At 47.5% G+C, this 142,444-nt stretch overlaps 4 protein-coding genes and 1 pseudogene across 10 annotated transcripts in view; 3 read left to right on the top strand and 2 right to left on the bottom strand.

The window, feature by feature from the left end:
- Positions 1 to 17,275, bottom strand: part of Aspg (asparaginase) — a 29,105-nt gene extending 11,830 nt beyond the window's left edge. The window contains exons 1-6 of one of the 5 annotated variants that reach the window (XM_060388251.1): positions 9,682 to 17,270; positions 9,122 to 9,152; positions 8,954 to 9,037; positions 3,996 to 4,104; positions 2,956 to 3,067; positions 1,378 to 1,503 (exon numbers count right to left, since the gene is read on the bottom strand). In XM_060388251.1, the coding sequence (XP_060244234.1) occupies positions 1,378 to 1,503; positions 2,956 to 3,067; positions 3,996 to 4,104; positions 8,954 to 9,037; positions 9,122 to 9,152; positions 9,682 to 9,756 (537 nt within the window). In that variant the 5' untranslated portion in view covers positions 9,757 to 17,270. Of the gene's footprint in view, positions 1 to 1,377; positions 1,504 to 2,955; positions 3,068 to 3,995; positions 4,105 to 5,114; positions 8,844 to 8,953; positions 9,153 to 9,681 lie in introns of those variants that run through there. The other 4 variants (XM_060388252.1, XM_060388250.1, XM_060388249.1 and 1 more) reach the window with 4 other exon arrangements.
- A 21,754-nt stretch (positions 17,276 to 39,029) lies between these two features.
- Positions 39,030 to 127,291, bottom strand: Tdrd9 (tudor domain containing 9). Its single transcript, XM_060388248.1, has 36 exons — positions 127,065 to 127,291; positions 114,530 to 114,636; positions 107,403 to 107,500; positions 105,719 to 105,940; positions 104,850 to 104,972; positions 100,695 to 100,775; positions 99,748 to 99,912; positions 96,018 to 96,121; positions 92,665 to 92,729; positions 87,119 to 87,173; positions 86,900 to 86,984; positions 85,521 to 85,578; positions 82,559 to 82,663; positions 78,947 to 79,044; positions 77,424 to 77,555; positions 76,455 to 76,620; positions 76,286 to 76,349; positions 76,151 to 76,214; positions 75,862 to 75,906; positions 75,032 to 75,085; positions 72,652 to 72,768; positions 70,577 to 70,684; positions 68,438 to 68,538; positions 67,064 to 67,237; positions 65,167 to 65,278; positions 64,033 to 64,245; positions 62,590 to 62,679; positions 61,349 to 61,609; positions 57,081 to 57,236; positions 56,548 to 56,618; positions 55,205 to 55,314; positions 54,361 to 54,457; positions 50,839 to 50,977; positions 46,177 to 46,295; positions 41,107 to 41,179; positions 39,030 to 39,691 (listed from the first exon to the last, which is right to left on the bottom strand). The coding sequence occupies exons 1-36, from the start codon at positions 127,289 to 127,291 to the stop codon at positions 39,590 to 39,592; spliced, it is 4,161 nt and encodes a 1,386-aa protein (XP_060244231.1). The 3' UTR covers positions 39,030 to 39,589.
- Positions 96,422 to 96,949, top strand: LOC110564445 (chromobox protein homolog 3-like; annotated as a pseudogene).
- Rd3l (RD3 like) lies at positions 119,324 to 121,391 on the top strand. Of its 2 annotated transcripts, XM_060388453.1 has the most exons (4): positions 119,324 to 119,461; positions 119,614 to 119,753; positions 120,122 to 120,427; positions 120,774 to 121,391. In XM_060388453.1, exons 3-4 carry the CDS (start codon positions 120,129 to 120,131, stop codon positions 121,063 to 121,065), a joined length of 591 nt encoding a protein of 196 aa, XP_060244436.1. In that variant the 5' UTR covers positions 119,324 to 119,461; positions 119,614 to 119,753; positions 120,122 to 120,128; the 3' UTR covers positions 121,066 to 121,391. The 2 variants fall into 2 exon arrangements, with proteins under 2 accessions (XP_060244436.1, XP_021517584.2); XM_021661909.2 differs by lacking the exon at positions 119,324 to 119,461 and having other exon boundaries at positions 119,473 to 119,753.
- A 6,412-nt stretch (positions 127,292 to 133,703) lies between the features above and the next one.
- Atp5mj (ATP synthase membrane subunit j) lies at positions 133,704 to 139,226 on the top strand. 2 transcript variants are annotated; one of them, XM_021655954.2, is made up of 4 exons: positions 133,704 to 133,856; positions 137,293 to 137,416; positions 138,261 to 138,284; positions 139,054 to 139,226. In XM_021655954.2, exons 2-4 carry the CDS (start codon positions 137,293 to 137,295, stop codon positions 139,086 to 139,088), a joined length of 183 nt encoding a protein of 60 aa, XP_021511629.1. In that variant the 5' UTR covers positions 133,704 to 133,856; the 3' UTR covers positions 139,089 to 139,226. The 2 variants fall into 2 exon arrangements, with proteins under 2 accessions (XP_021511629.1, XP_060244229.1); XM_060388246.1 differs by lacking the exon at positions 133,704 to 133,856 and adding an exon at positions 133,874 to 134,052.
- The last annotated feature ends 3,218 nt before the right edge of the window (positions 139,227 to 142,444 follow it).

Genomic DNA, 142,444 nt, shown 5'->3' with positions numbered 1-142,444 from the left:
CTGAGCTTCCAGCTCTAGGCAAACCCGTCAGAGCCAGCCAGGGAGAGGAGATGAGGCGGGCTTGGGCTGGAGAGTGGCATATGGGGGTGCTTAGCCCACTCCCGAGGCTGTCAGCCGTGGACGTTCCTTCTGACAATGTCAGCCTGCACCGGGGCATCTTGACCCCTTCATCTGGGTCCCTCCAAAGCTAAGTAACCAGTAGGCACCCAGTCCAGTCTTGGCCCGCCCACATGGCTGCAGAGTCCAGCCCCTTCACTACTGCAAGAGCTGTGGGCCAGGCAGGGCATGCAGGGTGGAAGGCCTTTCTGAGGCGGGCGGGGAAGTCTGGCTTGTGCCCCTAGATATGCCACAGACAGTGCCTAGAGCAGCTGAGCAGTGCCCGAGAGGACACAAGTGGATACGCAGAGGCCAGGGTCTTTAAGAGGATTGCCTGGAGAGTGGTCAGCTGGGAGTGGCCAGCGCAGCGTCTCTGGAGGGAGGCTCCTCCCTTGGAGTGTGAGTATGGAAGAACCTATGGACACTGAGCCTCAGTTTCCCCCTGGGAACAATGAGGGCTAGGGATGATTTGCCACAGGCCTCCCCAGAGTGGGCTATTGTACCATGTGATTCTCTGGGAAATAGGAGAGGCCGAGCCAGGGCAACTGAGCCACTACTGCCAACACTACCTGGCACTCTGGCAAGAGGGTTTCCAATGGGGAACAGCTGAGCCACCACTCCCACCTGCTGGGGTGTCCCCAGGTTGTGCCAAAAGGGACCCAGATGCTGGTAGAGGCCTTGGCCTCTGCCCCAGGGTGAGGGTTCTGAAAGGCTTGGGTAGCAACAGGAACCCCAAGCCAGACTTCACTCAAATAGAGTCGTTTACCACAGCATTCCATTGGCTTTGGTTGGGGGGGTGCACTAGACTAGGGCCAGAGGAGGAGATGCCATATGTGAGGTTTGCTATGGACAACATCAGAGAGAGAGAGAGAAACACGAGGGGGATGAGGGAGGCTCCCCGGAAACTGTTCTCTGTGCATCTACCATGACGAGCCTTGGTGGTGGCAGTGACCAGCAGACATGAAGCCCCGTAAAGAGAAGAGGAGAGAAAGAAAGCCCTGCGCGGCACAGCTGTAGGGGGCTAGGCTCTGGGTACCCTTAATGGACAGGACTTCCAGGAGCCCGAGGGCCTCCCGCCTCTGGAATCGGTAGGAGCTCATGGAGCAGAGAGTGAAATGGCCTGGCATGGCTGCCACTTAAAGTGTCCACACACCCTAACTGACAGCACATGGCAGGCATGGTGTCAGAAGCAGCTGCTGAGCAAGAAGCCTGGGCCTGGCCCAGACCTGTGGCCCCCAGAGCTCTCCGAGTCCAAGGACTGAGAGCTGCAGCACACGGTACCTGGGCTCCGGTGAGGACGACCGGCTTCTGCAGGTTTTCCAGCATGAAGGAAAGCACTGAGGCGGCGAAGGCCATGGTGTCCGTGCCGTGGACGACCACGAAGCCCTGGTACTGTGTGTAATGTCTCTGTTGGAAAGGATGACCTCAGGGCACGCCAGGTCTCTCCACCACAGGCCTTCTCCCGGGAACACTGCAGGCTGGTGACTCCTCACAGGCCATGGGAAAGGAGAAGCCTGGGGTGCTGGTAGAGGTCTTGGCCTGGCACCAATCCATCCCCCCCGCAGGCCCCCTCTGGAAGGCCAGCCTCTGCCTGGAGACCCACTTGTAGCTTGCTTCAAAGAATGAGGGAATGTGGGTCCCAGGGACTCTACAGAGTGCTAGGAACAGCTCCCCAGACCTCCAGCTGGTGCCTCTCAGGTGCAAAGTGGCCACGGTGGACACTCTAACCATCACTTCCTGGTGGCAGGCTGGCCAAAGTTATGGCTGCCAAGACAAGAGTTGGGAGGCCTAAGAAGCTCTGCGGGTGTCAGAACCTCCTGACCCATTGAAAGACCAAAGGAGCTAGGCAGTCTCGTGGAGCCGTGTGCCCTCTGCTGGCCGGATGAGGTACAGCTGCTTAGCGTCCCTGTTATGAAGAGCACCAGGCAGGGCCCTAAAAAAGCCTTCATGAGGCTAAGATGCGACTTACCCTTCTTAACGACAGAGTAATACCATCTGGACCTAGCCTAGAGACCCTTCCTCACAAGTGAGAAAGACTTCCCTGGGCCACCACAACATAGCCCGAGAGTGCCCACTAATGGCCGGGCTCCTGAACCGGGCAGCTCAGAGTTGGCAGTAGGAGCCTCTGGACCCTATCCAGGGTGGCAGAGGCTTCTTAAGGAGGCAAGTAAGAAGAGCTGTGGCTGGGCCTGCTCCTGAAAACTCGGTCTGGGATCATGGGAGAAGAGGAAAGCTGAAGGAGATGGCTCCACGGTAAAGCAGCCCTTGATGCTACAACTACCAGTACCAAAGACTGCGACGGAGGTTTGGGTGCAGAATCTACTGAGAGGCACCTCTAAGATTGGGATTTGGGGGGATCAGACCCACAAAGTCAGTCAGCCCCCACATACCCCACCAAAGTGCTAACTGGATCAGGCCAACTGTCTGAGCAACCAGTGTCTACCCGTATGACAGAAAGGGCCTCAGACTGTGCGCAGTGCCAGAGGCCCGGGACCCAGCCTTTTCCTGAGGCTGCCATGTAGGTTACTGCCAGGTCCCAGGAAGACAATGGCTACCACAAGCCCATAGTTATTCCCTTGCCCAGTGGTCTGCAGGAGCCCTGCCCTGCCCTCCAGTACCACCCACATCCAGCCCCTTCTGAACCTTGCCCTTCCCATACCCCAGTTCCTCCTATACTCCTGCCTCTCCACATCCAGCCCCTTCCACAACAACTCCCTCAGGACCTGCCGCCCACAGCCATAGTCCCACCTTCAGGGCCGCACCATCCTTCTGCTCCCCCCCCCCAACTCCACAGCCCCGCCCATGGCTCATAGCCCTGTCAGGCCCACATTCTGCCCTGCCCACACTCCCACCCTCTACCTCTATGGTTTGGGCAATCTGAACCCACTCAGTGATGGTCATGTCACTGGAGTCGAAGAGTGGCTGGCACTCCAGCACCGTGTAGATGATCCTCTGGTCAGGGCTGGCCGGGCTGCAGGAGGCAGAATCTGTCTCCCATTCTGCCTTTTTCCTGATCCAAAGACCCCACCTCCATTGCCCTCTCCAGCTAGGGTGTGGGCGGGGCTGCGGCGTCTTCGGAGGGGCTGTGGCGTGGGCGGGGGCTGTGGTGCAGGTGGGGCTTTATGTGGGCGGGGCTGTGGCATCCGGGGTGGGACTGGGGTGTGGGCGGGGCTGTGGCATCCTGGGAGCGGCTGTGGAGTGGGTAGGGTTGTGGCACCTAGGGCAGGGCTGGCAGGTGGGCGGAACAGTGGCACCTAGGAAGGGTTGGGATGCTGGCATCTTGGGAGGTGGGATGTGGGTGGGGCTGCACCTAGCAGGGGCTCAGAGGTGAAAGGGGCTGTGTGGTAAGCGTGGGTGGCTAGTCCAGCCCCCCTTCCACCTGGAATTCCAGGATTAGAGACTGCATGCATCATCAAGAGGCAGACCAGCTGGCCTCTCCACTACACTCCCTACACCAGCTCAGAGAGAGGTGAAGACCAGCTCAGGTGGAGCAGGAATCTACCTCACCACCGAGGGCATAGGGCAGCTGGGACAGGGAGGATGCACGAGACAGCCATGCCGAGGACGGAGAGGCCATCTGGGTGAGGCCAGCCTCTCTTGATGGGCTTAGTACCTAAACAGGGGTGTCCTCAGCGTGCTTGCTGCAGGCTTCCTCCACTCCCGCCCTTTCGGGCTCAGGAGCGGGGAGGAGAGGAGGAAAAGTCCCTGGCATGCTGCAGTGTGCATGCCCACCTCCAGTAGAAGGTGAAGGCCCACGCCCATGAACTCAAGAGGTGTCAAGAGCTGCCTCATGCAAATGGCTCACATGGAGGTCCCAGGACACGGGCGGCTGCACCCTCCCGCTCTCTCAGCCCCAGGAGAGCTGCACATCACCGGAGCCCGGAAGAGTATGTACTCACGGCAGCACCAGCGTATCCTCGGGCAGGCGGTGGGCCCGGGCATATTCTTCATCATGGAACATGTGAAGAGTCCTCAGGACCGCAGCCAGGCCTCTCCCAGGCACCAGCACTGCAGGCAGAGTCCAAGCGAAGTGTGGGCGTCAGACCAGGGCCGTAGCAAACTCCCCCAGGCAAACACCCTTCCCTGCTTCCTGGGTATCCAGCTCTGGACTCGGTCAGGGACCAGGCTTCAGCTGGGCCAGACAAGACTCTTACAGATGTCACGGGCCAAGGGCTGAGCCACAGCTGCCACTAAGACCCCTGGGAATGTAGGCAACAGTTTCATCGCTTGGGCATCTTCCTCTGGAGCTGACTCCTGAGTGAATCCTAATCTTAAACCTAGCCAGTCCCAGAAGCTCCCAACACCTGTTCTGCCTCTGCTTGTATCAAATGTGTCTGGACACCCCATCAAAAGGGGTCCGTGGGGCCAGGTCCTCTCCGGCTTCGACTCAGAGTCTGGCAGAGGCTCCCAGAAACCAGGACTGAAGTCGCAGCCGTTGCCCTCTGTTAGTTCTGTGACCTTGGGCAGATTGGGTAACCTCCTCAGACACAGAGCCTCCCCACAGGCCTGGTGCCTGGGCACAACAGCAAAGACAAAAAGGTCCCCAAGAGAGGCGCCTGAGCAGTGGCGTGTCGGTCCCAGGCGCCACCTGGTCACAGCCCAACCTCTGCTGGCTGGACCCCATCCTGTCGCTGTATCACTGTTCCCAGGACCACGGTCCTCCCACAGCCTGATCATTTCTCAGCACTGGACGGTCACAGTGCGCCTGCTGCCTGGGGTCTGCAGCCAAGCCCCTACTACGGGGCTCGGTCTCACTTGCTGCAGGGACCCTCGTCCACCAGGCTCATTCCCAACCACTGCCCTAGACCCCATCTTCAAGGCCAGGCCCCCTCTGCCTCTTCTCTGAGCACGCCTGCAGTCCCTTTGCCGTGAGACCCCGTGCTTACAGGTGCTGCTGGGGGGACATGGGCAACTCTGGGGGGGTCTGGGGAGGAGCCCCTATCTCTGGCTAGGAGAGTGGGCCTAGCAGGCTTTCCTTTCCCACACACCACGCCTGAACCAAGCTGCCAGTCACTTACCCAGAACGTGCAGCTGGCGCCGAGGGGCATCAAGGTGAGGGCTCGGCCCTGCAGCACCCCCTGAAGCAGCCTGCAGACCTGCTGGCCTCAGAGAAATACCTGCCTCAGACCAGGCCTGACGCTTGCCTCAGCCTGACACCACCAGCCATGGTAAACACAGAGCCTACCACCGACCGGGGCCTACCTTCCCTGGGTATACTCTTGGAGACCTTTACATCCTATTTCTTGGCGTGAGTCTAAGGACAGAGCCACCTGAGCTCTGCAGCCGGCCCTCCCCTGCCAGCCCCTCCTATGGTAACGTCACTCCCGTCTCCCCTACCCAGCTAGCCTGCAGCTCTGGCTGCCAGCCCCTTGCTGCTGCTGGCTAGATCTAGTTCCTGAGAACATGGTCCCAAGTAAAGCACAGGTCAGTTGTGCTTCTTTGCCTCCCAGGTGCAGGTCAGGAGCCCTGCAGAACTGGAGCCGACGAGGCTGTTCTCCACCACTGCCATGTCCCCAGGTTCATTGGGCATCTCCCTATCTCTACACACCCCCTGGCTTGGCACGGAGTCCCTTTAACTTCTTGGCTGTAGTTTGCTGCTGCTGTTGTCTGCTGCTGTGGCTGTCTCTTACAGAATGTTTTGTGGACAGAGCTCAGAAAACAGATGAACCCTGTGTCAGCCCCATGGGCCTCCAGAGCCACCCTCATTGTGAGGGGGACATCAGCCTCCACACTCAGGAGCCACCCAAGTCACCAAATATGCTAGTCCAGGAACCTGTGACATTTGTCTTTTGTGACAAGTTTCTGGAGGATGATTGCATCAGATAGCCAGAGAGGGAGAGAAGACGCTGGATTGCCAGGCGGCTCTAAAGGCCATCACCTGTGGGTGGCACACATAGAGAGGAGGCCGTCCAACGGAGGTGCTGTCTCATTACAGGCAGGAGGAATGTGGCCCCAAACCAAGGACCCTGGCAACGAGCAGAAGTTGGAGGAGGCAGGGAGAATTTTCCTCTGTTAAGGCCTTGAGACTTTAAACTGTGCCCCCAGAAAGAGGGGCGGATCCCCGAGGCTTTCAATGCAGATTTGCTGGCAACCTCAGGACACTGAGATCACCACTCAGTGCCACCATGGACAGCAGGTGGTACTGGAATGCCACAGACACTCGGCAGTTCCGCTTGAGGGAAGGGGAAGGGGGGGGGCACTTAGGCCATTATGGATGTGTTTGTCTCAGGCAAGGCTCTTCTGTCTACAGCTGGACTATTGCCTCTGACCATGGACAATGGCCCCTGGGGACACAAGGCACCCTGTGGTGGGGTAATCATGGGCTGGACCGAGAGGGTACAGGCCCTGGGAGCCCCACCCTGAAGGAGGGCACCTGGGAAGCATTAAAACCAGACAAAAGAAAGCTAAACTCTCCTATGATTTTCTTTCTGGGGAGAAACTAAAAATCTTGTTATCCTGAGACAAGACCTCAGAAACAGAGTGTGACAGAACCAGCCAAGGAAGGCAGGAGCTGAGCTGCCAGAAAGACCATGTTTCCAGGCTCCACGACAGTGTTTCAAGTTAGAGTTTGTGATTTCCTTCAGTGTTCCAACACTGGCTTTCATTCCCAGTTCTGAATTTGTAAGCTGCATTCTTTTCCCACGGAGGCCATAACCCTGGAATGCTGAGCCCCGCCCCCCACACACACACACCTGGGACCTCCTGGTGGCCTGTACACCTGCCACACTGAACACCATCCCACCTGCCCTGACTCTACAGCTGGGGCCAACTGTGACCACCGGGCAGGGGGCAAGCCTTGGCTACCCTGCGCAGACGTTTAACTCCCCTGTGGTAGGCAGCAGGCGAGAAGTACCCTAGCTAGCACAGGAAGCCCTTGGGTGCCCAGATGCCACTGAACACGTGGCCACAGGCTTGCAGTCACTGGACACACAGTTTCTGACTTGTGATGTCTCCACAGCACCCTGAAAGGGGTGGTAGAGAGCTAGCCACACGGTGTTGGGCACTGTTTACCAGCAGACACACGAGCTGTTCTAACAGCGTCAAAATAAACAGCTTCTCTGTTGCGGAAGCGGCCACTCCCACCCACCAGGGGCCAGGACCCGCACAAGCAGGGCCAAGCTGGTTAATCATTCATGCCGTGGGGCCATCCAGGGCAGGCAGGGCCTGCAGCCCACAGTTCAGCAACCCCCACAGCAGGGCACACAGACGCCTGAGCCCCAGGCTCCAGGCTTACGTGTTACCCAGCTCCCCTTGCCCTGGGTTCTGCCTCATTCTGGGAAACCCATTTCCTTTATAGAAAGCAAAGGTGCCCATTCACACCTGTGTATCCGAACCAGGGACACACCCGAGGCAGGCCCAAGGCTCCAAGGCATAGCACTGGAGGCTCATTCATGCAGTCAGATCCCCCTCCGGGGGCATCAAAGGCCAGACCTCTTTTCTAGTTCCCCCTTGTCCCCTGATGACTAAGCCCAAGGCTCCCTAAAGTTGTTCTAAAGAGGGAAAAGGTCGGTAGCTGCAAGCCTTGGAGAGTCCCGTGAAGGCTGTGGGGTCCCATGAAGACCTGGGATGGGTTTTGCCCAGGGAGCAGAGCCCTCAGATAGTGCCCTGGGTGCTGCCTGCCCTTCCACCAGTGTCTGAAGACTGCTGCCTCCCTGAGCTCTTCGGGGGAGTGTCTGCCCTGAGGAAGGGGCTTCTAAAGCAGGGCAGATGCCTGCTGGTCTCCATCTCTTCCCAGGGCTTGCTCACCCCAGAGCATGGAGCAGGCACCTAAGGGTCCTGGATGACCTCTACCCATCTGAAAACCCACATCCCACTGTACCTAGGTGTTGGGCATCAAAGTATTTCCTTTGCTGACCCATCCTGCCCTTGCAGCCTCTTAGAGAAGCGTAACACACAGGGGAACATCCAGGGGGAGGGGGCACAGTGTCGCCACAGGTGGGACTGTGGTCAGAGTCCATTTGTCCCTAAGCTTGTGTTCAAGAAGACTGAAACTGCCCATGTGTCAAGCCTAGAGGGGACTCTAAGCAATAAGCAGTGGGGCCAGTCCCTGCTCTGGGCAGTTCTGAAGCCTCCCCACTAAGCCAAGCCATGTGCTGGCTCCTCTCTCCTTCCCTCCACACGGCTGCTCCTGGTCTGGCCACACTTCCTCCTCACTCCTGCAGCCACTCCTTTCGCAAAGGCACCTCTCAGAGCAGCCCCAACTCGGCCCAACACCGTACCCTGGGGCCCACTGGAAGGAACTGACCCTCTAGGGTTCAGCTCCCTGATGGGTGTCATTGCTTTGTCCATCACTCCAGTAAGGGCCAGGCAAATTGGCCATGGCCTCACATGCTAGTGGGGTGTCCTCAAGGACGTCCCAACCCAAGGCGGCAGGATGTGGCAGAGGACAGTCTTCCTAACCCTGGTGCCCAACCTCCTTGAAGACAGCCCAGCTTGGCCCTTAGCTTGGGAGAGAGAGCTAAGGGTTCTCTGCAAGGAGAGAGCAAGCAAGCAGCTCTGCCCGATGCTATGCTAGTCTCTACCGCAAAGGAAGCAAGCACACCCTAAGGCTTTCACAGGCTTGAGGGTGTGGAATGTTCCAAGCATCCTTCCAGGCGCCCCGGGCACAGAACAGAGCATTCGTCCCAGTTCCCTCCTCTGTCCTTGTGTCCCGTGGCTTCAGGGCCATTTCAGGGCAGGAAGAGCTATCCATGCCCCTCACCCCTTCCAGGGAGCCCGAGCTTCCGACTTCCAGTCACTGGAGCTGCCTACCGGAGGAGAAGGAGGGGTCCAGTCTCCCCTTGCAAGATAGAGCCCTAGAGTTCCCAGTGGCCCGCCCAGAGGCCCTTCTACCTAGGGCATGGGAACACTGACTCACCTCCGCCCTCACTCCGCATGCCAATGGTGCCGCCAGTGTAGATGGCCAGCAGCCTCCGTACAGGTCCAGTAGCACGCGCCATGCCTGGGACAGCGGTCTTCTCAGTGGGGACAGAGCCAAAGGGAAAGCAAGACCGGGAAGCGGTGGAGCCTGCAGGGTGGGGCTTACTGGAGGCTGGGGCTCCTTTGGTTGGTGAAAGCTGAAAATCCGAGGTAGGCTGGACTTAGGGGTGGGGGAGGAGTCGCCTTCGAAGTACAGAGCGGGACACTTGCGGACCGCCGGGTGGGGGGGGGGGGAAGGTCTGTCTGGATAGGGCTGAGCCCATGGTGGGTGGGGCCTCACGAAAGGGGCGGGTTTTCTGGGTTTGCCTTACCTAACTCAGAGGCCAAGGACCTCTGAAAACCCAGTCAGGGTCACTCTCCTATCCCAGCAGGCCTTGCAACTCTGGGGTCCCAGCATTGCATTCTAGACCCTCTACACACAATCCTTGAGTTTCTCAAGGCCAGGGTGAGCTAGCGAGTTTTCCAGGAGACTGGCACTCACTTGTGATCTAGAGGTACCAGGAGGCAGGGAGCTGCAGGGGCAGGCTCCCAAGAGCCTGATGCAAACAGCACCCCCTACTATGCTCCTGAACTTGGAGCAGACCCAACCCGTCAGAGGGAAGTGAGCACCACCCCCAGGAATGTCCCCTCCAGACCGCCTTAGGCAAAGGTGAGGCTATCTCAGACCTTGGTCTGTGTTCTCCTGCCTTTGACCACTTGCTGGGAGCTCAGAGGTCCAGAGGCTGAGAGTTCAAGATCCATGTCTGGCTCGGAGCAGGCCGTCACTGCTGATCTCCCAGCTCAGAAGTTAGGGCCACACAGGCTCCAGGGTGACTCAACTGTCACAGCCGACACGGCTGTTCTGCTCTCGTTTCTCTGTGTCCATTTGCTGCTGAGGCATTCTCTGGCTTGGTCACACATCTTTAAGTTCCTGTTCTGGACACACAACTCTTGTCCTTCTTGAGTTTGCCTTCAAGTGACAAGACAGCAATGGATAACATGCTACAGCAGGGACAGCGGCAGCTGTAAACAAGAGTATGCAAGGAAGACGGTAATGTTTCCACCGGTGGCCAAGGTCTCCGTGAAGAGTCAGGGCAGAACACAGCAGAGGACAGAGGCGCCAGGCAGGGGGAGCAGGTACCCATGGCTAAGGCTAGAGCAACATCGGCTGGTTGTTGTCACCTCGACACAAGCCAGAGCCATTTGGGAAGAGGGCTGAGAAAACTCGGGCAGCCAAGGACCCTGTGTTAGTTAATTCTCTGTCACTGTGAAAAACACTCAAGGAAGTCACCTTAAGGAGGAGGTATTTGTCTGGGCTCACGGTTTCCGAGGGCTCAGTCAGTGCTCAGCGAGCTGTTACTTCTAAGCCTGTGATAAGGCCAAACACCACAACAAGGAACATTATGGGTGCAAGCTGCTCTAATCCTGCCAGCCCAGAAGGGGAGAGGCCCGGGGGCACAGCAAAGTGTGTGTGTTTTACTTTTGTCTTCTGTAGTACTAGGGAACATGCTATGTACATACTAAATGCGCTCTCTACCGCGGAGCCACACCTGTACCCCACCCCTTCTCCCAAGCCCATCCAGCTGTGAACTCACAAATGGAGTCATCGATTCTACAGATCAGTGTCCTCAGGACCAGTCACCTCTCAAATGCCCACCTCTGAACACTTGCATCGCAGACTCAGCTCTGGGCCCTGCCCTCCTCACTCCGCTCTGCCCCGCCCGCTTTGGTTTTGCCCTTACTTCTCCAGAGCGCAGTAATCAAACTGCAGCCCTCGACCTAGCAGCACTACCCAGTGCTTGTGAAAACAGCAGGAGCCAGAACCCACTCTGGGCCTCTCGGCTCAGAGACTCCTGGGGGGCCCAACAACCCGCACCATGGCACACCCTCCAGAGGCCACTGACACAAACCGAGATGAAGAGCCACTGTTTGAGCCTAGGGGACAGCAGACGATGGTGTTAGGAAACGTAGGAATGTTGGGAAACGTGCGTCTGTGAAGGTTACACGCGGGTTCACAAATCACGCCATGAGATCGGTTCCACGTGGGAGGCTTATTAGGGGAAGAGGGAAAGGGAAAGAGAAAGGGGGGGCACCCCAGAGAGAGAGAGGGCAAGAGAGGGACCACGTGTCAGGGTGGGCCCTTTAAGTCAGGAGGTAACCACGCCCTCCAGGTGTGGTCACCTGGCTGGCTGACGACACATGACAGGTTGCTGGGCAACCCAGAAGCAGCTTGTGTTCCAAAATACTAACATTCCTCCCTTTTTCTATAATTAAAAATGGGGATCTTGGGCTGCCTTTTATAAGGTAAGTTAAAGTATATAAATTTAGGCTCATTGGAAGCAGCTCTTGGTTGTCATGCAAGAGGTTGAGAGAGAGAGAAGAATTATAGCAACAAAATGGTCAGATTGTAAGGTCAAGAGTAAGGGAAGCCTCTGCCCTGGAAAATTTAGGGTAGAGGGTTGTCAACAGAGAGAATTGCCAGCCATGCAAGGCAACAGGTAGGAACTGGGGAACGCTGGGAGAACCTGGAGCCGCTTGTCCTGGTCCTGAAGCACACCACTTCAGCCTTTTGTTAACAAGTGAATAATGGGAGTAGATTCTCTCCTGGCTACTTCCTGCTGACACTGGGGGGGCTGTAGGGAGGTCAAAAGGCTGAAATGTTGGCCAAGTCCAGGAAGAATAGGCTGCTTTGATGCTGTCCCAGGTCTGCAAGAACACCCATGGCTGGGAGGGAAGGTGCAGGTCCAGCTTGTTGGAAGTCTGTGAGGTCAGAGCTGAACACCTGCAGCTGCTTTGGCGCTGTTGTGGCTATAGGAAACATCTGTGTCTGGCAGGACACTGAAACACATATATAGGCAAAAGATAAAGTTGAGTAGGGAGAAAATCCTGTAGGAATACATCGAAAGGTTTGGATCGATGAGGCTTGTACATGGGAACCTCTGTCTACCTGGGGACCTTTATTTACCCAGTCACTGGCAATATTTAAAGAAGGCTTTGTTTTCGATCTGTCATTGAGGTGAGGTTTGGTTACAGAAGCGTGTAAACTTAGAGGCCCTGGTGCCAGCTGGCACTAGGTATAGAAACCTGAAATTCTCCAGCCTGTCTGGAGGGACGGGCATCTGAGCATCTTCCACTGGGGGCAGAGAAGTAGAGGAACCATGTGAGAGAGGGACCTTCCCATGAGCGAGCGAGCGTGTGTGCAAGCAAGGTGGGGGAAGGAACCTGTAGAGGGGGTGTACCACCCAGGGGAGAGTGTGGCCCGAAAATGAAAGTCAGCATAGAGGGTCAAACCTAGACAATTAAGGCTATGGCTGGGGGGGGGGGTCCCTCCATCTCAAAAGATAGTAGGAAGTTGCCAGAGCTCTGTGGTCAAGCTTCCCCTACCAAGAGAGGCGTTTATGCTGAGAAAATGGAGTGAACTCACCAATCTAGTGGCTGGTCAATAAGGAGAACTCACCAATCCAGCCAGTGGTTGCATGCAGTAAATAGCAGTCTGGTAGCCAGGAAAGGAAGTCCCAAAACCAGGGAAAAGGGAGGAGTCCTACCTTTTGAGATAGGCAATAAGTGCAGTACTTATCTGGAGTCCAGTTGTCCTGAGAGGTAGATTTAGGTGGACTTTCTACAGCTTACAAGAATTACTTTTAAGGTTTAAGAAGGAGATAAAACTTTAGACATGTTAGTATCACAATTGTACTGTGCATTGAGAAAAAGGCAGTAGACATACATATGTGTTAACAGCATAAGTACTTTTTAAGGTGAACTCTGAAAAGGCAAAAGCCTTTTATGAAGTAAAAGGGAAACTCACTTGATTTTAACTTTAGTGTAAGCATAGACTTTATGGAGGCTTACAATCTTGAGCTTAGGACCATAATAGTGGCATAGTGGTATAGTGGAATGTTTTTGTATCAGAGTCATATTAATAAATTAGAGCCCTATTAATAAAGATCAAAGCTCTGGACAGTCAATACAACAGTAGCATAACAACAGTAGCATAACAGGAAGAAATATTAAGCCTTTTTATTTACTTAAGATACCTTAAATCACCTTAGACCTTGTAACCTTTATAACTTGCATTTACCAACCTTAAAACATTTTTCTTTAGAACCCTCAAGTATTTATAAATTGCATTACCAACCTTAAGATTATCTTTTTAATTTATGTGCCTTGGTGTTTCGCCTGCATGTATGTCTATGTGAGGGTGTCAGTCAGAGTCCCTGGAAGTGGAGTTACAGACAGTTGTGAGTGCCATATGGGTGCTGAGAATTGAACCCGGGTCATCTGGGAGAGCAGCTACCCCTCCAGCCCCCAACTCTGACAAACACCGTAGTTCAAAGCATCTCCTTGGGAAGCCAACCAGGAGCCGTCCCACCGCAGAACAAATCTGTAGCTCTAGGAAGTGCTTTACTCGAAGCTCTCAGCAGCAGCAGCAGAGCCCACCAAAAGCTGCTCCAGGTTCACAGTCAGGTCTCTGCTGCTTCTTCACCTTTTAAAAAAGCGTTCTGTGCAGGAGGCGCTGCAGGCCCAGAGGCGCTACAGGCTGGCTACCACTGCCCACACTATCCAGCCAGCAGCTCTTTGTTCTCAGGCTGCTTCCACACGAACAGTAATCAGCAGTCCACTTCCAGAGCTATTGCTGTCCGGAAACTCCCACAGTGCCTTGCCTGGGGACCCCTACCCACCCCAGGGGAAGCAGGTGAGCAGGGAGAAGCACAGGGGCCTCCTGCGCAGGGCAGACCACTGTCCACAGGAAGCCCTGAGAACAGCCTCCACCAAGCACAGGTAAGGTCCTCCAAGCTGTGCTGTGTCTCCAGCCTTCCATTGTGGCAGCCTCTGTGGTGACTGCCTAGAGCCAAGTCTGTGTGGATCCTACAGGAATCTGCTCCATGGAGCCTTGAATTGATGCTGAAGCAGACAAGTGCTGTCTTACTGGGCGGGGGAGGAGCAGAGGCACACAGACGATGAGGAAGCATGAATACAACGCAGGCTGATGGGGGCCTGGGCAGGGCTGCAAGTACAAGAGAAGAGGCATGGGGAAGAGAAGGCAGGAAGCCTCGGGGCCCAGGGACACCTGAGCACCCTCAACTGAAGGTCTGACAGGGAGGAGAAATGGCAAAGGACAGCAGGTTCCCAGCTCTGCAGCCCAGAAGGTGGCTCAGCCCACACTTAGGCAGTGTGAGGGAGGCACAGGTCTGTAGAGGGAGGTGCTCTCACACAGGGATGGCCCACTCAGCAGGAGAGGGGAGTGGGTGGGCTGGGCCCACTGACTCAGTGGAGCCCACCCCCTGTGGCACGGGTACTCTGAGATGCTGCATGCTGGCGGTATGCAGCCATTGGTTCAAGGGGTCAGCCGTGGGCTCCAGCGTTCCCTGAAGGCCAGTGCCCCTGGGAGCCTTCAGCAGTCCCAGAGAACACAGCAGCTGGGACTCCTGTTGAGCGACCCAGCACCCCCCCCCAAATCTCTGCATCTGTGAATCCCAGCGTGGCAGCAGCCGCAGCCTGCAGCAGCCCCACAGATCCCGGACCCACAGCAGCAGCAGCAGCAGCAGAACCCAGCAATTCTAGGGGAATGGGGGCGTTCCAGCACCCACACACCACTCAGCAAGGCAGAGAACTCCCCAGCAGCAGTCTACAAAAGACATTCTCATGGGAAAAAAAAAGCTTCAGCCCCCACACAAACACTAGCGAGGACTTACAAACCAAAGTGAAAATGCTGAAGTTACGAAGTTTCCAGAAGAAAACAAAGAAGGGCTTGTTTGCAGCGGGTTGTCCTAGTGAGTCGACACCAGGCACCAGCTACAAAAATTCAGACTCCACAAAGCAAACCATCAAAAACACCAGGCTTCTCCTCTGTAAAAACACCACAAGGCCTGGGCTGCACACTGAGGTGGAGGCCAGCTTGGGCTACATGGAGAGAGCCTACTCCAAATTTTAAAAACAAACAATAACAAAACATATTAAAAATAATGAGGCCAAAAGAAAGGAAGTGGGAGGGCTGGGGCTGGAGAAAAGCTCTGTGGTCAAGAGCACTGGCTGCTCAGGGAGGGCCGGGGGTCAGTTCCCAGCACCCATGTCAGGGATCTCACAACCATCTATAGCTCCAGCTCCAAGGAACCCATGAGCACTGGGTACATATGGTGTCCCTGCACACGCGTGCACACACACACACACACACACACACACACAAGTCTATAAAATAGTTAGCCATCTATAAAACTTAATTCAGAGTACACTAAAGATCTGGACACAGGATTTACGCTGAAGAGGCCCTTAGGAGAACACAGAAGAACACAACATGACGAGGGGCTTAGAGTTTATGTCCAGTCTGGGTGTGACACCGAAAGCATCAACAAAAAGCAGCCAGAGGAGAAAGGTGGCTTACCCAGTGCAGGGCAGGTGTGCAGAGGCTCTGTCTGCTAAGGCGTGGCCACACCTGGGTGTCCAGACACACAGACTCTAAAATGTCACCAAAATGTCAGATAGCTGGACTTAACGCCAGATGCCTCCAAGTGTGACACACATGGTCCCCAAGCGCGCAGAATAGGGCTCAGCAGCACTGACCATTACTGAATCGCCAGGACCCAAGTTCCAGCACCGGAACCCACGCAGTCACGGGAGAAGAGAACTGAGCCCATCTGTGCACTGTGGCACACACACCCAAGAAGACGATGCCTCACACCCAACCGCACCCCAGGGCAGGACTGTAAAACAATAAAAGCAGAGAGACCAAAAACAAAGAAAAGGAAATAAAGTGTGGGGAACCCGGACACCCTGAACCGCTGGCAGCCGCCAGGGAGACGGCTGGTCCACAGCTGGAGCCAGGGCGTGGCCACCGCCAGGGCTGGAGGGAGAAGCGCCCCCTGTGCGCCCTGGACATGGGAAAGAGGGAGAGCCTGCCACAGTTGGAACTCCTAGGACAGAGTTCAGAGAATCAAGGCAGTCACAGAGAAACATGAGGCCCGGCTCCAGAGACACCCAAGTGCGCTGGAGATCGAAGGCGCAGTGAAGAGTGCAGCATGGATTAATGCCACCACACAGGACTTCGCCGAGGGAGTTTGCTCCCTGTGCTCTGTTGCCGCACAGAGATACTGTATTCAAGGCTCCATCGTGGACGCAGAGACCTGGCCCTCCCAGGGTACCAGGCCTCGAGCTTTCCAGTCTCAGGGACGTCAGTTTTTCTTTTTTATAAACTGTCCACTCTCAGGTGTTCTGTCACAGCGGCACAAATGGGTTCGTGTGCCAGCAGAGTGAAACACTAGACAGAAGAGGGAGAGTCGATTGCCAGGCTGGGAGACGGAGGGTGAGGGGTGTTAAATGCGTTCAGGGTTTCAAATAAAGGTCCTGGGGCTGAAGAGACAGCTCAGGGGGAGAAGGCTTGATGCCTGAGGACGGATCTCAGCACCTGTGTGAAAGCCGGGCGTGGCAACAGGGCCTGTCACCTCCCTTAGGGAAAGACGGGGTCTGGGGCCTCGCTGGACAAGTCTAGCCACAACGCTGAGCTTCATGTCCACTGTCTCAACACAGCAGAGGAAGATGCCCAGTGACAACCTCCATATACACATGTACAGACAAGGGCACTCACACACACACGAAAACACACATCCATGTTCGTGTACGCTACTGAACTATACATTTACTAACTCTAGTCAGGCTGGGGGATAGCTTGGCCAGTAAGGTACTTTGAGCCAGGACCTGAGTTCAGTCCCCAGTCAACGCAAAATAAAAGCCAAGCTAAGCGCCCGAAGCTAAGGCAGGCAGCCCTGGGGTTCGCTGCCCCTCGGCCCAGCCAACCAGGCCAGTTCAGAACAGCGAGGGACCGTGTCTCAAGAAAGCTGGCCGGCTCCCGGTGACACCGGAGACTGTTTTCCAGCACCACAGCCACACACATGCACACAAGCATGCGTGTGCACCTTCACACACATACATGTACCTGCATACACACACGACACATATCCATGTACCAGCATATTCACAACCCCACACGCATGCATGTGTGTGTTCATACACATACCTGTGTTCAAACACATATATGTACCTACGTGCACACAAACACAAACAGGTGTGGGCGCTGGCTGAGGACCACACTCACAGGCAATGAATGCACTCACGCGGAGCCCCAGCCACCCCACGCTGAGGCTCAGGTCTCTTTGGACACACTGCAGCTGGAAGAATTGGCTGGTGGGAACCATGTACCATGGGATCTCCTGAGAAGCTGCCTGCAGGCAAGGAGGCACCGGTAGGCACAGCCACCTCCTGCAGACAAGGACACACACACAAACACACACACACACACACACATATACACACCGTGAGCACAGCCACCCTCCTGCAGACAAGGACACACACACACACACACACCGTGAGCACAGCCACCCTCCTGCAGACAAGGACACACACACACACACACCGTGAGCACAGCCACCCTCCTGCGGGGCCCTCTGCTGGAATGCTGGGAGAGAATGGTGGGCTCCAGCTCTGTCAGGATGTGGGCAGCAGAAGACTGGCCCTGAGCTGGCAGAGTGCCACAACACCCAGGGAGGTGGTGGCTTTTGATGACCTTAAACTACCTCTGCTCCATGACCCAGTGACCCCACAACTGTCCAGGAGAAATGCAAGTGTGTCCGCAGAGACTTGCTCTTAGCAGTTGTGCTCGTGATAGACAGAAAGTAGGAGGAGTCCAAGCGCCCATCTGGAGGAGCTGGGTGGAGACACGGGCACGCTTATGCAATGGGCTACAGAAAAACAAACACTGGCTTGCACAATAACACGATATACCTAAAAACCCTCCTGTTCAGGGGAAGCAGCTTGGCCCTGTGGTGCAGCGGCAGGAGCTGCCTCGTGCGGACTCCCACGTGTCTATTAACTCATCTCAGCACGGGCCGGGGCCACACAGGTCTGAGGCACTCGAGCACCCAGGGAGCGCTCTGTTGCCAGTTGCCATTCGGAGCGAGCTCAGCCACACCGACCCAGCTCAATGGCCACAGAGCGGACTCAAAGGCTCCCTGAGTGTGCTGTGCACCATGGATAGCTGCAGTGGGGTGGGAGGGGGTCTCTGGTATAGTAATTGTGAAAGGAAGGAAAGGAGGGAGGGAGGGAGGGTCCCCTGCTCTTCCAGGGGACCCAAGTTCCATTCCTAGTACCTCACAACTGTCTGAAAGCCCATGTCCAGAAACTCAAAGCCCTCTTCTGGCCCTTGAGGGCACCAAACATTCACTGAAGCGCAGATAGACATGCAGGCAAACTATCCATAAATCAAATACACATAAAACAAACAAACGATATTCTGCTTCCATGAGTTGCCGTTGACCCCTGCACTCAAGGGATGTGTGACAGCTGGTGTCTGAGGTGCTGGCTGCCGCAGTGCTGGAAAGCGTCCACGAGGTGGCAGTGCTGGCTCAACTGGCCACCGTGATGTACTAGGGAGGTGGTCCCTAGACTTGTTTCTTGAAACTGGCTCATAGGAGACTATTATTTCAGAGGAGAACATAGAGTGCGCGATGGCACGCCTCTTCCTAATTGCAGGTCTTCAAGAGCACAGTGTAATTTCAGACTCCCCAGAGGCCTTTTAATGCTACACTGTTCTGAGGGTAACGTGGCATCTGCTCTCAGGATTCCAAATAACAAATAGCACACCTAAAGACAGGCACAGCCTCCGGCACCTTCCTCCCAGTGATGTGGGACTCTCTGTCTGCAGCGAGGCTCCGCTTGGGCACAAAAAAGTCCTGCCTGGCTTTTTTAGCCCACCCTGTGGAGAGAGAAGACACCTAACACAGGCTTGTTCGCATCAACTCTGATGCCGGCCTGTGTTCCTCACGGCCCTCGGCTCGGAAGACAGCGGCTCCACAAGATGTCCTCACGCGTGAGCACTTGCTCTTTGCTCCCACTCATCCCCAGCTGCTCTGTCGTCGTCCCTGCTCTGACCCCGGAGAGACCTCTTCCTCCCCACAAACAGGCAGTGCACACTCTGCCTTCATGTCTCCCATGCATGTCCGTGTTTTTAAAATCCCAGATTCTGCCCCTTGGAAAAGACACGCGGCATTTGCCTTTCTGAGTCTGCTTGTTTTTCTGAGCAGAGTTACCTCCCAGGCTATCAATTTTTTCCCTGGAAAAAGAAAAAAAGGGGAGTTTGATTCGTTACTGTCAAGGAAAACCCTACTGAGTGTGTATACCGAACATTCCTTCCCAGTTTGCAGGCATCTAGGCTGATTTAGTATCATGGCCACTGTTGCAACAAAGATTGTGCAGGTATCTCTACAGTATGCTAACTTGAATTCCTGGGGTAAGATGAAATCTCAAGATTGCTTTTTCGTTTGTTAGTTTGTTTTTGTTTCTGAGATAAAGTCTCTCTGTGTAGACCAGGCTGGCCCTGAATACACAGAAAGCCATCTGCCTTTGCCCCGAGAGTGCAGGGATTATAAGCGTGAGCTACTGTGCCTGGCCTGGAATCTCAATGTCATTACACACACACACACACACACACACACACACACACACACAATATATTGAGATTATATCATTTGCTTCTTTCCTCCCTTCAATCCCTCCCATGTACCTTCCTCACTGTCTTTCAAATCTTTGGCCTCTTTTAAAAAAAAATGTTGCTACAGAAATGGATGTATGAATGTACGCATGTATTCCTAACTGTACACACGGTCTGCTCAGTTGCGAGTTTTCAGGGCTGACGGTGTGGTATTGGAAAACAATTGCCCTCTTCCCTAAACAAGGACAACAAAAACAGATCGAAAACTTGGAAGAGGGAGGAGGCCCACGAGGCCTCAATTTAGAAGGACCACAGCGGGTCAGTGGTGGTGCCGCCTTTAATCCCAGCATCTGGGAGACAGAGGCAGGTGACCCAGGTGACCTCTGTGAGTCCGGGCCAGCTGCACTTCCCTGGGGCGCAGGCTGTTTCTGTATTGACGGCTTGTTCTCTGACAACTGTCTGTTCATTTGCCCATTAGCCAACTGACTTACTCTTTTGGTGTTTGTGGCTTCAGTTCTCTATGTGGCTTAGCCAGGACTGTCAGATTTTTAGCTGGCAAAGGTTTCTCCCCACCCAGCAACTTCTTCTTGTTTCCTTTGCTGTGCAGAAGAATTTTAATTCTTACACAATCCTAACTTTCAGTCCGTGCTATTATTTCCTGACATACTGCAGTCCCTATCAGAAGACTTTGCCTATGAGTCTGTCTTTTAATGTTTTCTCTCCCAACAGAATCTCAGCCTTATAGCAAGGCTGTTGATCCCTTTTGAATTGATTTTTGTAGAGCGGGAGAGAGGGGACTAATCTCATCCTCCCACTGCGGATGCTCAGTTTCCTCAGCACCGTTAGTTGAGGAGGCTGTCTCTGCTCAAATGCAGGTTCGGCACCTCTGTTGCACACAGGAGGCTGTAGCTGGGTGGGCTTTGTGCCCTCCACTCTATCTCTCAGCCGTCGGCTTTTCTGCTAGCATTCGGGTGGTCTGTGATATAATTTGAGAAGAGGTGTGGTGACCCATCTAGCCTTGCTCTTCTGTCCAGACTGCTTTGGTCACTCAGGGTCTTTGCTTTGTTCCTGTGGAGCATACAGGGTTGCACTGAGTGTGTAGATTGCTTTGGCACTGTGGCTGTTCTTGGCATCTGTAAGGTCTTTGAAGCGCAGAATCATACCATCCACACAGAGGCACAACTCGACTCTACTATCTGTGGCCCCTGGTTTCTTTCTCTTGCTTTATGTTTCTGGTTGTGAGTTAAATCTCATGTTGAATTACAGCGGGGAGCACCGTTGATTCACTCTTGACTTTAGGAACTGCTTTCATCGTCCCCACTTAGTACAATGATAACAATAGGTTTGCTGTATACAGCTTTATTGGGTTGAAGTGTTGTCCTTTTATTTCTAGTCACCTCAGGGTCCTCACTGTGAAGGAGGACCCTGTTCAAGTTCTCTTCTGCAAGTTTTTGAAACGATCATGTGACCAGTTCTGATCCCAGCTCATTCGTGTGTTGAATTACATTTATTGATGTGTGCATTTTGAACAATCCTTGCATCCCCAGAATGAAAACAAATGATAGCAGTGTATTTTTAATATGGTATTAAATTTTGCTCCAGATTATTTTTTCATATTTTTATAGTTTTCTTTGTAATGGGTGTGTCTGAGCACCTCCTGTCCGCTTGTGCTGGAAAAGGCCAGAAGAGGGCAGCAGAGTCCTAGAAACTGAAGTTACAGAGAGTGGTGAGCTGCCATGTGGGTGCTGGGAATTGAACCCAGGGCCTCTGGAAGAGCGGCTTGTGCTCTTAACCTCTGAGCCATCTCTCCAGTGCTTTATTGGGAATTTGTTTATCAAGGAAATTGGTTGATGGTTTCCCTTTTTTGTTGTGCCTTTGTCTGGTTTAAGGATCAAGATGGCACTGGCTTTGAGGAGTGGGTTGGCAGTGCTTTCTAGTCACTGGGCCAGTCTGTCCAGTCACTAGTCTGTGGGGTTTGGTTGATAATTCTTCGGGAGCCTGATAGGATTTAGTAGGTGGATCTGTCTGGTGCTGGCCTTTCCTGTGTCAGGAGATTTTATTATCACTACTGCATCAACCCTGCTCATTTTAGATCTGCTGAGGTTGTTTGCATTCGCCATCACATTTTGGTAAGTCAGCCAAGCATACCTAAGGCTTCATCGTTTCCTTCAGATTTCCAAGCTTAAAAAAATACACGTTTAAAAAAAAAATCCCTTAAAACTCCTCTGAACTTCATGGGCATCTTTTAATGCCCCTGTTCATATTGCCATAGTTCAGCTAATGGCCTCATGCTCCGGTCTGTATTCCCAAAGAACCAACGCTTTTCCAGACCCTTTGTCCTCATAGACTTTCTCTCATCAGCTTCTGTCTCCGTCTTCATACTTCATGTCCTCACAGGTTTGTGGAAAAGCCCTTGTGGTGCGTAACTGGGTTATGACTTTAGTTTGGTCTCATGGAGGCTTGTTTACTTTGCCTTCAAGCTTGCTAGTGCCTGGGGATGACCCTGAAGTTTCCTGAGCCTCTTGCCTCTGCCTCCCAGTGTGATCAGAGGTGTGCATCACCAGCTTCTGCTCTTGTGCTGCTGGGGACCAAACCCAGTGGGTGAGTTTTCTCTTTTCTTGTTCTTTCTTCTTCTTCTTCTTCTTCTTTTTTTTTTTTCCTTCAAGACAGGGTTTCTCTGTGTAGCCCTGGCTGTCCTGAAACTGGCTCTGGAGACCAGGCTGGCCTCAAACTCAGAGATCACCTGCCTCTGCCTCCCCAGGGCTGGTATCAAAGCTGTGTGCACTTGCGGGGCTATCTGGCTGGGGGGGGGGGGTTGATGCTCGGCAAGCACTCTACCAAGTGAGCAACACCCCCGCCCAAGTTCTGTGGTGTTTTTTGTTTGTTTGTTTGTTTTTTAACTAAGCACTCACACCTTCTCCCTCTGAATCAACTGCCTTTGCTGTATCCTGAAAGCCGGCTTCAAATCTCCTGCTGCTGCAGCCTCCTGAGATCTGGGATTACTCACAGGTGCCTCCCGGGCCAGCTCTCTGTGCTCGGCTGGTCTGAGTCAAGACTGACTTTGGGTTTCAGCTTATCCGAATAAACGGCCTGGAAACCAAGCTCCCGCTGAGCTTCTCCAGGCCTCCCTTCCTGTTGGTCTGATCTTGACTAACACCACTTTATCACCTGTACACAGGATACGTGTCTTTTTCTTTGTTCTCAGTACACACCTTCTCAAGTAGGAGGTATGTCTGGCTGCTTGTAACACAGACCAAAGCTAGCAAAGCCTGCAAAGCCATGCTGTAGACTGATACTGGCCAGGCAAGGCCTGAGGGCACATTTGGATTTCAGGAGACTCCCACCATTCTCCAACTGCTGCAGGCTGCTCAAGTCCATACAGACTGGAAGGTAATTTTACCCAATTCTGGAAAAAAAAAAAAACAAACAAAAAAAAAAAACACCAACCCATTGGGATTCTAAATAGGTTAAGACTGCATTGCATTTGCACACTAGTCAGGAGACCTGATGGTTCAATTTTCCTGTGCAGATTTATTCATTGCTTTCAGTAAGATGTGTTCTCTCAGCCAGGCAGTAGTGGCACACACCTTTTATTCCAGCAGAGGCAGAGGCAGGCAGAAATCTGTGAGTTCGAGACCAGCCTGGCCTGTAAGTTCCAGGACAGGCAAGGCTAACACAGAGAAACCCTGCCTCAAAAAAAAAAGTGTTCTCTACATACGGATAATTTTGCTATTGGACAACCTCGGTAGGCTGTGCAGAGCTGGGGCTCTGGAGGTGGGGTTCCAGTGAAGCAGCTTCCGCCTGCTTGGCCAGGTCCCAGTGGGCACTCTGATGAGCTTCCTGGCAGGCCATGCTTACTGTTGGCACTACTCACTGATGGGCGGTTCAGACAGCACTGGCTGATTTGCTGGCTCTGGGGCTGTGAGACGTTAGCATAACCTGGGCATCTTGTGTTTTAATCAGGCCGGTGAGGGGCTTATCCGTTCTCTGTTTGTGGATCCGGCTCCAGAGGCTCTTCTCCCCAGTCACTGCTAGATCCCAATTCTTCGGTACATCTCCCCTTGGCAATGTTTTTTTTTTGTTTTTTGTTTTTTTTTTTTTTTAAGTTTTAAGGAGCACTTGGTGGCGTAATTTTACTCCATGATGTCCCCTCTGGTCCAAGCATGGTCTAGGAGCCTCTTGTTTGCATTTAACATCCAAACAGTTGAGAGAGGGAGGCTACGTTTTTATTAAGTCTGTGTGTCATTTTAACAGACTATGATGAAAACATGGTTTCCGTGATCCTCTCATTAAAGTGTCTCTTTGTTGCCAAGTGCCACCACCTCATGTGAATCTCTCACAAATGTCAGTAAAAAATATTGTAGGCTAAGCTGACCTAGAACTTGTGCCCCTGCCTCCCAAGTAGCTGGGGTTATACCAGGCATGGGGCGTGCACTGCCTTCATGACCTCCTGTACACCATGCATCCCTCCCGCTGGACGAGAAGCAGTACTTTGGGGTTGGAATGTCCAGGATCCCACAGTCCCAGAAGGAGCGTGAGTGTCAGCGTGGGCCACGTGCCTCCCCAGCCTTCTGTCCCTTTTGGCCCACAGCCCAGACACCCTGTTTGGCCCAGCACGTGGCAAGCTGAGAGTGTCCACACAATTTTCAGAATGCCTTCAGCCCCACCTACTTTTCCCACCTGACCTTCCTCGGAAGCTCCCCATACCCCCTGAGTCAGAGCCCAGGCCAAGGCCGGGTTGAAGGCTCTGTGTGCTGTGTGCCTCCATGACGGTGCACAGACGGTGGATGTGTGCTAAGGATCTTGTCTCCTGGCTGAACTGTGAGCTTCCCCACCTGACGGCTCTCACTTCTGACTTACAGGCCTGGTACCCTGAGTATTCCATTTTGCACAAAGCTGGGGGTTTTTTTGGTGGTGGTTTTTCCTAAAAGTATTTGCATTTGAGGTTATTTACGTTTGCACTTGCTAGTCACTGTGAGCCGCTGTCAATCCGATTTTTACACTAACAGGTTGCTCTCATGTCTGAACACAGCACTTCAACATCTCCATAGCAACCAGCCCCAGGCTGCTGCTGCTGAGGAAGGGGACTGCCTTGTCTCCGTGGCAGTCGTACGGTTTTCCTGCTCCACTTGTGGAGGGTTCCACCCAACCATTCCTGGACCTGCCGCCTCCTCTGCCCTGACAGACGCCCACACATGCTGGTAATTCCTTCCTCGGCTACACACTCTATCCAAACCACATCTGGATTAGGAATAAGCACACTGTCCCCAGCCCAACACGGCCATCCTGTCTCAGGGCCCTGCGGCCGAGGGCCACAACATTCAACAGAGCTCCTCCCAGCAATGAAAACAGGCGGGAGTCAATGTGTTGCTTAATTTGAGCAGTTTATGGGTCCTGGAGCTCAAAAGGGTACGTCAGTCTATCCAGGGGCCGAGGGTAGTTTGGCATAAGTAATAATGCTGGGAGCTTGGAAGAAAGAGGAGAGTTCAAAAGGAGGACAAGTCCAAGCAGAAGGGACAGAGCATGGACGTCAGAAATCAGCAGGAGGGATGGGACGAGGCTGTGAAGGGCCGGAAGGGGCTGGGAGGGGCCAGGAGGGGCCAGGAGGGGCCAGGAGGAGGCGTCAGGACCGCTGTGCTCCACCGCTGACCTCACTCCCATTGCAGCCGCACAAGCCCTTTGCTGACCTGATGAGCAACTGCAGACAGAACTGAGGCCCAGGGCAGACGATGAGCAAGACATGGCCCTGGGAAACCTCAGCTACAAGGTACCTTGACTGCAAAACTTCTTCCCTGCCATTTTGGCATCGTGTTTGTGAATTTAAGGTGTATCAATCAGCGTCACATAAGGGATGAGTTCTTACCGAACAAGCGTCTTCTGAAACTGAGCCGTATAACCCTGTCACAGCTCCAGGCTGAAATACTTCCCAAGGGGCCATGTGTTAGGTCACGTGCTGCTCACGGGTCCCGAGAGCTCTGACACCATGGTTTAGTAACACGGGTTGCTAAGCTCCCCGTGGGTAGACAGCGGACGGTATTGGGAGGCAGTGGAAACTTCTGAAGGTCAGGCCTCATTGGAGGAAGCAGGTCACTAAAAGCATGCCCTTAGGGGTTCTATCTTGGCTCCAGTCCCCTCCCTTCCTGCATCCTCAATGCTGTCAGGTGACCAGCCTCCTGACACACGCTGTCCTGCCCTTTCATCTGGATCCCCTGATTTGCTGGTGCTTTGGAGTTTGTTGTGTTCTCTCAGTGTCCTTTCTACACTTCTTTAACTTCAGGGCTAACCACAGTCTGCCCTTGGATTTCTGGTTTTAAATATCTGTGTCTTCTGCTTCTCTTAGACTAGCTGAAGTTGGGGCATTTGCCTCACCTCTAGACAAATGTTAATACAAAATAGATCAACACCTTATAAAAGCTTAAACTATGAAACTATCAGAATAAAAAATAGGAGCAGGGCTAGCCAGTTAGTCAGTCAGTCAGTCAAAACTTGGCTTTTCTGAGACAGGGTTTCTCTGTGTAGCCCTGGCTGTCCTGGACTCACTCTATCGACCAGGCTGGCCTTGAACTGACAGAGATCTGCCTGCATCTGCCTTCCAGAGTTTTGGGATTATAGGGGTATACCACCATGCCCGGCTATCTGGCCACTAATATTTACATATTTTTAAAGTTTTGTTTTATTTTTAAAGCAAAACTTGTATGTGTGTGGGTATGTATGCATGTGTGCATGTGTCTACATAGGCCAGAAAAGTGTCGGGTGCCCTGGGGCTAGATCTTCAGGTGGCTGTGAACCTTAGGATATGGGTGGTGAGCAGAGACCTGGAAGCCATGTGCACGCTCAGCTACTCACTGAGCCCCTTCTCCAGCTTATCAGACTTTTCTTGTTCTTTTCTATTCCTCTTTTTCATATTATTTTCTTTTAATTTACCCTCTTTTCTCAGTCTGCACCTTTAATTTTGTGTGTGTGTGCGTGTGTGCTTGCGTGTCTTCAGAAGCCAGATGCTGGAGTCACAGGTGGTTGTGAGTCACCCAGCATGGGTGCTGACAATGCCCCTGGGTACTCTGGAGAGCAGTAAGTTCTCCTAATGGCTGAGCCATCTCTTGTGCCTCCCTCTGCATCTCGTTCTCTCATTATCATTATGTTTATCTTTATTATTTCTTAACTTCCCTTATTCTACAGTGATTTTGCTATTTTATTTTCTGCAGTCATTGGTGATGTAGCAGTTGTCTTTTTTTAAGACGGGGTTTCTCTGTGTATCCCTGGCTGTCCTGAAACTTGCTCTGTAAACTAAGCTGGCCCTGAACTCAAAGATCTGCCTCTCCGCTACCTCCCAAGTGCTGGAATTATTGTGTTTTCTTCTGGTCTGTTTGGTGGTTACGATAATGGCACTGATCTTCTTTTCTTTAAGTGGTAGACCAAGCCTTCAGATTAGGCTGGTTGCTAAAAAGATTTTAATCTAAAACTGAGGGAGATCCATCCCAATAGACACACAAAGTAAGAAAGAAACACAAGGAATATTCCTTCAAGTTCACACCTCTTCAGTAACTGAGACAACATGTAAAAATAGTTAAAGGGCCAGAAAAAGAAACCAAGTCTGGTTTTAAAAATCATCAGTGATCAGCCGGGAGTGGTGGCACATGCCTGTAATCCCAGCACGCCAGGAGGCAGAGGCAGGAGGATCTCTGTGAATTTGAGGCCAGCCTGGTCTACAAAACGAGTCTAGGACATCCAGGGCTACTCAGAGAAACCCTGTCTTGACAAACCAAAAGAAAAAAAATCATCAGTGATCAAAGAGGACGAAAATAGACAGATGAATAAAGCAAAGTAAGTCAGTTCAAGGCCAGCAGGAAACTGAGAGTCTGAAGACATGAAAATCTTAGACATGGAAACATCAACAAGCCATGAGAGAAGTCAATGGGCAGCAGCAGCAGCAGCAGGCGGGGTTGAAAGAAGCCGGGGTGCTCAAGGCAAGCTAAGAGAACTTCTGCTCAAGCCGCGCCGGGAGGAGCCATCAGGGCCGCAACATGCACCACCTCATTCAGAGCCCAAACCTGTGAATTTGTGGCAGAAATGAAGGAACCAAGATACAGACTAAATGCATAGAAAGCCATTCAATAAAGTTACAGCAGGAAATGCCCAAATCTGTGGAAAGAAAAGGACATCCCAATACAGGAGAACCCAAATGGACTTGACCAGAAAAGATCTGCCCCAAATAAAAGGCAAATGCTACGTTTTCTCTCATATACACAGTCTAGTTTTTTAAGGACATAAAAGTGGAAGAGAAACTATTTTGGGAGAGGACAAGAGTCAGTGGAACGGGCTAGGAGAACAGATTGGGGTGAGTATGAGCAGTGGACCTTAGACACACAGAAAATGCCAAAAAGAAAGCTCATTGCTTTGTAAGTTTAACATGTTAATGAAAAATTTTAAAGGAAAAGAAATAAAAGCTATACATCCTGGACAAAAAGAAGCAAAAACTGTCTTTGTTCATGTGCAATATAATCTCCTTTCCTACCTTCCTCTTTTTTTTTTTTTTAAGATTTATTTATTATGTATACATGCCAGAAGAGGAAATCAGATTCCATTACAGATGGTCCTGATTCACCATGTAGTTGCTGGAAATTGAACTCAGGACCTCTGAAAGAACAGCCAGTGCTCTTAACCTGTGAGCCATCTCTCCAGCCCCCCTTCCTTCCTCTTTTAGACAAAGTCTCACTGTGTAGCCCTGGCTAACCTGGAACTTGCTTGTGGACACAGAGACCTGCCTGTCTGTACCTTGTGAGCGCTGGGATTAAAGGTGTATACCACTACTCCTGGCTTGAACAACTGGAATTTAAAATTCAAAAAACAATACAACAGTACCTTACCCCAAATAAGTACTCAGGTATAAAATGTAAGCAGCTGTGTATGTGAGCTCTGTCAGGAAAGCCAGTGTCTAATGAAAGCCAAGGAGACAAAGGAACAGTGAGACACTCAGTGCACGCAGGTGCGAGTCCAGCAACCTGTGGAGGACACCCCAGAAAGTCGTTTTGTGGGTACTAGGGAAACAGTCCAAAAGTTTTTTGTTTTGTTTTTATATTTATTTATTTGCATTTGTGTTTGTGTGTATTTTTGTGTGCAGGCATCATGGAGACAGAAGAGGGTACCAGATCAGGAACTGGAGTTACAGGTGGCTGTGAGCTGCCTTGTGGGTGCTGAGAATCTAATTCAGACTAAATGAGCAGACACACACACACACACACACACACACACACACACAGAGAGAGAGAGAGAGATAACTTGCACCCAGCATATCTAACAAACTCAAACTCACAGAACTCATATAAACCAATTCCTGTTCAAAAAATATGGGAAAACGACACTTGACAAGGGGGAAAACACATTAAAAAAATGTGCATCACCAGTGCTCACCAGGGGAGCACTCACTAAAACCACAGTGGCGCACTGCCACTCAGGATTTCTATCAGGGACTAACACGCCAAGGCTTCCTGTACCAACTGCTGTGAGGTGTTCGGAGCAATGAAGACCCCAGGAACTACAAGTGGAAACAAAAATGGCACTTCCCTTCAGAAAGCATCTAAGACATTTCAATAAACAGCAAAATGCACACTTTCCTCATGAGCCAGCAATCATACCCTACGGCCCTCAGCCAAGAGGAATAAAACACAGCTCTGCAAAATTTAGAGATTATTTGTAACTACTAACTGAAACCATCCCAGGACTGGGAACATAAAGACAAGACTTGCTTGGTAGCAGGGGGGTCCTTTGCCGTGTGACACTAATCGATTTGGTTGTTGCAGCTGGGAAGGACTGTTCCCCACACCAACTAAATAAACCAAAGACGTTGCTGAGCACGCTGTGAGCACAGCATGGCCCCCTTCAATCTATTTTTAGTTGCAGATAACATAACACCTCAAGATAGATATGTGACAAAGAATACAGATAACATGACAAGACACCTCAAGGTGGATATGTGATAAAGAAAAGAGGTTTATTGTTGCTCCCCGATCTGGTCAGTCAGAATGGAGGGGCCCATCTGGTGATAGTTGCTGGCAGTGTCTTGGGGTTCAGCTTATCACCCAGTGAGACCAAGTACATTCGTGCATTCATGGGTATGGGTGTGTGTGTGTGTGTGTGTGTGTGTGTGTGTGTGTGTGTGTACATGTACTCTGGTCCCTCACTCTTATAAAGCCACAGGGATTCAGTAACAGGCTCTTCACCCAGATGACCTTACCTGATCTTAATCGCTTCCACAAAACAAACAAACAAACAAAAACCCCAACTTTAAACAGCAGGTCCCCAGGCAGAGGTGGTGGGCGGCCACAGCACAGTACAAGAAAACTTCCTTCGGTGACTGGAATGTTTGCTATCTTAACCACAATTCTGGTTTCAGAGTGTTTACAGTCATCAAAACTGAAGCTGTAATACTTGAAAAAAAAAGTCTCATTTATCATATGCAAATTTTGTCTTTAAAAATCTCAGTATATGTAGGGCTGGGGAGAGGGCTCAGTGGTTAGGAACACTAGCTGTTCTTCCAGAGGCCTGGGGTTCAGTTCCCAGGACCTACATGTGGGCTCACAAAAAATAAAACCTCAATAAAAGATCAATTTGCAAATGAAACTGGGACCTGAAGTCCCAGCACTCAGGAGGCTGAAGCAGGGAGAATCTTTTTAGTCCAGAAAAAGCAACCAGGTAGTGTCTCAAACAAAGAAAAGAGAGGAAAAGCAGAGCAGAAGAGCACTAGAAATAAGGAAGAGAAAGAGATTTCTAGTGAACTCAACCAGGGCCCACTCTTTGAGAAGAAATAAAGGATACATAAGTTTAACTACATGAAAAGGTAAAGTTTTAAAAAGAAACCCTTTCCCGGACTGGGAACAGTGGTTCATGTCTTTAATTCCAGAGGCAAAGGCAAGAATTCAAGTGCAGCCTGGTCTACAAAGTGAGTCCAGGACAGCCAGGGCTACACAGAAAAACCCTGTCTCTCTCTCTCTCACACACACAAAACAAAACAAAACAAAACAAAACAAACAAAACAAAACAAAACAAACAAAACAAAACAGAGAGAGAAGGAAGGAGGAAGAGAGAGAGGCAGAGAGGCAGAGACAGAGGGAGAGCCTTTCCCTCCCACACAGGCAGGTCTTGGACGGTGGGCAGTCCCAGTTGCTGCTGGGGGTTGTGTGAACCACCATGACCTCTGTGGGGTGGCCAGCCTGCACCCGCTGTCATTTCATTACTCACACTTGAGGCCAGTGTTCCCAACTCCATGATAATGGTGTGCATGTGCTGTGACAGGCTCTCTCCCCACTGTGACAGTGACAGTGAGGCGCCATCCAGTAATGAGGCCCTTACGAAGGACAAGACAACTCTTGTGTAGAGATGTGGAAGTCTGATGTGCACACACTTTAAGGGGAGTGTCTTAGTGAGGGTCTCTATTGCTGTGACGAAACACCACGGCTGAAAAGCAAGTTGGGGAGGGGAGGGTCTCTTCAGTTTACCCTTCTACATCACTGCTCACCACTGAAGGAAGTCAGGACAGGAACTCAAAAGGGACAAGACCTGGAGGCAGGAGCTGAGGCAGAGGCCACAGAGGAGCACACTGGCGTGCTTCTCCTGGCTTGCTTAGCCTGCTTTCTTATAGAACCCGGAGCAGCAATGGGCTGGGCCCTCCCCCACTGACACTCATTGAGAACCGGCCTTACAGCTGGATCTTATGAAGGCATTTTCTCAACTGGGGCTCCTTCCTCTCTGATGATTCCAACTTGTGTCAAGCTGACACAAACCCAGCCAGTACGGAAGACACAAGAGACCAGGGCACACACGCAGCCAACCACACTTGAAAATAAGCATAATCCGTGTCCATCTGCCAATGGGGATACAAAAGATGCCGGCCACATCCTCTTCGGGGGCCACGGCAACTATGATGAGAGCTGGCGACGCCAGGGAGCCTGGAATCACCCGGGAGATGATGGGCTTCTGGGCTCCTGATTTGGGTGCCTGACATGGGAAGACCCCTCCCGCTTGTGGGTGGGACCGTCCCTGGGCAGGACACCCCAGACTGTGTGAGTGGAGGAAGAACGGCGCCACAGGTACGCATCACCCTTCTCTTGCCTCCTGCCTGTGGATACACGGTGACCAGCTGCTCCAAGCTCCACTGGCTGTGACGGTGCAGCCAGGGTGGACAGTCCCTGGAATTGTGAGCTAAAACAAACCTTTCCCCACTAAGTTGCCTTTGTCAAAGCATTTTTATCACAACAGAAAAGGAAACTGAGGCACCGGCACATCACCACCAGTTGTGCGGCTTACACAGCGCCTGGCCCGTGGCAGCCTCCAGTGGCTCACGTCTGCCTCCATCTTCATGGGTCTGTGAGAGAAGGACAGGGTCAATTGTCTAAACCGTAAGCCGGGATGACCTGGAGGTCCTTCACGTAACCACTCAGCACGGGCCCTCTGAACAGCACATCCGCAGAGGACACCGGGGTTGCGGGGCGCAGGTTAGCGCGCTACACCAGTGCCGCTGCGCATGCGCCTGACTTCTGTAGTCGCCGGCTCCAGCCACCCTGCCTCACCTTGTCGCCCCCGCTGACTCCCATGACACCGCGCTCTGTACCCCACACGGCAGCTGCGTTTTCCGTAGATCGCCGGGGTAAAAGGTTTTCTTGCTAAATCCTTAGAGTTCCCGCCGCGTCGGGTGAAAACCCTCGCCGAGCATCCCGGGGCTCCCCAGGCCACGCACCTCGCCCAGATGAGGGCTCCCCCGTGCCTGCCGCCACGCAGGCCGGGCTCCAGGCTGCAGCTGGTTCAATTCACTGAGTTGTGTGGTTGCAGCCTGACCCCTTCCTCACTCTGCGCTTCCGGATGCCTCCAAGAAGTCACACTTAGGACTGCGCAGTGCCGCAGACTGTGTGGCCGAAGGCTCAGCTAGAGTGCTGTCCACTCCCCCCCAGTCCCCAGTCCTGCTGGTCTGGCTTGTTGACCCCACCATTGCCTAATTCACCTGCTACGGGGCGCCACACGGCACGAGCTTCCACAGGACACAGGGAGAGGGTGCACTGCGCTCTCCACTCACCGCCAGCGCCCCAGCTCGGCCTGAGCGCACAGCAGCCCGCGGGGCCTGCTGAAGGAATGCGCAGACAGAGACCGCCCCTGAAGAGCTCTGGCTTGAGACAGAGCCGAGCTTTCACCGCAGGCTGCTCTTTTTGTTTTTCAAGACCGGATTTCTCTGTGTAGCCTAGGCTGTCCTGACCTTGCTGTGTAGACCAGGCTGGCCTGGAACTCGCCTGCCTCTGCTTCCCCGAGTGCTGGGATTACGGGCGTGAGTCCTGGTTTACATGACTCGGTTTTTACGGAAGGGAAATCGGTATTTACACAGTCGGTGCCATTGGGCAGGAGGAGTTGTTCTTAGTCTAAAAGACTGACGTGCGGGAAGGGTGCAGAGCGCGTGGAGGAGCGGAGCAGCATCCGTTACTCGCAATGACCCAAAGGGAAACCAGGAAAGGGCAGACTGACCGCGTTGCTTTGAATGGCGGCAACAGCAGGCAAGTGGCAGATGGGAGGGGGCGGGGACCTCGGTTGTTTTATTTGTTGCCTATTGGAACCGCTCCATATCTGCCCATTTCCTCAGCGTGGCTGGGAGCAAGCAGGGACCGATGTCTACTGTGCCCCACGCTGCTGACCCGGCGGCCAGTGTGCACGCCACTCCACGGTGCACGCCGGGCGGCCAGCACCGGCCCCGTGGCCCGTCACAGCCTCTGTGGTCTCTGCCCTGCGAGGCTGAACCAGGCTGGTCGCGGCTGCAAAGGACTGCGCGCTGCTCGCTCAGCACTGCCACCTGCCGTCGACAGCTGGGAAGCGCAACCCCAGGACGCGGCTGGACAGAGGCAAGGAGCACTGGGAGGTGGTGCGCATTGGGGTGACCGATAGATAACGGGGCCCACACTGCTGCAGGCATCTGACGGAGCAAGCAGTGTCCTGGGATATCCCCCTTGGGGATGCCCAGTGGTTCGTCTCTGACAAAATCCAAAGGCTTGACTTTCCAAAGGAAAGAATAACCTCAATGTTTATTTTTATTCTAATTAACATATTAATGGGTTCCATGGGGGCATTTCTGTGTGTGCGCACATCATGCTTGTAATATTCTCTTGCTCTCCACCTTCCCCGCTTCTACCTGCTATGAATTTCTTTTCTACTTTCAGGCCTTTGCCCTCAGCTCCACATTTCCACATACGAAAACACGTAATATTTGTCTTTCTGTGTCTGGCTTGTTTTGCTTAGCATAAGGATCTCCAGTTCTGTTCATTTCCTGCGGTGTCATGATTTCAGTCTCACGACTAGAACTCCACTGTGTATAGGTAGCATTTTTGTTTTGGTTTTGCTTTTTTCAAGACAGGGCTCCCCAAGTCCTGGGATTAAAGGGTTGCACCACCACGTCCGGCTTATGCCATGTTTTCTTATGGTCTATTTACTTGTGGCAGGTAAGTACCTGGTTGATTCCTTATCGCGACAATAATGAACAGAATCACAATAAACACAGATGAGCAGGTCTATGGTGTGGAACGGGAGATTCCTTCAGAGATGGACCCAGGAGGTATGGCTGGGTCATTCGACAGCTAAACAGCTTTTTGAGGAACGTTCACCTGTTTTCATATTGGCCTTACTACTTTACGTTCCTAAGCATACAGGAGTTCCTTTTCCTCCATAATCTCACCATCATTAAAAAAAAAAAAAAAAAAAAAAAAAAGGCTAATCTGACTAGAGATGGCATCTTAATGTAGTTACTTGGTTTTTGTTGTTGTTGGAGATAGGAGTTCACTCTGTGGCCCAGGCCAGCCTTGAACTTGTTGCAATCCTCCTGCCTCTGCCTTTCAAATGCTGAGGTTCCAGGAGTGAGGCACCAGGTTTGTAAAGGTCTCACTGTGTAGACCCGAGAGGCCTTGACTTGAGCCCCTCCTCCCTCACTCTTTGGCATGCTAGAATTACTCGGCTCAGGTCCAAAGGAAACTCTAAATTCTGGTGGGTGGACAAAAGCTGGCATTCCTCAGGAACTTGTGAAGCCTGTCCCCCCAGCCGAAAGGACCCATCTCCTTATCCCTGGCGGAAGGGGCGAGTGGCTGGCTGCCGGTACCCATAGCACGCAGAGCACACACTGGTCCAGGCTCCGTCGGTAGCGCAAGAACCTATCACACACTGCAGAGTCCCAGCCCCTCTCGCCTCGCTTGATGATCTAAAAGAGTCTCTTTGGAAAAAATATTTATGATCTGATAAAAAGAATGAAGTTTTTTAAAAATGATTTTTATGTTATGTGTACTGGTGTTTTGTCCACACGCATGTCTGTGTGAGAATGCCAAATCACTTGGAGCTGGATTACAGACAGCTGTGAGCTGCCGTGTGGGTGTGGGAATTGAACTGGGATCCTCTGGAAGAACAGCTAGTGCTCTCAACTGCTGAGCCATCTCTCCAGCCCCAAGGATGTGTATTCGGTAACTCTTAGATGTCTGTAGATCCACAGTACGAAACTCCCCTCTGCAGTGCTTGTGTGGGTACCCTCTATTGGAGGGAGTGGGCTAATGGAGTCCCCTGCTGTTACTGTGGGGTCCATCTCTTCCTTTACGCCAGTGGTTTGCCTCATCAAATTTGATTCTCAGAAGTTCAGTGAATATATATTTACACCTGTTTTGCATTCTTGGTATTTTTTTTAATGTGACTTTTTTCCTCTAATTTCCTGTATGTCTAAGGGATATTAAGTGCTTGCTTTCAGACTCCATTTGCTTGGAATATCACTTTTTATCCTTTCAGTCTGTTTTTGACAGCGAGGTTTGTTTCAAAAACGTAATTTTCTGTGTAGGACATGTGAGTAGAGTTCCATATATTGTGGCAACGTGGAGGTCGAGACAGCTTCAGGAAGTGTTTCCTTCCTTTGCAGTATGGGTTCCTCGGACCAAGCGCTGGTCATCAGGCTTACAGCCAAGCTCTTACACACCTCACCCGACCCTGGAGGCCTCTTAGCGGCTCCTTGCCAACAGCGTGTTCCTGGTTCCGTGGAGAATTAAGACCACTCACACTGGGGATTATGATGCATTTCCTGCCATTTTGCTCTGACAGGAAATGGTTGCTTTCAGTCATGTTTCTTCCTCCTGTATCTCCTCAGAGATTTTGATGGGGAGTTTATGGTTTTCTACCCTGCATTTGCTTGCCTGCTCTTCTAAGGGTGCTCTGTCTTATGCTCTCATGGTTCTGTTTACCTTACTCTCTCTTTTAGGTGCAGAATTTAACATATTTTGTAATTCCGGCTTAGTGACCACAAATCCCACTTGTTTCTATTTATCTTGGAAGGTCATTATTTATCCTTTGATTTTGAAAAATCGCCTTACTGGATACAGCAGCTTATGTTGGCAGTAATCTTCGGGGCTTAAAGTGCATTGTTCCATGCTCTCCTGGTCTCTGCAGTTCCTGCTGAGAAACCTGCCGTTAGGCCTCTAGGTTTGTCTTTGTATACAACTTGGTATTTCTCTTGTATTTTTAAACACTTTATAATTTTGAAGGATTTTAAATACTTTATAATTTTGAAGGATTAACTATATTGTATTAAGTTGTTTTCTTACCATGTCTGTTTGAGGTTCTAAATGCCCTGTTACCTGGTCACTCATATTTTCCCCCAAATGTTTAGGACATTTTCTATCATTTTACCAAATAGGTTCTCTATGCCTTTAAGCCTGTAGCTCCTCCCCCCTCCTAGTCTATATGTGCTTAGCTGTTCAGTGTCGCCTCACAGGTCATGCATGCTGCTTGTTCTATAACCTGCATGTCTTCTATAACCAGCTTTGTCTTCAAGGCTTGACATCCATTCTTCTGCTGGCTCTGGCCTGCTGCTAAGGCTTTCCACAATCTTCTCACTGACTAAGCTTTTTGTGTCCAAGCATTTGTGTGACTCCTTTCCAGACTCTTTAATTGTTCTTTCATATCCTGCACTTCCTAATTCATTTAGTTATTTTACCATCTTTGAAATAAATTTTAGTAAACTTTCTTCTGAATTCTTGTCCACCATTTCACCTTGATATCTTTGCAATCACATACCGGAACACTGGGACTTTTCGAAGGAGCCACATCACCTTTTCCGGACCTGTTTCTCTGCTGAGATCTGCGCATGTCCAGGATGGAATCTGTTTTTGAAGGGCTTCTTGTGGGGTATCTTCTCTTGGGGTGCTTGTCCTAGTGTAGCTCCTCTGTGGCTTCTGTGACTGGGTTAGGTTGTGTTACAACGTACACCATGTCAGAGCCCACATGACACTCTTTCTCGCACCTCTGAAGACGCGTGAAGCTGGGTTTGTACCCTCTACTGTTCCTCTTCTGGGCTCGTCAGCAATGTGTGGTCTGAAAGGGTATGGGAGCAGCCTGTGTGTGCTAAGGTCCTTCTAGTTGTAGGGACAAGCATGACTCCTCTCCACTGCTGCCGTGCAGGCAGATGACTAGAGGTAGCACTTCAGGCCCCTGGACCATGCCTTGCTGGGACCAGGCTGTGAGATGGGAGTTCTGCCTGCACTGCCCTTCAAGTGCCTAGCAATGTTTGTATGGGACCAGGCTGCGGCATGCACCTTCTCTCAGCCTGTCTGAAAGTGCATCTGTCCCCAACACCGGATGCCCAAGGCTTGCTCCCAGCGTGGCTCAGAGGAACACAGCAGCAACAAGCATGATTCTTAAACTCCAGATATATCAACACAACAGTCACCAAATATCACCACCGTATAACAAAAGGGAGCAACAATAACTAGGTGACCTGAACTTTCAATACAAGTAGAAAATTGTAAAAGGGAAGGGGAATAAGGAAGAATATCCAATCATAAGAGAGAGAGAGAGAGAGAGAGAGAGAGAGAGAGAGAGAGAGAGAAGGGAAATGGAAAACTATTAGGATAAAAGGAAAAGAAGGCTGAGGAGCCGGATCACTCAGTGGGTCAAGGCACGTACCGTCAAGCCTGACATCCTGAGGGCTAGCCCAGACCCCAGGGAAGGAAGAAAAAGGCTTCCACTTATACACTGTGGCACATGTACATTACATACACAGATAATGTAAAATATATATATATAAGCTAAATTATATATACATACAAAGCAGGCGTTACCAAAAAGGTCCTAATCCTTAGAGGTTTCCTTTACTGAGGAGGCTGGTGTGTTACCAGGTCCCCTTTGTGTGAGCATTCAAGCTGTGCACAAGCGGGGAGACCACAGGTGGGAGCTTGTTAACGTTTTCCTCCTTGCTTGCCAGGGACCAGAGGCAGGCCCACTCGGCAGGGTCAGCAGGCGCTCCCCTGACACTCACTCGTGTTAGCACTGCACACCTAGGCAGTCAGGATGGGCTCCGGCATGGCGGGATGCTGCCGAGCTGAAACCGTCTGCACTGACTTCCCAAGCAGCTCATCCTTGCAGGGAAACAGCTTCATTTCCTATGTGTTCCAGGCCAGCTTCCTACTGCATCAAATTCTCGAGGCTTCATTTCAGTCTCTTTCTGGGAAAGCCAAACTGTTTCTCAAGGCAGAGGCTGGCTGGTTCAGATACTTGCTGAAGTTTCCCTGGAGACAAGAAAATACCCCCGACTTCCAAGGCAGCAGGCTCCCGCCACTGTGTGTGCTGGGAAGGGCGGTCTCCTGACATCCGTGCGGGTTCCAGATCTTCCGTTCAGACTGTTTCCACAGTCTGTGCTGCCTGGGCTCTCTGGTTCTCTTACCCAGTGCGGCTGGTGCTGGGTTGTTCTACTCACCATCCTGTCACACTGTCTGAAGACTTCGTTCTCAGTCTCCCTTCACAGCTAAGCATCGGCATCCCCCCAGGCCTGCCTCAGGAGTCAGGGGTGTCTCCAGGGAACCTGCAGCACGTAGCTGAACCAGCCAGCCTCTGCCTTGAGAAAATTTGGCTTTCCAGGAGAGGCGCTCTGAAATAAAGCCTGCATGATCAGTTCTTGGCAGCGCGGCGGGTTGCTTTGGCTTTCTGTTCTTGGGCAAGCTCTTTCCCGAGCTCTCTGCCTCAGGGCGCGTGCTGTGAGTCCTTCACAAAGAGCGCAGCTGCTTCTCTGCACTGTGCGTCTTCTGTCTCAGAGACTCGCCACTGGGCGCTTCCAGGGCACACTGCATCTCCCCAGAGCTGGGCTTAAGATGCGGTGATCTCTCTAGCTTCATAAACTAGTCTTTTAAAAAGGAAATACGTAATTGTGGTGGTTTGAATAAGAATGCCCCATAGGCGTATGTATCCGAGTGCTCACGCACCAGAGAGTGGCAGTATTTGACACGGGCTAGGATTAGGATGAGCGTATCACCGGGGGTGGACTCCAAGGTTCCAAAATCCCTTGCCAGACCCAGCGTCCCCCACTCTGTCTGCAAATCAGGGTGTAGCTCTGAGCTCCATCTCCAGCACCACGCCCGCCATGTTCCCACCCATGAGCAGAGTGGACTAAGCCTTCCACTGTCGGCCAGTCCCCAAGGAAAAGCTCCCTCTTATAGCCATCACTGTAGGATGCCATCTTGTCACAGCAATAGAACAGGCACCAAGACAATAATCTCCTCATGAGACGCACAAACAATGTCCAATGCTTATTTTATTCATCAGATACGTCAGCCGCTAAGTCACATCTCTCATTTCTAGAACACAGACCAAGGGGCTTAATTTAACCACAAGTCCTAAATGCACAAAACTGAAGTTAGATTTTTTTTTTTTCTTCAGCGAGAAAAAAAAAATCAGAAAATCCACATGGTTTTTAAACACACACACACTCACGCACACACACAGGGGCCAGCAGTATGGCTCTCTCCTGCTCCCAGGACCGGCACACAAGCACACCCTGCAACCTCAACTCCTGGGCCGGGCTACCTACACTCACCCTCACACACTTAAAGCAGAATACAGCCTTTCCCCAAACAAAATCTTCTTCCAGAACAACTATTTCCAAAGTATTTAATGTGGTGACCCCATTTCTAGAAAAGACTAGACTTTCCAGGTTTTCCCAGCAAACAGAAACACCACTCTCCACTCCAAGCAAAGGCAGAAAGCTGGAGAAGGCCCCCAGTGCGGCAGGACTTGGGAGCACCGCAGGGAAGCGCTAGCAGGCCTCTGCCACTGCCGCATGCCGTGGACAGGCAGTCAGGGGCTGAGCACGACCGGCTTGTGGAGCTGGTACAGGAAAGTGTTCTTCCCTCGGCTGCCTTCCCGGTCAGCCTGCTCCATGACCAGCCTCGGGTCCACCTAGTAGTGCAGAGAAGAAAAGCAAGTCAGGCCCTGGATGAGAGCTGTCAGACACCAAGTTCTCGTGGGTATGGACGTGTAAGACGGCCAAGTGTCCTTTTCAGTTTACAGAACTGTATGCGCCTCCCCTTTCCTAACCCACCCTATATTTCTCATCATCCATTGTAATAGTAGGCACTGTGGGGTTTTAAATTTCACTTGTGTGTGTGTGTGTGTGTGTGTGTGTGTACACGTGCATGTACCTGCACACAGGCATGCATGAGGTGTGCACGTGCCACAGCACATATGTGAGGTCGGAGGACAGCCTGTGGCAGATGGCTCTCTCCTTCGACCATGTGGCTCCAAGGGGTCATATCAGGCTAAGCCGTTTTTCTGGCCTGATCAAACACTTCTAAACTCGTGTTTAATAACAGGGTGACCTCTCCCGAGGCACCTCCCACGCACTGTGTATGTGGGCAGCGACTTTACTGCTTACTTAAAACACAAGCTCCCCTAACGCACACTAACTTCAAATACACCCCTCCTCCCACCTGCTTCCCACAATCGTGCCAACTCCACGGAGCCGAGTGACCCTCAGCAATCCACAGAGAACCACTCGCAGGCCCATGGGGAGGCAGAATGTATCACACTGGGAAAACCTTGGTCTCGGGGTGGGAACAAAACATCCTGAGGGGCACAGTGAGAGCAAAGGTGAAGGAGGTCCCTGCCTGCTGCTGCCTCACCATCTCCCTGGCTCTAGGGCTGAAGTGAGAGCCCCTACCCTCAGAACACCCGCTCCCCCTTCTCAGCCCTACAGAAGAAACGCTAAGGAGGTGGAGGGACAGGCCTGCTGCAGCTGAGCTGAGCCCCTAAATCCCCATGCTCCAGCGCTGGCCTATGGTGTGACTGGATCAAGGTCTTGGGGATGACTAGGGCTGGGGAAAGGGGTTCTACTGAAATTGGCACCCTTGCAAAAGACACCCGAGAGCTTACTGGTGGAAGACGCAGCAAGAAGGCATCCACTTGCACACATGCCCCAGATCCAGCCCTGAGGTACAGAAGCTCAGACGTCCAAGCCCCAGAGCAGCGAGGCTGGTCAGAGGCCCTGTGCCAGCTCCTGTGCCTTCCAGAGGAGCCTGGCAGCCACGGCGCACCCAGCCTTCAGAGCTGAGGTGCAGGGCAGGAGCGGCACGGCAGTGCTCCCCAACTGCCCAGTGCTGTGGTCTGAGCAGGGGCTCATGCTTCCCTCCCCCGAGGCCACTCAGGGACGCCTCTCAGAACTGGCTGTCTGCTCCACAGCCGCCTACTCTGCCTGCACAACCTGCTCCTGCCATTCTTGCTGTCCTGGGGCAGAGCCCACGTCTGCCCACGTCCGCCCCCGTCTCTCCCTCACTCCAGCAGCAGACTGCTCCTACATGCATCCAGCTCCCACATACCTGGTTCCACTCATAGGGTTTCTCATGCCATTTAGGGGTAATCTTATCTCGAGGCTTCAATCGACAGAACAAGCTGAAAATTTGAAAAAGAAAATCAAAGGTTTCACTGTTGGATTATTTTCCATTGCTTTTTAAGACAAGGTTTTGCTTTGTAGCTCAGGTTGGCCTCAGATATACTGCACAGTCCAGGCTGGTCCAGACTTCTGATCCCCTGCCTCAGTCTCCTCAACTGGGATTAGGTCATGCACTATCACACCCAGCAAGTTCTTTTAATTATTCATTAGCATTCAAAAACAACAGGACAATATTTTAAAAATATATGTATGTGTGTTTATAGTCTATAAATATCCTAGAATTAGAACTATGATGGGCTTTCAAAGTATCAAAATTTATATATAAATTAAAATTTATATTTTAATTTATAGTTGATTTATGAGCAAAGAAACAGAATATAATAGACTTTAAGGAGACTATATACATTATCTAAACTATTTTTCAGCAAAAAAAAATTTAGAAGATATGCTAATCAGGAGACAAGAACATGTGACTCTCAGGAAGAAGAAGCAGACAGCTCCTCACTGCACAGATGCCGAGGAAGGATCAACACACAAGACTTCAAAGCAGCCATGACAGACACAGAGTTACAACAATATACACAGAAAGACTTAAAATCTGATGGCAATGACAAAAAAAAAAAAAAAAAGAAAAAGAAAAACAAGAAAAGCAATAAAATAAAAAACTATAGGATCAAAGAAAAAATCAATAAATTAATTAATCTTAAAATGGAAAACTATATAAAAATAGAACTTCTAAAGCTGGGTGGTGGTGGCTCACACCTTTAAATTCAAGCACTCAGGAGGCAGAGGTGGGTGAATCTCTGTGAGTTTAAGGCCAGCCTGGTCTACAGAGTGAGTCCAGGACAGATAAGGCTACACAGAGAAACCCTGTCTGGAAAAACCAAAGAAACAATACAAAAGAAATTCTGTTCTATAAGAAGTAAAATAACAGAAATGAAAATTTCCCAGAAATTTTATTTTTAAAAGATCAAATAAAGGACAGAAAAGAAAAAGACTGAAGAGAACTGATCAGCGCTTCAGAGCAGGCACTAGCTGTTCACAGACTACGCAAGTGTACAAAGTGCATGTGTAATGTAGCGTCTTCCTGAGCAGAAACAGCAAAGCTAAGTGCTCATGCCTAAACGGCATCTACACCACTATCTTCCAAAGCTCAGAGAACATTAAGAATATATCCACGGGGAAATAGGGAGAAGAGCTGTGAAATGCTGTCTTCCGGCATGACTCAGCTCTTCGAACATGGCCTCCAGGCAGTGACAGTCGACTGCACTGAACCTGTACAAGAGCAGGCCTGTCCACAGTTAGTCATGACCTTGGAGGGGTCATGGGCAGTCACTGTTTTCCACTGCGAGCTCAACAGTGAGCCCACAAGGCTCCAATGGACAGTTCCAAACAAACAGCCCTGGTTAAAATCAGTGATCACAAAACAGAAAGGATAAAACGGGCTAACAGATAAATATATGGGGGAGAGAGTAAAATGACTCTGGAGGTGTGAGGTAAGAGACAGAGGAGTGAAAGAAATATACTATATATCTATATACAACTGTCAAAGAAGAAATTTAATTGATTAAATAGATTAGTAAGTTTTAAAAGCAATTTGTTACAAGCAGAACAGATACACCACGTAAATGCCAACGCAGGAGAGCAGGAGTAGCTACGTTAGCATCAGATGAACCAGACCTTCAAACACGCCTACTGCTGCAGACAAAAAGACATTTCATAACAATGACAGTGATCATGTGTGTAAGACATCCTGAAAAAACCCACTGAACCTAACCAGTCTTGTTAAGAAGGTCACAGGGTAAGAGATCTATATGTAATCATTTTCTAGAAATGAGCAAACCAAAATTAAAACAACTTTATTCACAGTGTCATCAAGGGACTAACACACTCAAAACGAATTCTACAAAAGCATAGTATCTGTGCATTAACAACTAATGCAATGTTAAGAGAAAGGAAAGGGGGCTGGGCAGACGCCCCAGTGGGAAAGCGCTGGCTGTACAGTCTGCAAACTAGATGTAACAGGCCCACGTCTGCAGCCCAGCACATCCACACCAAGCAAGCAAGCCTGGCATGTGGTGGAAGTTTCTGCTTCTTTAAAAACTGTTATGATATGCAAACGTGTTGATTTCTCTTTTAGTTTGTCCACAGCTGGTAATTGCCTCATGTGGGCTTAGAGGGTAGCATGATCTTTGCCAGCTGGAGTTGGTGGAATTCTGAGGACTCGGGGAGAATCTCAGTACAGAAAGGGAAAGGAGAGTTTCAAGGAGACGGATGGAGGAGGAGGAAGGCTGCTGTGCCTCTTGCTGTGTCTGCTGTTTGCAGTTGCTGGGCTGCTAGATAACCTGCCACTGGGGATTGCCCCAAGGTACCCAATGACCTAACCAGCTGGAGCTCAGTCTAAAGAGGTCTACACTCCCTTTCCCTTCTAATCTTCTTTCTCTCATACCTAGGGTAGGGGGGTTGGAAGGGAGGTGGAGGATTTAGAAACCCCAAATACAGCTTAAAAACAGTGCCAGCACTGGCATATGAAGGGTCAACAAGACATTCTGCCTAAACAAGATGAAAGGCGAGTATCAACACCGGAGGCTATGCTATGATCCATGGCACATATGCACACACGTGAACACACGTGCAGGAAACAAATGAAAGACTATCCAACGCTTTACTATTAAGATGACAAATTTCCCCAAATTCAACGAGACAGCGTCCCATCCCAGCAAGGCTTTCTGTGCAGACTGATGGACCACTGATGCCAACGTGGACGTGGGAAGCAAAGGATCCAGACAGGAAACACAGCAAAGAGAGCACAGTGTGAGTTGATGCCGCCTGCTTCCAGACTTACTAGGCAGCCACAGCCAGCAAGACAGTGGGAGTCCAGCCCATACTACTATAAAAATCACAGAGGAAACTAATCCCAGCATGCAGGAGGCTGGGGGGAAAATGAGCAGTTTAACACCAGGTCAGAGCAATCGAGTGAGACTGGTCAAACAAGCAAGCAAGACTCCAGTGCGTTAGCTTTAGATAGAGCGCGCCCGACAGGGGCCAGAGAACACTCACTGATGGAGACTTCTGTCTAGAACTTGTGAAGCTCTTATGCAATCCAAGAGTGAGAGGACAAAGGCTCTTACAAGAAGGCAGATAGATGACTGGCCGACATGACAGACCATGTCTCCAACAGTGACACCACAGGGAGGTCACCACGCAGCACCGAAATCACAGCAGACGTAACACTACGGCCTGCCTGGTGCTACGGGGATGCGGAGAAACTAACTCATCACATGTGGGAAGAACACAGAGACGACTCTTTGCACACAGTTTAGTCCTTTGAAATTTTAACTTATTACCATGTGCGCAGGCACACGCACACACAGCATTCTTGTGGAGCCCGAGAAAAGTTTCAGGAATTTCTCAGAGTTCATGGCAAGCACTTTAGAGCTGCTGAGCCATCTTACTGCCTCAGTTTGGCTCATAGTGTGGTGGTCCATGCCTATAGCTCCAGCATTCGGGAGACTGAGGCAGAAGGACTGCTACAATTTCAAGGCAACCCTCATTTACATATTGAATGCTACACCAGCCAGGCATAAAACTTTTAAAAAAGATTGATTGATTTATTATGTATACACTGTTCTGCCTGCATGTATACCTATACTCCAGAAGAGGGCAGCAGATCTCATTATAGATAGTTGTGAGCCACCATGTGGTTGCTGGGAATTGAACTCTGGACCTTTAGAAGAGCAACCAGTGCTCTTAACCTCTGAGCCATCTCTCCAGCCCCAGGCATAAATTTTTTAACATTAGTCTTTTGAAACTAACACAAAGGATGGAGAAATGGCTCAGTGGTTAAGAGCTCTGGCTGCTTTCCCGTAGGACCTGGGTTCAGTTTTCAGCACCTGCATGGCAGCCTACAAACACTTCAGTTCAAGGGGACCCAGTGCCCTCTTTTCTGCCTTCAGGGGTACTGCACACATGTGGCACACAGACACACATGCAGACAAAACACCCATGCTTATTTAAAAAAAGTAAAATGTTGTTAATTAACACAAACCTACCAGTAAGACCTGCCAACCCTGCCCCGGCTTCCACTGAGCAGGCGAAGCACAAGCTCAGGGGAAGACAGGGCAGGTGTTCCTTAGTAACTGCTCACACCAACCAAACGCTGGGAATAACACATTGGGTTTTTGAGAAAGAACTTAAAACTGAGTGAGCAGGGATGGGGAGAGGATCTAGACAGAGTTGGAGGAGGGAAAATGTGGTCAACTATATTTAAAATTAATTAAAATATTAGAAAAATGAATTATTTTAATTATACAGTTGCCTATAAGTTATCTGTATTCTTTTTTGTTGTTTTTAAGTTGTCTATATTCTTGAAAGTAAATGCTATTTAACTTACCAGTCCTGCAACTTAAAAATATCATTTAATTCTTTAAAACTAATCTACCCAACAAATCAGCATCACTGTCTCTGCTGGGGGTGGGGTGGGGTGGCAGTGCCAGAAGGCAGCCACAGGAGAACAGTGTTCATGACCTGGATCTCATGGCGCCTGTATGTGTATGCGTGTGTGTGTGTGTGTGTGTGTGTGTGTGTGTGTGTGTGCGCACGCGTAAATGTGCATGTGTGTGTGGACTGAACTTGAATTGAGCTTTAATATACATAAATTACATATATATGTAACATGTATATATAGTTTGGGGATATAGCTCTACTCTCTGTGACCCGTGTCCTGCCTTGCTCTACAGAATGATCTCTTTACCATGATTTCCTCAAACTGCTCACATGGATCATGGATGTTTACTCTGCCTTGCCTAAACCCCAAATGATACAGAGATGACACCCACACCCCAACGCCTCCAGAGGTGCCTCAGCACTGGAATCCCACTGTAAGGAACTTACATGTTGCATCCAAATGATTCAGAGCATCTACACGTCAGAACAACCAGATCCACACAGGCTGTACTGCTAAGTGTACACCTTAGCAGTATGCCACCAGACTTACCCCAGCAGCTTCTGGCGTGCATTCTCCTGCAACTGTGCAATCCTTTCAGGCCCAAGATACTTGGGTCCATTTGGCCCATCACACACTAGCTTGTTGATAGCAGCCCTGAGAATGTTAATCTGTAAATGAATAGCGGCATACTATGTGGTCACATATAGCTGGATTTCATCCCACAGCAAACAAGCCACAGCATTCAAAGCTCTATTCTGTGACTAGTGTCAGTCAAGAACCTAGATAATTAGTAAAACAACAGAAATCACACTGAAGAATGATCGGGTCCCATAAGCCCATGTCCAGTCTCTCTTATGTTTGTTACAGCTAAGAAGCCAACTCTGGGACATTGTACTAACTCTGGATGTTTAGACTGGATCACTTTCTCCTCCAGGACCCAGGTCCAAGAACTACAGTGAACTTACCATGTCTCCTCTGGTACCGGATGGCTTCCCAGCCTTTTCTTGCTTTTCAAGACTTTGGCAGTTTGGAGGTGTTCTGGCTGGGGAGTTTGGATTTGTCATTGTCCGGAAGGAGGCACCGTCCTCTCCCCACATCCACAGGTGGGCCTGCCTGCACCATGGGACGCGGCCAGGACAGCTTGGCCAAGGAGAGGACTCTGTGGGGCTTCTTGGCTTCCCTACTCCTGGTTCATCGAGCCTCACACATCCTCAGAAACCCACAGGACCCACCTGAACTCCAAGTAACTTTGCAGGACACAACTGTTTCCCCCAATAAATTATTCATCTATTTTTCCTACACAGACCCATGGATAGTCTCATCTCTAGGTTATAATCCATTCATTTTGTTGCTCAATACTGCTTCATTTCTGCCTCTCACTGGCTCTTATGTCCTTTGCTGCCTCCTTCCTTCCTGACGCTACCGGATGCTCTGGGCACCACCATTCCCTGCTTTGTTCCTAGAGTAACGAGCTTCTTCAAGTGGACCTGGGCTCCAGCCTGGGCAACCCACGAGAAAACACGTGCTGAGCGTCAACTATGCTCTTTCCCCAGAGGAGCTACCGCTCAGCGGCCCTCCAGGCCGGACATTATGGACAGGAGGCCATCTTCACACAGACCTCTAACTATTTCCGTACCTACCTGCTCTACAGGCACTATCTCACCCTGGCGCCTCTGGCTCTAATCCAGCCTCACAGGGTCCCCCCAGCCTTGTTTACTTGTGAGTCCTTCCTTGTAGGAACAGTGATTCCCAAATCCATTCCCTTAGTTAGCCAAGCCCAAGAATACAGAAAACAGCTTCAGAGCTGATGTGTGCCTCCCTAAGCCCAAGGCTGCCAACCACGGTGGTGCTCACGCGGAGCTCCCTTTCCTCCCCCGCTTCTCTCTACTCTTCCCACATTTGCAATGTTGTGCTTCCTGTCCCTTCCCACACGTGTCCCACCCTGGAAGGCCTGGGACCTGCGGTGTGCGCGTCATGTAAAAGCACACTATTTGGGAACACTTAGAGGTGGGCAAATGCACAGCTGTGTGCCCTCTACCTTCATCTCTTTTAACCTCAAGTTCCTCGACGCTCCCAATGCAGTTATTCACTTCCCTATCCCCTGGCTACTCCACTGCTTCCTGTCTTCTGAACAGGTTCATACAGACACACCCTTTATTGGCTGGTCTAGTGTCAACCTGACACATAGTTATCTGAAAGAAGGCAACCTCCGTTGAGAAAATCTGACTGTAGGCCATTTTCTTAATTAGTGATTGATAGGGGGAGAGTCCATCCCATCGTGGGTGGTTCCATCCCTGGGCTGGCGGTCCTGGGTTCTATAAGAAAGCAGGTTGAGCAAGCCAGTAAGCAGCACCCCTCCATGCCCTCTGTATCAGCTTCTGTGTCCAGGTTCCTGCCCTGTTTGAGTTCCTTCAGTGATAAACAGTAATGTGGAGTGTAAGCCAAATAAACCCTTTTCCTCTCCAATTTGCTTTTTGGTCAGGATGTTTTACATAGCAATGGTAACCCTAACTAAGATAAGTTGGTACCAGGAGTGGGATATTTCTATGACAGACCTGTCTGCTTTCAGGAAGATTGTGGATGGACTTTGGAACTTTAGGCAAGAAAAGCCATCTAATGTTGAAAGCACTGTGGGATGTTCTGTGGAAGCCTAGAAGATAAGAATGTTGAGAGCAGTGCAGATGGTGGAGGCATGGCTTGTGATGCACCAGAGGGAAGTTTAAAAACAATCAGTGCCATATGCTATTTGGAATTGAGATTTGAGATTCTTTCATTCTGGTCAGCTGGGGCTGGAGAGTCAGTCATAATTAATAAGAGAGAGGCAACACTAAAGTGAAACCTACACATTACTGGGACAGTTGGTGCTAGAGCTAAGAAACAGTGATGACCGAAGGAAGCCAGCCTCACTGAGGTGAAATCTCTGGGAAGCTTCCTAAGAGCCAGCACACAGAAGCTGTGTTCCAGACATGGCCAAGGCTGTACCCTGTGCTGGCAGCTAAACTTGGGAGTGTTAAGAGTCACCCAGGTGGTGCTGGGTTTACAGGCAAGAAGGGGTCATGGAGAGAAGCTGAGGCTTGGCACTGCCTCCTGCAAGCAGCCAGGAGAGGCCTTAGTGAAGGTCAGCCTCAGTGGCAGTTAAAAGCCCAGGACTGAAGGGGTCAAGCAAAGAAGTGACGGCTTGGCACCATGAAGGGAGCCTATGAGAGGCCACTGGGCAAAGCGCAGCCCATTTGCAGGAGAAAATGCCAGCGTTTTGCAGATGCAAGTACTATGGGATGCTCACCAAGAACAGCAGCGGCAGTGGAGTGGTATCAAGCCAACAAGCAGTGTGTGGGCAGAGGCTGGAGCAATGCTCAAGCTCCTTGGAGGAGCCAAAAGATCATGAGTGAATCCCAAATAACTGGACATAAAGTTATTTATACTGTTGGAGTTTGGTGTTGCTTTGTTCAGCCTGTTGGTTCCCCCTTGAAGAAAGTATTTAATCTTAGTTTTTGCAGGAGCCCACAGCTGAAAGACTTTGACCTTTTAAAAAGAGATTTTGGATGTTTAGAGAGATTAGATATTCTAAAGAGACTGAAAATTTTATGTGTTTGCCTTTGTAAAGACTGTGGGACTTTTAAAGTTATTTATGTGTTTAATGTGAGATCTTGGGGACAAACAGGAGAGGAACAGTGTGGCTTACCAATGATGTGTTTACGAGTCAAGCTGACAAGGGTCAGTTGTGCTGGCCAGTCTCATGTCGACTTGACACAAGCTAAATGAAAGGAGGGAGCCCCAACTGAGAAAATGCCTCCACAAGATCTAGCTCCAAGGCATTTTCTTAATCAGTGACTGATGTGGGAGGGCCCAGCCCATGGTGGGTGGTTCCATTCCTAGGCTGGTGGTCCTATAAGAAAGCAGGCCTAGTGTGGTGCTTGAATGAAAAAGGCCAACATAAGCTCAGGGAGTGGCACTGCTAGGAGGTGTGACCTTCCTGGAGTAGGAATGGCCTACCCTCTGCCTGCTGCCTGCAAATGCAGAACTCTCAGCTACTCTCCAGCACCAAGTGGACCCAGGTCTAACCTGGAGAGAGCCCAGTCCACCAGGGGCCGCCCCATGCAGCCCGCGTGGAGAACTAAGGCTTCTCGCTGGCCCCTGCCTCCGCACTAGTCACTGTCAGCATGGTGAACTGGTGTGTGCAGTCCGGCTTCGAGGACCCTCTTCTGTATTTTCCTCATGATATGCCAGCCGCACAGCATCTCATTTGTTTGTTTCCGTCATATTTTTACTGGATCGCTTGTTTTACTAGTGGAATCAAGAGCTGCTATATCTGTGGACACAGTCAGGCATGCAGCAAGGCACGCAGCTTTCCTTCACAGCCTTACTGGGATCTTCTGCAGAGCCAATTTACCTTTCACAGATAGAGCCTCTGATACACATCCAGCCTTGTGCTAAATCCATACCTACATGTGGGCCCTATTTGTTTCTAGAATGTTTTTTCTCCATTTTTCTCCATTTCTGTGATCAAGGGAATGCTTTCGAGAGCAGCATGGACTCATAAGAGCAGAGCTGTCTCTCCAGGCAGCTAACATTCCTGTGAGGCAGCCGACATTCAGCCAACTGACAACCGTAACTGCAGAGGACGCTGCCAGCCTTGTGACAGGGGTTAGGATGGTGTGACTCAGTTGTTCCTTTCGTCCCTGCCCTCTCACAGCTGCTCAGAACTTCTGAGAAAAAAGGTCCCTACAGCTATTTTTAGAGAAAAGTCAATTTTCTTTTGTTGTTCTTTTGAAATGCAAACAGACACGAATTGTTAGAATAAGGAAATATGAAAACAAAAACAAGAAAAATAAACATTTTCACCAGCATGCGCCACTTGCTCAGCATGATCTGAGAGCTGGCCCTGGCTGCGGAGACCACAGCTGGCCCTGGCTGCAGAGACCACAGCTGGCCCTGGCTACAGAGAAAGCAGCTGGCCCTGGCTGCGGAGAAGAGTCCACTGGTGGCTGCTCTCCAGGGCAGTGGCACCAGCCTGCCTCAGTCAGGCCAACTGAGGCAGGTGTGTCCCTTCCCCTCCCTCTGTGTTCTAGCAAGGAGGGAGTCAGCAAGAGTGGAGAGTGGAGGCCGGCAAGAAGCAGCCCCTCAGAACAGGGCCAGAAACGCGCTGGTGTCCCTGAGGCAGGCACTCAGTCACGGGCCATAAAGCAGGTGGGGAGACACCGCTGCACTCACCTCCACGATGTCTTCCACGGTGAAGCACACATCGAAGGCCAGCTCAATGTCATGCTCCGGCAGTATAGGGGCCTCTGTCGTCGAATTCCATCCCAGGCCACAGAGGACCCCCGTATAGCACTTCCCTTCCCGGTCAACTCTGAAAGGCATTGAGAGCAGTCAGGCTAAGCCGCGGTTTCAAGGTTAAACAAGGACCGATGAAGTTACCTGGTAAAGTTTTCTAGCACCAGACTGTAACTAGATCATGTGATTCCTTGGTTTTTACACATAAAGACAGATTAAATATCACTACGAGGGTGATAATTTAAATATTCATATTAACAATGTTGGGTTGCTTGCACAAATTTTTAAATTTTGGTTTTGTGTGTGTGGGTGTTTTGCCTGGGTGTATGTATGTGTACCACATGCATATCTGGAGTCCTCATCTGTAACAGAAGGAGTAACAGGTGTTTGTGAGCTGCCATGCTGGTGCCGGGACCTCCGGAACCACTGAGCCATCTCTCCAGTCCTTAACGCTGGGTTTTTAATTCTCTCTGGAGAAGTCTCCTTCATCAGCTTAGTAAGAGTGAAGGGCTGTCCGGTAAGCAAACTCCAGGACTGAAAATGAGAATCCAGACTGACAGATCAGTTTTGAGTTATCTGCCTCATGAAACAGTCATGAAAGGGTTTCTCATCGAGCAAGATGACTCTGCCTAAAAGTGCCTGCTGCCAAGCCTGGCAATCTGAGTGCAATCCCAGGAACCCACGTGACAGAATGAGAGCGTGAACTGCTGCGAGCTGTCCACTGACCTCCACACATACCGGGGCACACACATGCAGAATCTATAAAAATGCGTTACACGGGCTGCAGCGATGGCTCAGCAGCTAGGAGGATGTACTGTGTTTCTGCAAAGACTTGAGTCCCACTCCTAACGCTGACACAGTTACAATCTGTAACTCCAGTTCCAGGGGATCTTGCCTCTTCTGACCCTGTCTGGCACCACACATGCACACAGCACACAAACATGCATGCTGGCAAAAGCATCACACAGTGACATAAAATAACATAAGTAAAAAATATCTTTCTTAAATATAATAAAAATTAAAAATAATGATGTTTCCTTAAATTCTAAATTCTTCTATACTATAAATGTAATTTATCATGCTTTCAACTTACACTAAACTTTTTAAAACAGAAATAATGAGAAGCTAGGAGTGAATCTTACCAGTTTTATTAGGACATTAGGGCACCTCACCCTGCTTGTTCAAATGCAATGACACCTTTTTTTTAGGGCAAGGTCTTGCTCAGTAGCCCAGCCATGCAGCAGTCCAAGGCTAGGTCTGAACTCACTACTCTTAGGCTCTGAAGGTGTGGCCATCACACCTGGACTCTGCGTTATGTCTTAATAAGGTAAAACTGAGGAAAACAATGCATTGGGATTTAAATCTTATGGCGACCCCAAAGGTTACCACTAACGGTTAGTCTGCTACCTACAGTTCTATGGGGAGGTGGTGGGGCCTACTAGGAGAAATCTGGGTCTCTGGAAGCATGTTCTTTGGAGAGTCCTGGGCCATGGGCCCTCCCTCTCTCTGCCTACTTACTGCCTGGGGTGGCTTTGCTCTGCCTCATGTCCCATCCTTGTTCTCTGCCTCACCAGACTCCAGACCATAGAGTCACAGGCGTGCGTGCTGAAGCCGACACTCTAAGCTGAGACAAACCTTCCTTCCTCAGCCACATCACCATAGTGACTGTCCTAGCTGGTTGACACAAGCTAAAGTCAGCAGAGAGGAAGGAGCCTCCTTGAGAAAATGGCTCCACGAGATCCAGGTCTAAGGCCTTTTCTCAATCAGTGATCAGTGAGGAAGGGCCCATCCCACTGTGGGTGGTGCCACTTCTGGGCTGCTGCTCCTGGGTTCTAGAAGAAAGCATGCTGAGTGAGCCAGGGGAAGCAAGCCAGTAAGCAGCCTCCCTCCAGGGCCTCTGTATCAGCTCCTGCCTCCAGGTTCCTGCCCTGCCTAAGTTTCTGTCCTGACTTCTTTCAGTGATGAACAGTGATACGGAAGTGTCGCCACATAAACCCCTTCCTCCCCAAGTTTCATCACAATAGTAACCTTAACTAAGACAGTGGCCAAGTCAACGTGGTGCCTGGCTCCTACACAGAGTGCTGTGAAGCCCATAATGCTGACACAGAACCTAACGTGCCTTTCTCACCACACAAGTCTCTCCTGAAGTCTGAGGGAGATCTATGTAGGCTAGAGAGCTATGCTCTGTTGAGTAGTTCACTTCTTTGCTTCCTAGTTCCCATTGGGAGTGAGGCCGACAGAGTTCCTTAGTGGCAACCAGCCACCACAAAGCTTACAACAGGGCGCCACTGTTATTTCCTATACCATGTTTCTAATTTCACACCATGTTTCTTTTTCCTGCTTTTAAGTCCCTGTGAGGTGGTTTGAATAGGACTGGTCCCCACAGACTCAGGAGTTTAAATGTTTGGCCATAGGGTGTGCTACTGTTAGGATGTATGGCCTTGTTGGAGGAAGTGTGTCATGGTGGGGGCGGGCTTTGAGGGCTCCTATTCCCAAACTTTGTCCAGTTGGCTCACAGGCCCCTTCTGCTGCCTGCAGGTCCACATGTAGAACTCTCAGCGCCTTCTCCAGCACCATGGCTGCCTGCATGCTGCCATGCTCCCCACCATGATGATAGTGGACTAAACCTCTCAACTGTAAACCAGCCCCAATGTTTTCCCTTCTAAGAGTTGCTTTGGTCATGGAGTCACTTCACAGCAATAAAACCCTAACAAAGACACCTTGTAATGCTGTTTGAGCTGCTCTGTGAAGAAGTCAAAACCCAAGGACAGATGTCCTCTCCTGACAGGACCCGCATCCCAACAAGCACATCTATGTTAGTTACTTTTCTTGTCACTGTGACAAATACCTGACAGAAGCGACCTAAATGATGAAGGTTTATTCTGGTTCAATTTCAGAAGAACTCTAGTCCACTGTGGTGGGGAAGACAGGGCAGAGTGGCAGCTGCTTGCTCACAATGCGGCAGGCAGGAAGCAGACACGGCCAGAAGCTGGCAGCGTCTTCACAGACGTGGCTCCAGTGACCTTATCCCCACTTCCTGGGCCTCACAACCAAGGGCTCCACAACCTCCCAGGGCAGTGCCACCTGAGCCCGTGGGGACACACTCCAGACCTAAGCATCAAGGTGGACCTGCTGATGCCACAGCACACGGTGACAGGTCGGCCACGACACTCGGGCCTCCATGCTACTCCAGCAGCCGGAGCTTGCCAGAGTTTCTAACCAGAGAAACTGAACAAGTGTTACTTTGGCATCACCACAAAACTAAAACTTAAGGAGTTCAAGTCTGCTAAACCAGGGGCCAGGAGCCACAGGCAAGGCAGAATCACACTGACACACAGCGAAGCTGAACAATGCAGGATGGACCTCATCCTGACTCCTTGTGTGTGCTTTCACTGTTTCCCCACCCAGACTATCTCTGTGCAAAAGCGTGTGAGAGACAAAATTGAGGCCCACACTTACCTTAGCTCCATCACCGGTGCGAATAACATGCTGAGGAGTGCTGGGAGGCCCGGGATGTGAGGCATCAAGGAGGTCTCTCTCAGGAGCATGGTAGAGCCTGCCACAGTACAGAAGCAGCACAGCATACAGCTGAGGGCCACGCCCTTCCAGCCCAGCTGCCTCAGCTGTAGGACCCATCTTCTGCTGAGTCTGACCACTTGGCTCCCTTCCAAGGAACACATGTCCTGCCCTTGGCTCCCATGCTTCCTACAGACAGACTCATGACCATGTATAGGCACTTATCCCCGAAGAGAGGGATTTAGTTACTATTTTTTTTTCTCTCACGTTAGGCTATCTCACCAGGATTTCCTAGAGCCACAAACTGTAGATCGGCAAGAAGAAACAAGAATCAGTTGATTCTCACATCCCATCTACTACAAAAGTCGCAATACTTAACTTATAAAGTCTGCCTTAGCCATTGCACTCAGGAAATAGCTTAATGAGAGTTGGAGATATGGCTCGGGAGTGCTTACTGCTCTGGCAGAAGACCCAGGTTCATTTCCCAGCACCTACAAGATGGCTCATAATCATCTATAACTCCAGTTCTAAGGGATCTGATGCCTCTTCTGACTCCCATGGGCTCCTGTGCACATGTGGTGCGCATACATACATTCACACACACACACACACATTCAGACACACATGCATTCAGACACACACACACACACACACACAAAATCAAGTCTTTCTTTAAAAAGCTGAAAAGCGTTAATGCATAGGCATAAATTCACCCACTAGCTTCAAGTTCAACTGCTCCAAGGAAGTCAAGAAAAAGGACAGAACTAACATACAGAGGCTATATTACCAGTCTCATTAACTGAGAGTGAGGCTGCAACCAGCATCCTCTGGTGCAGGTCGGCAGGGCTGTCACTGATGACGACAGAATTGATGCTCTCCTTCTCAATCCACACACATCTGGGAAGAAGCAGCAGGGCACAGCTCTTTCCCCTCTGTCCAGGTGATGGAGCATGCCGGCCCACAAGTGAACCTCAGGAAGGTGATTGCACAGGCAAATGCCATGATCCACATACCAGCCCCGAGTCCCTCATGCCCACTTACCCTTCTTTTCCCCATCTTTAGGTGCTATCTATACCAGGGCTCTCAAACCTGTGTTTCTACCCTTGCTCTGTCAGGCCCCGCAGCCCTCGAAGCTCCTGCCTGCCTTGCAGCAGTGTGGGCTCAGTGTGGCTGGTCCGTCCTGCCCACCCCCTATCCTCTGAGCAGAGGTGGCTGCGGCACCAACAAAGACACCTTCAAGCTTCTTGTCTGTCATCACCGCCTCTAGCTTTGTCCCATTTCTGAAAGAGCTCGTGAAGCTGCTGGCGTCCGTGCCTCTTCTCTGGCTTCAGATTACACAGGAAGCAGCCTCACTGGCCTGCTCTTCCCAAGAATTCAGCATATTCTTCAGAGCCATCAATGTGCATGCAGGCCTCCTGGAGGCCATTCAAAAGGTCTGCGCAGGGCCTGCGCATCTTCACTGCTAACAGGGCGCCTACTGCTGGCCCTCAGAAGACCTCACAGAAGCTAACATTCGCCCTGAGTGGTCCTTACAAAGTGGACAGACGAGGCACAGGAAGCTCGCCTGTGTGTCACCAAGTCTGCAACCCTTCTCCCTCCACCCAAGTCTCCACTGCACCTAACTCACAGGCCTCACAGACACAAGTTAGGCCCATGCACTCATCCCTGGAAACACCCTCGCCCTCACCCTCAGCATCCCCACACTATACCACAGCCTTTGGGACACAGAAGGCTCTGGAAATCCATAAGTGGCCCTTCAAAATATAACCAGGACCCCCAGATGCTTCCATGTGTGCAGGCTCCTGTCAAGACCACTGTCACCCTATACACTGTAACTAGTTTTCTGTCACAATTCAACCTACAGTATTAGTAAAAATAACAACTGCCCTTTGTTTACCACTGTTTCCCAGAACACAGGCCACTGAGGGAATTCAGGGCCTGCTGAGTGACAGCTATAACTAGATAGAAGAAACTCAAAACTGTCCACTGTTGAGCTCTTTCCCAGGAAGGAGGGACACTGGAGACAGACTAAAACAGTCTTGCACTTCTATACAAAGTCAGGTAGTTTCTGATGAGGTCTACAGATAAAGAAACAGAAAACACTGCATAGGAAAATTAACTCAGTCATACCTGAACTTGGATATTCTGGTCAGACTGTGACACTTCAGCTCGTAAGGGTTGAAAGGCCCGTGGAGAACAGCCTGCATATACAAATGCATGTTACCAGTGCGCAGGCTGCCACCCAGCATGAACAGTGCAGCCCACAGTCAGCTCACATGTCACAATTACATCAGAGCTGGTGGCACATGCCTATCACCTCAGCACTCAGAAAACTGAGGCAGGAGGAGCAGCAGTTAAGGCCCGCTTGCACTACCTGACAAGACTGTCTCAAAACAAAGAAGAAAGGGAAAAAAGGCAATTTTTGCCCTGGGTAAAGAGGCCAGAGGTGGAGCACTTGAGCAGCACATAGAAAGCCCTGGACTTGATCCCCAGCACCACAAGAGACTAAAAAGAAAAAGGGAGGAGGAGAGGACAACAGAGAGGAATGAAAAGAGGAAACGGTCGGAAGAAGGAAACCCATCGTGGCTGCACCTGCAGCCCTAGGCCAACGATGCGGGATGAACAAGACTTCTGAGCACATGCAGACACGTCAAACGATTCACCTTGCAGTTTGGAGCTCCCAGCCGATTGGAAGCAAAGCTCTCCAGCAGAATCCGGATGAGATGCTTCTCATCATCCTTCATAGGAGACGATACAGGGCTGTCTGCCATGGTCTCCACTGACTTAGAAAAGAAACCCTTGAGGACTTCATAGCTTTGCTGATCAGAACAAGAAATGTTTATGTTGTTAAAGGCAAAAATTAAAGCAAATGCATGAATCTCATATCAAAACACTTCATAGATACAATCTTATTCCTATTTGAATGCCATGAATGTATAGGGAGATTTTATCAAGTTCATTTGAAAATTCAAATAAAATAAGGACTACATTTCCAATGTAACAGAATTTTAGAGAAAGAGCCATTTTTATTTTCCAAAAAAGAACTAATGCACGTTAAAAGCAGTGACGTTAGTAAGAATGAGTTATTTGGGGGCTGGAGAGATGGCTCAGTGGTTGAGAGGACCAGCTGTTCTTCCAGAGGACCCGGGTCCAATCTCAGCTCTCTCACAGAGGCTGTGAGCCTCTGTGTCACTCCAGTGCCAGGGGCTCTGTGGACACCAGGCATATATGTGCTGCAGACATATACGCAGGCCAGACATCATACAAATAAAATAATACTTTAATCTCAGAGAAGGATTTATTTATAGGCTACACTGACTTATAAACAATAGAGAGACTATTTACATTTCTTAGATAAATACCAGAATGTGAGAGAAGGGAGGACTCTTTGTTAGAGCTAATTTAGGACAAGAGCATTACTTTTTTTTTTTTTAAACACATGGTCCCCTGTAGCCCAAGATGGCCTCAAACTTGATATGTAGCTGAGGATGACCTTGAACTCTGAGGATGAACTTTCTGTCTCAGTCTCTTGAGAACTAGGATTTGTGGCCTGTCTCATGTGTCCAGTTTTGGATTCTTACTGTATGCTCTACTCACAGACCACCCACTTTCCTGTGCTGATTTCTAAGGCAGGGGACTCTGCCTTTTCACCTGTGCAGTCAAGACACACACAGAACATGACCCAGTTCTAAATAAGTGCACATACGCTTATAAACTCAAGACACTTGCAATCTCAAGAAGTTAGAACAGGATTTAGAGCAGTGGTTCTCAACCTTCCTCATGCTGCGACCCTTTAATAAAGTTCCACAACATGAGGAACTTTATTTTTGAATTATTTTTGTTGCTACTTCATAACTTTAGTTTTGCTACCATTACGAATCATGGTGTAAATATCTGATATGCAGGATGGTCTCAGGCGACTCCTGTGAAAGGGTCATTTAAACCCCAAAGCAGTCACGACCCACAGACTGAGAGCCGCGGTCTAGAGATGGCTCACTGTCAAAAGCAGGTACTGCTCTCACAGAAGTCCTTCGTTCAGTTCCCAGCACCCACAGAGGGTCACGGCTGCCTGGAACTCCAGCTTCAAGGGGATATGGAATACTTTTCTGAACTCCGTGATTACCACACTCACATGCACACATGTATTTAAAAATAATAACTGGGCACACCTGTGTCACCAGAACTGAGGAGGCAGAGGCAGGACATTTCTCTGAGTTCCAGGTGAGCCTGATACTGATCTATAGAAAGTGCCAGGCCAGCCAGGGTTGTATGACACCCCTATTAACAGATTGCATAACATTAGAGATTCCAAAAAATTCTACCAAAGACTTCTAGAAATGATAAACAAACTCAACAATGTGGCAGGATACAGAATCAAACTGTTTTACGCACCAGTAACAAACATGCAGAGAAGATCTGAACAGACTTATATTCCCAGCATTCTCAAGGAAAATTAAATACCTAGGAAAGCCCAACCAAGGAAGGGAAGGACCTTCAAAATGAAAACTTCAAACCTCTGAAGAAGGAAATGCTAGAAAATGGAAAGATATTCCATGCTCATAGACTGGTAGAATTAACATTGTGTAAATGACTATTCCTTCCAAAAGCTATTTATAAATTCAATTCAACCCTAATCAAAAATCCTGCAATGTTCTTCACAGAAGAGACTTTCCAAAAGTTCACACAAAACCACAAAAAAATCCCAAAACAATCCTCAGCCAAAAAAAAAAAAAAAAAAAAAAAAAAGGAAAAAAGAAAAAAGAAAAAGAAAACAAAAAACCAGTATGATACTGACACAAAAACAGACATGTTGTGACTGACTGGCCTGCTCTTTGATCACCTCCCCCTGAGTGGGGAGCAGCCTTACCAGGCCACAGAGGAAGATAATACAGCCAGTCCTGATGAGACCTGATAGACTAGGATCAGAAGGAAGGAGAGGAAGACTTCCCCTATCAGTGGACTTGGGGAGGGACATGCGTGGAGAAGAGAGAGGGAAGGTGGGATTGGGAGGGAAGGAGGGAGGGTTTATGGGGAGATACAAAGTGAATAAAGTATAATTAATAAAAATTAAAATAAAAAAAGACATGTTGACCAAAGAACAAAATGAAACACCTAAACATAACTGCATATAACTACAGCCATCTGATATTTGACAACGAGGTCAAAAACACATACTGGGAAAAAGATAGCATCTTCAACAAATGGTCCTGGAAAAACCGGGTATATATATGGAGAAGAATAAAATTAGACCCTATCTATCACCCTCATAAAATTTATCAAAGACCTTGGGCTAGAGAGGTGGCTCTGTGGTTAAGAACACAGGCTTTCCTTAGAGGGGGCATAGGTTCCATTCCCAGTACCCACAGGGCGTCTCACTACTGTCTCTAAGTCCAGTTCCAGGGGATCCCACACACCCACACAGACATAGATGCAATACATACAAAAATGTAAAAAATTATCAAGAACCTCAGTGTGAAACCTGAGACCCTGAAGCTGTTGGAAGCAAACACAGCAGTTTCCTGTAAGACAGGGGTGTAGGAGAGGGCTTTCTGAACAGGGCTCCACGCCCAGAAATCAAGGCTAACCACTGACAAGTGAGACCCAAAGCTCCTTACACTGACAAACAGCCCGGAGAGGGAGAGACTCTTCACAAGCTACCCATCTGACAAAGGATTAGTAATCAGAGTATATATATAACGTAGAAAACAGAGTCAAGAAAATGCAGAACTCAGTTTTAAAAAATGGTACTGATCACTACAGATAGTGTTTACAAATGACTTGCCAGTGCAGGCACACAGTAAAAACTGCCGCTTCCTTTTCCAGGGTGTTTGCAGCCATTCACCCAGAGACCTCCCCCTAGACTAGCTAACTCCTCCCCCCTACACAGCCCAACTAAAAAACGCATGCTGAGGTCCAGCTGTTGACACCCTGGTAGTTGGTGCCGTTCCATCATTGTGCACACAGCCTACTGACCTCAACTTTTCCGTACATACATCTGTGTGTCTGCCCTTCTTTCATTCCCTCACCAGCCCAGTCAGGTTCCCAGACCCAAGTTGCCAGGCACATGGTATGCCACTTTAATTAATCACTAAATGCCACCTTACCTTCGTATCTAATATAGCTACAGATAGTTTCAGCTCTCCACCTCATCAACAAAGCACCTCTATGCAGCAGAGCAGTCATTTTAGACAGCCACAGCTGGTCAAATGCAGAGATCAAGCCCTCAGCCCCGGCTGTTACAACTCCAGCAGCCCCACCCCTGAGGCTGAGGGATACTGTGGAGACGGATGGAAAGACTGCATGAGCCAGGTGACCAGGCAACTCCTGGAAGTGACAGGGAAGCTACAGCCATGACACCTCAGCAATACAGCATTTCAAAATCTCTTTTAGCTTTTCTTTAAGCTTTTTTTTTTTTTTTTTTTTTTTACAAATTTTTTTTGGGGGGGCAGGTTGGAGACAGGGTTTCTCTGTGTAGCCTTGGCTGTCCTGGACTAACTCTGTAGACCAGGCTGGCCTTGAACTCACAGCGATCCACCTGCCTCGGCCTCCCTGAGTGCACCACTGCACTGCACCTATAGTTCTTCATCTAGAGACGGGCCCCTATGAGGTTCCCTCTGTCTAAGCTGGTGTGACGTTGGTGTGGCCATTACTCAGGTCTTGTTTAGGCGGCAAAATTACAGTTATGAAGTAGGAACAGAAGTAATTTTGTGGTTAGGGGGTCACCACAACATGAGGAGATGCAGGAAAGGGCCTGGATTAAGCAGCTTTAGGAAGGTCGAGGATCCAAAGACTGCCTAAGGAGCACCTCCAGCCATCACCTACCCACCTCCTCAACGCCAGCAGAAAGGAAGGAGCCTGCTCTCTCTCCCCGCCCAGCCTGGCCCAGCCTCCCCACCACACACCTGTGCCCACAAACAAAGAAGAGTCGTACTTTGGACTCGTAGGACTCCTCTGCCAGCTCCGCGTAGCCCTCCCGGATGAGGACATCTCTGACGTTGATGGCATCCTGGGCACCCGAGTACCGGTACACGTCCACATGCAGGACACTGTGCACCACAGAGAACACCTTCACCAGGAGAGGGCAGCCACTGACCAGGGAGGCGAACCGCCCGTTCGCCCCCCCACTCCAGTGCTCGCCGCAGATAAGAGACTTTGCGGATGGCCGCATCTTGCAAATCTTGAATTCCAAAGCCTGAGACACAAAGAAAAGCGCTCTGAAACAGTTTCATAAGCAAACAGAACACTACTAACAAATTCTCCTTCCTAGGAAAGTCAAGAGAGCTATGGGTGTAGTGAGAGTTTCCCAGCTAATAAACAAGGCTTCACTTAATTTTTAAAATTAATTATTTTTTTAGTTATTTACGTTGGAGAGAGACTCACTGTGGCTGAACTGGAACTCACTACGTAGACCAGACAGACTGTCCCTCTGCCACCAGAGTGCTAGGATAAAGGCATCTGTCAGCACACCAGGCTGGCTTCCTTTTTTAATCCACAGCAGTATTTTAAAGTAAACTTGAGAATATTCTTGATGGGGACAGAGCACGTAAGTGTAAATCTCAAGCCACACGCCAGATCCTGAGCAGCCAGCATCACAAGATGCCCGTGGCCGCTGAGATAAGAGCGCTCAGATATTTGAATGCTTAGTCAACAGTAAGTGGAACTTTTTGAAAGGATTAGAAAGATTTCTAGACTTGTGTGGCCTTGTTAGAGGAAACAGGATTTCAAAAGCCCACACCAGACTCAGTCAGAGTCTCTGTCTCTGTCTCCCTCTGCCGAAAGATCAGGAGGTAGCTCTCCGCGCCTTCTCCGGCACCATGCCTGCCTGGCCCGTGCTCTCTGCCATGCAGATGATGGACTAAGCCCCTGAGGCTGTACGCAAGCCCCCAGCTAAAGGCTTTCCTTGTAAGAGTGGCCTTGCCCTCTCCACAGCAGGAGGGCAGTGGCTAAGACAGCACTACAATTCTCTCTTGCTCAAGGTCGGATCCTCCCTACATTCTGATTTCCTAATGGCAACCATGCCCACAACAATGCAATTTTTAAGAGTAAATAACCAATTTGGCTAGTGTAGGTCAGTCCTTCTGTTATGGACTTTAGCTGCGAAGGCCCAGGTGACCTCCAGGCAGTCCCCTTCTGGTAGTCAACACTCATTCCCCAGAATCCTCTCGGCCTTACCTGAAATGGAAGCTCCAGAAACTGACAGGGAATCTCCCTCAGCAGATCTAGGTCTACGTGAGACCTATTCCCATAGTCTACGAAGAACACCTGTGACAGAGAGAACAAGCGCTGACAGGGACTCCCACCGCGGTTCTCTTTCTGCGGGGAGCGCAGCAGCCTAACTCTACAGCTGCACAGCTGGCACTACACAGACAAGGAAATGCCTTACATTCCCACCATTCTGTTGTTGTTTCGAGGAAATGTAACTTTATTCAAATCCACTGTTGGAATCCATACTCACGGCCAAGATAGTTTCTCCTCCCTATCCACTATTCTTTTGTGTTTTTTATTAACATAGTATTTTTTATTATTTCTAAATCTCACATACTGCACCCAGATCACATTCACTTCCCAGTGCTGCCAGGTCCACCTCCCTGAATTGTGACAGCCCCTCCCACAAAGAAAAAAAGAATTAAAAAATACCAAGTCCGTTTTGTGTTGCCTGTATACTCACGGGGCCTGGTCACTCCGGTGGCCAGCCCCTTAGGGAAAGCTCAGTCCTTCCCCTCCCCACCCCACAGCCATCAGCTGTGAAGAGCTGCCCTGCAGCCTCGCTCTCACAGTCCTCAAGAGTTCTCTTCAGTGGCTTTCTGCTTAGGCTGTAGCTTCCTTTTGGGGTGAGGTGGGGAGAAGCAGTCACAGGGGCCTTCTATGTATCTTGCATTCCCATTCTAATAGTAATCACTATGGATTTCTTTATTTCACTTATTTTTGGTGTTTTTGAGACAGAGCACCTCTATGTATGTAGCCTTGGCTGTTCTGGAATACACTATATGTTGATCAGGCTGGCCTTGAATTCAGAGGCCTGCCTCTGTCTCCAGGTTGACAAGCAGATTTTCTATTTTTTTATATGTATGTGCACCACATGTGTGCAGTGCCCATGAAGGCCAGGTCTGGAGTTAAAAATGGCTATTAGCCTCCATACTGGGAATTGAACCTGGGTCCTCCGAGCCATGTCTGTAAGCAGCACGGCCTGGTGCTTTGCAAAAGGAGAGAGAAAGGAGGAGGGGAAAGGAAGCAGAGATGCTGCCATGGCTTGGGGGAGGGATTAGCACAGGGAAGGTGCGGATGGAGGAAGTGGTCCAGATGAAGGATAAGCAAGTGTTTATGGAATTGGTGGTGGTGGTGGGGCAGCCTGGGATGGGGCTGGGAAGTAAAGGTAGTTTAGATGGTTCTTATCTGCCTTGCCTCAGGTAAGATAAGGATATTCTAAAATCTATCATGTGTCTGTGTAGTCTATTGATTGTGAAAGTGGGTTAGAGATACCGTAATAATTGTAGGGCTAATATTAGCCTGCTACCATTAAATGAAGAGCAACACATCTCTCCTGTCCCAAAATTTTCCATAAATTTCTAGGTTTAATTCCTTTCTTTGCCAGTGATCTGGTAACAGGAAACATACCTCAGCAGAATTTCCAGAAACATAAAGGATTTGAGCTCTAAAGTAGCTTTCCTTGTTGTAGTCAGTAAACGGTGCCAGGCAGACCAAGTCCGGGTGCGGGTGCACAGGCAGGGGGGCCAGCTCTAGCCGGTTTATCTCTGCAGTCAGCTTTCTCAGGAGCTCTGCGTTCCTTTCATCAATCCTGTACCCCCAGAAGTGCCCCACTTCTACCACCTGAACGGGAAGAGGATGGGCATAAAGACTACAGACGTGTCCACGCAGCCCTCTGAACAGGCTTGTTCCTGTGGCCAGTGTTCTGCACAGGTTTCTAGTAGCCTGTGAGAAAGAGGGCTTCCTGTCAACAGCAGAACAAGCCCATGAACTATCTGCTGTCCTCCGAGGTGACTCAGCAGGCCTCGTGTGAGGGCTTTGAGAGGTCTGGATTTAGTTCAGCTAAGTCAGTAAGGTGGGCGGGGGGGGAGCCTTGGGCACCCTCGAAGCTGCCGAGTCCAGGGGCCCAGTCCATGAAAGAACAGTGCATGAGGTCTGGCAGAGAGACAGCAGTGTCAAAGACCCAAGGACCAGCTTCTCTACCGCTGCTCAGACCACAGGTTCACAGGGTCATGGCTCCTGCTGTATTCCAGATTTCTGCATGAATTTCCTGAGGAAATGTGGCTGCAGGTTTACCAGAAAGTGAACACATGCGCTGATTTGGTTTTTGTGCTGGGGTTTGAAGCGAGGGCCTTACTTACACATGCAGACCGGAGCCCCACTGCTGAGCTTTGTCCTTCGCTCCATACAGGTTATTTCATTTATTTTAAATAAATGAAAAACATACTCAGTATTTTCAATACTAGTTTTGTTGGTGTAAACAATTATGCAGCATATATCACTCCAACTAATTTTTTAAAGTTTTTTAGGGTTTTGTTTTTTCCCTTTGAGACAGTGTCTCAGTGTGTAGCCTTATCTTGCCTAAATTCTCTGTGTAGACCAGGCTGGCCTCAAATTCATAGTGACCTGCCTCTGCCTCCTCAGAACTGAGATTAAAGGTGTGTCCACCACAGACGGTTATTTGCGCGCAGACAGGCTGCTCCGTGACCAGCATCTTCCGGTGTGGGGGCGGGAGAGGCTCTGGGGACCTGTGGCACATCTCACCTCAGTGACATCGACTGTCAGGAGGAGATCTGCAACTGTCCGGGGTCTATCCAAGGTGTTGAATGAGACTTGCATGGGATCTACCGTCTGCTTCTGAAAGTCCACGTTCACCCTACGTAACATGAGTTTAAACAAGAAAATAAAATTAAATGTTATAAAAACATTTCCAGGTGTGAATTACCACTTGACCTACTCTAGTATTTTCAGTGCTATTGTTTGGTTCTTTTTTAATTTTTATTTTTTATACTTTATTCACTTTATATCCTGATTGTAGCCCCCTCCCTGGTTTCCTCCCAGCCCTTCCTTTCCTTTCCCCATCCCTCCCCTCCCACCGTCCCCATTAAGGGGGAGCCCTCCTCTCCCACCATCTAGCCCCAGCCTATTAAATCTCATCAGGACTGCCTGCATCCTCTTCTCCTATGGCCTCACAAGGGCACCCCACCACGGGGAAGTGATCAAAGATTAGGCAACAGAGTCCATGTCAGAGATAGCCCCTGCTCCCCTTACTAGGGAACCCACATGGAGACTATAGTTTGGTTCTTAATTATTCCCCAAATGCCCTGCATATGGAGCTACTGGCAGGTAGTAGAACTTTGGGAGGTGGAACCATGGCCCCTGTTAAGAGGACCAACCAACCACGGACTAAAACTTCTGAAGCCATGAGCCAAAGTAACTTTTCCTCTTGCAAGATGACCATGTCAGGTACTTGTCACTGAAATGGAAAGCTGACACAACCAGAAATACTGAGTGTGATCTCACTTGAAAAGGAAATTTTTGGGCTGAGGAAGCAGTTCTGTTAGTAAAGTGCCTGGTAAAAGCATGAGGCCCCTAGTCCTCAGAGTCCCCCACACCATGTGAAAAGCCAGCAGTAACACCTATCACCTCAGCACTGGCTGAGGCATTGATGCAGGCAGTTCCCTGGAGCCAGCCCAGCCAAAACAGATGAGCTTCAAATCCACTGAGTCATCTTGTCTCAAATGGTTAAGGTGACAACTTATCAGGCCCTGGCCTCCACATCCACACACCTAACTAACAAGGACATAAGCCACATATACCAAACAAACAAAAACCAAACCAAACAAAAAAACCCTACAACATCCCACACTGGCTGGGCCTAGAGCTTCGGCTGTCTCCCTCAACAACTGCTCATATTCACAGGTTTCTTTCTTCTGGAACCACAAAGGTTACACAGAAGAAGAGATAAGTCAAATTTTGAAAAACAAAACAAATAAAGCCGGGCATGGGATCTCCGAGTTTGAGGCCAGCCTGGCCTACAAAACAAGTTCTAGGCCAGTCACGGCCACATTGTGAAACCCTGACTCAAACAAACAAAAATTTAAAAAGAAGACTTCTGCCCCTGTGGCACTGGGGTCTGGCCTAAAAGGAAAAGAGTCTGTTATAAATACCAGATAGTATTCAAACTGTGTCCAAAAAAGATCTGCATTCCTAACAGCCACTAGGAGCGCTGCCACTAGCCACCCCAGCTATGAGGACACTCGTGTCACAACAGCGGGGCGGGGAGAAAGACTGCACTGTAAGAACCAAGGCCCTGATGCACCTTCATTAAAGCCCACTTTTTGCTCTGCCCAAAAAAGAGAACTATCTAAATGAAATTCATAAATCTAAGAAGGAAGAAAGGAAATAAGCACAGCATTAATTTCTATAATTTAAACCAAAAATGTAAATTCTTCCACTCAGTCCTTTTGATGACTTCACAGCAGGTATCATATCTACCGAACAGATGGAAAACACCCAGGAGAAGTGGTAACAGGTTCAAGGACACCCATGAAGAGATGCCAGGATTCAAGGGCAGTGGCCCCTCGTGACAAAGCCAGGCTTCAACGGTCACGTGGGAACGTATTTGGAGCCCGGTGCAGGTGGAATCTTCTGGAATTACCTTGTGTTCCTGAGCTTTGACACCGACCCGCCTTGCACCTTCCCCTCAATCTCCTCTGCAGCATGAACACTCAGCTCCAGGGACACTTTTAACTGGGACATCTTGACTGCTAAGTTCACAGCAGGGAGGGTTTTAAACCTCTCTGTTGGATTCCGTGAAAACTCCACAAAGGCTCTGCTCCATAAATATAAAATATAAATTTATCAGGTATCTAGTAAATAACCACATATTAATTTCTCTTGAGGTTAGAGAGAAATTCTCACTGCATACGTCTCAAAATGCTAGGAACTCATCATTCCAATTAATCAATAGAAATGTTGGCTGGTTTAAAGACAGACTATTCGCTGAGGCAATGTTACAATGACAAGCCAGTGAGCCAGGCCTCACTGCGCAACACAGTGCAGAGACGGCATTGTTCACAGAACTTTGGCCAGGGAATCTTAATTCTCACAATTTCAGCACGAGACCTGGTTTCCTGTTTTAAAACTGCTGTAGACTGAAACAGTGATGCAAAGCAGCACACAAATGCACAGCACAGGAGCTTGGCAGGACCCTTTCAACATCCCCTAGGGTAGAGTCACTCACTGCCACTCACTGCCAGGTTTCACCTGTGCCTGCAAGCCTCAAACTCACAGCGTCTACAGAGCGTGCTGTTATGTGAAGGGCTACAGTCATTTTTCTTTGATTGCTCTTCTATATCACTAACTGGTCCTGGCAGAACCAAAAAGAACATAGTTGCTTTCCTCTGAAATATTAGTATGACATTTGTATCGTGACTAAAAAGCCAAAATTATGAGGAATGCACAAGGCCCTGGGTTCAGCCCTCAGCTCCAGAGGCTTTGTTTGTTTGTTTTCTAATCTATTTTAAAACTGTAACCTTATATACATAAGCATTTCCTTTTGGAAATAGAGGCTCTTGGTGATTCTTTTAACTAACCATTTGTTACTGACTTGCTAATAAAATAGGGCCAAATTAACTGCGTTTCTGTACTCTATGTTTTACAAAGTCACTAATGACAAATGTGTGTTAAAGAAATGCACAGATAAACTCTGCCCTTTGGAGTATCTCCCATGGCTATTAGTGACTGGCCATGAAAAGCTGGGGACTGGGGACAGGCACCAAAGAGAAGATTCCTGCAGAGAACCGGGACATGCATGCTACAGCAGCGGACACACAGTTCCGTTAGGACATACAGCTGGAAAGGACAGAAACTCCCATTGACAATATGACAGACCAAGGTTCCACTGGAGAGCTAGCCTGATGGCCTCCAAGGAACCTACTTTTCCACACGAGTAGCCCAGAAGAGACCTCTGTAACATTTAAAATGGAGGACTTCTTGTCATTGCAGCCGATTACAGAAACTGACTACTTACTTGGCACCATCAAACACAATGGATTTCACTTGACCACACTGTCTGAAGAGAGACTGCAGTTGCTTGTAGTATAGAAATCCGTAAGGAGGAATGTGTTTCAGCTGTAAGAGAACATAGCACATGTCAGCGCCGCCTGTAAGGACCGAGCAGGCGCTGAGCAGCAGCTGTTCCTGCCCTCACTTGCAAGCTCAACCCATATAAATACATGACAGACTTGGCCTATCTGTGTACCTACCAACCACACGACTTTAACAAAAAAGGCATAAAATAAAGGCTTTTTTCCCCTTGTTGAAAAGTTCAACAGTAAAAGTTTTGGGGGTTTTGTTTTTTTTTTTTTTTTTAATGCTTTCATTTTATTACTTGAAAATGATCACACTAACTACAGCTTCCTGAAACATCATCCTTCTGACAAAGAATGGCAGGGGAAGAGTTAAGGAAGATGGACTGCTGGTCCTCAAAGGCTATCCCCTCCTCATGGCAGCAAAGCCAGGCTCCTACCCAGCAGCCTCAACTCCAGCTGCTCCAAAGCCCTCCGCTATAGCACTCTCTGCCCTCCACAAGCATCAAGCTCACTCATGTTCCAAGCTCCCGTTCCACTGAAGTCCCTGTGCTCTGTCAGCCCCTGATGAGCTCAAGTCTCCATGAGCTGTAGGTGGCAGCAGGGAAGAAGAGCACAGCCTGGGACCAAGCCTAAGCTCAAGCCCCACGGCATGGCTACATCACAACGCTGGGATGGTAAAGCCTTGACGTTAAAGTGTCCGTGTGAAGCTCAGGGAATAGATTTTAACAGCACCTGGCTTCTCAATGAGGTTCTAAACCAGCCATGATTTAGTTCATATGACATGTGCTCAGGTAATGGTCAGCTGACCAGGCTGTCTGGGGCTAGGCAGTGTGTCTAACGTAAGGTCCCGTGGGGCCTTTTCACAGCACACAGCTGAAGACAGACACAGCAGGAAGGGTACAGAAGCAGCTAATCCCTTTCTCCACAGACAAAAGCCACAAAAAGCTTGGTGCCCAAGCTGACAGTCCTTGAGCTAGACAAGCTAATGGCGGCCTTTTAAGTGGAAACTTTTCCCCAGGCATAAACTGCATCTTCACATCCTTCTCACTTGCTGTGCTCTTCAAAGACTTGCACTTGAAATGTTCTAAATCTGTGGCTCCATCCTTGTTAATCTTCAGACTCTCCACAGTTGCAATAGTGTAACAATTCCCAGAACTAAAGCAAGCAATGACTCAATGACTGAGCTCTCACTGTATGCCTGGAGCAAGCTTTACAAGTGCTTTGCTTTTCTTTCTTTTCTGTTTTATGTTTTTTCAGAGTTTTTGTTGTTGTTTTGTTTTGTTTTGTTTTTTTGAGACAGGGTTTCCACGTAACCTTGGCTGTCCTGGACTCACTTGGTAGACCAGGCTGGCCTTAAACTCACTGGCTTTGAACTCAGAGAACCACCTGCCTCTGCCTCCCAGAGTGCTAGGATTACAGGCATGCGCCATTGCGCCACTACACCTGGCTACAAGTGCTTTTCATTGACAAGGAGTCTAATCAAAGCCCAGTTCTCATTTATGTAACTGCAATTGCCACCTGCTATTGCTGGCTGTAAACAAACGACCCCTTATAAACCCAGGACTCAGTGCCCACGGCTAATCATCGGATCTCCTCCCCTTCCCCCACCTCCCAGTTCCCGCTATCCCTAGGTCAGACTCTTTAGCACAGACTTTGAGGGGCCACAAATCTGACTTTAACATCCTCTAAGTACTTATGTTGGGTATCAGGGCAGGGAGGTCACTGCTACTTATAGCAGGAAGCTGCCAGCCAGTACCATTTTATTTTGTGAACCATTAAGTTGCTAATAAAATAGTCTTTAGGGCCTTAAATCCGTGAAAATGGTACATGATCAAACCAGCACTCACCCTGAATATATAAATTACCAATGCCTTCCTGTAAAATGGGGTCTATAAAAATGAAGAAGAGACCAGTAAGAAAACAGAAGCCTCTGAAAGGCTTTTAAATAAGTATAGCATTCCCTTTAGGGGGAAATCCACAGAGCACCTACTAGAACACAAAAAGTCCTCTGCACGAAGTCTCCCTGGAAACCTGCATCCACACTCTTCTCTTGGGACAGCGTCCAATGTGTCACCTACCACAACTGTTGTCTTTGGGTCTTTGCCGGCCAATTCCCTCACTGCCATCTCCTCATCTGGCTGTCCAAAAGTAAAGTAATTTGGATAAAAAGCACCTGCCAGTACAACCTGGAAAAGAAGCATGCGTTCAGTTCTTCTTCCCACCATGCTCTCATGTCAAATCAGAGCACTGGCATGATTTGAACATGCAGTACACAAAAGCTATACTTCTCACACATCCTGTTATCCCCCATGGCAGACATACTACAGGATCATTTCTGCAGACTAGCTGGAATGCTTCTGAGAATGAAGCAAACGAAAGCTCAAAACAGTACAGTAAGCCCTCCCTCGTCCAGCATGAGCTCCGACAGGCCAGGTATCTTCCCGGGTGTATAGACATAACTTCAGTTGGGACCCTCCCGCTGGGTAGCAAGCTGGTTCCTAATGTTTACTTCTAAAAGGCACTCTGCAAAATCCTTTTTCAGTAAGAATCGGCCGACATGAAACACCTAGAGAAGACTCTCCCTGGCCATATGGCAATTTCACAGCCCCCAAAGAACTAGTATTCCCACTATGCTGGGTTACAGGTGTCCACTTCAAACCCTGTTCTGTATGTTTGTGGTGTCTGAATGAGAATGGCCTTCACAGGCTCATATATTTGCATGTCTGCTCCCCAGTTGGTGGAACTGTTTGGGAAGAATTAGGAGGTGTGGCCTCGTTGGAGGAGTGTGTCACTGTGGTGGCTCTGAGGCTTTAAAAGGCCCTCACCTCTAGTGCTCTCTGCACATGCTTGTGCAGAGATGTAAGTGCCCAGCTCAAGCACCATGTCTACAGGCCCTCCTGCTTCCAGTACCCAGTCCAAGAGGGCCATGATTCAACCTCTGAACTGTGAGTCCTCAATGAACTCTTCCTTCTGTAAGTTGCCTTGGTCTTGGTGTTTCTTCACATCAGGAGGACAGTAACCAGGGCCATGCAATGCAGCCCTACTCTGAAGGCCTATGACGGAAGCATTGTTCATGTGCAAGCCAAACACCTCCACGTTCCCGCAAGGTTTCATCCCACAGCCAGCCATCTGATCCCTGATCCACAGCTGAAGGCTCTTTCTCGAGGCAAGAGAGCTGCCCTGCATATGCAGAAACAGAGGGCATATCTGTTCCCTGAACCTTTCAGCAGAAGGCCCTGTTGTCATTTTAAAAAGCAAAATGCCGGGCTGGAAAGATGGCTCAGAGGTTAAGAACACTGGTTGTTCTTCCAAAGGTCCTGAGTTCACACTGGTGAACTCTAACACATGGTGGCTTCTAACCATCTCTAGCAAGATCTGGTGCCCCTTCTGGTGTGCAGGCAGAGCACTATAACTAATAAATAAATCTAAAAAAAAGCCAACCGTTCCATCTTACCAAGACTTGGAGCCAGGTGCAGGGTGAAAGCCTGCTGGCTCAGAGAGGCAGAGAGAGCTCCCAGGTGACCTTCCTCCTCAGCAGACATCCCAGAAAAAGCCCTTTCTCCTCCTCCACACTGTCCCTCTTTCCGGTGTCTGCCTCTTGACCCATGGTTGACTTTATTTAGCTCTTGGATTGAAGGTGTGTGCTGAGGCTGAGCCCCACCACAGGTACTGTGCACAGTAAACAGAAAGCTCTAGGATCAAAGGCTGAGGCACATCTCAATTAGAACCAGGTTTTACAGTTCACAGTCTCAGGGCTCACACTGGGATCAAATACCCTGCAACACTCTATCACTGGCCCAGGGTGGCAGGATGAGCTCACGGAGAAAAACAAGCGGTTGAGACAAACCACCAACCAGGAAGGGTGTAGACAAAGACTAAGAATGGCTTCTGGTGCTACACATGTGGGGCCACTCAGTATCAAAGTCTCAGAGGCACAGCTGGCGCCAACAGCTGGCAAGAAACCCGTTGTCAACCACAACCTGAACAAGAACTCAACAATGACAGTGCGTGTGGTAGCACACACCGACCCCAGGCCTCAGAAGGGAGAGGCGGGGAGCTCTCTGTTAAGGCAAAGCCAGGCTGGCCATCCGCGGTCACACAGTAAGAAGCTAACTGAGAAGAAACCCGATCGCTAAAGGAAGGCCCGGCACACCTGCAGGATGAAGCGCTGCTTGTATGGGTACTCCTGATCCAAGGCAGGGTGGCGGGGGTCCACAAACATGTTGAACTGCGAGATTCTGGTCTTCAGCTCTTCATAAAGTTCAGCCACCTAAAGTGCACACCAAAATCTCATCTCAAAGCACAGACGCTCCTCAGAGGAGTAAAACAAATGGGCGCAGGAGAGGGTCAGTTAACAAGTGCACTGGTTAAACAGCACTCTGATGAGGAACAAACGAGGCTGGGGAACAGCAGAGTGGCTGCACGGCAGGACTGCCAGAGCCTCAGCTTATGCTTGTGGTTCCAACTGTACTTACAACCACAACCTTTCGTCTTTTAAAGTCTTCTTCACCTACTACCATGAACACGTTCTGTTTTCGTGTTTAGAAACATAGTTTATATAAACACCCAGACCTGTAATGCAGGCCCCATGCAGAGGAGTAGCTGACCACCATAAAATTGACTCCAAAGCTTGGTGTAGCACACACCTTTAATTCCAGCACTTAGGAGGCAGAGGCAGGCAGACTGGATGAGTTCCGGGCCAGCCTGGTCTACATGGCAAGTTCCTGGCCAGTCAGGAGTACACAGAGAAACACTGTCTCAAATCAAACACAGACCCCGTGTTTTCCTTTTTGTTATTGATTTTGGTGATTTTTATCTTTTGTGTTTGTTTTGTGGTTCTCTTTTTTATTTTTTCTCTTAAGAGAGAGAGAACATGAAGTCGGGAGGGCAGGAGGTAAAGAGAACATTAGAGGACTTGGCGGAGGGGAGAGGCCCGGTGGGTGCCTATTTCCCTAATTTGGGCAGGAGGTGAGGCAGCTCTCTGAAGCTCACTGATCAGCCAATCTAGCCAGATCTAGCTTTAGGTTCTCTGGAGACCCTGCCTCAAAAATAAGTAAATAAGGGAAGACACTTCCCATCAACCTCTGGCCTACCTTCATACATACAACCTGACATACCACATGCACACACAACACATACTACATACACATCACACATACACACACAATACATGTGCACATATACACACCCGTATCTTGGCTGCTTTTGATGGTACACACCTATAACCTCAGAACTCAGGAGACTGAACACAAGGATTTGAGTTCTGAGCTAGCGTAGGCTAACAGAACAGGGAGAACCTCCTTTGAAAGAAAATCCCCCCAAAAGGAACTGGTGATAAGTGGCTTTATCATGAGATCAAAATAAACATTTTCAATTATTAAGTTGTTACTGAAGCTACTCCTGGACCTAAAAAGATGCTTCTCCCTCCAACTGTAGTCTATTCTAATCTAGTGCCAAAATCTGACTGGAGCTGTGTGGCGGCTACTCGTGGTTGTCAACTTTGATGACATCTGGAATTAACTAAAACCCAAATGGCTGGGCACACCTGTGAAGAACTTTTTTTCTTAATTAAATCAGCTGAAGTGGCAAGACCCACTTTTAATCCAGATCTTTGAAGTAGGAAGGTAAATCTTTAATCCAGATTTTTTGAGCTGGGAAGATCTACTTTTAATCTAGGCCACAGCATCTGCTGGCAACTACATAAAGGACATGGAAAAAGGAAGCCTGTTCTCTTTGCCTGCTTGCTCTTGCTCTTCCTTCACCAGCCTTAGAGACTACTTCTTTGTGAGTCCAGCATAAACTGATGACCAGATGAGACATCCACCCTTGTGGATTAAATAACTACTGGGTTGTTGGACCTTCTGTTGCTAGGCAGACATTGCTGGATTAGCTAGACCACACTCTAATAAATCCCTGGTGGACAGATGATAGAGAGATGGATGGATGAATAGATGGATGGATGGATGGATGGGTGGGTTGGTGGGTGCATGGATAGACAGACAGATATAGACAGACAGACATTTATTAATTGTGTAAGTTCTGTTCCTATAGAGAACCCAGACTAATATATGCTACATATGTGCATACACTCCCACAAAAACGTACACGCGTCAGGCCAGTCTCACTAGACATCTTCTGAACAACTCCTGAAGAAAACACCAGGAATCAGAATTCAGCAATATTAAAATATCAAGGACATTTACTCTAAGAACACAAGTTGGAATCAGAAGTCCAAGCCCATAATGTGTTTACTTACGCTGCTCAGTTAAAAATGAAAAGATCGCATGCTTATCTTGAAAATACTACAAAGATAGCATCCAAGAGTACACAGGTGTTCATCACAGAATGGCATTTCAGGAGAGATCCTATAACCAAGCATTTATCACACAGCAAGGCATCTGTACCCAAGGCCTCCCGCTAACGGTGGGAATGGGCAGACATTTGCTCCCTGTACCAGCGCGTGGCTGGTGCTTTAATAACCATTTTTAAGTCTGTTTGTCTGCATCAACCAAGTCAAAGAATGTATAGCTTACCTCTCTGATTCTCTTTATCTGAATGTAATTTAGCCGTCCCCAGTCAAGTTCATCCTTTGAACACATAAGATCACAGTATCCAACGTGAGGTCAGTAAGTCAGAGGTTAATCTGCTACTACAACACATGTCTTGTCTAGAGCCTCAACAGGCAGGACTAAGCTTCTGCAATATCCAACATGCACTTGAGTGACCACAAATAGAACTTCCAATATCACCCTGAAGCCAGAAACCACAGACATTACACGGGGACGGCTCTTCCTCAGTTTACCTGTCCCCAAAAGACTGTAGCAACAGGGAAGATAATAAATAAGGTATAGTGTTTTTAAAGTGCAGCTCACACACTTGTTGGTGAAGACCCACTGAGGCACAACAAAGCTATATACACAGGCATGCCTACAATGGTCTTTGGAGCCTGATTAGTTCAGAAGAAAAAGCCTTATCTGAAAAAGAGAAGGTATAGAGGCTACTGGATTAGGCTCCTGTTAAGCCCTTTATCTAAACTCAGAGGAAGCATCAGAGGCAACAAGGCCATTAATTCTGAGTCATTGAATCAGCATGTTCACCCTAAAGCCAGCAGGCACCACAGAGTGAGGCGGCCGTGGAATGGAGCACCGCTCTGCTAGCTGGTCAGCTTCCTTTCCACAGCGCCGAAGAGTAGCACTCTGCAGTAGGACAGGGTCAGACACACCTGGGCTGCCCACCCTGAGGACAGCATGCAGCAGTGACATGCAGTGCCATCACAGCGTACACACACTGTGGGAAGACCCACACAGCAGTGACAGCTGAGACAGACCGGTAGGGAATCAGCAACAAGGAGGAAACTACTAACCTTGGGATGTCGCAGCTCTCCTCGCTGTCTGCAAGCCTGCCAGGCCTAAAACAACACAATCTCAGTCTCAAGTGTCAACATGCGGTTGAACACAGAAAATGTATAAATTGAATGTTTTGAATCAGCTTCAGGATATTGGCCCAGATACCCGCACACTGCTCCCCAGCAGCTGTTACTTTGTGCTGCTCACCAGAAGCCTCACTGACACCATGAGAAGAGACCTCTGTGCACGCTCACAGCCAGGGTGGTCTGGGCGGCCACCGCCACCTCCAGAGGATGACACACTCACCTTGAAGGCCTCCACAAGCGCCAGGCAGTCACTCTTGCTGCTGCCCGAGAAGTGCACTTTGTTCCTGCAAACACATTAATGAAGCGTCATCCAGCGCCAGCAGGAAGCCGACCTTACAGCAAGAACGGTAAATACCTATATCCATCCAGATGCTGCCGAAAGGGCATGGTGAAAAAATTCTTCAGGGAAAGAGCTGCCGCTGAGAAAACAGAGAATGGAGCCTCAAAACACATGCCAACGCACACCTGTCCCACGCCTGTCCCACGCCTGTCCCACACCTGTCCCACACCTGTCCCACACTTACCTATAATAAGACATTCATCCAGGCACCCAAACACATGGCCCAGCACAATGAGTTTGCCCAGCTGCTGGCTGACCGGGAGCTGTGCCAGCACTCTTCCCAAGAAGGTCAATTCGCCATCATGGGGGTTTTCATCTTCTCTCTGCCCACTAACTGCCAGTGCTCCAACCTTATGAAACAAGTTAGGGCCTTTAGTGAGTGCTGACATATCCTCAACCCTTTTCTCCTTAAGGCAGAAGGTGCAAGACAGCCAGGGTATACCAGCTTCTGATGAAACAGGTTCTGAAGACAGCTAAGGTAACCTGACAACTAAGGTCAAGGCTGATGGCCTCAACATGCTCCTGAAAGTCATTTCCTCAGTACTTTTAAAAAGCATGTCATGTCACTGTAGATAGCCCACACAGAGACTTCCACAATCCACCCAGTCCTGGGCATAACACGAGCGGCACACACTGAGACAGTCTCCAGGGGCCCAGTCACTCAGCACAGCACTCAACTACACTGACAAACCACTTCTGAGAAGAAAACATTATTGGCATCCCAACTTCTGGGGGTCAGAAGTGGACTATCCCTGGCCCCAGCAAACAGTATGTGGAGTAGGATTCTGCTGCTCTCAGGGCCAGTGAGGGCAGGTCACAAGAGCAGAGCCTGAGTCAGGAGTGGTCCAAGGAAAGCAAAGCGGGAATTGGGTCTCAGGCAATGGCTGGGCAGGAGGCCTAGAATGAGGTGGGGGAACAAAACTAGAGAAAGAGCAAAAGCAGACTGGCAGTGGCTGAAAGAAAGCGATAGGTGCTTCTTAGGGAGGGACCACAGGGATGGAGAGGTAGTAGGCATCAGAAACACCAGCAAGGCAAGTCTGAAGGACAGGCCTGGCGCCAGAGTTGCCTGCTGAGCATTTATAACTAAACTACATTAAGGATTACCACAGAGAAAAAGTCCTTTCCTACCACTAAGTACTTGCACGAATCCCACCTCCTTCAGCAGAAGAATGGTGCGCTCAATGTCACTCAGACTGGGCGGAGACAGGGCAGTTGCCAGCAGAGCTCTTGGTTCGCCCATGTCAAGTAACTTCACTTTCAGTATTGTGCTTCCCAATGGACAACGCTGAAAAAAACAGAATTTCAATTCATATGGTGCTAAACCAATTAACCTGTTCATGACTTGTGCTACAAAGACAACATGCAAAGGAGAGGCGGGAAGAGAAACAATAGAGGTGGACAGCAACAGAGAAGGGTAAGGAAGAAAAGACAGAAGCAAGCTGGGCATGGCACACACCTATGATCCCAGCCCTGGGAGATGGAGGCTGGAGGAACAGGCGTTCAAGGCCCTGACTCAAAACAAAATACAAAGTGGCGAAGAAGAGAGAGAAACCAGGCCTGGTATAATGGTACATGCTTATGAATTCTGAGTTTGAAACCAGCCTGGGGGATACAGCAAGACCCTGTCTTTTTTTTTTTTTTTTAAAGGTATTAAGAGAGGCAGAAGAGAGTGGAAAAAGGGAAGAAAAAGGAGAAAAAGAGGAAAGATAAAAGGCGAATCCATAATCACTCACTATAAAAGCGACAGAAAACACTGGTTTAAAAGAAAGCAGCATCATGGGGCCAACAGACACCTGGCAGCACTCCTCTCCTTAAGGGTTCCGAGCAGGAGGCTGGAGGCAGGCTTGGTGCTTAGAAGCCCTGGCTGCTCTTCCGGACTGGGATTTGGTTCCCAGCACTGATTTGGTAGATAAGGACAATCTGCTGGAGAGATGGCTCAGAAGTTAAGAGCACTGGCTGCTCTTCCAGAGGTCCTGAGTTCAATTCCCGGCAACCACATGGTGGCTCACAACCATTTATGATGAGAACTGGTGTCCTCTTCTGGTATGCATGCATCCAGAACATTGGATATATAATAAATAAATCTTTAAAAAAAAAAAAAAACTTTTTAAAAAAAAAAAAAAAACAATCTGAAATGCCAGCTCTAGAGGACCCCAAACCCTTTCTGACCTCTGTGGGGATGAGCCTGTCATTCACCTAACAACCTGAGTTCAATTCCAGTCTACACAGCGAAAGGACAGACCCTCACACAGTTTGCTCTCTATGTGCTGCAGCAAGCTCTTGCCCTGCACACAAGCGCAGGTAAATCCCGGGGGTCTCTAGCCAGACAGCCCAGCCTACTTGGTGAATTTCAGGCCAGTGAAAGCCCTTATGCAAAAAAGGGGGGTGGCCCCTGAGGAGTGACACACACAGTTAAGATTGTCAATAGTAGGTAGGCAGCCCTTGGAAGACAGAGGCAGGAGGATCTCTGTGAGTTCAAAGCCAGCCTGGTCTACAAAGCAAGTTCAGGACAGCCAGGGCTACACAGAGAAACTTGGTCTGGAAAAGTCAAAAAACAAACAAATAAAAAGAATATCAGCAGTACAAGGGCCAGAACAGAATGCACAATGCTGAGTAAACAATAAAATTCTGTATGAACACAAAAAACTAACAGTGACAATGAACAAAATTCATTACCAACATCTCAGGAACAACATGATCAGGGATAGAGCTGTCCCAGAAGTCCTTGTGGATCAGTCTGTAACAGTAACCTTTAGACACCCGTCCAGCACGGCCTGCAAAAGAAAGGCTCAGCCCCATTTGGCATTGATCACATTAACATCAGTGTTGAGAGAAATGCAAAGCAGCCATTAAACAAGATCAGGATCTACCGCACTAGGCCAGTAAAAACAAGTTCTCTTTAATGATACCAAGTAAGATTATCCTAAAAGTTAGAACAAGTCAAATTAAGATTAAGCGCTGCCTTCTATTCAGTGACCAATGTTTTAAAAGAATCTAGTATAAGCTTCAAAAGAAAACAAGTTGGCCAAAATGCGGCAGAAACCAGAAAACTTTTAATGACACACGTTTCCTGCAAGATAAAGCTCAAACTAGTGAAATTAGAGCCATCACAGAAAAGCCACGTAGTATGGCTCGCCCAGTGCGAGGACAGAGCTGAGCAGAGCAGCCCACCTGCCCAGGTTGTCACTGTCACTGCGTGTCCGCCTATCCTACCATTTCTTCAAGGCATCCTTCAACACAGCCACTTTATAGTAAATAAGAACGGCACATGCAAAGAGCAGAGCCATGTTCAGCCAAGGAAGGATGAAATAAAATGCTCTTTTGTGTGTTACAATTACTACTTGTGGAGTGAAAGCAAATCTTAAAGGAAAAAAAAAGAGGGAGGAGTGTCCAACAGACACACAATTTAAACAAAGAAGCCAGGTATGGTGGTGCACGCCTTTAATCCTAGCGCTCAGAAACCAGAAAGATCTCTGAGGCCAGCCTCAGAGTTCAAGGCCAGCCTGGTTTCCATAGTGTGTTTCCAGGACAGCCAAAGCCATATAATAGAGAAATCCTGACTCAAAAGGAACACCATCAAAACCTCCAACAACAAAACAGGTACCGTCAGGCATGGTGGTGCTCACCTATAATCCCAGCTCTTAGGAAGCCGAGGCAAGGGATCCAAATTAGGGTTGAGGAAGGCAGTGTGGGCTACACTGTGAGAGCCTGTCTCAAAGGGAAGACATGGGGGCAGGGCACAGCGAGCTTTAAAAGTGGGTCAGAGGGCTGGAGAGATGGCTCAGCGGTCAGCACTGTCTGCTCTTCCAGAGGCTCTGAGTTCAATTCCCAGCACCCACATGGTAGACACAACCACCTATACTGGAACCTGATGCCCTCTTCTGGCATGCAGATAGAGCACATATATAGGTATAATAAATAAATAAATATTTTAAACAAAGGTGGGTCAGAAAAGTCTGGTGGGAAATAGGCATCTCCTGCTCCACTCCTTCGCTCTCTCTCCTCATACCCTCTGTGAGCATGAGGATTGTCTGTGTAAATCTCGGGGTAGTCTCCCAAGCAAACAAAATCCTTCCTAGAACTCACAGCAGACCCAGCAAACGACATGATTCAAGACCAGGAGATCAGGTGTCAATCAACCTGGAATTATTATCCAGGCTCCTGGAGTTAGTCACACCAGCCACTCCTATGCTGTCCCCTTGCCTTATCATTCCATCCTAAAGCCCAGGGATGGCAAAGTCTCAACCTTGCCCTCACCTGTTCCTACCACTCAGGGTCTCTCCAAGGTGGCTCAGTGTGGTGGGCTCTCCCTCCTGACTCTGTTTATGACTACAATGGCTTTTACTTTCCCAAGCCTCTTTTGCATTTCCTGTTGTGGCCACATCTGACTGACCTCATGAAAGAACAGACACAACACGACAGGAGGGCTTTGTCTGCAGAGCCACTGTACCTCCACAGGTGGGGAGACCCAAAGCTCACACCTCGTACACTGACTCTAGAGGAAGTTAACAAGAAGCAGTTGACAGATTTAAGCTTAAAATATAAGAGAACTCATAGAAATGAGAAATGAGAACACAAGGAAAAAAGCTTCAGGATCAACCAAGAATTCTTATATGATCTATGCAGCAAAAATGGACCCACTGTCTTCACCAAAGTTTAAAATCTTTTCTCTACAAAAGACCCTGGAAGGAGACAGAAAGAAATGCCTGCAAAATAAATAGTTATACAAAATATTCTCAAAACTCAGTATTATATTACAAACACAAATGACCTAATTTTAAAATGGCTAAGAAGTCCTGTAATCCCAGCACTTGGGGAGGCAGAGGCAGATGGATCTCTGTGAGTTCAAGGGCAGCCTGGTCTACAAAGAGAGTCCAGGACAGTCAGGGCTACACAGAGAAACCCTGTCTACAAACAGACAAACAAACAAACATTTGTAAGAAGTTGGAGAAGTTGGTGTGCACCTGTAATTCCAATGTTTTGGTTTTTTTTGCGGGGGGAACCGTAGGTTTACTCTCAAGTTCAAAGCTACCCAGTAGAACTCACTGGTCTACACAGTGATGTCCACACCAGTAAATGCTACATAGCAGGACTCAAAAATTAATTGCCAAATACATGAATAAATCTTAGAAAGGCAAGAGACAGAGACAGGCATTCAGTGAGGGCAGACAAGAGCAAACATGAAGAATGTTACTTAATCTCATTAACTACTATGGAATTGCAAGTCAAAAATCAAGATGGCATAAGGTCTCCATTGATGGCTAAAATAAAAACCTAGTGACATCATCTGCTATGGGGGCGGGGGCAGCTCAGACATTGTGGAGGTGCATGAAGTGGCTACCACAGAAGCCTTTCCCACTGACAAAACTCGAGAGCCAGGCTACAATGGCGCTTTCATCATCTCCTGGTCCTCTCTGACAAGGCATGTCAGTCAGGAGAGTAGATAGAGCAAAGCAGTCAAGAGGCCTAAAGCTAGATTTCTGGGTCAAATATCAGCCCCACCTGAGGAGAACCTTGTACAGTGCTGCTTCCCAGAGCCTCAGAACACCACATGCTCACCTCACAAAGGCTAAGGAGGAAAGAGAATGCAGAAAACCAGTATCTCTACTGAGGTGAGAACTTTTAAGGTCAGTTGGTTTATGCAGATATATGTTTAGTTTTGAGGCAGTACTTTCCCAGAAGGAATTCTTTGGCCTTCTGCCTCCCTCCCTTGGGTCTCTATAAAACCAAGATATTTTTCAGGACACACCACAGATTCTGTCCCACTAAAGCCAGTTCCTGGTACAGGAGAAGGCAACATCTGAGCTAGGACATGTTATAGACTCGCTTCTATGGACAAAGCACCCATCCCCCAAAGGTCCCTACCCTTCGACTCTGCCCAGGGCCTGTGGGAGGTACACCAAACCTTGGTCTCTCTATGGAACTCACTAGGCAGAAGACCCTAGAGACACCAGGATTTAGAGGTGGCCCACAGATGGCTTATCAAAATCACTCAAGTGATCCACTTGGCTTCCCTATCTATTAAATACATTTTTAGAATTTCCACTGTGAAAATGGTAAATATTGAGATAATAGGCTGTCTGTCCCTTAGAACTGACACTAAACACTGAAAAACATGGAGCCAATTGTGACTGAAAACCAAGATATTGACCATTCAACTTAAAACCAGTCCCAAGAAAGGAAGTATCTGAGTGAGAGAGAAAATGCTAAAACAAAGCTCTTGGGAAGATGCCTGCACGTACCACGTGACCCTCGAAACCTCCGCGTGCCCTGCCACAAGTGCCTTACCTTTCCTCTGGTCACAGCTGGTCTTTGAGGCCCAGCTCAGTCGCAGGCTCTGATAATTTGTATCTTCATCACAAACCAGAGTCCTGGTCAGACAAAAGTCTATAACTGCCATTAAAAAAAAAAAAAAAAAAAAAAAAAAAAAAAAAAAAAAACGTATAAATACCATGCCAACATGGGATTATTCTCATAATCCCACAGTGTGAACATGCAGCTGTTGGAGCTGGCATGCCTGCAGAGGCTCCTGGGACTGTGCCTGCCTGCTCACTGTTCCTACAACAGGAAACCAACGTCTCCTAGATCAGAACGGGGCGTCTTTGGGTCTTTGTCAAACCCAAGTTATCATAAATACCTGTCTGGATGCACTTGTAAGATTAGAGTTATTCCAAATAGCATCATACCAGAGGCAGGGAAGACAGGCTTATGTTCTGAATTACCTGGATTCAAATCCTGTGTTCCTGTCTGTCTCTCTGTTGGTGTGTATGTCTACCTGTGAGTGTAACAAATCATCTATCTTCTCTATGCTTCAAGCTGTTCATCTACCAGGCCCAGCTGAAGGAGCCCCATCTGCGCCCCCTGGACAGCACCTTTCTCTGCATGGTGGAAGTTGTCCTTTGGAGAAACAGAAGGCAGACTCCCGTCCTCCCTCCTCACTGCTACTGCCCTCCCCAGGCTGTGCCACACACCTCCTCCCCCCTCAGCTGACCCCACAGTGTTTTCACTCCACCAGTCCTAACACACCTTTGGTGAGTTTAAGCCCAGGAAAAACTGTGCTGACCCTCTCCTCTCAGAGTCCAGAGGCCTCCCTCTCATCACCCTTACTTTCCACCCGACATCCTCCTATTAGCACATCCTCTATGCCCAAGCACGTCTCTCCTCACTGCAACTCTGGCTTGCAGACTCACCACCTTTGGGTAGCTTAGCATCCTCCCCAGCCTGCTCCAGTCAGTCTACATTCACCTTGCTCTGGCTCCCTCTGCTCAGACCACACATCACAATCCCTTGTAAGGCCCCTCAGCAAATGGCTGTTCCTGCCTTCAGGGTCAGAGCAGACACAGGCATGTCTACCCTGTGGGTGCTGTCCCTGTCTAAGGCATCAGCGCCCATGCCAGGTGCCAGCAGCCCTCAGCTCATCATCCTTTCCCCTCATCTGCCTCATTTCAGTCTACACCCAGAGCAACGCAGGCAAAGGACTTTATATCCCATCTCTCTTCTGCATCCGGACCCTGCGGCTGTGAGCCAGGGCCCCGCTGCTTTCTTCCCTCTCACTCTGGTCTGGAAAACCCGACCTCTGTTTTCATGATCAGGATTTGACTGGACTTGGACTTTGTCCTTTTCTAGCCACCCCCCAAAGTTCTATCTTTCCTGACCGTTTCTCCTACCATCACAACCTGCTGACTCACTTGCTGTCTCACTAGTACTCACCCTGACTGCATCATGAAAACAAAGGCTTGTGTCTGGTCGTCTACAATTTCTGCCAGCACAAACCCAATCCCTGTTAGCTTCCCTTCCCTCAGCTGATGCAATCTTTGCCTCTTGATGCTCCTAAATTGTGTTTCTTATATCTGAATCACATTTTCACACAGCTCACTTTTCATTCCGTTTAGGCCTTTGTTCAAATACTGCTTCCTCAAGGAAGGAGTCCCATGCCATCCTATGCCATCCTGGGGTGGTCTGAATGCGATGTCCCCCATAAGTTTGCACATGTGAATACTTGGGTCCCCAGTTGGTGGCTGTTTGGGAAGGGTTAGAAGGAAATACGGACTTGCTGGAACAGGTGTGTCTCCAGAGGCAGTCAAGCTATCAAAAGCTTCCCACTATTTACAGTGTGTGCTCTCAAACTGTTTCCTGCTTGGGATTCAAGATGTGAGCTCATAGCTGTGGCTATAGCTACCTGCTATCTGCTATCTCTGATCTTCCGTGATGAACTATTATTCTTCTGGAATCATAAGCCCCCAATAAGCCCTTTTTTTTTTTAAGTCATGGTGTTTTATCAATAAAAAAGTAACTAATATATACCCTGTGCTGGCTAGTTTTATGTCAACTTGATACAAGCTAAAATCATCTAAGGAAAGGAAACCTCAATTGATAAAATGCTTTCATAAGATCAGGCTATAAGCCATTTTCTCCATTAGTGATTGATGGGGGAGGGCCCAACCCATTGTGGGTGGTGCCATCCCTGGGCAAGTGTGCTGGGTCCTAGAAGAAACCAGCTGGGCAAGCCATGAGCAAGCCAGTAAGGAGCACCCTCCAAGGCCTCTGCATCAGCCCCTGCCTCCAGGGTCCTGTCCTGATTTCCTGTGAGGAAGAACTATAATGTGAAAGCATAAGATGAATAAACCATTTCTTCCCCAACTTGCTTTTGGTCACTGCAATAGCAACCTTAACTAAGACTCATCCTATCTAAAAGGTGACCCCCCCAAAAAAAAAAAATTGGAATTTCTCCTCCCATATAATGTTTGTCTCTACAGGAAACTCTAATTCACGTGTCAACTGTCTCCCAGCAGACTGTAGTCAATATGACAATACAGTCTTCCTCACAAGGTATTGTAGCCCTGGCTACATGCACTGATCCCTCAAACATGACTGATGAACACAAGAAACAACTCATGAGCAAACAAGCTAAATACATATATACAGAGAACCAGACAATGGAGTTGCCATGGCTTTCTTCCAAGCTACCTTCGCTTGCCTACCTTTCTATCCCAGGACTCCACCACGGCAGCCTCAAAATTCTGCTTTCACGAGATCCCTGAAATACCCTAGCATCCCCTAGAGGCAGCCCTGCCTGAAGGAAAACATATGCTCAGAGGAAACAGTAATGAGCCAAGAACATGAAAGACTGGACCTTTGTGAGCCTCTCTCTGAGTCTCTTTTCTAAACATGGGGAGAGGGGAGAACAGAGGAGGAGCCCTGTGCTACAGAAAATCCTATGGCTGCCAGCTATCACACAGAAAGGCCTTACCATATTTGACGTCTGGAACTGTGACAGAGCTCTCTGCAATGTTGGTGGACAGGATGATCTGTGGAGCACCAGACAGAGCAAGTTCATGTTTTCCCTCTACTCAGGGCACTGTTGCAGTTAGAAAAAGGTCTAGATATTGAAAATTACTGTAAATACTGAACTCAGAATTAGAAATTAACCACTTTCGGATTTTATGCAGGTCACAACTGACTGAGTTGCTCCTGATGCACAGAAAGCCAGACACATGCAACTTAAGAGATGCATGTTGCAGGATATTTGATTACACTGTGAACCCCAAGACTGTGTTGTTTACTGGAAAACTTGTTTCTAGTTGTGGTGTGGCTCAGCTCTAGCACACACCTTTAATCCAAGAGCTTTCTGCTTGAATACTGTAAACAGGATTACATAGAGTCAACCATAGGTCAAGAGGCAGAGCAAGCAACCAGTTATCAGAAAATGAACATAGGAAAAAAACCACAGTGAATAAGAGGAAGTCAGGCAAATGGACAGAGAGACAGGAAGTAGAAGGAAAGAACATTCAGTTTGAGGGGATTTTGATGGAGAGCTTCTTTTTTTCTAGGACATCCGCTGAGGAGGAAGGTCAGCTGGGTGCTTTCTCTACCTCTCTGGGCTAGCAGGCTTTCACCCAGCATCTGGCTCCTGAATCTTCATTGGTAAAATTGAATGATTGACATTTTGTTAAAAACAACAGGGGTAAGAATGACATGGCCAAAGATCTGCTCATGAACCTGTTATAAAAGCTTTAGCAGAGGGGCTGCGGGATTACTGGGAGCCAAAAAGCATAAGCAGGTCAAATCCAGAGCAAGTGACACCGTGAGCAACCTGGAGCAGCATCCAAGGTCTGTCCAGTTTGCCCAGAGATTCCAAACATCCTCAAGAAGAGCAGAGATTTGGGCCAAAAGCTCAAGGTCCCAGACTCAGATCCTCCTGGGTAGCTCTGAGGAGCGGTGGTAAAAACCTGGCAGCCTCCAGAGGACTCAGACCACAGCTTCTGTCAAAGTCACCACTCCAAGGAGCAAACCTCCTCACAACAATACCCTGGATTCAGGAACTCAAACAAATACAAATCTTATTTTTGCCAGGCATAACAGTATACACCTATAACCTCAGAATTCAGGAGGATGTTAGGTGATCTCAAGTTCAAGGCCAGCTTGGGCCTTCTCTGTCTCAAAAACAAACAAAACCATCTTAGCTTTTCAGGAAACTGATTCACAAAGTACAACATGAAGGGGCACAGATTCTCATCGACACACACTTGCCTGGTGACTCAGCAGCAGTTTGGGGCACACCGGGAAAGAGGCTAACTCACCAGTCATTCTCCACTGAGGGTGACACGCCTCACCTTGCCAGCTTCTTACCTTTCTGTACCCAGGGACTGGACTTAAAAATACATTATTCTGTTCTTCTAAAGTCACACTGGAATGGAGTGGATAGACCTGTAACCTAAGAAACAAAGCCCTAAAATAAAATATCACATGACACACAGCAGACACAAGCAACTATTCAGTGAGGAAATTAGGCAAGGATAAGCAACACAGTGCTCTAACAGCCAAACAAAGCACACCACTGAGACATACCTTTTGTGAATCATGTTCGTGAGCAGCTCGTGCATATAGTTAATCTCACCCAGACCTAGAGATGGGGGAGGGGGGAGGAAGAGGAAGGCAAATGTGAATCTATTGCTAAAAACGAATCTTTAAATTAAAATGACAACGTATTTTTAAGGCTCCTATATCTCTGTGCACTCCACAGCGTGCACCCAGGGCCTGCTGCATGCACTTTGGCACACCCCGCAAATGCACAGTCAACAGAGATTGCTGCTTCCCAAGAGCCCCTCTCCTACAGCAGAACCGTGCATCTCAGCAACCTGGCCCTGCTTCAGCTGCTGCTGAGTGTGCGGCAAGGAGAACGGTCAAGCAGGGCAGGTGGACACAGTCAGAGGACGGCTGTCACCTTTCAGTGCTCCAGTCAGCATGGTGTTTGAGAATTCCACTTGTTGTATATAATGCTTTAATCAAATCTGCCCCACAGTCCTGCTGTTCCAGCTCCTCCCTCCTCAGGGCCACTTCCCTCTACTACCTTCTTACGGCCTTTAGGAAGAGCAAGCAGTGTTCACACAGGGCTGCCTGCATGTGCACCGGCAGCCACAGCCTTGAAAAACTGGATTTTCCCTACCAGCAATCAACTGCCGACACCTCCTTAGACAGGGACACGACTTTGAGGTCCTCCTGCCCCGACCACATTGGACTTTGTCTGGCTCTTTCTGTGCAGGTCACAGTACACTCAGTCATAGCCACTATGTCTTCATGTCTGACACGACGCTGCCACAGCAAACACTCATTCTTTACACACACCTACTCCCTCTGGCTCTTGCAATCTTTCAGTCTGCCCCCCATAATGATCACTGAGCCCTGGGGGGAGGGGGGAACATGGGTGGCCAATTAAGGGCCAGGCACTCCATGGACACTGATCAGTTGTGGGTCTCTGCATGAAATCACTACCTAATGCAAAAGGAGGACCCTCCTGTGAGTGCTGCGAGATTAACTGATCTACAGGCATAAAGAGAAAAACAGAAAACAGCTTCTTATTGTGCCTATAAAGCAGATACTAGTACTAAGTTCTACCTGAAGGCTTATGACCTCACTGGCCTCCAGTTTTTTGGTACAATAGTACAAGGCATGAGCTCCATCTTGTGGAGTGGGCTTTTAATCCCATAAGAAAGCAGTTGGTTGCTCCCATAACATTTATGCCACTGTTGTACCAGCAGGCCTATCCTGCCAGCCAGATTGTTGCTATAGCTCCCAATGTTCACAGCTGGTAAGACTGTCCAGCACTGCTCTCCCAAGTCTCACTGTTGAAGTCTCCCAGCACTATTAAAACTAACCAGTAGAGTATATAAGCAATAAGAGATAAACCTTCAAGGTCTATATATATATTTTTGATGTCTTCGTGCTGTGTAAGTCAAGCATGTGCTATCTTCAGCAACAGAGTCTTACTGTCAAGTTCTGGAGGGTAACCCAGAGCAATGGCAATATAGCTTGCAATGCATGGGAGTCTATGGAACCTCCACTGACCAACAACTCAAAAAGAGGTAACCTATACCTGGCCCTGAGCTCTTATTAATCTGGTGGCCTGGAGTAAATGGGGGGGTACCACCCTCCTGTTACAGGGTAACTCCGTTTCAATCCCTTTTCTATATAGGAATCTTCTATGGTACAGGGTTCTATATAGCATTTCCAAAGGTCTTTAGTTAGACCTCTCCATACCCCACTTCTCTACCCTTCTCCCTACCCCCTGCATTACTTAACCCTTCCTGTTTCCTATTCCTATTCCTAGTCCTAGTCCCCTTTGCCCCCTACAACTTTTGTCTATTTCTCTGATCTTGAAATTTGACCTCCATCATGGTTCCTTACAGGGTTCCTGACTTCTATGAGTACTTCAACTTAACACACACACACATACTCACACACATATATATGTACACAGAGAGAGAGAGAAACAGAGAGAAAAGAGAGACAGACAGACAGACAGAGGTGGTGGCATGTGTCCCCAGCACTCACCAATCCCAGCATTTGGAAGGCAGAGCCAGAAGCAGCTCTATGAGTTCAAGGTCAGCCTGGTCTACATAATGAGGCCCTGTCTCAAAAATAAGTAAATAAAGATAGCTCTGAAGAGTCAAAGATTATATCCATGTGAGAGAAAAAGCAGTGCTTTTCTTTCTGGTTTCTATCAGCTCACAAAGAATGATTGTCTCCAGCTCTATCCATTTAACCTGCAAATGCACTAATTTTATTTTTCTTTCCAGCTGTGTCACTGTGTAAACGTGACACATTTTCACTGTCCAGTAGTGGATGGCTGTCTTGGTTGCCCTCATCCCTTGGCTATTGTAGACAGAGCTGCAGTGAACACGGGTGGGCAAGGACCACTGTGGTATATGCTCAGGAGCAGTATGGCCGGTGATGTGACAGATCCATCTCTAGTTTCTGGGATGTCCCCACACTGATCTCTACAGGGCATGCATTTCCACCAACAGTGGATAAGTGCTCTCCTCCGCCCCAATCCATACCTGCATTTGCCATCATTTGGATTCTGTTGTATTTTGTTTCATCTTAACCATCTGTCTGCAAAAAGATGAAATCTCAAAGGAGTCTTAATGTGAATTTCACTGATGACTAAAGTATTTTTTTAAATATTTATCAGCTGGGGCTGGAGAGATGGCTCAGCAGTTAAAGGTACTTGTTGCTCTTCCAAAGGATGAAAGCTCAGTGTCTAATACCGATATGGTGACTTAGAACTAGCTGTAACTCCAATTCCAGGGACTTAAGACCCTCTTTGGTCTCCATGGGCACCAGGCAATGCACATGAAGGCAAAACACATATACATAAAATAAAAACAGCTCTCTAATAAAAATTTTTCTTGGTCGCCGTCTTATTTTAAGAACTCTCTTTATTTCCGTGTCCCAGTTCTTAAGTGGGTTGTTTGTTTTCTTGGTGTTTAGCTTTCTGAGTTCTAGACACTAACCCTTGGTCAGATGTGCTTTTTCTCTTCTTGTAAGCTGCACCTTCAGTTGAACAATGGCATCCCATTTGTTGTTCCGTAATGCCTGCACTACTGCAGTCCTGTCCAGAAAGCCCTTCCTGGGCCTGTACATTGAGGGTGCATGAGATATGACATTGAGGTACTTGATCCACTTGGAATTGAGTTCTGTACAGGGCATGAGAAGATCTAGTTTGACTCTTCACATGAGATCTAGTCTTACCAGCCCGTTTGTTGAAGATGCTCTTATCTCCAATGTGTGCTTTGGGGCTCTGTCCAATCCAGGTTACTGTAGGAATACAGTTAGTTCCTAAGCAGGTTCTCAACATGTCATTTTATACTAGTGCTGTGCTGTTTTTATTACAACCATTCTATAACACAACTGAGGCCAGGCATAATGTTTCTCCAGCAGCGGTTTTATTGTTCAGGATTGTTTGTTTCCATATGAACTTTGAAATTATTTCCTCAGTTTCTGTGGAGAACTGTGTTGGCATTTATATGAGGATTGCACTGAATCTGTAGCTTGCTTTGGGTAGAGCAGCCATTTTTACAATATTAATCCTACCAGTCCTTGAGCAGGGAGGTCTTTCTATATTCTAGCATGTTCTTCAATTTCTTTCCTTGGAGTCTTTAAAGTTTTCCTTGAGCAAGTCTTTTACTTTCTTTCTATTAGATTTATCTCAAAATAATATAGTAACTTTTTAAAGACAACCTTACCAGTTCAATCTGACCCTTTATCTTTTTGTACCAGAATTACTGACAAATGCATCATGACATTAATAAGTAATAACTTATTATTTTAAGATATATACATTTTTTTCAGAGTTTTCCTTGTCAGAACAGTGATTACTGACAATGAGAGTTGGCTATTTAAGTAATTCCTTCTCTTCCCTTGTGGTTTTCTAATTTCCTCCAATGAATACATAAAACATTTCCTATCAAAAAAAAAAAATTAAGCCAGATATGGTAACTCCAGTCTGAAATCCCAGAAACTGGGAGATGGAAGCAAGACAATATCCAGTTCAAATCTAGATCTGGACACACTGACAGTCCAGACTAGGCCAGGCTACATCAAAATTCTGTCTCAAAAACAAAAGAAACAGAAAAAAAATGGACTGAGTGTAATTTGGTGGCAGAGTTTTTGAGTGGGGAATTGGATTTGATCCCAAGGAATACAAAACTAATAATAATACTTTAAAGGATTTGGTCATTTTCAATAGGTTTAAATATCTACGGACTTAAACAGCTGCATATGCAGTCTGCTTCATGAGAATTATAATATTTGCGTCTTTTACAGGTTCAACTGTGTCTCCAAAAATATTTTAGCTTACAACTCTAATAATTCAAATTTAGAACCAGTCACCACACATACAATTAGCTCTGATAAGCTGCTGGTGGAGTAGCTTGACTGTGGGTCTCCTAACACAAAGGCATAGAGAATGCCACTTGGCAGCAGCAGAGATAAGGGTGGAAATGCTGTAAGACAACCCAAAGCCAGAGGACGATGAGGAGCTGGGAGGAGCCTGCTGCCTGAGAGCAAGCATATCTCCTGACAACTTGTTCTAGAATGCCTGAATTTCCTAACAGGAAGAAAACACACCACTCCTGTTTTAAACCATCCAATTGGCGATACCTTGTTAGAACAGCCCTAAAAAACTAACACAGATCTGATAGAAATGAGTCAATTAATGAGACACGTGAACATAATATACCAGACTTGAATTACATTAGCCCAGAACAGAAGGTCACACACCTGACGGTAAAGTGTCCCCTGCAACCGTCTTGCTGGGCGGTGCTTACCACACGTAACTGGATTGCCGAGTAGCAGCATAGCTCTGCTGTTACCTCCCCTTCCATACTCTGTGTTTATGTTCATGTATGTGCACACAGAAGTCACTTGACGAATGTGTACAGATGCAGCCTCTAAGACCTGCCAGCTAATGGCTGTTTCTGTACATGAAATGAGTCCATTCAGTAAGCAAATGTGACAAAGATTTGAAACTCACATGTTACATCCCAAAATTAAGTTTCTCTTGCTGCTTCTCTTTGTTTCCATCACTACACACAACACTCATATATTCTGTCTGCTACCTTTCAGCAACAGAGTATGTGAATTATTGTTAGAATTTCATCAAACTATGCTACTCAATGAAGTCATTTGACAAAGTGCTGTTAAACACAATTGAGCCTTTTCAGAAAGGTTCAGGAAAAGTCCATTTCCTTAAGCACTGAGAAGGGACTCGGAGGCTGTCGATGACTCCACGGAGCTTCATGCTTTGCTCTCTTACGAATGCCATGCTTCAACCTCATGACAATCCCCTCACATTCATGACTACACAAAGGAATGCTCTTAACAAAGCAGAACATCTTACCAGAAGCTGTGAAGCTGGCAAGACTGCCTTTAAAAAGTTAGTCTTCGTTACTGTGAACTCCTGTAGCAATGCAAAGGTTAGGGGAACCAGCCAAACTGAGTCACAGTGGTTCACGTTCTCAGTGTCTAAGAGAACAGGCAGCATGAACACCATTTTTCAAATACGTGCTCTCCAGAGTATTAAAATTCCAGTCACAAAATTATGGCATTCACACCTGGCAGAAACACCAGCACGCTGCTCCGCTCCGACACAAACTGGGCCCCCGACCAGGTCTTGTTCCTGTCAAAATGTGAGTGAACAAGTTTGAGTCAGGGCTAGAAGAGTCCCTGCTGCTGAGACCTGACACTACTGGCTTTGTTCAAGAAAGCTCTTGCAGATTGTGTCAGGTAATGCTCTTCAGTTCACACAAACAAGACAGAGGCATGCTGAGAGAGGCCAGCCAGGCGATAAGCCAGGGCTCTTGACTTCCATTGCATTTGCCTACATGACTCACAATCTGCAAAAGTTTTCCTGCAAATTTAGACACTATAATCTAGAAACCCAAGCTAAACTTTAGGATTACTATAAGACAACTCTACTAAGGCCCAGATTACCATTACAAAGTATGCTTCCAGATGTGGGTCTCGGGTAACCGCCGCCTCCTACCATGGTTCTTTCTGTATGAGATACCAATTTACTTCCTCCACAGACCTGTGGGCCCTCCCTGCACTCCACGCCTTCCTCTTTGCAGTCTGGGGTCAGCAGTAACAGACAGAAGGGCCCTATGTTACTCTGAAGCCTACCCCTGCCTAGAGAGACAGATTAAAAAGTGAATGAAGAAGGGCTTCCCTTCAACTTAGCAGTAAGACCAAAAGAAACAAACAGGACAGTGTGCTATGTAGAGAACAGAAGCTGGAGAAATGGCTCAACCGTTAAAAGTACGGGCTTCTCTTCCAGGGGATCAGGGTTCAAGTCCCAGTACCAACATGATGACTCATAACCATCTGCAACTCCAGCTCCAGGGACTCAGTGCCCTATTCTGGCCTCTGTGGGCACCAGGCACACAAATGATAAAAAGAGTTGTAAAAAGAAGAAAAACTGGACTGGAGGCATAGCACAGTGGGATAAGGCATACGCTTAACATGTGCAAACGTGCCTAAGGAGGATTTAATAGCAACGCCAGGGGAAACAACTGTTGGATCAAAGGGAAAATGTTAAATAAAAATTGACTTATCAAAAAATAATGATAAGCTGGGTGTGGTGTCACATGCCTGTGACCCCAGCACTCAGGCAGAGGCAGGCAGATCTCTGGGAGTTCGAGGCCAGCCCAGGCTACAAGGTGAGTTCAGGGCAGTCAAGACTACACAGAGAAACTGTCTCAAAAACAAACAAACAAGCCGGGGCTGGGAGGATGGCTCAGCGGGTAAAGCACTTAATGAGCAAGAAGAGGAAAATTCTCTCTTGCAGTATAATTTTAGGGACTAAAGAACAAAGAAAAATGAGAACATGGCATACATAATAAGGACTCAGGCAAAAAGGCCACCGGAGGAAAGGCTGCTGGGCAGACTCAGGCACTAGTGTTGAGACTATGAGCTACCCAATCACAAGCACGGGAAGTAAAGAGAAAGCCACATCTACCCCAGCTCTGAGCCATAGGTCATCAAAAACAAAGAATATATCTGATAGTTAGCCAGAGTGAAGAGATACATTTACCCACAGAGAACAGTGAGACAAAAAGGTTTCTCCTTGTAGTAACACAAGCCAGCAGATTATAGGAAAATAGCATCAAAATTTAGAAAGTGCTAAAAAAAAAAAAAGATACACTTGCTACATGCTTATCTCAATGATACTGTGTATATATACAAAATTAGAAAAATAAAATATAAGAAGCAAATAACAACCAAGAACTTCATACAAGTTAAGTATTCCTACTCTCAACATCTGAAATCTGAAATATTCCAAAGTCTGACATTTAACTATGTGCCTCAAAATGTTTTTGAGTCTGGAGTGTTTATGGGTTCAGCCACCGAAGTCTGTGAAAACACTCCAGAGTACAAAAACTTCTGGTCCCAACCATTTCAAGTGAGAGAAGCCAATCTACACCTAAAAGCACTGCACACACATCCAGGGAGCCCGCCTGTGTCTACCGATTAGACTGAATCAACCCAAAATGTCATGCTATACACCGCAGACACGGGAGTGATGCAGCTGGATAAGTGCAGGTATAGGTATATGTGCATGCAGGAGAGAAAAAGAAAAGGGAAGATGAGGGGGAGAGAAAGAGGGGAGAAGGACAGAAATGAGGAAGGGAGGGAGAAGGTGACAGAAAAGTCTGAGTGTCAGCTCTGGATGCCATCCCCAAGAACTGCTCACGCTCTTTGAGACAGGGTCTCGCTGGCCTGATTCTCACCAACCAGGCGTGGTGAGCACTGAGAATCAGGGCCCATCCTGCCTACACCTTCCCAGTGGAATGATAAGCACACACCACCATGCCTGCTTCTTTTCCCTGTGGGTTCTGGGAATCAAACTCAGGTTCTCAAACTTGCAAACCAAGCACTTTAGCAACTGAGCCATCTCCCCAGCTCAATTTTTTTATCTGTTGAGTTAGATTTTTTTTAAACAAAAAAATGAAGCTGAAGTAAAATAACTTTTACCCAAATAAAAGCTAAGAAATTTTACCAACAGAGTTTTTGAAGGGTGTAATTTGGGAAGAATGAAAGTGATCCAAGATAAGAAGTCCAAATTTGACAAGGATTAATTCAGGGGGTTCCTAAGGTCTATAGGAAAAATGTTACCCCAGCCATCTAGCTTTGGTTACTAAGGGAGAAAGAATATACATCACCATTATTTGTCTCTAAAATAATAAATGCTATTTATGAGATGCAATAAAATTAGGAGCATAGAGCTTCAATAACATAGTATTTTTAAAATTATAGACTCAAACCAGCACTTAGAACCTAAACTGTTCTGAAAGGAAAAAAAATCTCAAGTTTAAAAAAAGCTAAAAGAATGAACATCTAGATTGCCTGCTGGGTATCAGAAAATATCTCTGCAACAAAGAAAACAAAGGCAAGGCAGAAAAAGCCATGTGACTCCTATGTCTGGAAAAGCCATCATTCTGTTTTCTGGCTCCAATACTAGCTTAAAATAGATGAGATAGATAGATGATAGATAGATAGATAGATAGATAGATAGATAGATAGATAGATAGATAGACAGACAGATGCACACAGAGAAACAGACAGATATAAACAAATATTACATAGATATTAGAGATTAGCTAGATTAGAGAGAGAGCACGCTAGAGTAGACAGTCTAAAGCTGCACGCAGTATGGCTTTGACTGCTGTAGTAGAAATCTGAAGAGTGACCAGTGACTGCTAACTGCTGAAAAGGCATCTCCATCTGTGTGTGACAGCACACACCAGAACTCCCAGCACCTCTCTGTCACTATGTCACTAGACTCTGTCTCAAAACAAGCCCAAGTGTCTACAGCTATTATCTTAATACTGTAAAAACACTAAGAAGGCCCAAATGAGTGACCAATGTTTCAAGTTACACACATAAATGTAGCTGCAGAGACTCTTACCCACTCTCTTTCATGTCCAGCTCGTCAAACATCTGAATGAGAGAGACAGCAACTTCATAGACATCCTTTGTTATCACTGGCTCCTCCAGACGGTAGGGGGGGAGCTGAAAAAAATTAAAAGAAATAGAACTTCTAAATAGAGCTGCAGGAGAATGCTGGTTTAGACATGTGTTCATCCCTTTAGCCATCACTCTAAAAACACCTTAAGTGAAATAATAACAACAGCAACAACAACAGTGCCATTTACAGCCACTCTTGCAGTGGCTGTGCTGCCTGGGATACCTCGAAAGTATGGTATTGGTGGCTGAGCTGTAGCGCGTAGCTGGGAGACTACAGCATCCGCAGCCCTGAGCATCTGAACAGTGAACTCCTCAAATCTCCAATTAAAAAAAAAAAAGGCCGATAAAACTACATTTCAAAAAATGGGAAAGAAACAGAATGGGAATAATAAAAAAGTTGAAGAGGCAGAGCCTGAAGAATTTGTGGTAGAAAAAGTGCTGGACCTTCATGTCATGGAATATTTCCTGAAGTGGAAGGGGTTCACAGACGCTGGTAATACTTGGGAACCAGAAGATAATTTATATTGTCCAGAATTAATTGAAGAATTTCTTAATTCTCAAAAAGCTGGTAAAGAAAAAGATGGTACAAAAAGGAAATCTTTATCTGACTGTGAATCTGACGGTAGCAAATCGAAGAAGAGAAGAGACACTGCTGACAAACCAAGGGGCTTTGCCAGAGGTCTTGATCCTGAATGAATAATCAGTGCCACAGACAGCAGTGGAGAATTCATGTTTCTCATGAAATGGAAGGACTTAGACGAGGCTGATTTGGTGCTGGCAAAGGAGGTAAATATGAAGTGTCCTCAGATTGTCATCGCCTTTTATGAGGAGAGGCTGACTTGGCATTCTTGTCACGAAGATGAAGCACAGTAACTGTTTGCATTTATATATATATAATCTGGATCTTGGGTTTTGAATTACTAGTGTAGAAAAATAGCGTTCTAATGAAAATCAAGTTTGATGTGCTGGTTTTGAAAGTAGTGACAGTAGTTGGGATAGTTTTGGGTTTCATTCTGCATCAAAAGGCACTGATTCCATTGAGCAAATAAGAGCTTTCTGTAGTTGCTGCCTTTAACAATAGAATATTTGATACCATGTTCTGTTTCCTCAGCTTTGAAGAACAGCTTTTCTTAAATGCTAGGGAGATTTTACAGTCAGTACTCTATTGGAACTTATTTTTAACGGGGACACAGAAGGACCATTCATGCTTTTTTGTTTGTGTACATGCATATGCACAAAACGCTTAGGTAACGGTTTTTTCTTTTGTCTCCTTTTTTAATACTCAAAAGAACTAGAGATGAAAACACAAGTTGATGAGGGTCTTGAAAGGAAACACATAAAATTGGCATAAGAAAAATCCAGAGATCACCAGGGCACCAAAGATGAGTTTCAGAAAGTCCAGAGTGGCTAACAATGTCAGTATCCTCAGAAAGCCAGGTAAGCTTAAGGCTGACCTTGCTACATGGGGACAGGCCCAAAATGAGCCTGTAAATAAATATACCTTATGCTATGCGGAAGAGACAGCGATCATACCGTCACCCCCACCCAGACAGAGAGGGGGGCGAGAGATGCAGAGAAACCTAGCACCGAGGAGGATGTTTCTCAAGAGGAAAGCCAATCATGTTTAAAAACGAACAAGAAGAGATGAGCAGCCAGGCAGTGTTGGCACACATATTTAATGCCAGCGATCAGGAGCAGAAGCAGGCAGATCTCTGTGAGTTTATGGCTTGCCTGGTCTACAGAGCAAGTTCTAGGACAGCCAGGGCTACGCAGAGCAACCCCGTCTCAAAAAAGCAAACATATACACATATGCATGCACACTGAGCACACACACACACACACACACACAGTGAGCGATCTCAAGACAAGGAGAAACAACAGCAGTGGGTCAAGAGGAGCGAGAGAGGAGCACAGGCAGTGGGGCTGGGCTGCACAGAAGGCATGGCTGGACGCCATGGCATGGTACGAAGACAACGGTAGCAATGATGACGAGACTGGACTTGAAAACATTCTCTGATGTTGAAAGTTTGTAATGGAATAAATTTGAAACAACACCTTCCTAATTACCAGTATTAGACAGGATCGTTAGCGACAGTGTGGCTTAGCTAGACAAGGGCACCCTCCCCCAAAATGCCCAGACAAAACTCCACATGCAGTACTCTGTCCAGTCATGTTGGTTTGTGCACTGAAATATTTCCTGCGTGCCTTCTAGATGCCAAGGAGAGGCTGTGCAGTAAGCAATGGTAAATCTCCGTGCCTTCAAAAAGCTGACCACAATCCACCATCAGCCAAAAGGCCCTTGCTTCTAGGCAGCTGGTCTAGTCTAACCAGAGTGCTCACAGAACAGACGCCCACAGCTGGCTACCCTTTTATCAATGTATCCACTAAGAATTGTCTGATGTTGATGTCAGGTGAGACCTAGCCAGCACCTCATTCCAGTACAGACCCCTATTCAGCGCTGAAGTATCTGGAAGAGAAGAGAAGCTCCTACTCTGGAGCAGCTGGGCTCCATCCACCAAATTGCAAGCACATGTAATGTTTGTCCCAACAATCTCTTTCCAGGCTCAGAGGCTGTAGGAAGGCGGTCCACACACGGCCACACAGGCACATTTGGCACTGTCTAGGAAGATTTTGGGTTGTGATAATGGAGAGGACAAGAACAAGAAGAGACACCACGCAATGCCAAGGACACCCCTGCCACACAGGATTATCTGGCCAAAAGAGTCAGTGGCGCTGAGGCCGAGAAGCCGTGGCCTACAGAACCAGCTGTCTTTCGTGCACAGCAGCATGTGACAGAGTTGGCTACTGCAGCAGCTGTGCGGCAGGAGCACAGGTGGTAGAGACCAGGCAAAGAGCAGCCGCCACATGGAGGAATGGCATGCAACTCTAAAAGAGAAATAAAAAAAAATATTTACTGAAGCAAACAGATGTGGAGATATCGGCAAAAACTGTGTGAGAGAGCACACTACCTCTGAAGAAGAAATGGCCCATATTTACCTGGCAGGATCCTGACTGTGTGAGAAGCGGCCCTGTGAGCTTTGCAATGGCAGTTTCTTATGGGAAAGAAAGCAAGGCCTGATGGGTAGAGACAGCTAGAAAGAGGAAAGGAGTGAAGCAAGTTTTCATGCCTTTAGTTTTTGCTCATGAGCTGGAAACAGAACCCAGGGTCTTACACAGCTATACAGCACTTTCTTACTGAGCACACTCCCAGAAGGATGAGAAAGAAAGAGTGCCACAGCCCTTCTACTTTACATTTAGACTTCCAAGACGCTAAACTACCACACACAGAAACAAACCTGTATCAGCCTCTTACAGAAATATGTGCCCAGTGTTCACAGTCACGGTACAATATTCTTCCAGGCTGAACTCCCCTTACACTAGAACGCATGCATTTAACCAAGAGTCCCGTCCTCAAGTGAGTGTCCATTTCATAATGAGCAGAACCTGTGAGGTATGGAGCTGGCCACAGTATCTCCCACAAGGATGTGCAATGAGAATACTATGTTCACCGCTACAACAGAAGCCCAGTCGCTTCCTCCCTTCACTTTCTCCACCCTCTTCCTCCCATGTATCTGCTCTAAGGAGCTCTAAAAGGGCCTCACCACCATACCTGGGGAACTCAGTCAGAAAGCAAAGTCCAGCCTATAAATGAAGCAATGCACCCAACGTACCCCACTATGGTAAACGTGCCCCAAATCATTGAGGTAATACTCTTCAATAGCATGTGGCTTGCCTTCCACTTCAAAAACATACGCAGGGTTCATCTTGTTCTGAACAGGAACAGCGAAGTAGTCTGCAAACTGCTTGCAGTTGATGGTGGCAGACATGAGGATCACCTGCCATGAAGAGAGCCCATCCTGAGCAAGCAGTGCAAGCCACCACAGAGCCCGGCCCCGCCTTCCACAACCTCCCACCATTACTGTTTTGTCTTGTTTTGTTTTTACATCCTGACCAATTTCCCCTCCCCCCTCTCCGCCCAGTCCCTCTCCCCAGCCTCCTCTCTTCCCCAACTCCTTCCTCCTCCTCCATTTCTCTGCAGAAAGGGCAGATCTCCCTTTTATATAGTTTTATATAGACTATTTTGGGTTTTTTTCTTGTGTATTATACAAATTAAAACAGTATAAAGAATGCCCTGAACCTACTTCCTGCAGGACCTGGAATAAGGCATCTATAACAGACACCAGGACCAAAAGCAACTTCGGGGGAAAGTTTCCTCTCACAACTCTCAGGTCACTGCGGGTAGTCAGGGCAGGACCTCAAGAAGAAACCTGGTGGCAGACACTGAAGCAGAGAGCACAGAAGAGCACTGACTCCCACTGCTCCTCATGGAGCACGGAAGAGCATTGACTCCCGATGCTCCTCCGGTTTGCTCAGCCAGATTCTTATCACTCAAGACCACTGGCCCAGGGATGGCTCCTCCCAGTGTGGGTAGGGTATTTCCACATAAACCATTAATCACAAAATGCCCTACACACTTGCCTACAGGCCAATCTTACACAGGAATTTTCTCAGTTAAGAGTCACTTTGCCAGACATATGTAGGTTTGTATCACATGGACAAAAACAACCAGCACAGTATCCAACTGGTAAAATGAAACAGAAGGAAATCTAAAAATTACCTTCACAAAACGTGAATTTGTCCTCAAGAGTTTACGGACTACCAACAGCAGGAAATCCATTTCCTCGGTTCGTTCGTGCACCTACAGAAAAAAAGGGCACCCTTGAATGGCATCGAGTGGCATGTCAGGGCCAAGAAAGTGCTCAGTGGCTAAATCATTTGTTGCTCGAGCAAGCCTGAGAATCAGTGTTCTGATTCCCAGAGTCCCTGTAACTTCATAATTCCAGCATCAACGGTGGAGAGAGGAGAGGCTGGCTAGTCATATAGGCAAGCTCTGGGTTGACTGACAGACGTTGTCTCAATGAATACTGTGGGAGAGTGGTTAAAGATGGTTCTAGACTATCGGGCTTGAGCTGCCATATGTATAAGCATGCATATGGACTTGCACCCACACTTACATGTGCCAAGACTCGTGCAAACATGCATATGCACATGCACAGCACACACGCGGAAGTGGAATTTTACAAGAGGATGCACACGTCACTTGATGAGATAGGGTACTGAGGGCTTTCATGTGCCTACGAGACTTTCAGCCAACCCAGGGTTCTCAGCTCAGTACAGGTCTTCAGGGGACTTGCTCCTATCCTGCCTAAGAGTAAGCGAAGGGCCTCTGCCCACCAGCTAGAGGGTATCATGCAGGTCACTGTCACCCTCAATATTTCTCTTTGGGATCCACCAGCATTAGAGCAGAGCAATGCTGAGCTCTCTCAGGCATGCCCACTTACTAGCAACATTGCCTGACCAGTCCCTGCTAATCTCTCTACCACGGTTTGCGGTTTGTTATTCTAACAAGGGTGGAGCTGAAGCTGTGCCAGTCTGCCACTGGCTAGGGAGCATGAGTCTTGTTCCATGGTAGAGAGAACCGAAGCTCACAGGGTGGTCCCGGGCTGGCCAGCAGAAGCTGACAGAGCATACAAGCATGGTCAGAATCTAGGGCAGCTGGACCACACGTGGGGGCAGCCGCCTCCCAGGCCTGCTCAGATGGAGATCCAGATTGAGATTCGGGACCCATAACTGCCACATCCACGCCATCCTGTTCCACCTCCAAAAGAAGCCCAATCAGGCTAGGGTATGTGAGGACACATGGGAACAGTAACATTACTCCAGATCTCTCCCTGCACATGGAGAGAAACAGGCACTAAATCTAAAGAATGGGCAAGGCTTCATTCTACAGCTAGCTCTCTTTTTGGCCCTGCTGTCTTGTGCCTCACTTCCTACTGAGCAGAAATCTAGAAGGCAAATGGCAGAAGGCAAACACTGGAAGCTATCTGATGTTCATGGATAATGGCTGGAGATCCTCACAGAACGCCACAGAAATTTCATTCTTATTCCACCCTATCCCAACTCCAGAACAGCTCCTTGACAAAAGCCTCCCTTCTCCTACTTAGAAAATCAAAGCTACTGCCAATGGAGGGCCCCCAAGGTGACTTCTCAACTATCAGGTCCCACCCCTAAACTTGAGTCACAACTTTAGCCAACCTCGGTGGCACACATATGTGAGCCCAGCATTTGAAAGGCAGAGGCCAGAGGATCAGCAATTCAAGGGCAGTATGGGTTATACAAAAACCTCCTCTCAAATGAAAGCAGGAACAATACTGTAGTCTTTCCTCCGTATTTGCACCCAAATTCTCTGGTCCTCCAGGCCAGCTCCTCCTATCCTGCCCACAGGCTTTAGCCTGCTGCCCCTCTCCCCATCTTTGGGCATCAGCTCTGGCCCCACAGGCCTTTCCTTAGCACAAGTACACTCAGCAGACACCAGCATCCTGGGCCTCATGAAGGGACGAGATGAGAAATTAGGCCATGCTTGTCTCCACAGACACCTGTCAGGCACTTCTACAGCTACTCAAAAATAAAAAAATAAAAAAATAAATGCCCAGAATGTGATCAGAGCTCGCTTACTTTTTCTCAAGACCTAAGAAGTCAGAAATATTATCATCCTATCAAACTGCCTGGCTATTTCAAATTTAGGTATATTTCTTCTGAAATTCAAAGTATTACAGAGAACATGATTAGTACTGAGTGCTAACTGAAACTTCAGGTCTATCAATACTCATTCCCAAGTCAGGGAGCAGACAACACAGTGGTGAGGGCAGAGGCTGTATTGTTCCCCACTGCTCCTCTGTGCCTGCTCTAGCAATTTCTGCTAACCTTTGAGAGTGAAAGCTGTCAACAATATGGTGTGTACATGTTATCTCTGTCATGTACATATGTGCAGAGCAGACAGGTTGTCAGGTGGACAAAGAGGACACAGGCATTAGCCCTGCAGGCTCGGGGTGAGCCAGGACATGCAGCAATCCTAGCCATGGTGGGTGGCTAGGATTTCCTTCATGTGAAGAGGCTTAACTACAAGAACAGGCCCTGTGAGTGACAGCCACTGTGAATGCCAATGTCTTTCAATGTGCATACTACTAAGTCTGACTTTTATTTCTACCTGAAGACATGCTAAACTACCAACGGATAAGGAAAATTTGACCCCTGTTGCCCATGATGTTGAAGAGATCATATTCTCTATGCTCCCCTCAAACACCTGCAGTGATGTACGACTAAGGAATGTGCTCAAGGCCACAGTGCGGTCACAAAGCTCTGGCAGGACAGATTTGCTATTGTACAAGCACAGCATGAGCATAGTAAGGCCCCACCCTCAAAACCAGGTTTTCGAAATGGTCAGATTTCAGAATGTTTTAAGATCAGAATCTTGTTTCTCAAGACAACACATTTTTATAGAAATCTGAGGGGCAGGGAGCGTGTGGACCATTTCCAAACCTTCTGAGAGTGTGTAACACGCAGCATCCCACACCTCGGAACACCCATTTAAAACATGAACAATGAGCCAGGTGTGATAGTGCACACCTTTAGTCCCAGCACTCTGGGAGGCAGAGAGGATCTCTGTGAGTTTGAGGCCAGCATGGGCTACTAAGCGAGTTCAGAAAAACAAAAAACAAAAAAACATAAAAAATTTAAAAAAAAAAGGAAAAAAATAATTAGGAAAGCTAAGACAAAGCCTGTGCCATGGTACATGCCAATATCCAAGCGTCAAGAAGCAGAGGCAGGAGGATTGTGAACCCCAGGCTAGCCTGGCTAAATAAATAAATAAATAAATAAAGGCCCTGTGGGTAAAAACGTCAGCCTGTGACCCGAGTTCAGTCCTCAGACACCAAGGTGGAAGGGGAGAACCAACTTCTAAAATGTGGCACACCAGAACACACACACACACACACACACACACACACACACACACAAGCGTGCACATACATACACACATTTTTTAAAATTAGAAAAAAAAAAAAAGCTAAAACAGGCACAAAAATAGAGTTCACAATACTTTTTATTTGTTTTTTATTTTTTTGAAACTCAGTTTCCCTGTGTAGCCTTGGCTATCCTGGACTCACTTTGTAGACCAGGCTAACCTCAAAATCACAGAGATCCTCCTCCTGCCTCTACCTCCCTGAGTTCTGCAATTACAGGTGTGTGCCACTATGCCTGACTCATAATACTTCATTATAATATATTATAATACACAATACTATATTATAATATATTGTTATATATTATATAATATATTGTTATATGTTATATAATATATAACAATATATTATAATATATTTTAATACATAATAATATATTATTATAATTGAGCTTGTTTTCAGAGTAAATTAATATATCTTACCTTTTTAAAAGCTTTTTCCTGCAGTGCTGGGGTTTGAACTTAGGGCCTCGCATAAGCTAGGCAAGCACTCTACCACTGAACTACACCCTCAGCCCACTTTTTTAGACCTATTGTCAGCCTTGACTGATCAGGCAACTGTCTACCTCCATAAGTGGCTACTGTCCACCAGCCCGGTGGGCACGCCTGGCATCTACTGCTCCCTGCTGAGACACTCAGACCTCGTGAAAGGAAATTTGCCAGTTCAACCTCACTCAAAAGGCTGTGCCCATCTCATCTGGGGCTGTAACCTGCCCACTGATCTCTGCTCTTAAAGGCAATCTTTTTCTCGTCCTCAACACCCCACCTGTATTTTGGGAGACAAAGAACAAAGGATAAAACAGATAATTCACACTGTCAAGTATAAAGGGAAGAACAGACCATGTTGCAAGGATACAGGCTGGCAGGCCACACTGCTCTGGGAATAAGAGCCCCAGACAGCACAGTACTTACCTCGTCAATGAAGATATGAGTGAATTCCATCAAACTCTTGGCACTTACAATTTTCTGAAGCAGGACTCCAGTGGTCATGTAAATTAACCTAGTGTCTTCTGTTGCTATTTTCTCTAGCCCTACCTAAAGTTGACAAAGGAAAAGACAGAGGGAGAAAAAGATAGGTTTCAATGGCTCCCATTTAACTAGCCAAATAAATTATGTCCATTTTACCTAAGGTAGGAAATGTAAGAAGTTACTGTATTTCAGAAGATATGTAGGGTCCAAACGAAAAGTCGGGTTCTCCAATTGATTTTATTTTCTTCCGTTTGGGGCAGGGATTGGCTTATCCAACGATGCTGCCTAAAGTGTTTTCTTTCTTTCTTTTTCCTTTTTTCTTGGTTTTTCAAGACAGGGTTTCTCTGTGTAACCTCAGCTCTCCTGGACTCACTTTCTAGACCAGGCTGGCCTCAAACTCACAGAGATCCATCTGCCTGTGCCTCCCGAGTGCTGGAATTAAAGGCATGCATCACCATGCCCAGCTCATATCTACAGTATTTTTATGTGACAAGACCTTATAGACTACAAAAGTCTAATTTAAAAGATTAAATAATAAAAAGCAAGTATAAACTTGGATTTCAGAATCTAAGACTAATAAATTCTATCGACTCCATAAAACCATGATTCAATCTTCAGCAAAATAAAAATGAAATTTGGAACATTCAACTAGAAAAGAAATTTTAAAATGTTTTCAAGAATTTTACTTTCAATAAATTTTAATTATACCATAATTCTGCTCTTTCATTTTCAGCACAAAATAGTTACTGACATCAACTTACATACAGTAAAAAGTCAACAAGAAGAGAACATTCACGGTCGCTGTGTCTCACCTGATAGCCTACCAAGCCACCCAGCGTCCAGGAGCGCTCCTTACTGATCCACCTAGCAATGCTGCTAGCCCCTATTTTCCGCGGCTGGGTAACCACTATGTTGCAGAAGGTGGAGCGCTGAGTGTAGTGATCCAGGATATACTGTGGGAGCTGAGTGCTCTTACCACTTCCTGTGGCACCGTGTATGATCACCACAGAATTGCTTTCTATCAAAGAAATAACCTGTAATTAAAAGAAAATTAATTTTCACAACCAGCACAGCTTAGACAATAACGCAGCGCCCTGTGGTCTGGAGAAGCTTTCAGGCCTGACTCACTGAACTCAGCAGTGCCCCACCCCGTCACATCACAAAAACACGGAAGACTAATCATGCACACCACTTTAACCTCAACCCTCCTAGCGGTGGCTGGATGGCTGGTTTATGAAAGGAGGCCACATTACGGAGCCCACTGCTCCTTCTGCCTCCTAGGTCCAGGGACTACAGGTGGACACCACCGCAGCAGCGCAAAGCTGTTGACAGCTATGGAAACCAGGCCAAGGTAACAGTGCTCTCCATCTCAACTGCTTCTTTAAATAAAAAATTAACATTTCAAACTCGGCTTCTATGCTTCTCAGTCTAAATGTCTATTATTTTAAAACTTTATAAAGAGACAATATGGCTGGGCATGGTGTTGTATACCTGTGATCCCTGGAGTCAGGGAAGCAGAGGCAGGTGGATGGCTGTGAGTTCAAGGCCAGCCTGGTCTACAAATCAAGTCCAGGACAGACAAGGCTACAGAGAAACCCTGTCTTGAAAAACCAAAGAGAAAGAGAGACTGAATGCAATTCTACCAGGAAAAAAAAAAAAAACACCAAACTGTCATTACAGTCACATGATTTTGAACTTTCATTTCAAATTCTTCAGATTAATTTTTCTTCTTCAGATGAATTTTAAACAATTAACTATATCCTCCCTTACAATGTGCATGCAGTATTGTAAAAATTCTAATCACCCTGCTAACAATCAGCAATGGTCAAGCAAGTATAAATTTGGATTTCAGAATCTAAGACTAATAAATTCTATCGACTCCATAAAACCATGATTCAATCTTCAGCAAAATATAAATAAAATTTGGAACATTTCCTATTTTATCTACAACTTTGTTCACTAAAATAAATAATGATTTAAATTTACTAACTTTTAACCATACTTAATAACATATATCTACTCAAAAACCTAACCATCCTACTGCGAAAGGTGTTTGAAAATGGTAACAAAAGGGGCTGGAGAGATGGCTCAGAGGTTAAGAGCACTGGCTGCTCTTCCAAAGGTCCTGAGCTCAATTCCCAGCAACCACATGGTGACTCACAACCATCTATAATGAGATCTGGTGCCCTCTTCTGGCATGCAGGTGTACATGCAGGCAGAACACTGCACACATAATAAATAAATAGTAAATAAATAAATAGTACCAAAAGGATATGTACATGCCACAGATGCTTCCTCCCCCTGTCTGTGTGTTCCTTAAAAAGCTCCACCAGGATGGGAGGGTGGCCTACTGCTGATCGTCAGGTGAGCACACTTGTGGTATGTCTGAGCTCTGTGGAGGTATTTTGTGTGCTGGCCCACCCATGTTATCAACAGTGTCACCGTGCTTCAGGCATGTATTCAAACATCAAAACTACATCAGGAAAAGTCATTTACCTCTTCTTTACACCGGTTTATAGGCAAATCAGGATATTTATAAGTGGTGTCTGGGATGCATGTCACATTACTTAACTTGGTCAGTGGCGACCTTGGACCTGTATTCAGACAAAACAAAGTTATTTTGTAGCTGAAAAGAGAGACAGTAAACAAGCCAATGGCCTACGTAATTTGTGTATAAGGCTTGTAGACACAAGTGCTAAATCCCTTCTCTGCAGACTGACAGTCCCTCCTTGGTGGGTCAACTATTACTGATGCAGACAAGCACACCACTAGGCTGGTGGCCTTCTATCCCAGCCACCGACACTGTTGCCTGCACTGTGCCCTAAGTCAGCAGACCTGACTCACACAGCAGTCAGCACCTCATTCAGTGGTAGCTCACTAGTGTGAGACTCTAGTTGTGTGCACAAGGGGTGAAGTGTACATTCCTTGCTACAGAAGAAGCTGATGATGGTGACAGGTAAACACAACCTACAAGCTACGGATGTGGTGAAAGGGGCTTGTTTGCTATGCTAAAAATATTTGCTTTGGAGTCTGTCTGACCCCAAGTATTCAACGTTCTCGTCTAAGTCTGTGCACCTGCTCTGGCCATCCCACAATCCTCAACTGCCCTGGTCACCACCTGGCAAAGGACACAACAGGGGAACTCATGCACAGAAGTTTTTACTTTCAAAACAGACTCCTAATCCTTCCTGTTCCTCTTCCAGATCACCCAGTCTGGGAGCCCCTCTACCTCCATGGTTCCCTTCTCTTTCTCTCTCTCTCATCCAATTCTGTTCCTATAGCTCAGCCCTGTTCTCACCTTAAAAACATGTGGTCAATCTTTCTTTCACAATTAGTCTAACAATATGTGATTAAAGTGTTACTTTATTTTGGGGTGCAGGGCCCAAACCCCACACCTTGCACCCCAACCCCGACTTTATATATACACAAACACATTTAGATTGGAGTGACATTAGCGTGCACAGCCTGGTCCTCCCACACACTCCTCCCCTGGCCCTCTTTTCCTGCATCTGCATCAGTGTGTGGCACCTGTTCTTAACTCCACAGCCAACAGATCCTGGTCTGTCACAGTCTCTCAAAGAAAAAGCTGTTCCTTCCTGGGAAAGAGGCCTTGACCACCTTCCTTACACATGGAAGGCTCACAGAAACAGAGGCTCTCCATTATTGTGTCTTATTTCATTCACTGGGACTCCCAACTTCTCTGGTTTGGGTCAGGTTGGGTTTGTTTATTTTTGCTGCTGTTGTTGTTTTGGATGGTTGGTTTGGGGGGGGGGTTACTTTTGTTTTTTTTTTAGACTGGATCCCAGGTAGCACAAACTGGCCTTGAACTCTCTATGTAGCCAAGGATGACCTTGAACCCAATTCTCCTTCCTCTGTCTCTTAAATCTTGAAATTAGAAGCATGAGCTACCACACATTGATTTGCCCTGAAGCTTTTTTTTTTTTAACAGTTTTATACGAGAAATGAAGATATAGGCCCTCATGGTCCAGGCAGCAGCCTCCAGTTCTGGTGGAACCTGAGCTGGAAAAAGCCACAATGATCTCAGGGACACCCATATGTCCTGAAGCTTGCAAGACTAAGTCCTTGCTTTCCTGTGGTCAGAAAAGGAAGAAGCCACTGCAGCTGTGAGGAGACACACAGCAGGGGCAGAGCAGGGAAGTAGCAGGGGAGTAAGTGGGAATGAGGCTGAGGGAACAGCTATCCAGGGGCAGCAAGTGGGGATGACACTTTCAGGACAAGAAAAGAGGAAGCAGGTCTATATTCTCACTAAAAAGCCTCGAGCCTGGCTCCTGGTGCTCCTACAGGAACCCTGCTGCCCTGACAACATCGATGTGACTAAATGATCACATCCATTTTGAAGGTTGCTAAAGACAGAACATTTACAAGGAAAAAAGTCCTTGCCACACTATCTAAAGTACAGCCGTTCTCCATGTGGAACAAGATATCACCCGACATTTTTAGGTCACTGGCTGAAGCAGACCCAACACAGATCAAGCCTTGCCTTCACTGACACTGCCCCGGGGTGGACAGGAAGCCAGGGAGCAGAAACGTTCACAGCTAGGAGGCTGTTGGCTTTGTATAAACAAAAGAAAAAGAAAAACATCAACAATAATTTAAGGTAAGCCAACAAATTACATGTGACAAACTGAAGTCTAAAAGTAGATGGAAAACTACAGCCTCAAAATACATGGTTCTCACTTTTCTGCTATTTTGTTGTTAAAACATTAAAATATTTTATATAAACTGGGAGAATACAGAAACCATTTAAGCTGTTGTTTTTCTCACTTCTCTGCCTCATCATATCATCAAACAATCTACAATTTGACACAAGTCCAGAGGTTCACAGGATGCAATGGTCTTTTTACCTTAAAATATAGACCCTATCTAGATGCTATCATACCTTTAATCCCAGGATTCAGGAGACAAAGAGAGGTGGGTTTGAGGCCAGCCTGGTCTATATAGTGAGTTCAGGCTAACCTAGCCAGAGTTACATGGGGAGACAGTCTCCAGAAACAAAAAACAGAAACCAAAAAAAAAAAAAAAAGACACTATTCATACAAAAAAAAAAAAAAAAAAAAAAAAAAAAAAACTAAGCTGCATTACTAGATTTGTACCTTAAACAGAAAATTAGATCTTCAAAATAATAATATATTGCTTTCTCCAGTGGTAGGGTGACAGTGTACATTCAAAACCAAGGTCAGGGTAAAAGAGGCAGCCTGTTTTGCCTCCTCTTACAAAGTCAGAAGAAAAGCTTATAGGGGCGAAACAACCATTAAAAACATCCCCAACCAGGAGATAGGAAGATGGCATAGTGGCCAAGGGTACCCTGCTCTTACAGAGGACCCGCTCAGGTCCCAGAACCCACGCAGGGCGGCTCACAACCACCTACAGTCCAGCTCCAGAGAGCATCGACACCTCTGGTCTCCATGACACTCACACACACACACAGCAAAGATCACTGTGGCTTTTGGCGACTACCCAAAGATACCATGCGGTACAACTGAAGATGGCCGTGTAAAAGTGAAGACCACGAAAAGGTCACACCCTGAAGCCAGGCCCACCCTGTTAGGAAAGACCCCACCTACCTACTCAGTTTCCATCTTTAGGAAATTATTTACTTTTAGATATGAAATATTATTCTAATATTCTAGCGTATGGAACTCAAGGTGCATCCTTGAATTTCTACATCGGAATGATTTTTTAAATACTTGAAAGTGCGATAACATTAATACCATACCAAACCCAATAATACTTTATCAAAGTATTCTGTTGTATCATAACCAGATGTAATACAGTATTTGTGTTAAATCCTGTGGTCCTGGGCTAGAAGCAGAAGTATCAGGGTGATCTCATGAGTTTGCTGTAAATAGACACCAAACTAGAACTAGTTGTGTTCTCATGCAGACGTTTGTCTACAGGAACGGCCACAGCATCTCATCTAGGCCAGGGGAGTTCCTCCCAGCTGTCCTCCTCAGATACACACTGTTCCCTCTCCTTCATTCTTGAAATACTACCAGCAAACGTTTTAAACACCAGCCTACATGGAGACCCCCATTTCTCTTCCTTCATTCCAGAAGCCATAAGTTTGGCCACCCCAGTAGATGACTACCTGAAGCTGGTTTCTTCCTCTTTCATCCAATTTACCTGCCAAATCGAGGCCATCACGAAAGAAACTTCTGACATGTCTAGTTCCCATTGCAACTTCTCCCTCAAGCAGACAAGTTCCTCTGGCACCTCGGCCTCAATCGCATGCCTTATCTCCCATAGCAGAGGCCTCTCAACAGTCACTGTGACGAGGAGGCATGCCGAGCAGGCTGCCCAGAAGAGGACAACCACAGCAGGATTTCCTCTGCATGCGCCGCAGCCTGAGTGTTCAGCACAGCCCAGCTGCATGTCTTGTCACTCAGCAAGGGCCATGCAACCACCACAGCAAGAAGGCACACATCGATCCCCGGAGGCAGACCCTCCCACTTCCTCCTAGGATCCCCACTCCACTCAGTTCTTGCTTCTTTGGGAGCCAAGTGTTAGGTGACTTCCCCTGGGGAGCCATAAGAAGCATCTGCTCTCCCAAGGCAGAAAGGGTGCTACCAAAGTGTAGATGAGCTTTGTGAGGGCATCATGAAAACCATGAACACCACAAGCCTCCTCTCCAGCAAGAAGTATTAACAGACCTGACTCTGAGGTTTCCATGGCATCACAACCATTCTTCTAAACACAGGAATGCTCACGTCTGTGATGGAGTTCTAAACCCCAACCTGCCACAGCTGAGAATCACTTGAGGAAGGGGTCTCTACCCAGAAACTATCTACCTCAGGCTGGCTGTGGCTTGTCTGTGGAGAACTGTCTACCTCAGGCTGGCTGTGGCTTGTCTGTGGAGAACTGTCTACCTCAGGCTGGCTGTGACATGTCTGTGGAGAACTGTCTACCTCAGGCTGGCTGTGGCATGTCTGTGAGAACTGTCTACCTCAGGCTGGCTGTGGCATGTCTGTGGAGAACTGTCTACCTCAGGCTGGCTGTAGCTTCTCTGTGGAGAGTTGTCTTGGTTGTTGACTGGGATGGGAGGCTCCACACATTCTATGTGGGCATCCCTGAGCTGCCTAAGTGTGAAGAAAGCTAAGAGCAGCAGAAACAGGCTGCCAGCTGGGTGTATTGAGTTTCCTGCTCCTAACAGCAGACGGGAAGGGACTGGCTCCTTCAAATCCTGCTTGGTTTCTCCTTGGAAAATAAAACAAAAATAGTAAATTTTAACTATTAAAGTTTAATAGTGAACTTTAATGCTAAGTATTATTATAGGTAAGTGCACAGATAAGATTGCCAGTAAACTCTGCTTAGAAGGGCACTGGCACTGCCTCAAACATAACTTTAAAATCAGTAGCACATTAACTGGACTCCTAGAAACAGAAAGAGATCTGTAAAGTGGAGTAAACTGATTAGAATTTAGGTTACTGAAGATCTATTTTCTGGAATTCATTCATCATGAATGTCTGCTCGTTAGGCCCCCTTCCCCTCATCATCTTAACTGTGAGCTGCCCAGGGCAGCTCTGGTCCTTTTCGAGATAACTGTGACTATCTCTCAGCATTTGTAAGCCACCTGGCTGCCTGAGAGAGAGCCAAAGCCTGAAGTTTCCACTTCCGTATCACTTGATTAGCTGATCAAAAACGTGTCCTGCTGTGGGAGTCTGAAGGATACCTATAAATGAAAGTAATGCAGAACCACAGTGTGGCGGCTGGTGGCATATGCTGAGGAAGAGCTTTAGTTACGCTATACCCCCCCACCCCGAGCCATACCTAGAGACTGCAGCTGAGTGCTCAGCATTGAGTGTCTCCTTTCCAGTGCCTGAGGTAAATTCTTGCTAGAAAAGTTAATCTACCATTTCACCTTCAATGAAGGACTGAAACCAAAGCAAGAGCCAAATAAACTCTTTCCTGTCCTCTGCTGCTTTTTGTAAGGGTTTTTGTCCCAGCAACAGAAATGCAACAAGGACAGTATCCAACCCAAAGCAAAGAGCAACGCAGAGCATCTTAGAGGCCCTGAGGGGGGAGGAGGCAGGCAGAGGAGCCACTGAAGCAAGAACACAGAGGAAAAGCCAAGCACTAAAGGCTGTTTCTTCTGCCTTGAGGTGAATAAGAAATGACGAGAAATAAAGTAGATTACATTGACCCAAAAAAGTTAAAACACAAAACCAAATAAAAGAGCATGCGTAAGTAATGTCTCCCAGCTCTCAGCAATAACAGAACATGGCAATCTGCACTATCAAGAAGCCCATACAGATGCCAAGATTAGGGGTGCTGATAGCACTTCTGCGTACAGGCTGTACTTCCTGTTACAGGGCGCAGTGACTAGGAAACCTTCCCGAACTCAGCCCCATCCGTCAGTGGGAGCACAGGCCGTGGGCAGGGTCCGACAGCTTCCTGTAGGTGGGTCCAAGGCAAAGCTCTCATAACAGCCTCTCTTCGTGAACGGGCTCAGCACCGACACAGCTGCAACGACCAAGGCCTCTCAGGCCATACTCTCACCAGCCAAGAGCTAACAACAATGGTTAGCAGGTGTGCTCCAGCGCAGCTTCAGTCCACCCGGCTGGGGAAGCAGTGGCAGATCAATCTGCAAATCTGAGGCCATTTGACCTAGACAGTGACTTTCAGGTCAGCCAGAGCTACATAAGTGAAACCATCTATGAAAAAAAAGTTTTAAGATCTTTTGCTTTTCATTTCATATATTTCTATTCTTTAAAAATTCTGTTTTAATAGCTGGGCACATTAGTGCACGCCTGCAACCCCAGAACTCAGGGAGGCAGAGGCAGGCAGATCTCTGTGAGTTCAAGGCCAGCCTGGTCTACAAAGCAAGTCCAGTACAGCCAGGGCTACACAGAGAAACCCTGTCTCAAAAAACAAAGACAAAACATTGTTTTACTGTTTATTATTTTAAAAAATCTAGTGTTTGTATAAGTGTGCAGTCTGTACTTCATGTGTTCTTGTGAGCGTTTACATGTGAGTATGAGTGCAGGTGTTCAAAAGTGCGCACATCATGTGGAGGCCAGAGAGCTACGCCACGTGTCCCATCGCTCCTGCCGCCCCTGCTTGCCCAGCACCAGGAGTCCGTGCACGCCAGCACACCAAGTTCTGATGTGTGTGTCTGAGGTCCACATTCAGGTCCTCACGCTCCTGCAGCAGACACGTTACCAACTGAGCGTCTCCCCAGCCCCTTCCGAGGTTATTCTGGTTTGTTTTGGAGGCGCGGGTCTCACTGTATAACCCTGGCCAACCTGGAACTTGACACGTAGACCAGACTGGCCCCGAGGTCAACAGTGATCCACTTACCTCAGCCTCGCAAGTGCTGAAGAAACACTTCAAGTATTCTTAATTAATAGTAAGGTAAGGGACCATTATTTAACCTTCCAAAGAACAGACTATTAGATAGACTTTAGATATTAAAGACAGAAAATAATTAACACTTTATAATCTATTATACACTCATCTCCCCAAAATCTTGAATTAAAAAGCCATGTAAGTTTTGTTTTGTTTTTACTTTAACCAAAATACTGTTTTTCTTAAACTTTTGGGAAGATGATGTTTTGATTTAACACGTGGACTATCCATGAGACATATTTAGGGCACCTGCTCACCTGGCCCCCGGGGTGGCTGGTCCTGGCCATATGTGTCAAGCTCTTGTGCTTCCAGCTGTCTGTACTTGTTAATATACTCCATTTCTGAGCTCCTCTGGCTGAGCGACCTGCAAAGAACAAAAAAAAAAAAAAAAAAAAGTCTCTCAACTCCAACCCAAGAGGAGTTCCTGGCAGCTCTCTCATCAAAGCTGGGGACATACAAATATTCAGTTAACAATTTTAAATGCTCAGATTCATTTACCAGCTAGAGCTGAATTCAAACAGTGAGACTGCAGTGCTGCAGAGACAGCGCAGCAATCAAGAGACTGGGCCGCTCTTCCAGACGACATGGGTTCAGCTCCCAGCATCTACCCACGTGGTAGCTCATGGCCATTTGTAACCCCAGTTCCAGGGATCTGACAGCCTCTTCTGACCCTCATGGGCACAATGCACAAAAGTAGTGCCACAGACATTCATCATACATACAAGCAAACACCCATACTCGTACAATTAAAAATAAAATCTAAAAAGCAACAAGAATTGATTTCCTTTCTTTAACTAAGCTGACAAAAAGAGCATGTCATGTCAGACTATGAAGGAGGAGGTGGTGATCTGAGCATCCCTCCGACATAGGACAGTCTGCAGATGTACCAAGGCCTTAGGCACGCTTCCCCTACAGCCTCCCCGTCTTCCCTCGAACCCTGCAGATCTACACAGTGAATGAAGCCACCTGTACAAGCAGAAAGAACCCACCCAATACACAGACACGTGTGGAGCACCAGCCACATGGAAGGCATTGTCTCAGGTGGCAGAGAGAGCCCAGCAGGCCAAGCTGATAACTTGTAAAGTGCCACCCGAGTGCTGCTGGCAAGGTACAGAGCAAAGCTTTCCAGGGAATTCTGTCATCTCAGCACTCAGGAAGCTGAGGCAGGAGCACTGCCACAGTTCCAGCCAGCCTGGGCTACACAGTGAGTTCCCGACCAGCCTCAACTACCATAAGACACTGCCACAAAGGAAAAAGTCCAGGGTTAAAGACAGGCCTCAGCAGTTAAGAGACCACGGCGTTCTTGCAGAGGATGATGGGATCAGCAGATCCACCCTGGGCAGCTCTCAACTGCCTGGACCTCAGGCCTCCATCTTCCTCAGTCACAGGCACTCATGCGCACAAATACACACACAATTTAAAACATAATAAAAGGATTTTTAAATTAAATCCAAAAATAAAAAGTAAAAGAAGAATCCCCAGGATAAAAGGGTAACTTTTCACAATATTCATAATTAAAACCTATAAGTGTTCAACTGTCTTAGGACCAAGCTAAAACTATAGTCCATCCTTAATATGCATTGTCTTCAAGAATGCCACAGTTCTTATTCACACTCATAGTTTTAAAATGCCCAGAACATTAACTGAAATAGACAACTGCCATAACATGCATAACATAGCATGACATATATATAATAGCTGTAAATATACAAACCATCAATACAGCATATATATCATTCTATTCATCAAAACTGCTTTATCAATGACTAATTTCTATACAGTATCAGAGAATATTGTACACTACACCGAGTCTTAAATTTGAGACTCAAAATTATACTAATTTTATGTGCCAACTTGACTTGGCTAAGGGAAGTGTAGACAGCCGGTGAAATACCTTCAGCAGGGTAAATTCAAGGCCAGCCTGGTCCACACAGACCAGCCAGGTTACATAGTGAAACCGTGTCTCCAAAAAAAATAAATAAATAAAATAAAATAAATCAGAGGAGGGGCATGGAGAAATGGGGAAGATGTTTTTGTTTTATTTATTTGTTTACTTGCTTTTCCTAAAAGCCAGGAGTCGCTGGGAGTCTGAGCAGAGGGGCTGACTTGTGTTTTCTGGGAGCAGGAATGAGCTCTAGGTCTGCAATGGGAGCCCTGACCAGAGTGGGACTGGACAAGCGCCCTCGTGCTCAGGACCGTGCTACTAGTGGGTCAGATACACCCTGAAAGAGGCTGCGTACATACTGTGAATGACATGGCACTACTTCAAGTCACCTAGAAAAATAACTGGGGCTGGAGAGATGGCTCAGCAGTTTCCAGCACTGGCTGCTCTTCCAGAGGACCAGGCTTTCATTCCCGGCACCCACAGTGACTCACAACCATTTGTAGCTCCAGTTCCAGAATGTCTGACACCCTCTTCTGGCCTCTGAAGGCACTGCACACATATACACAGACATACATGAAGGAGGCAAACATCCATCCACAAAAAAAGAAAAAAAGACAACCATCAAACAGAAAATGACCCAATTATTCCATGCCTTCCATACTAAACAGCTTAATAAAGTTCTGATGCAAAAGTAACCCATTCACCGACTTTACACCACAGTTGATAAACTCTCCTGCTAATCTGGTTTTACCCTGATAAGCATCAAAACATAATTCTTAAAAGGGAATCACCTTATCTTGATACAAATATGTTCTTTAACTATATGCCAGTACAAGATACATTATAGAGAATGGCATTTAGTCTTTACTTCACTCTGAACAATTTCATGAGGAAGGGGGAAAATGAAATTTAAAGCAATGTAAGTAGCACAAACCAAATAGTAGATAATATGTTTTGTACTAGTAACTTCAAAGGAAAAAATACTCAGGGTGAACTGAGGTGGTAACTGAAGCTCTGTGAAGGTCAGGTGTGAGCAATGGTTTGAAGCCGGACAGATGCCCAGCAAGCGGATTAGAGAATAGATGGCCTCAAGAAGTCCTCTAAGGTCATTTAAGCCTCTGTTTAAAGGCCAGGTGCTGTGGCTTATGCCAGTAATCTATTTAAGAGGCTGAGGCAGGAGTGCAGTGGTGAATCTAAGCCACCTTGAGCTATGCAACGAGACCCTGATCAAAAATCAACAAATAAATCTCTGTTCAAAAGAATTATCCCAACCAGAAAGTCTTCCCTGATGCCCTCACCCAGCTGAAGGGGGCATTGCAAGAATGTTAAGGAACACAAGACAACCTGTGCTTACACACATTCTCTTCCCCTTAGAAGGGAGGGCAGCCCCAGGAAAGCAGGGACTAGACCTGTCTGGTGAGGGAGTCGCCCCCACCTCCTAACCCTCTAGAATCATAGGAGACATTAGTAAGCATCTGTTGAGCAACTGACCACCAACACATACAGGAGATGCAGCAGAATTTAATCAGAAAGTATTTAAAAATTGAAAAGAAAGGGGAAACTAGAACAAATTCAAAAAAGAGAAGGACCAAGGAAGAAAATGTTGATGAAAAGTGAGCTTAAAAAAACAAACAACAAAACTAGATTGGACAGCAGCTACAAATAAAAGAGAAAGAATACACATTTGAGAAGTCACTATATCTAATCTGGGGGTGGGGTGCAGCAGAGTGGCACGTGCTTTAATCCCAGCACTCAGGAGGCGGAGGCAGGTGGATCTCTATGAGTTTGACACCAGCCTGGTCCACATACCAAGTTTCAGGACAGCCAGTGCTACACAGTGAAAGCCTGTGTCAAAACAAAGCAAACCTGAGAGGCGGCAAGCGGGCACAGCAGTGTAGAGCAGATAGCTTGGCACTGGAGTGGGTTTACAGGGAAAGCTGGGTACCAGCCAGCGATGTAAGACTGAAGAGGGCCTAAGCAGAAGTCAGGTCTGTTCTCCTTTTCCAATGTGTGTGATATTTTTGTTACCTCATTCAGAGCAAGGAGCTTTTTAAAGAGTAACAAAGTTGTTCAAAGGAAAAAGTTGTATGATTTGGTACAATTTTAGTTTTTAATTTGGAAGGACACTCTGTCATGATAAACTTCACTCCCTTCTTTCTCCCGCTTTCACAGGCAATGCACTGTGAAAGCCTTCTCACTAAGGATAATGAATCCTGACGTCTGGCCTTTCCCAGACATAATAGGAACTGTAGCAAGACTACATGTCACTCTTGATCACACATGGCACACAGGCCTGATGTGAACAATGTCCATTATTCTTGGTTCATTGGGAAAAAAAGCAACAGAAGAAACAGAGTATAAAAGGAAAAGCTAGAATGTCATCACCTCACAGAAAACGGAGACACAAAAGACCTTTTATATTCTAGCCACCATTTGACAAGCGTCTAAACAGAAAAATGTACAACAAAGCCCAAGGCACACCAGCGCTCACCTAAGCAGTGCTTATAAAGGTTTCATCTGCACCCCTGAGACTTGAACTCTGTACGTAGCCATGGGTAACCTTGAGCCCTTCCCCCCTATCCCAAGTGCTGAGATTACTGGAATGTAATACTCCACCTGGTTTATGGGCAGAGCTCAGGGCTTCATACATGCCAGGCAAGCACTCTGCAATAAGCCACACCCCACCCTGTGTAATTCTATTTTGAATTTTGTTCTTTTCACGCCTCTGCTTTCACTGATAACTCACCACTGTCTTACCACCATGAACAGAGGTCATCAAATATACACTACAGTTCTCTACCAGGGTCCAGGGTGCTTCAGCTCCCTCCAGCATTTCAACTCACTTCAATAGACAGATTTGCTATTTTATAAGCAATGAATGAATGTAGAATGTAACATTTGCTAAGTACTCCACACATGACTGATGCTTTGCCCATTTTACTCAGTTACAGTAAGCTTTCACAGAGTATTATTTTGCATGTAGTCAAGTCTGATCTACTTTTCCTGCTTTCATTAGAGGGGACAGTGACCTGGCTTCCAAATGGCCTCAAAGTTAAGCTGAATAAAAGCAGTGTGGTTATTTTTAGAGCTCTACAGGCATAAAAATACAGCCTGGAACTGTGACCCACAGCTACGCACAGCAAAGCATCACACCATGCGACAATCTTTGCCTCAGCTAGTAGCATCTGTGGTGCCTCAGATGCCTGCTTTTCACTCCATTTCTAGAGACGCTGCAGCATGCATCTGGGACCAGCATCCATAGCTGCCAGCATCTTCTTCAAACAAAATAAGCTACATTCAAAAGGTAGACGATTATATGATTTGTGAAGATGAAAGGTTTACATATATGTGTTTCTTTTAGCTTAGTTACAGCAAGGAAAGTTAATGAGCATTCTCTCCAAATGAAGACAACAGAACCTTTTTGCTAACATAGAAAGTCGTTTGTTTCAAACACAGTTCCAGCGGGGAAGTGAGGAGACACATTTCTTCGCCAGAGGACACCTCCAGGAGAATGAGACCCTCCTGAGCGAAACAGCCTCACCTCCAATTCAAGCAACCTCTCTGGCAACATTCTCCCAAGAGCTGCGACTCGGCAGGTAAGCCTCATGCTTTCTGTACAAAGAGTGAGTCAAAGTGTTTTCCGACAGCACTTTTCAACACATTAATATTTTAAAGACCCCTAAAAACTTCTATTAGCAAGTGTTATTTTCAGAAATTGTTTAGTTGGTATTATTTGATTTCATTTAATTTCTGCTTTATTTTATGTAAGTATTTTCAAAGCTTGGATTTTAGCACTGACCTAAATAGAAACTGAAAGACTTTAATCCATGTTCTAATCTTATTTTGACCTGCATGTCTAACCAGTGAAAAATTCATGTACTTTTCTGCTAATATTAAAGAAAAAACATTCACTAATAAAAAACCATAAAAAATTAATGCAAGTAAACATTTAATATCTCCACAGCCTAAAAATGCCACTTTTTAGCTGGGTGAAATGGCCGAAAAATGATTCCTACAAACAAACACACTATGCTGGATCAGATGTAGTGACAAAGACTCTGCTTCGGGAATTAAAATGGCATCTAAAGGAGCGTGAGAGATTAACACAAGAGATCGAAAATGAACAAAAAGTTAAAAATACAGGCGTGGATTACAACTGGCTGAGAAACTACCAGAATCCTCATCCGACCATCCCAGCTACCGAGCAAAGACAGCTGGAAGTTCTCTGCTCACAACTGCAGCCTTGTCAAACCGGAGCTGTCCTCAGCAGGTAAAGTGCTGTGTTCTCCTCGTGTGTGTGTGTGTGTGTGTGTGTGTGTGTGTGTGTGTGTGTGTGTGCTCTGCTCCTCCTTTAAACTAGAAAGTGCCCATTACATAAATTCTTCAGTCACATTACTGAATGCCTACCTGGTAAAACCCTGTATCCCTCTGGAGAGCTTACTGGTAGAAATCTACTTTAATTACAATCAAAGTTTCTTCACTAGAAGCTCAATTATAATGCTTTTCTGTTACTCAAAAGGTAAGTACCTAGGACCCAATTACATAGGTAAGCTGCATTTGGGAGATGGAGTACAAAAAGAGAAATTTCTAAATATCCATCCCTGTATTCCCCTTAGATTTCGAGAACTCTTGGCAGAAAATGATGTACTTCCCTGGGAAATTGTCTACATCTTCAAGCAAGTTCTAAAAGACTTCCTCAGCAGCGCTGACAAAGAGGGTCATCGTGCTGGCCTGTGGGACTCTGTCACCTGTCCCCCAGCCCCTGCGCTACCAGACGAAAGCTCTGAGAGGCCAGACAAAGATGAAATACCCACGATTTCAAGCTATGTAGACAGAAATGCCAAGAACAGGTTCCCACCATGTTCACATAGAGTATGGAACCTGCCGTACTATGACCCACCAAGGTAAGGCGTTGCCAGGACCACGTTACAGTCAGAACACTTAGCATTAACAAGAGGGATCAGTAACATGACCCCAAGTTTCTTTGCTACAAGGTCAGAGGTTAAAATTCCTATGCTGCCAACCGGGTTTAAGCAGTATTTTTTCTAACCATTCTAAATACTCGATATTTTCATTGAAAAGTGTGCTTTTAACTAAAATGTTGTGTAAACGATTGAAGTATTTTCTTATACATGTCACAGAACTAATGAAATTTAATAAGAAGTTTGACATATTCTTTGTGAAACTTAATTAACCTTGACCTTTACTGAGAGCCCATGTGTAGAATAAATGATTAATGTGAACGTCTCCTTCAATGCAACACTGAAATGCTGTCAACATCCACTGCATGACATCACTCTTTGTGGGAACAAGGAAGGAGTCAGGAGCATGAAAACGGTCTTCAGTTTAAAAGCATAGCAGTGCATCCCCTGACGTTTTAAGAGAAGTTCACTAGTCATGGGAGGAGTTTGAGCTAGGCATGGAGGTCAGCCTGGAGGCAGGCAAGCTGACTCATGACAAAAGGGGGATGAAAATGCCCAGAGTACCAGAAAAGGCATACTTAAGCTCTGGCCAACATCCAACAAAGAGAAAAAAGAGAAAATGCCAAGCTCTTTCTGAGTTCTGACTCAGATCCACCAGAACCTCATAGCACCTCATGGGGACTGGTATGATCTGATTTCTAACCACGGTTAAACAAATCCAGGTTTTTATACCTCAAGTTGTTTCCTTTGCTAAATTTAGCAAAGGCAATCTCTGCGTTCACATGTGTTTTAAGTAGCCAACACCACTGGGGTGCTGTATTGAAAACAGTATGGACACAGTAGCTAAAACTTTTAGCTTGGAATAGAGAAAATAAGTTCATCCACAGAAAAACAGCTGTACAGTACTTTACACAGCACTCTCAAAGTTGTCATTACTAGCCAGACCAATCTGTTTAGCAGTGCTAAAGTAATTCTACAATCTGGGTACTATGTATTACCTCTCCTTTAATCCAAACCTTGTATATCTGAGCTGTTCTTGTCACCTGATGAAGGAGCAAACAGCTCAGACAAATTCAGTGCCTTGCCAAGTACAAGGTAACTAGCAGAGCTGGAATCACATCCAGACCCCAAGCCACCTTCTGCAGTCCAAATTCAAGTAACAGTTGACCATCTGACATGCCCTCCTGAACGCTTACAGGAAGCATAAAATCAACATGCTCAAAACCAAAGTCTCAGTAGGTTTGTTTGTTTCCTAAAAGAATAGAATTCAAGGGGTAGGGCAGCAAGAAAACAGCTCAGTTGGTAAAGTGCTTCCGTGTTAGCCTGTAGTCCTGAATTTAATGCCCAGAATCCACAAAAAACTGCTTGGCACAGTAGCATAAGCTCTAAAAGCAAATACAAGGAGGCAGAGGGCGTGGATCCCTGGGGTTTGCTGGCCAACCAGGCAGCCTACCCTACTCAGTAAGCTCCAGGCCAGTAAAAATAGGGCAGGTGAGATGGCTCAGCTGGTAAAGGCACTTGCCACCACACCTGACAACAGGGGTCTGATCCCTGGAATCCGGAAAATATAATGACAGAGATGACTCCTATGAGCTGTACTGATCTACACACATGTACCACAGCACACACACAAAACACACGGCACAATTCAAGCTCTTCCTCAACTAGCATTTTGTGTCAGTAGGTGACAGGACTACCCGCTCATCCAGTTATACAAGCCAGGATCTCAATCATTCTGGTTCCCTGGGGATGGGGAAAGATGAAAGACAGAAACACACACAAGTACAAGGATGACTGGTAATGCTGGTCTTTGGTTAACACAAATAACAAAAAAGGGAATACCAGAAGTGTTTGAAAAAGAAAAAAATGTTGAAACTGAGAAATTAGGAAAGAAGGCAAAGGAAGAATTCTTTAGCTGTGCAGATCACAGGAAACTTCTCTGAGAAGCAGACATAGAAACAGGCTCTGGTCACAGGAAAAAAAAAAAAAAACAAGAGGAGAGCAAAGAGAGAGCAGACCACACAGAAGAGCAAATGCAGAAGCTGCAAGGTAAGAGTGGGACGGGAGCCAACAGCACGAAACACAACAGTATGAGCAGACAGCTCCAGTAGATGATAGTAAACTGACCAGACAGCACCAGTAGATCACAGTAAACTGAGGCAAGTACTGCATGGAGTGACGCTCTGTAGGCCACAATTAAAAGTTCAAATTATGTCCAACAGCAGCACACTCCAGAAAGGCACTGTGTATTCAGCCTTAGGTGTAAGTGTTGGTGTGAGAATTTGTTCATTCTATAAATAGTAACTGAGCATTGGCCTCGTGCCAGGCATTCTTCTAGGTGCTAGAACAGAAAATCACAAGAAGTTAGACCAAAGATGGAAGGTTCTTGCAGTAACGCAAACAAGAGCCCTGGTTTCTTCCAGGATGGTAATGTGTGAACAACAAGCCACCCTCTTTCTTGGAAATGCATATGGTACAGTTGCCAGGATAATTCTCGTCTTTAACTCTCATTTGACTACACACTTACATATCCTCAAAAACATCCTAGAAGGAAATCAGCCATGGCCAGGAGAATAAGGTGTATCTTATGAGTCAGTCAAAGCGGGAGTGAATCAGAGAGCTGTCAGCCCCAAAGGCAAGAAACTCTGCTTCCAATCCTGGCACCTATTTCCTTCTTCCAAAGGAGCCATTCTTCATCATTTGTCAGAAGGACAAATGACTATCTGCGGTGCCTATCAGCATACCAAAGTGCGTGCTAGCCTCCAGGCCTGCCAAGCACCTGCCACTCTTTCCAGCTCTGCTCACCCAACCCGCTATCCTAAACTTCTCCAGACCATGGGCTTCCCCTGCCCTAGCTTCCCATTTCCACATAGCCCTGCCCATTTGGGCCACATGCTCTCTTGGCTCTCTCTCCTTTGACTTCCTCTCCTCGTCCTGCTCTCTTGCGTGTCCCTCTCCTCGAATGCCCTGGTCCAATCCGCTGACCATGTTTAGTCCACCACCTTCTCCCCTGCTCTGAGCCCCCCCCCCCCCCCGGCTGTATGCTCACTCGCACCTACAATAAGAGCCTTCCCTTCAACCACACCTGGGAGTGGCCGTGCCCCGTTTTATACAGGCACAACTCTTCTGTCTAGAAGAGAGAGCTGGCTGAGTGTAGCCACTTGAGACCTGGGACCTAGTAGGCATTTCATTCGTCCAAATCCCTGCATGTCTAGTATATGTCAGAGGCTGCACTCAATGCAGAACACAGTGATGATCTACCCTCAGGCTTAAAAGAAAAGCACACACATGCCCAGCCGTGGGGACTCGGGCCTGCTCGGGCCTGCAATCCCAGTGCCTGGGAGGCTGGGAAGGAAGAGTGCATGTCTAAGGTCATCTTATAGTTAAAACAAGAATGTGTCTCAAAAAAAGTCCCAAATGCACCTGCCCCCGACCGCCAGGCTAAGCAGGCCCTGCTGGCACAGTAGAGTGCTCAGAGGACCACCTGTAAGAATATACACTCATAAGAGCAAGCTCAGGAACTACAGTAGGCCGATGAAGAGACGATGTGGGAGTCCAGTGGCCTTCTGCCAACAGCACACTGACAGTGTGGAGGATAACTTGCTTTATTGAAGTACACCAATTAAAAAGAAAGAAAGAAAAAGGTCTGGGGCCAACAAGAGGGCTCAGAGGGTAAAGACACTTGTTTTCAACCCGACAAGCTGACTTCAATCCCAGAGCCCAGGCAGTACCAGGAGAGAACTCACTCCCTAGGTTAGCCTCTGGCTTCCACACGCATGCTGTGGTACACAAAGCACACAAAGACACGTGTGTATGCACATACCACACAATAAATAAACGTAAAAAAGCCAGTGTTAATTACACCAGCAAAATCCCTTTTTCCAAGACTAGACAGATGGCTCAGAGGCTCAGAGTACTGACTGCTCTTCCCCAGGTCCCAGGTTTGATTGCCAGCACCCACTTAGCAGTTTATAACCATTTATTGCTCGAGTTCCGTGGAAACCAGCACCCCATTCTGGCCTCCTCGCACTGGGCACTCACATGGTACAAACACATCCACGCAGGCAAACACTCATGCACATAAATTTTTCCATGTTTCACTTATGTTCACAGGCTGCAGCACACACCTCTGGGGAGTCAGAGCCCATCAGGGCTACTTGCCACAGGAAGTTAGACATGTCACTTTGCCAACCAAACCTGCTTTTCCCTTTACAAAATCATCACAGAGGGTTAACTCAAAAGCTCAACAACATTAAAGTGTTGACTGAAGGATTAAATAATGAAGCTGTGATTGGGCTGACGGCTGGCTACCTGCTGGGAACACTGCTCTCTAGATATGTCTGTTTAGAGGCCAGGAGGGCACTGCAGAAAAGCGCCATCTACACCAGCATTACTCAGAAAAGTGCAGCTAATAACTCATTAGGGAAGTTAAAATGATTATGGCAATCTGACCAGGTAATCTTACGCATGCCATATCTAATTTTTTAATGTACGTTTAACTTTTGTCACTTCAATGCTCTGCAAATTCACGTTCGTTTTAACAAGTCTTAGTCCATAAAGAATTGAAGAGTTTTAAGAATTGTTCCTTAGCAATTAAAATGACAACTGAATCTATGCTTTCAGTTTCTGACAGAGTCAATAAATATTTAGTGCCAGTATCAAAATAAATGTATTAAAACATTACATTTCCCCAGGGAGGCCTGAAGCACTCGTAGAATCTTAAATTGAGGCTTTGGTACAAAGTCATTTACTAGAGTAATTCAAAGAAATGAAGTGAAAAAAATATAAACAAAACCTGCACACACATACCATATACCCACATGGACACATACACCTAACACTAAAATTGAGCGAGGAGCCAGCATTCAAACTCCTTGCCATGTATCTGCATGCACGAGTGTGCTGAAAACTTAGGTCTCCACAGACGTCCCCAGCAGCTTTATTCCTAACTGCCAGAACTTGGGAAAAACCGAGATGTCTGTCAGTAGATAAATGATACATTCAGCCAGTGGAATCTCAAGCTCTGCTAAAAACACCATAAAAGTACACAACTTCAACTACATATTACTAAGTGGAAGCAGCCAGTCTCCGGGGCCACAGATTGTGTGGATTCAACCACACGGCGTCCTGGAGAAGGCAAAACATGGAAACAAACAAGAAGGACCCAAAAGTTGAGGAGCAGTAAAAACGGGCAGGCACGCTGATTTTTGCTGCCGATGATGCCAGGGTGGAAATGGATGTGCACGGTGTGTGAAACCACGCTGCGTGTGCGGTAACAGCAGTGGGAAGTGCAAAGGGAGAGGACGTTTGTTAATTCTGCACAATTAACCGACAATTAACTTCAACAGTCAGAGCGTGGGGAGTCGAGAGAAATGGGTCAGGGATTAAGAGTGTATAGCGGTGTTGCGGAGGACCCGAGTTCCATTCCCAGCACCCAGGTCAGGTGGCTCACTGCGGCCTAGAGGGTTTCACTCCATATAAACCTTTAGGAAGGAGGGCAGGCAGCGTCTGGGTCAACGAGATGCCTCTAGTTTGAGTAAAAGCACTTACCAGCAATCCTAACGACCCTAGTTCAATCCCAGGAGCCGACACAGTGGAAAAAGCTACTAACAAGGTCTCCTGGTACAAATATATACATACATATATACATACACATACACACACACACACACTGAATCCTTGCAATGAATTTGTTAAAGCAGTCTATGAACCTGGGGCTGGAGACAAACACCTATAATCTCAGGATTTGGGGAGACGCAGGCCTGAGGGTAAGGAATTCAAGCTTATCTATGGAGACATAACCAAGTGAAGGCAGGCTGGGCTACCCAAGACCCCGTTTCAAAATAAACAAAATCAGGCTGGGAATTAAACACACCGCCTAATTCCCGGGGTGCTCAGCTTCTTGCAGGTTTACTGGGGCTTGGGCTGGATGGTGCTCTCCACCTGCTTGCTGGCCCTCCTGGCCCCCAGCCCCAGGCTCCCTACCTCCCGAAGGCTGAAGCTGGCCGGGCCGGTGCTGTGGCCATGACTGGACCTGGAACCTGGGCCTGAGCCGCAGGGGCCTCGCTGGGGACCTCATCCGGGCGCTGTACCTCCTCCCGGGCCGCCTCGGCAGGAAAGGCGGGCGGCAAGCCCAGCAGCTCCACGTTGGTCACAGTCTTGCCTATGGTGAACCAGTCGTTTATCTGGTCGACTGTGAGCTTGCGCAACATCCTGGGTGCCCAGGAGCTGCCTCAACCGACCGACTCCAATGGTGGCAGAGTGTCAAGTAAAGCGCCCTCCCCAGCGCCGCAACGACCGTTCCAGAAGCCCCCACCCCTGCACCCTCGCAGAGGCCCTCCAATCAGAATGTGCCACGCAACAGGGTGGGGCCGGGCCCTGTGTGCACGTGGGGGCCTCGAGCCTCGTGCCCACAGAGATCTGTGGGCAACCACTGTCTCCCCGCAAGGCCTGCTGGGACAGCTGGAGTCAGGGGACCTGCAGAGGCCAGTGATTATGATTTGAAGTTGGAGTCGGCTTAGGTCGATGGATACTGATCGTATTTACTGCACTCACTTGATAGGCCATGTTTGCTTGATATCCCTGGGAGGCCCACCCTTTTCTGAAGGGAAATGGAGGAGGAGTAGACACGGGACTGGAGTGAGAGGAAGGAGGGGAAACTACAGTCGGGATGTAATATATTCGAGAAGAACGAATAAACAATTAAATATATATATATTTATTTATTTGCTGCACTCCCGCTGCGGGCCTGGCCGCAAGGACTTCCCACAGGACTAACCTCAGCTGGAGCTGGGCCACAAGCCGCAGAGATTATAGCTTTGTGCTACAGGGACAGCTGAGCAGTCGCTGAACCAAGGTCGCATTGCCCCTGAGTGGGCTAGTTCTTGGTGTTCTCACGTGACCCAAAGATCAAAGCTGAAGGGGACCACTTGAATCAGGCAATTTGTAAAAGGCTTGTAGGCCCTACGTCAGATCTCATGCGAAGACTCCTGGGTAGCTCCTGAGCCGTGGCCCTTGGAGCAGACTGGGCTTTTTCACGGAGCAGTTTGAGGCTCTGGGAGAACGGGGATGCGAACAGCTGACATCATTTAGCAATGAGGGATCTGTTAAACAGCATTCTCCATCAAGCAGGGGAAACAGCTTAAATTTCACCCACCTTTTAGCCTCAACATGAAGCACTGGGCACTTTGAATAAATCTCGTGGGACAGCCCATAAACATTTTGAAACTTTCAAAGATGTGTTATGGGTTTTGTTTTGTTTTGTTTACTTGAAATTACATTTAAAGCTTATTGACCTGGTTAGAAATTTGTCTTCAAATAATTTACTATGATGCTCTTTCTGGTGGCTCACGGCTGTAATACTAGCACTTGGGAGGCTGAGACAGAAGAATTGCTGGGAGTTTGCAGCCTGAGAAACACAGTAAGAAATTATCTCAAAAAAAAAAAAAAGAACTAAAATAAAATATTCTTTTTGAAATCTTAAACCTGATTCAGCTCTCAGGACCCTCTTTGCAATCCTGCTAGTGACTGGAGACCCTAAAGAGCTTTTGTTCATGGTTCACGTCTATCCACAGTGGATTACATTCAAGAAAGGTTTTGTGTATTTGAGTGATTTTCCGATGTCAGTTTGGCACAGTCTAGAGTTATGTGAGGGAGTCTTAACTGAGGAACTGCCCAGATCAAACTGGCTTGTGGCCATGTTTGTCAGAGATTGTCTTGATTGATGATGGTGAGATCCCAGCCCACTGTGGGTGGCTCCATTCCTAGGCAGGTGGAGCTGAGCATAAGCCAGTAAGCAGTTTCTCTCCCACCCCATTCCCGCCTCTGTTCCTGCCTGAAGTCCCTTCCTTAACTTTCCTCAGTGAAAGATTGTGACTTTTAAGTGTAAGCTGAAATAAAACCTCCCCCCACACACACACAAGTTGCTTTAATCCAAATGTTTTATTGCAGGGACAGTGATCAGAGTAAGACAATATTGATTAATTTAAAATAGCACTTTTTAAAAACTCATTTGATGTCAGAAGATATTATTTATGAAAATCACTATATTTTCCCAAAAGCTCGTGTGTACAAGTAACACTTTTTAAAGTTTTATACTTTTATTTACATGTATGTGCGTGTGTATGCTATGTGTGAGTGCGGTGTCCACAGGGGCCAGAAGAGGACAACAGATCCTCCTGGAATTGGGGATACAGGCGGCTTCACGCTGCCCAGCATGGGGACTGGGAACCATACTCTGGTATTCTTCAAGAGCAGCCATTGCTCTTACCTGCCGAATCATCTCTCCAGCCCCAGAGTGACACGCAGAAATTTTCGACAGTCTCTTAGTGTCTAGCTAAATGGCAGACTGCAGTTTTTCTGTCTCTGTGTTGATACTATATGATGTCACAAGTCTCTCAGCCTCTGGAAAATTCCATGATGCACATGAGAGAATTCTAGCAAGAAAAGGCAAATCTTTCTATTGTGATGAAAAGACTTCTGGTCTTCCTAGGCCTTATGAGCCAGGGGGATCAACTCCCTCACATAACAGACTTTCCAAGTGTTGCATGCAGCTCATTTAATTGAAAGCCCCCTTCCTTTCAAGGCAGTGCTATGGTCATTGCTCTTCATTCTTTCCTGAATCCCTTCCCTTCCATCTGAACTCACTTTTCTCTCCCCTCAATGACTTTACTGCAGACCTGTTAGTAATTATGCCTTGGTTTTTTGGGTTTTTTTTTTGTTTGCTCTTTTTTTATTTTATTATTTTTTTTATCAGTTACATTTTATTAACTCTGTATCCCAGCCGTGTCCCGATCCCTCATTCCCTCCAAGTCCCTCCCTCCCTCCCTCATCTCCACCGTGCCCCTTTCCAAGTCCACTGATAGGGGGGACCTCCTCCCCATTCATCTGATCCTGTTTTATCAGGTATCTTCAGGACTGGCTGCAAAGCCCTCCTCTGTGGCCTAACAGGACTGCTCCTCCCTTCAGGGGTAGGGAGACCAAAGAGCCAGTCATTGAGTTCCTGTTAGAAATAGTCCTTGTTCCCCTCATTTTGGGAAACCAATTGGTTACTGAGCTACCACAGGCTACATCTGAGTGGAGGTTCTAGGTTATATCCATACATGGTCCTTGGTTGAATGTCAGTCTCAGAAAAGACCCTGTGCCCAGATATACTTGGTCCTTGTGGAGCTCCTATCCTTTCCCCATCAGACTAACTCCCCTTCTTTCTTATGATTCCCTGTACTATGCCTTGGTTTTCAACTTGTTCAAATTTTTGCCTTTATTAATGCTAATTTTCCTGTAAATAGAATCCTGGATGGGCAATTATTTAACAGCATTCTTAGGTATTAGGATCTTTTCCTTTGGTAATGCTAGGAATAGAAGCAAGGGTCCTCACACATAGTAAGCGAACACCCTTTCACTGAGCTACAACCTTAGCCCTAGTCTTTAGTTTTATTATGTGGCTTCCAGATGTTTCAGTTCTCTGTCTGCTTTGTTTCAGGAAGACTTTTTGAGCCTTTGATTTTCTTTTTAATCCCTTTGGAAAATTCTCAGCCAGCTCTTAGCAATTCAAATATTTCTCCCCAGCTCCCTGTTGGTTTCTTTCTAAGACCCAATTAGCTGTGTGGCCAGGGGTAAAGCTCAGTTGTAGAGCTCACGTCTTGTTCGAGGCCCCAGGCTCATCTCCAGTACCGTGAGAGAGAGAAGCTCTATATGGTGGCTTGCCCCTGTAATTCTAGCACTTGCAAGACTAAGGCAGGAGAATTGTCAGGAGTTTGAGGCCATACATATACACAGGCAAAACTTATACATAAAATAATAGCAATTTTAAATTAAAACAACAAAGGGCTAGCTAAATGGTTCAGTGGGTAAAGGTGCCTGACAACTTGAGTTTGATGCCTAGGACCTCCACATGGCACTTGTGATATTTTCCCTACTCACATCCACATAATTTTTGTTTGTTTTTTGAGACAGGGTTTCTCTGTGTAGCGTTGGCTGTCTTGGACTTGCTTTATAGACCAGGCTGGCCTCAGTAATAAATATTTTTAAAGGGAATCATAGAAAATGAAGGAGTGTATCTGGACTTTGCTATTTTGTGGGTTCTTTTTTCTTCCATTATTTCAGCCCTTTAACACTAGATACAGGAGAAAAAAGAGAGGAAAGGTGACATTATCATTAGACACTTTCCTGTTGACTAGGGATATCACATTTCCTGTTGACTTCGGGACACGTCTGAGCTCCACATCAGGATATCTAATTTCTTCTTGTCTCTTCTCTGCGTGCCACTGCTTAACCACAACCAACAGCAACTCACCTAGTGACGCACTAGATTGATATACCGTCTGAAAAGTCCCCAGAATTCCAAAGTGCAGCTGGTAAATACGCCTCTGCTAAAGCACAAGGCAAATCACAGTCAGCTGCTGCAGAGCAGCCCAGGGCCCCACACCTGCCACTAAAACGAAAACATATTCTTATAATTCTGTTTTTTAAAAGAAACCAAATTCCAGAATTCTCACTGCCAGGGAGGGAAACAACACTGCTGCACTGAGCTGAAAAGGATGGGCTTTCTTTCCGTGTGATGATTTGTCTTCTCTTATTGGGCTGTATTTTTTTATTAGTTTCACCTGTTTTCTGCCATTGGTCATTTCTAAACACAGTTTGTTTTAATCCAATAGCTTGATTTGTTTTTCCAGTTTCTGCTGAGATTTGAGTATTCCCTTAAACAGAAGTATGGTGCTAAAGAGATGCCTCAGTGATTCAGGGCACTTGCTGCTCTTCCAAAAGACCCAAGATCAATTCCCAGCACCAACATGGTAGAACACAACTATCCATAATCCCAGTTGCAGGATATCCAATGTCCTCTTCTGACATTTGTGGGCAAACAGGCACACACTTGGTGCACAGACATAGTTGTAAGCAAAACACTTGTGTCGTGACAATTTTGAAATTTTGGTTTCCTCAAAAACACAGAACTATTGTAAGAATGTATTTTTGCTTTAATCCATGGTGGAGGGTATGTGGGGATGTTTCAGATTGTCCATGGCAGTTGACTGTGATTTGCCTCATGCTCTGGCAGCAGCGTGATCTTGTCAGCTGCAGATAGTTTCTGTGATTTGTATAATGTTTGGGATTCTGGGGACTTTTCAGAGGGTAGATGAATGTGAGGGCCCTGAGAAGCGGGGTCAGTGGTTGTTGGTCATTGAGAGAGATTGGTTGGTTGCAGTTTGTCAGTCGCCATGGTCAAGGAAGAAACAAAAGGAAAGAAATTAGATTTAGGAATTTTCCTAATTTCTCTCTCCCCTCTATCCTTGTTTCTCCCCTATCTAGTGTTAAGGAATGAAACTAACAGCAAGAAAAAGGGGGAAAAAAGGAGCCCACAATGTAGATAAGACCAGGTACACACTCATACACATAAAAATAAATCTTTCTTAAAAACTAAAAGCAAGAACAACTTTTGTTCATTTGCTTTGTTTTTGTTTTTAGAAACAGTGTCTCATGTAGCCTAGGATGGTCTTAAAACCCTGATCATCTGCCTCCACTTTCCAAGTGCTGGGATTGTATGTGTACCACACAAAGCTTGCATGCTTATTAAAAAACAAAAACAAACAAACACTATTATGTCGAGTCCCTGGAATTTCTGCAGTCTTTACCTCATTCTACAAAATCTTTTAAGGATGATTAGTATGCACAGAATCGCTGCTTAATCAAATATGTAGAGCAAAAACTGGCAATATTAGAGGAAATAGCAAGAAGTGTCAAAAGCCTGACATAGTGCAGGCCTTTAATCCCAGTGTTCAGGAGCCAGAGGCAGGCAAACTTCTGAGTTCAAGGCCAGCCTGGTCTACATAACAAGTTCCAGGCTACACAGAAAAACCCTGTCTCAAAAAACAACCAAGTAAAGAAGGTTTCCTTTTTCTATGTTTCCTTTGGTGTTTTGTTTGTCTGGGGTTGGGGGAGTGTGACAGTCTAAGTAGCCCCACCCTTTTTCAAACTCAAGAGATCCACACCCCCACACCCTACACCCCAACACCCACGTGCCTCTGCCTCCCAAGTGCCGGGGAATTAAAGACCTGAGCTACTGGGCTAGGCCTTTGCTTTAGTTTTTTTGTTTTGTTTTGTTTTGTTTTCTTTGTTTGTTTGTTTTCTGAGATAAGTTCTCACTGTGTAGCCCCGGCTGTCCTGGAACTCATTCTAGATTAAGTTAGCCTCAAACTCACAAGAGACCCTCCTGCCTCTGCCTCTTGAGTGCTGGGATTAAGGGCATGCGCCACCATGCCTGGCTTTTGATTTAGGTTTTGGGACCAAGTCTCACACTGTAGTCCAGGTGGGCCTGAAAGTCAAATCTATGGCTCGCCGCTGCTTCTGCCTCATGAGTGCTGGGATTAAAGGCATAACCCCTGCAAAAAAATAAAAAAATTAAAAAAAAAAAGGCTTTTTGTTTGTTTTCTTTATGGTCAATTTGTCTGGATTATCTACCTCCCTGGTGTCAGCATTGAAAGTCTCGTGTCCCCGGAAACCCACCAACCCTGGGAAAGCTGGACAGTCAGCTTTATGACACCTGGAGACACGGTAGACTCCGCCCAGCAACTCCCAGTTTTGACCAACCTCCACCTAAGCTTGCAGCACCCGCGTGACCACCGGGGGCGCTGTGGTGCGCAGGCGCGAAAAACCCGGCAGCCGGCTTCTGCTCCCTCCGCTCCTTCCGCTTTCCCAGCAGGCCCCGCGCGGCGCATGCGTGCTTTGTGACCTTTCACTGTTGTGGAATCTGGTGTGGCCTGTGGCCTTGATCCTGCGGAGGTAAGAGCGGGACGTGGGCGTCTTGCTGTGTTCCCAACAGCTTGCACTGAAGAGGGGCCAGGACGGGTGCGGTGGGGCCACGGTAGGTCGGGAACGCAGGCAAGGGACTCTGGGATCCACGCTGACCTTGGGTCAGCCCCTGCGCCGCGGACTGCACGGAGGGCTCACGGGGTTCCCCCGACTGCCTCAGGGAAAAGTAAGTGCCCGGCTCAGTCCTCCAGACCGCCAGGAGGGCGTCCCGGACTCAGTCACGCAGACTGCGGGAGTGCACGGCGGTCAAGTCCTCTAGACTGCAAGGGTTTTTCTGGAGTTAGTCTCCCTGGTTGTGTGGGGGCAGGGGTTGTCAGCCCCTCGGACTATTGAGGGTCTGCAAGGGTGTGCTCTTGAGATCCATTCTTTATACTGATAGAGGGATTACTCCCCAAGACTTCGAGGGAGAACGCCTAGTATCCTAGAAGGGGCTGTCCAGGGACCAGGTGCTAGTGGAGGCCAACGGCAGCCAGCGTTATACCCGGGCATTGACACATGGGTGGACCCGTGTAACTAGGCTTTGGCAAAGGAGCATGCCACCGTTAACTGTGAGTATCCTGTTACCTACCCAGGTTACTCGGCTAGTTAGTGATACAGCCAGAATCCAAGCCAAGAAGCGTCACTTCTTCCCTTTAGGCCACAGGTTTCTTTCAAGTTGGGCTTTGGCACGGGGGTGTTGGAAATTGTATGAAACCGCATTATAAACCTAAGACTAACATGTCCTCTCTTTCCAATGTACTGCCTGGTGATAGCCTGTTAATATATATATGTATATATATTGCTGTAGTTTTCAAAAGCTTTGCAGGCGTAACCAGTCTCAATAAACAGCCATTTGACCTTCCAGTAGGATGAGCTGTTAGAGAATCTGGGGTTCTAAAACCAACAGCTGGGAAATAAGGTTGGTCAGAGAGACTTCCGTGGGAAGAATAGAGGACTCACTGAATACTGGATACAGATCACTTGTCTAGCCAAAAATACAGCAACACTGGCCAAACGGGCAGTCTGGGGGCCAGAGATGAAAAGGGGAAATGCCTCCACTCTGCCAGGGACCCATGGTAATTTAGAATAAGGATACTGCCAGGGTCCCTAGATCCTGAACAGATACCAAGGTAAGTGTCTCCACATCCTTCACTCTTTCCCTCTAGACCGTCATGTGATACCACATCTCCCCCCCCACACACACACACCCGGGGAAGAGGGGAGGGGTTGGAAGAGGTTGAGACAGGGTTCTCTGTAATGCTCTGGCTGTCTTGGAACTTGTAGATAGCCAGGCTGGCCTCAAGTTAAGAAAGATCTGCCTGCCTCTACTTTCCAAGCTCTAGGTTTAAAGGTGTGAGCCACCATCGTACTGACCTTGATACCACCTCTTAACCCAGCCTGTGAGACAAAATCTCTTTTAAGTCCTTTCTTAGAATCCTGGTGGCCTAGGAATTGTTGTTTTCTGTTGAGTTTTTATAACAATTCCTTGTTATTGATTTGATCATTTACTGAGTGCTTATTCTGCACCAGGGGCCATACTGGATCCTTTGTTGTTGTTGTTGTTGTTTGGTGGCGGGGGGGGGGGGGTTAAGACAGGTTCTCCCTGTGTAACCCTGGCTGTCTTGGAACTCATTCTGTAGACCAAGCTGACCTTGACCTCGAAAGATCTACCTGCCTCCTGAGTGCTAGGACTAAAAGCATACACCACCACTGCCTTGCTAGGTCTTTCTGTATTTCCAGAGCCCTGTGGAGCAAGTAGGAAGAGAACAGAACTGGGAGCCTCAGGTCCTCTACAATACTTTCTTGGCCCTTGTCTGTCCCACAAAGATGCCCCTCTACTCACTCAGTGACTTGAGATTCTTCAGGCCCAGCTCTTCAGAGGCCACCTCCAAATGCTATCCCATGCAGGACAGTCCTGTGAGAGCAGGAAACTTAAGGACAGATATACCATCTGGGCGAAGATAATAGCCACACCCTACTAGCCAACTCTCTGAACTAGCTAACCTTCAGAACCTTGGCTTCAATTCATTCCTATAGGAAAGATCGGGAAGCAAGCCATAGAGGCAGTTTCCTGTAGTGATCAGTGATTTGGTATAATCTAGAATATGCACACTGTGTGACTGGTGCCCTTGAAGGTCAAAGACTCCCTGCAACTGGAGTTACATTACAGATGTTTCTGGGACAGGAACCTGTTGAGCCATTTCCACCCCAGGGAACATCCTAAATGGTGTACCCATCTTCCCTGCTTCCCTAGTTGAACAATAACATATATAACCAGCACTTGTGACAGGATGCTAGGCACTGCACTCATTTAACATATACTAAGGGTCATAGCAACCCCTTGAGGTGGAGCTGCTTTTAACCGTTATATGAGTGAGGCTATCTAAATTAGTGGGTGAAAACAGGGCAGCTACCCTTCTCCCCATCCATCTTCAAGTTCATTATCCGTGCTTCTGCTGAAGATTCTTCTCCAGGCAGCCTGCCTCTTCCTTCCACTCACACATGTGCCCTTCATTTTTGCTGAATGAATATGGCCCAGGTGTCAGTAGTTCAAGGACAGCCACTAGCCTTTGACTACAGTGAGCTTTTCACAGATCTAGTACTATAAAATGACATTCTGTTGTGGAACACCAGGGAATGCGGCAAAGTAGAATTCTGTGTGCAGTAGTGGTATAGAGCAGGGCCCTTCAAAGAAAGAAGATACTGACTGTGGCCCAGCTGTTTCCAAGTCAAATGAGAAGGACTCAGAGATGGATATTCTGGGCAGCCATTGGACAGACTACTGTTGAATTCATCAGATGTTTAAGCCCCGAGTTGAGAATGAGGGTATCTAGTTTGGAATCTGTAGTTAATGGTAACAAAAACCAGAAACATTACTTTGAGGGTATTTATCCAGCAACCTTAGAACTGAGTAACTAGAGATAAAGTATTAATTTAACAGGCCTGGTACTCATGTTTGTGTGCTTGTTTTAGGGGGGTTTTGTTTGGTTGGTTTGTGGGTTTTGTTTTGTTCCCAAGACAGGTTTTCTCTGTGTAACCTTGGCTGTCCTGGACTCACTTTGTAGACCAGGCTGGCCTCAAACTCAAAGAGATCCGCCTGCCTCTACCTCCCAGAGTGCTGGAATTACAGGTGTGTGCCACCATGCTCCAATTGTTTTTCAACCTGAAATGCTAATAATGCTAAAAGGAATGTTTCCACCCAAAGGTCAAAAAAGAGTGATGTGTGACTTGGGGCCATGCCGCTTTGGTGGCAGATAGGCTTGTGGGGCAGCCTGCAGCAAGATGGGTAGGGGTTTCAGGAGTTTAGGGAGCACCACAGAGCCTGTGGGGAATAGAATACCATACTTGTTGGGTAGAAGTGATGAAAATACCTGGTCACTTGGGAATATAGCAGCAATTATCTTAATGTTTATCACTTCTTTTTCAGATGCTTCAAAGCCTTATTAAGAATGTCTGGATCCCCATGAAACCCTACTATACCCAGGTTTACCAGGAAATTTGGGTAGGAATGGGGTTAACGACTTTCCTCTTTTATAAAATCAGGAAAGCTGGTAGGTTTATGCTTTTATTTCTTTTAATTGGCAGGAGGAAATGTCTTCAGAAAAAAAAAGAATCACAGTATCTATTAAGGAACTGTGGCTTTGTAAAATATTATTTTCCTGTGTATATAAATACGTATGTGTGTGTGTGTACACATGCCTTAGCACCTGTACAGAAGTGTGCAGTTGGTTCTCCTTCTGTTTGTGTGTGAGTCGCAGGGATTGAACTTGGGTCACAGGCTTGTACAGCAAAGCCCCTTTACTTGCTGAGCCATCTGGCTGGCCCAGAACCATCACCTTAGATGTCCATCGACAAATGAATGGATAAAGAGAATATGGAATAAAGTAGCTGAAATAGCCCTTGTTGGAAGAGTTTAGACTGAAAAAATGGTAAATCCATAAATAAATATACATATATATATATATACACACACACACTTTGCAGGAAAATGAAGTAAAGATTGCCCTGCTTAATGAGATGAGCCCGACTGAGATAAATATTACAGGTTTTTCTCATGCACAGTCTACTTACCAACACATAAACAGCTGATATGAAAGTAGAGAGAGGCTGTTGCAGGCAGGAAGAGACAGATGGGAAAGGGAGATGAAAACAAATGAGGAAAATGAAGAAGAGAGCGTGAGCAGGGCATGCCCGAGGGTGTGCATACATATTCTAGTGAGACCTACTTCGTATGCTAATTTTGGAAAAAGAACTGGCTGTCACACAGCCATAACTCTGAAAGCATGCTGGAATGCTTTACCCAGCCTGTGAAGCTCTGCAGTCATGTGTTGATTTTGATTGTTAATTGACTGTATCTGTAAGGCACTGGTGTAACTGAATTTTCCTTTGTTTTAGATAAAAGAAGTAAAGCTTTGAAAGGTAAGATTTCTGCCTTTTGGAATTGGTAGTGGGGTGTGTGTGAAAAGAGCATCATAGTTTTTCCAATCAAGTTATATGATTCCTGAGTTGAAACTGACACCTGGTTCAGTGATTCAACAGATCCAGTGGAATGGAAGTACTAAAGATCAGGAAGTTTGCAGTTACTTGTTAAGCAAAACAGTGTGCACTCTTTTGGATAAATGACAATGACAGAAAACAAGTCGCTTTTTTTATCACCACTAGGAAAGCATCTGCTAAGTTTGTGCCCTAGCACTGAGTGTCTTGATTCTGTTTCTCTGGTGGCAGTGATGCTATGGTCATTCTTGACTTACCCAAGCCCAGGCCTGGCACCTGAGCTTTGGGCAGGAGACCTTTGTCTTCCCCTGCCTGTGAACGGCTGCATCGGGACACTTGTGCAAACCTGGATCCCTGCCGAGGGTCACACGGAAGTGTTCCCCACCCCGTCCTGGGTGGGTGGGTGGGATGTATTGGGACAGGAGCTGATTTTGTTTTTGAGGCAGGGTTTCTCTATATAGTCTTAGCTGACCTGGACTCACTATGTTAATCTCGGCTGGACCAACAGCTCAGAGATCCTCTTGCCTCTGCCTCCCAAGTGTTGGAATAAAGGTGTGCACACGGTGCCCAGTCCCCATTCTGCTTTGTAGCATTGAAAATGAACATTTGCATTTTCTGACTTGTTACTTTAATCAGTAAACTACTTTCTGTTCTTGCTTCCTAAATTGTATCATTGTGTTCCTCTCCTTGAAAGGCTCCAGTTCTGCATCTGCCCATGGCCATCATTAACTGCTCCCTGAGTGGACTCAAGATGAATCGTGTAGACTAAGCTTAAGCAAGCTGTGTTATATGGAAACACGGAACATCGCTGTACGCTTGTCTAAGTGCCACTTACAATGTGGCATTAATAAATGTTTGTGAGAAGCACCGCTCCCTGTGGGTACTACTGTCCACCTCCCTGCATAGGTCCTCGTGGTGCTGTGGCTCCATGAGAGCCCCTGAGCCACCCTCTGAAGGAGGCCTGAGGAATGAGAGGCAGGGCGTGCTGCCGGAAGGTTGCTTGCTAGGATTGAGGTACTAACTTTGATTCCAGTAGTCAGTAACATCTGTTAAATGGTTTTGCTTCTTTGGGAAAGATGTTAATTATTTTAAAGGGCAACTTAAATTTTTTACTAGAGTCAATAAGATCAGGGAAGAACACACACACACACACACACCAGTAATCCCACTGAATCAGGGAGAATCACAAATTCATGAGTTCAAGGCCAGCTTTGGTTACTGAAAACCCTGTCTGGGGGAAAAAATATTTTAAAAAATATGAATAAGTGGAAAAGAGTTGGAAGGATGACTTTGAAGAGCACTTTCTGTTCTTAGCACCTTCTTCAGGCAGCTTACAAATACCTGCTTACAGACACCCTCTTAGGGCACCCATGTACATATAACAGCCATTACCCATTACATATATGCCCACCTTTTTTTAATTGGAAAGAAGGCTGGAGCCATGGCTCAGCAGGTAAGGGTGCTGGCCCCAGCCTGATAACCTTGTTTGGCCACAGGACCTCTGTAGTAGAAGAGGAAGCCCACTCTTGGGCCTCTGTAGTGGAAGAGGTAGAGCTCTTGGGAGCTGTCCCGCCTCCAGTTGTGCGTGAGCACCTATTTGCACACACACAAATGGGAAGATGGCCTTAGAGCGCATGTAGACATAGGCTCTGGGCAGAAGTCTGTCCGAGTGCCCAGTCACACAGCAAAGCAAGCAGTGTGAAAAGGCCAGCAGAAAGCTGTTGATGCACACCCTCTACCCCTAGTGACGGGAGGTGAGGCAGGAGGGTCACAAGTTCTAAGCCAGCCTGGCCTACAGGGTGCACGGCCTGTGATCTCGGGCTCTTGGGAGATTGAGGCAAGAGATAAAGAGTTCTGAGTCTTCATTACGTAATGAATTTGAGGCTAATCTGGACTACTGCACATGCACATAAAGAGACAGAGCACACACACACAGAGGAAGGTGGTGCTCACCTCTAATTCCATAGCTCCTGTCTTAGAGTTAGCTACTCTTGCTGTGATGAAACACCATAACCAACTTGGGAAGGAATGGGTTGATTTTGGCTTACATATTCCATTGAGGGAAGCCAAGGCAGGAACCCTGAGGCAGGGCCTGATGAAGAAGCCATGGATGAGTGCTGCGTATTGGCTTGCTCCCCGTGGCTGACTAAGCCTGTTTAGATTGTTTGTCTTAATGATTTATTTGATGTGCATTGGTGTTTACATGTATGTCTATGCAAGGATGCCCAAAACCCTGGAACTGAAGTTATAGATGGCTGTGAGCCACCATGTGGGTGCTAGGAATTGAACCTGGGTCCTTTGGAAGAGCAGGTAGTGCTCTAACCGCTAAGCCATCTTTCTAGCCTCAAGCCTGTTTTCTTTCTTCCTTTCTTCTTTTTTTTTTTTGTTTTGTTTTGTTTCTTCTGTTTTGTTTTACTTGCTTGTTTGCCTTTTGTTTTTTCAAGGCAGGGTTTCTCTGTGTAACCTTGGCTGTCTTGTAGACCAGGCTGGCCTCTAACTCACAGAAATTAGCCTGAGTGCTGGGATTACAGGTGTGTGCCACCATACCTGCTTTCTTAAAACACTCAGGACCACCAGCTGAGGGGTGGTACCAATGAGCTGGACTCTCCCACCTCAATCACTAATTAAGAAAATGCCCTGCAGTCTGCCAGCAGCCCCATCTTGTTAGATTAAAGTTCACTCCTCTCAGGTGACAGTAGCTTCTGTCCAGCACAGCTGTGGAGGCAGTAAGCTCTACACCACTGAAGCCAGCCAGAGTTTTATGGTGAGACCCTGACACAAAACGGGGGGAAAAATTGTTAGTCTACACCAGCTCTTCTCAGCCTACACTGGAATCGGCTAAAGGCCATTGGCATGGACTTGGAGCTCTGTGTATCTCATTCCATTGGTCTGGGGAAGAGCTCAACAAGTTAATATTTCTGAGTCCCCAGATACACTTAATGCCCAAGGCCAGGTCTTAGGACTGCCAGTCACACTAAGAATAGGCTTGAAGCCCTTCCTTAAAACCACCAGCCACTCGACAGTTGCTGTTCGTGGACAGCAGCCATGTGCCATGGGGCTTAGTGCAGTTTGGGCTCTTGAGTGCCAGGCCAGGAGGGCTTCAGGAGGCTGAGCTCATCAGAGAGGAAGCTGGTTGCACCTGCTCAGAATTGCTCACCACACAGGGTGGGCAGTTGCCTTTCCCACCTTACTACTAAGTGTTCCTTCAGTTAGAGAAAAGAAAGCGAGTCGGTTCTCCACACGACTGCCCCACTGTGAGCAGGGCCCTGTCTGCAGCATTGATAGAGTCAGGTGTGCTGCGCCAGAGTGATGACACACTCGGCCTGTAATCGCAGCGCTCCTGAGCAGAGGCTGAAAGCCAGCCTTGTTTATACAGTGAGAGCCTGGTTTTTAAAACTTTAAATGTGTCTGCCCAGACCCCGCTTGCTGCTTGTAAAATGGGGAGAATGCATTCTGAATCACCCAGGGTTTTGGAGACAGCAAGTCTCGTACTGAAAGTGGCCTGTAGGTGGAGCCAGAATGTGGCCAAACAGTGCTCACCATAGTGGCCTTGTGGGCCAAACCATAGGTGACAGCTGTGCCCTGGCGCTGGGACACAGTAAGATCATCACGATTTTGCTGTTTTTTGAGGTGTCTGTGTGTAAACTGGGGTGGTCTGCCACTTGCCATGTCTCCCTCCTAGGCTGCCTTCAAATGCAATGACAGTCCTGCCTTAGCTTCCTGAGACACTTGAACATCTTCCTTATGTCTGATCTAACATCAGGCAAGGCATCTGGAGTGGGAATTCTGAGGAATTTTATATGGTTGATCTGGGTGTTAAGTTGCTTTGGAGTTTTTTGAGACAATGTCCCATTATGTAGTGCCAGTGAGGCTGACCTCAAACTCATTATCCTCCTGCCCCAGCTACCCAAGTTCTAGGGCTATAGGGGTACACTTGGCATTTAAAAAATATTTTTGTATGTAAGTATATATATTTGAGTGTATGCCATGATTATTCAGGTGCCCACAGAGGCCAGAGAAGGCATGTAACTCCAGTTGGGAGCTACACAGTATAGGTACTAAAACCAAACTCAGGTGGTCTTTAA

Source organism: Meriones unguiculatus, chromosome 7, assembly GCF_030254825.1.
Source record: "Meriones unguiculatus strain TT.TT164.6M chromosome 7, Bangor_MerUng_6.1, whole genome shotgun sequence".
Lineage (NCBI taxonomy): Eukaryota > Metazoa > Chordata > Mammalia > Rodentia > Muridae > Meriones > Meriones unguiculatus.
The sequence above is the reverse complement of the archived record's forward strand: the minus strand, read 5'-3'. Positions and strand labels throughout refer to the sequence as shown.

Bases quoted from the DNA above. Each gene is read 5' to 3' on its own strand.
- Rd3l (XM_060388453.1), top strand. From the start codon at position 120,129: ATGCCACTTTTTAGCTGGGTGAAATGGCCGAAAAATGATTCCTACAAA. The intron at 120,428-120,773 runs GTAAAGTGCTGT...TATTCCCCTTAG, and splicing joins ACCGGAGCTGTCCTCAGCAG to ATTTCGAGAACTCTTGGCAG.
- Tdrd9 (XM_060388248.1), bottom strand. From the start codon at position 127,291: ATGTTGCGCAAGCTCACAGTCGACCAGATAAACGACTGGTTCACCATA. The intron at 79,045-82,558 runs GTAAGGCACTTG...TTTCTTTTGCAG, and splicing joins CAGCTGTGACCAGAGGAAAG to GCCGTGCTGGACGGGTGTCT. The intron at 75,907-76,150 runs GTGAGTGTGTCA...GTGTTGTTTTAG, and splicing joins CGCTTGTGGAGGCCTTCAAG to GCCTGGCAGGCTTGCAGACA.
- Atp5mj (XM_021655954.2), top strand. From the start codon at position 137,293: ATGCTTCAAAGCCTTATTAAGAATGTCTGGATCCCCATGAAACCCTAC. The intron at 137,417-138,260 runs GTAGGTTTATGC...CCTTTGTTTTAG, and splicing joins TTATAAAATCAGGAAAGCTG to ATAAAAGAAGTAAAGCTTTG. The intron at 138,285-139,053 runs GTAAGATTTCTG...TCTCCTTGAAAG, and splicing joins AAGAAGTAAAGCTTTGAAAG to GCTCCAGTTCTGCATCTGCC.